General features: G+C 34.7%; 1 long non-coding RNA gene across 1 annotated transcript; it reads left to right on the top strand.

Annotated features, from left to right (window-relative positions):
- Window positions 1–61,375: 61,375 nt before the first annotated feature.
- Window positions 61,376–137,625, top strand: LOC107311942 (uncharacterized). The gene is made up of 5 exons (XR_001554315.3): window positions 61,376–61,561; window positions 110,932–111,147; window positions 113,331–113,381; window positions 132,499–132,633; window positions 137,073–137,625. It is a non-coding gene; the product is annotated as an uncharacterized LOC107311942 (long non-coding RNA).
- Window positions 137,626–144,179: the final 6,554 nt, after the last annotated feature.

The raw sequence follows: 144,179 nt of genomic DNA, 5'->3' as shown, positions 1-144,179 counted from the left end.
GTTTCAGAATGTTCTTTTCCCAGTTAGATAATTTGGCCACTGTTTCTCATTCAGTACTGAGTTTATCACTTTACCTTTCTTTGGTTATCCAGTTAGAAATCCCATCTTAGTTTTAACCCAGACAAAAGAACAAAATTAAAGAAGTATCTAAGACATCACTGATGAGACAATATAGTTTCATTACAATGAACTACGTGGCAGGAGTCACTTCTGTGTTCTGTTCTTCCTCTTCACTACTGTACTGGCCTTGTCTGCATAGACCATAATCTCCTGTACTTGTTTATGCTAGAAATATTGATAGTTATCTAAATAAAAAATACTACCATGGCAACATAGCAAGACTGTTGTCACTATAAAAATTTACAAGGCATATTTTGTTGAAGCTTTATCCCATCAGATGGAAACTGTAGATATGAAAATCAAAGGACTGAGGGAGCATTTAACTGCATTTTTATCTTCAAAGGCAAATTTGCTTGCTACTAGACAAATACATTAAACATTATAACTTCTTTTTTTTTTTTTAAGAAACATGAATATTTTAATTTGGACAAACAAATATCAATATCTGAACATTTCACAGATATTCATACATTTCTATATATTTATCTCCACTACCTAAATGCAAACCATTTATATAAAGTGCTTGATTGTTGAAAATAAAGATATTGAAGTTTCACTGAAATCTGTTGGAATCGAACAGGCACTTAAGTGCTTTACTTATTTGGAATCCAAATCCCTCAGAAGGAGGTAAGCATTTGGAGCAGGTATGAGATTAGATTAAGATACTAGACAATTAGGATTTTTCATTTATTCCTGCCTAGGCCACCCAGAGCTTGCTTCAGGCTTATTTCCAAGGAAAATCATTCATCTGAAAGATGTATTATCTATTTTCTCATTTAAAATTTTAAAATTCTCCTGACACATTTCTGGAAAGTAATGGCATTTTTAGTGACTGTTACGAGCTGTCTAAATCTCTTAAGATCTCTTTGCTACAACCTTGGCAGAAGGATTGAGTCCTGTGCTCTGTCAGTGTCATATTCTATGTAAAGTCTCCAGAAGAAATTACCTAGATGCTCAACATTTGCACTTCTACAAGCTCCAGTAGTCTGCAGGTTTCACAGAGATCTGTTTTTTGTAGATTTCTTTACAGATTCTGTGTTTGTTGTTGGCTGGTCAAACAAGTGACTAGGTTCAGAAGATGTCAAGAATTCCTTGATGATAATATTCTAAAATGACAAGTGATATTACAATAAAAATAATAAATTAGAGAAGTAAAAATAAAACAGTTGTGTTAGCAGACAATGTTTACTTGGTAAAAAACTCCATGGAGGTGTATGTTCATAGAATCACATAGAATCCTTTGAGTTGGAAAGGACCCTTAAAACTCATCTAGACCAGCTCCTGTGCAATGAACAGGGACATCCACAGCTCAATCAGGTTGCTCAGAGCCTTGTCTAGTCTGACCTTGAATGTCTGCAGGGGTGGGATGTCCACCAGCACTCTGTTAATGAAGAATAAACCAACACCTAAAGATGCTTTCTTGCCTCCTCACATCTGATCTGGAAGTGTCTGATGCCATGCCTGATTGCTGATTATCCAAAGTCTACAATCTTTATGTTTGCAAGACTTGCCAATAACATCTACAAGCACAGAAATGATCATCACACTTAGATGACTTGGGAAAAAAGTAAAATGAAATTGTAGCTTGTAAGTGCCTGATAGGAGTTTATATTTCAGATTGAAGTTTTACAGGATAGAGAGATCTGTCTTTTCTGTTGGAGTTCTGGGACCTGACAGGCTCACCTCAGATAGGGAAATCTAGGGAGGCTGCAGCTCATGGATCTTTCACTACTTTGTAATGACATTGTTGGCATAATTCATCTGAACAAGCTTTAAACCAACACTCAGAAATTCTAATTTTGGCACTTAAACAGCAAAGCTTTTCTACATATAAGCTAGAAAACAATTATCTGTCTCTTTGCTTATTTACAATATGGCAGACACATTAACTGTACAGTGCCACTTTAAATGATTCAAACTGCCCTGTTCTGCCTCCAGCATCCACTACAAATGGGTACAGAACTCATAAGTCACATGTCACATCTGGCAATCACATATAAATTTCTCAGATAGTCAGTGTTATCTTTAATGATAATGATAATCTGAATAACATCCTTAGTGGCTGATTATCTGAAAAACCACCTGGGCACAAATCTTAAATCAATTGCTCTTGCACAAACACCTTGTACCATTTGAGACACAAAGGATCAAGTAACACCAACATAGAGGTCTGTGTCTTCCTAGGGACCATAAGAAGCAGGGCTCACCCCAGAGTCTCCCAGGGCAGAGCCTAATAGCTGGAGGCTGTTCCACTGCCCCAGACAGTAATGGGCAGTGAAGGCACTGGGGCACTTCAAACCTCAACCTCCTGATGATCAGGACAGGTTGAGGCCAAGACAGTCTCCAGACCAGTGTCAGAAGAAATGCATCCATGCTTTGTCATAGGCATGGTTGAAAATCTACTGCAGCATAGCTCAGGCAGGGGCCAAATGTGGGAGCTTTGACTCAACAGTATCTCCCAAGAAGACAGACGAGGCTGGGAGGCTTGTCTAGGAACTTTTCCAGGCTTTTTATCTGAAGTGCCACAGGTTCCTGAGTAGTTCTTTCTTGTCAGAGAACTGGCTTAAAACAGAGAAAGCTAAAATGTAGGAGAAATTATATCTAGAGTCTAACACATAAAGAAAATATATCACAAAAATCAGATCCTTCTAGAGAAGAAACTAATGGTCCAAGTACAGAATCCTAGGACATCCTAGGCTTGGTACTTAGGATAGACTGAATTAAGCCCTAGATTTTCATTGTAAGATTTCAGATAGATAGAATATATTCTTCTGATTTTGTGATCTGAGAGAAATAAGCAGAGGAGTATTGGGCTTTATTTAAATAATAATAATAATAAAATTTTCTTTACATCCATTACTATCTGATTTGGCACAAGTCCTTTTCACATTCACTAAATTTTTTAGGTCAATATTTTTTTGCGTTTGTTGCATGCAAGGTCTTATGCACTTATCCATTTGTCAGAAAGAAAAAAAACCATCTGCAGTTGGGACTTTAGGAGGAGTTTACTTAGAACTTTACCCCCTTTCCCCCCCAGCAGCATTGAGTTCCCTAGTTTCAAATTCCCTGAAATCACCACGACAAGTTGCAGATAACAGTGCTTTGTGTGTGTTTCTTTCCTAAATTTTACCCCTGAGCTCTCAAGCACAAGGTTCTTGCTTGTTGCACATGATGCAGGCTGTCCAAAAAATTTTGTGTCACCTGGACTGAAACAGTGGCACATAATGGATCTTCCAAATAATAACAAGACATGAGACAGAATCACTGATTAGGATGGTGAATCAAATATTACTATTCTGTTTGTAGACTTAATTAATCAGGAAAACATTGCTTTGGTACTGTACAGAGGGGTTCTTGAAAAGAACTGGCCTCAGAAATATAGAATCCTGGAAAGAAGTGATTATTGTGGCTAAAGGAAAGATTCCTCAAGTGGAAGAAGATCCTGGAGATAAAAAAGTATGCATGGAAATGAATAGCAGAGCAGTGGCACTGGCCAGGAACCTTGACCAGTGACACCTGAGAATGGTAATTGTGCTGTGGCATGGCAGCAAACAACATAACCTTCTTCCAAACTTCCCTACCTGGTTAGTGTTCACAACATAAGTTATTTTTGTGGATGAATGTTTTTACCACCTACTTTATGAAGAGTTACTTTGTCTCTCCCTGCTGAGAAAGCCTTCCTTACACTATTCTGCAATATGACCGTAAGTAATGATCACCATAAGGAAGGATATCTTTTCAAAACAGCCACAAAGGCCCTGGTACATTGAGATATTCTTGCAGGCTCTTTGATTCTTTGCAGGAATCTTTGATTCCTGAGAAGTAAGAACCAGAATCACAGTTCACTGTAGTAGAAAGTTTGCCAGTATTTACTGAGACATTCAACGTGGTCATAAGCTTGGAAAATATTCTCAAAATGGCAAAGTACCCTGAGAAACAAATCTGACCAACTTCATATATTGTGGTCAAGATCACACAAATTTTTAAAGAAATTTCTTTATTTTGTTGTGTACTAAGTCATACCTAACACTGATGTAGGGTTGTTGTTGGTTTTTTGTTTGTTTGTTTGGTTGGTTTGGTTTGGTTTGGTTCTTTGTTTCCTTTGTTTCTACTTTTGTTGTGTTGTTTTTTGCATTTATATATTTTTGTCTTGCTAGAAGGTGATCTTCCATCAATACTAAAAGAATGATCAGGAAGAGAAAAGTACAACAGTATTTCACGTTAGGCTACTCTGGGATGCCTGGTGACATTTTTACTGATAGAGTTTCTTGATGCAAAAGTACATTTCCTTGGTCAAGCCTGCCAAGTGTATACTTAGACAAAGAATATGGGGAAAAAATAAAATAAAATAAAATAAAATAAAATAAAATAAAATAAAATAAAATAAAATAAAATAAAATAAAATAAAATAAAATAAAATAAAATAAAATAAAGGAAAATGCATGCAATTCTGGTATGAATTCTAAGATAAACAGTTTCACTTGTAGATTCAGCTCAACAGAATCAATTTCTCTTGTGAAAACTAGGTGCAAATATTGGCTTTTGTGTGATGAGGGCTTATATGCTTCATTAAGATGCTGAACACTATCCCTGAGTGCCAAACACCTCCTGTGAGTGATTCTGTGTCTGCAGTCTCACAGGATTTAACAGTACTGGCTTTGCATTAACATTTGTTCCAAACCTATGGGCTTTAATCTACTGAAATTACTTTCAAAACCTCATGTTGACATGTCTAAGAAGATGGCCCAAATATAGAGAAATAGAAGAGTACAGAGGCCTAGATGGTTAATTGAATGCACTCATCTGAATTTTCAGGAAAGAGATGCTTAGATTCTTAGTCCATATTTGGAACACAGTGTCCATTCCATGTATCCTGTGAATAACAGGTAACAAAACAAAGGACACTAAGAAGTTTGAGACTTATATTTAAAAGCCGAAAGCTTCAAACTATACTTTGCTACATAAAAAAAACCCTATTTATTTTTTTATTTTCAGAGATCTCTTTTCCTTATTAATAATTTACATTTTTGAAATAACAATAACTTGCCTAGACAGTCATGGAAGTTGGAAGATTCTGTCCTGCTTTGACTGTAGAAGTTAAGGAAGAAACAAAAAAAAGTAAAACTAAGCAAAAGTGGTTTAAACGTGGGCAAAACAACCCTAGAGTCACCAAAAATATTTTTAATATTGTAGTCAAATATGTCAAGACAAAGGCTGTCACTGTTTTAAAGGCTGATTATGTAGAATTTTGATTTACAATCAGAACTTCTGTAGAGAAAGGGAAAGTCAAGCTGCATCATAGGGGGGAATAATTCTTTCTGCCAGCTGAAAAGGCAAATTTTAAGACCTAGATGAGTTTAGTATCAAAAAGTGTGTGACATGATCAGCAAGATCAACAAGCAAAGATGAAAATTTCTTTTGCTCTTCTAAAGATTAGCACAGAATAGAATATCTATGAAAAAAAAATTTGGATTATCATAAACTTTTGCTCACAGCTGGTCTACCTTTACAGAAACCAGAGAAGACACTGCTTCAAGAAGGCAAGTTGTTTTATCTCACAGATAGAATGCCAGATTGATTACATTCTTGTATTTCTTTATTTCATTATAATGAGTCTACATTAATTATCTAGAATTTAATCAACTAGCTATTTAGAGACTAATAAACAGTAGATTAGTCTTATCCTCAGGGTCTATGTTCTGTCAATGAAGAGAGGAATCTCCAGAAGCTCTTTATTCCATTATAATGTTGTCTAAGGCAGGTGAAAGGATTCCAGAATGGTTGGTTCTCTCCAGTCAGCACAGGAATCGTCAAAGTGGCCAGCTGTCATGAAGCTCTGTACAGATTTTATTCATGTTTCTTTTCAGAGTTTTTTTCCTCATCTGTAATACAGCAAGACATACAGAGAAATGATCCAGTCTGAAGAGGCTCAAACAAATTAGGATTTTTTTACATAATATTTTCTCCATATTTTTATTTACACATTAAAAAAAAAAAAAAAAATCCCTCCCAAAACAGTACAGTCAAACTGCATGCTACCTTGAAGCTGTCAAGATGAAGAAGTTTATTACTGGTATACAAAAAGGTCACTGTGACACTGCTAAGAAAGTGTGGATATAGAAATTTAAAGATGCGTTGATTAATTTCACAGAGGTAAATACCCAGTGCTGCACAACTCTCTCTGTTTAATTATCTTGTCAAAAGGTTTTGACAAAGACCTTCAGTGGGTTACTGAATAAACCTGAACTGCAGATTACCTGTACTGAATCATTTATTCTTTCAGAGCTTTCAATAGAATCGGTTTAATCAGTTCTATTTTCTTATCAATTTTCTGCTTCTCTTCAGGTCCCACTATCTTATAACAAGTTTTTCTGGCTACGTAGATATTATTGGGGTTATTTTTTCATGTTTGTTTTGTTTTGTGTGTTTGGTTTTTTAAGATTTGTTGTTGTTTTGAGTTTTTGTGTTTGCATGTGTGTAGTTTTGTGGTTTTTTATTTTCCCCTTTCCTGTTTGGTCAAAGACTGTTTTAACACACACTTTAGATGTTTCTTGATTTCTTTATCTGGTCTTCTGTACCTATCAATTAATCAGGGAGCATAATGATATTTTTCTTTTCCTTCACTGGTTTGTAAAGGTATATTTACATCAAAAGATAACAACTTCATTTTAACACTACACAAGCTGCCCTTGGATGCAAATAGGCATCTACAAAGGGATCTAAATATCATTAAATGCTTTCCTCAGTGCCTTATTAACTGTGTTTACTTTATATTGTTATTTCTCTAAGCACAATTTAATATCAAAAAAAGGACTGGTAAGAACTACATTGACGAGGTAGAAAAGTGCACCTCTATAGAATCTGACAGATTTGCGTATCAAAAATCAGTAAAATAATCACTTGAAAACTATTTAGAAAGAAAAGAAAGAAAGGAAGGAAGGAAGGAAGGAAGGAAGGAAGGAAGGAAGGAAGGAAGGAAGGAAGGAAGGAAGGAAGGAAGGAAGGAAGGAAGGAAGGAAGGAAGGAAGGAAGGAAGGAAGGAAGGAAGGAAGGAAGGAAGGAAGGAAGGAAGGAAGGAAGGAAGGAAGGAAGGAAGGAAGGAAGGAAGGAAGGAAGGAAGGAAGGAAGGAAGGAAGGAAGGAAGGAAGGAAGGAAGGAAGGAAGGAAGGAAGGAAGGAAGGAAGGAAGGAAGGAAGGAAGGAAGGAAGGAAGGAAGGAAGGAAGGAAGGAAGGAAGGAAGGAAGGAAGGAAGGAAGGAAGGAAGGAAGGAAGGAAGGAAGGAAGGAAGGAAGGAAGGAAGGAAGGAAGGAAGGAAGGAAGGAAGGAAGGAAGGAAGGAAGGAAGGAAGGAAGGAAGGAAGGAAGGAAGGAAGGAAGGAAGGAAGGAAGGAAGAGAAGAAAGAAAGAAAGAAAGAAAGAAAGAAAGAAAGAAAGAAAGAAAGAAAGAAAGAAAGAAAGAAAGAAAGAAAGAAAGAAAGAAAGAAAGAAAGAAAGAAAGAAAGAAAGAAAGAAAGAAGAAAAGGGAGAAGAAAAACTCTAGTTTTCCCTTTAAACATCTCTAAAGACACATACTACCAACTCTCTAAAATATTTCAATGGTAGTAAGGAGAAGTATCTTACCAGCATTCCAACATTTACTGATGTATGAGTAAAACAATGGAAGTGAAGGCTGTTTTTTGGATAGCTATAGGCACTCCAAGGAGCAGTCTGAATTTGGGTGCAGCAATGTTACTAACAGCATACTTCATTCTCCCTAAATAATAAGGTTAGAGGACAGAGTTGCCATTTCTACTGGTGCTGGATGATGTCCTAGGAAACACTGTCTACTGGGATGTGGCCCGGTCCACAACATAAAGGTTGGAATGGATGATTTTTAAATTTCTTTCCAAACCAAGCCATTCTATGTTTCTGTAGAGTCCAGGAGAGAGGTGATGAAGGAGTCTTATTTTAACTGCAAGACTTATTCAATGCACTGGGCAAATGTCACAAGACATAACATCATGTATATTCAGGCTGTACATCACACACTTTTGCACAACGTAAAGAGCATAGAAGAGTGCAGCAGTGTGGAGAGAAGAGAGTGTGAATGAATCAATTTGTCTTTCCTTGCTTTACACCTATGAAGGACATTCAGAACTGGTTTTCAACATAGGTGAACTGGGTTCAAATTTCATCAGAGAGAAGAAGGAATTGAATGCAGTTTCCTACAGTCTGGATAAAAGAATATAAGATATAAGATATACTGAGAGTACTAGTATTCAGTGAAATAAGGGTATTGTTTTCATCCATTTTCAGTACCTAAGTTGAGCCTTTCATTTCCTGTTTTGTTGTTGTTGTTTGTTTTTTTTAATAGACATGCCTCTTAGTAGAATACAAATAGATAAGATGTTTTGCTTGGAAGCATATTCTTTTCATATACAACTCATACTTTTAAATATGTATGAGGATGTAGTCAAAATGTTTGTGTCTATTTGTGTGTATACATAGTATTACTAGTCTGATATTAACAAAGATTTTATGCTTGTTTTACTTTTTTAGTTAGTAAACAAAGCTAATAATCACCACTTTTATGTACTCATAATGAGCACAATCATGCGAGTCTAAGTTGAATTAGACAATTTCCAGTTGTCCAAAGAGTTTTGGTTTTTTTTGATACAATTATAGATAATATAGAAAAATTATATACAATTATTAGCATGTCGAAAGTCTCCTGTAAGTCTGAGTAATTAATTGTTAATCTCAGATATTTATAATAAACAGTTGAAAGAATAAATTTCTCACATAGATTAAGGTAGATAAGGAAACCTCTGAGAAAAATAAATTGGATAAAAGTGAGTGTATTTAAGAAAATATATTTAGTGTGGTGCTGCAGTCCGAAATAGATGCTATATGCGGGACATAAACATATTAATTTGTCAGCAGTTTTTCTCTGCCAAAATACATGGCAAAGTTTTAAAAGACCTGTACTGCAGCCTGAGTGGTATGCTGGCAAGATGCCAGCATTTGTTTTACCATTTCAGTATAGTTTTATTTACTGGTTATGAACAAGATTACTTTTTCAGTTCCTGCAGTGTCCATTTCGTCCTTCTCAAAAATGTCTTTATTTTGTCTTTCAAAGATACTTTATCAGCATATAAAATAAAACAAAATGAAATAAAATAAAATAAAATAAAATAAAATAAAATAAAATAAAATAAAATAAAATAAAATAAAATAAAATAAAACAACAACAAAAAGTAATCACCCAACCCCATATTCAGAATAAAGCAATTAATTTGATGGGTTGTCAGTTAAAAAATGTAGCTTTTGACAGACATCCTATGTGATGCCAGCTAGAATGATGCGCTGTGTAACACTTTCCTTAAAAAGGAAAATAAATAAGGCATCCCAAAGGCAAGTCCTTTTTATTCATTCAAAGCAATTAGGCATTAGTGCATCTTTGTTGTGTATTCTTGACAAGTTGTAAAGAATTCTATTGAAAAAGTTCCATAAGCTTGCATGCAATTCCCAGAAAGGAAAGCCAAAGAGCCAGGCAGAGGGCGAGGGAAGCAACAATGCAGCTGTCAAGGGCAAAGTGGACAGGAAACAGGTTAGCAGAACTATATTTGGTCCATTATGTTCACCTCAAAATCTGTTATCTATTGTTGTGGTTAAAGCATCATAATTTACTACTGTTTTTCTACTTGGTACAAATTCTTGTACAAGAAGAGAAAATGAGCATGTGATGAGTAAACTTTTTTTCTTCTTTTTTTTTTTTTTTTAATTGAAGCGGAGTATTTCATTTACATGAATTAGGGGGAAAAAAGAAATCTTTAGTATTCCTATATTAAAAATATCCCATATCTGTTTCCTTGGCACCAGTTCTCAGAATATTGTGAAAGCAGCCTAAATGGCATGTCGTCTGTGAAGGATGTGTCTCCTCAAGTCACGTAAAATTTGTGATTATGTTTTTTTCAAATACAGAAAGAAACTCAATTATGCTGCCACACACAGTTTATGTGACAATATAGCTTTTGTGTTTACCTCAAAGATCTGATCTGGAGGAACAGTCCAATTCATTGCAAGGCTGTGCACTCACTTTAGTATTGTATATTAGTTGTATTATTTATATTTGTAAGGCTTTGTTTCTCCTAATTGCTGATGGTACCTTTTGAATGACCATTTGGACAACAATTTGTTTTTTGTGGCTGATTGTTTTTGTCTGAGTTTTTTAACTAAGAGATTATATATTAGTTATGAAATGCTTCTTTTATACTTTCTTCACTGGAAGCTACTTGCATGTTTTGTCTCAACATAAATGTTTCTGTGAGGTCATGGCCCTTGCAGTTCAGCTGGCTGTCAGCGTTCCAGCTGAATGGCATCTGCACTTACATCCTGTTTCAAGGGGAAATGCAAACAATCATGCTGCTTTAGGAACAAAACCTTCAATATTTATGTTAAAATCACTTTTGATTAAAAGCCAGTTGCACAGAAGATGATGCAAATTCTTCTTGCTTTTGTTTGGGCAAATCCAGAGATAAAAGTCCTGGATCTAGACCCACTTTTCTGCTCCCCATTTAACTATCTGTAGTTTTGAAATTGTATCTTTTCTATAACTCTCATCAGCCACAGCAAGATGCCAGAATATATGACCATATCAGGGAAATATGTGAAGACAGTGACTGTTAGCTGCCTCTCTACTGCCATCTTCCACAGTGACTCTCTTGGGCAGTTTTAGGGGTTTAACATCTGATATTGTGTCTGGTTTGCCAAAGCAAGACAATAAAAAATCTACAAATTATTTGATTTTGTAGGAGTATCCCCTTCCACAGTTCTTGAACTCTCTGTCACCATTCTCTGGCAAATATAGAAATAAAAGTTTCACCATCAATCTGAAGCATTGTTATCTCTCTTCATCCATATTATGAGTAGTAAAGAAGTAAATCAAAAATATAGCCTGATATATCTCCATGAGATTTGTTGATGGATCCCCTTGTATGAATAATCAGTTTCATAGGAACAGTATGGATAAGAGAGAATAAGCTGAGAGTAATACACCACCCTCAATATCTTAATTACGCAGTTTATAAAATAACACCATTGTAATGACAGAAGAAAATAACTTTCATGTCTGCAAAGCAAAACACTTTAACATGTAATTAACTTATTTGAGTGCTTAAGTCCCTTTAAGTAAATTGTTAACAGGAATAGTCTTAAGCATAGTATGAGACTAGATCTAAAGTGATGCATTCCTTAGTGTCCTGGAAATGTGTTTCACTCTTCATGAATAAACATAACACACACAGTGTGATACCACAAGAGAGACATGATATAAGAGGAAAAGTTCCTCCTGCAAAATAAATGCCATGTAATATAAAATAAACACAAGACAACAAATGGAAGAAATAAAAAATAAGCAAACTACCATGCTATTGCCTCACTGAATCAAGCAGACTGATAAGGCATTCTACTCTGTTTACAATTCCATGGAGTTATATTAATCAAGCTATTCTTACCTATCACAGTATTTCCTTGTTTCTCTTCTTTTTCCTTAAATTTCTCAAATAAGATCAGAACTGAACTGCTTTTTTTTTTTCTCTCTCTCTCTTTCTTTTTTTTTAACCCAAAATCTGATTGACATTCCCATATAGGTCAACTATTTGCCGTAACATTGTCTCAGGTTAAAGGAATAAAAGGGTGAAAGACATCTATTGTTTTATTTTTCTGTTGACTTGATTCTTATGCCTATTCCAGTAAGCCAAGCTTACATTTTTAAATAATGTATTCAACAACCGGAAAAAAAGTTCACCCAGAGCTAACAAGAGCTGAGAAGGATGAGAAAGAGCACTTTGCAAAATATCTTTTTGTAGGTACTCTATACACATACTAATTTCTATTGTACCATTCCTGATTCTCAGAGGCAGATCAAACTTGAAAGAAGACTGAATTCAGGTACTACTTTTGCTACGTGAACAAAGCACAGTGAGATGCTCTTACCATCTTCAAAGGTTGCCTCCTACTTTATGAATAATGAGTCCTTAAAGCAATGTTGTCAAAATAAACTGAACAAGCTGCATTCAATTATAATTGCTGAAAGAATGTGCCAGTAGTAAAGGGAAAGGTGTTTTTTTGTGTGTTTTCTTTCTTTTTTAATAAATTTTCAGATGTAATGGATACACCTTGGCCTCAGAAAAAATGAGAAAAAGAAATTCTAGTTCAATTTGCATGCACTTGAAAACTGAATTCAGCTATTCTAAAACATCATGCTATTCAAGGGTTATTTGAATTTCAGTTCATATTCAGATATCTCAAGACTGTCTTTCATGATATCAAAAGAATTTCAAACCCTACAGGTAAGCTTCTAGCCAATCTCTTTTTCAATTAAAAAAAAAAAAAAAAAAAAAAAAAGGAAAAAGAAAAAAAGAAAAAAAAAAGCTAAAAAAAGAAAAAAAAGCTAAAATAATTAATAATTGAAGACTTGAAATGATATCTATAAATCTGCCTCTCTTTGGAGGAGCAAAAAAGATTAGTGAGTACAGTCAAAGGTATACCTAGGAAGTTAATTTTCCGTTTCAGAGACTCCAGTAGAAGTTACATCTTAAATTCCTCCATAAATCTTGTCCAGAAATCTTATTCATATGCAAAGATCTAGAATGTAGAATCAAACATTTATTGTAAACAACTTTTCCATGTTTCTTTACTGTGTCCAGAAATGCAAATCTCCTAAAAAATATTTAAACAGCTATAAAACATTAAAGTGTTTTGTTTTAATCTTCTATGTGAAATAAGCATTTTTTAAACTCTTATTTAAATCACTAAGTATTTGCTTTCAATTAACTTGAGAACTTTTCTCTATGAAAAACAACAATTCTTGCCTTGAATATCATTTTCCCACTCTAAATTTACCCAAGATTTCAGAGGCATCAAATTTAAAACTATTAGTCCAAACTTAGGAAAAGCTGACTAATTGTTCTGTTCAAGAATTTAGAAAAAACTTTTCACAAAGAATTCAAAAGAAAAATATGGATAAACTAATGCTGTATGAAAAACTAAATAAATTGTGAAGCATTGTTCATCTTTTTAATTTGAAAGTAAGTGAACATTTACAAAATATTGTTAAGTCTGATTAAAAGTCTTTAAAATTCAGCAGAGCAAATGTCCTCATTTACAACATAAGGAGAGTAGAAGATCCTAATCTTTTTTATATTTGTTTTTGAGCAATTGATGTGTTGATCTATACCTGCAGTGACTTTCCAGACGTGGAACCTAAAACTACAGTTTGTATAGTCTATTGGGAGATCCCTTTGTCCTGCCTGCTATTGTGACATGTAAAGATGGTGTGGCCTAACTAGATCAGAGACATCCTGTAGGTATTCCACCTGTGTTAGAAAAACAAAATCAAAGTGATTACACAAACAATCAAACAAACAAACAATCAAACAAAAAGTAGTGTACAAAAAGCATTAAGTGGCACTGTTGCCTTTATTCACATAAATAGATGATCACTTCAAATAAGTGCAATAATCTGAATCAGAATATGAATAAACTTGAGTATGGAGTGAAGGATTAAACTGATAAATTTGCATGAAAAGCTTAAGAAGGAAGTCACTCAATATGCTTAATCCAGAGAGATTGAAAAAACAAATGGATTTACTCATTCCAGCTCTGTACATATTGCTGCTGCACAACAGATATTAAATAACACTCCACTCCACTTTCCTATAGTACATTAGACATATCAGAGTTGAGTCAGACTGCCCCTGGAAAGTGTTAACTGACATGAACCTGGAAGGTCATTGACAATAGCAGGTAGACTATCAATTCAGTGAAGTTAAGGTAAAATTGCTTTAAGTATTTGTGTTAGGTCCATCAGAAGACTTCTCAAAGGAGTGTAAAATCCTGAAAAAAGCATTATGAAATCATACTGTAACCTCTTTGATAGCCTCAATTTACACTTAATCCAAGGAAGAAATGTTAGCAGAAAATAAATAAATAAATAAATAAATTGATAGCTTAAATTTTGATTTTCTATTTTTAAATGAGTGTGAAAGAACAACACAATGAATTAAAGTTACATTGTGTAAAGACTTAATTCAGAACAAGAAATTATTAGTTGACCAGATGGATTAACACCAACAACTTACAGAACTCAAAGTAGTTCTATTACTTGTCTAAATATTTTACATGTAACTAGGAGGACTGGCTGACACACCAGAAGGCTGTGCTCCATTCAGTGAGACCTGGACAGGCTGGAGAACTGGGCAGGGAGAAACCTTATGAGATTCAACAGTGGCAAGTGAAGAGTCCTACACCTGAAGAGGAATAACTGCATCCATACGGGTTAGGGGATGATGTGCTGGAAAGGAGCTCTGCAGAGAATAAGCTGGGTGGACAACGGGTTGGCCATGAACTAGTTGTGTGCCCTGGTGGCCAAGAAGTCCAATGTTATCCTGTGGTGCATTAGAAGGAGTGTTGCCAGCAGGTCGATGGAGGTGATTGTCCCTCTCTACACTGCCCTGGAAGTCCTGTGCCAAGTTCTGGGCTTCTCACTTCAAAAAAGACAGAGAACTTCTAGATAAAGTCCATTGGAGGGCCAGAAAGATGAGGAGGGGCTTGGAGCATCTCCCTTATGACAGAAGGATGAGAGACCTGGCTGGGACTGTTCAGTCTGGAAAAGAGAAGACTGGGAGGGAATCACATGAATGCCTTTAAGTATGTGAAGGGCAGTTTTCAAATGGATGGAGCCAGGCTCTATTCCTCAGTGCCCAACTCATGGACAAATGGCAACAAGCAAAAAAGTGGAACACTGGAAGTTTCATCTGAACTTGAAGAAGGATTTCTTTAAGGGTAACAGAGCTCTGGAACAGAAGTTATAGAGACTTCTTCTCTGGAGATATTCAAATCCGCCCTAGATACAGTCCTGTGTAACCTATGGGAGAGAATATACTTTAGCAGGGTGGTGTTGTGGAGAGTCCTTGCAAACCTGTAAAATTCTCTGATTCTGTGGGAAAAGTAATTTTCTATAAAAATGCATATTTAAACTGTGCTGAATGGATTGATGTGGAGTAATGTGTTTCTTGTCTGTGGCAAGGCAGTAAGAACAGTAATAACAGCATTTTGAAAATGTCTAGTTGTATCCCAGAAATGCATATTAACAGAGAGGAGAGGAGAGGAGAGGAGAGGAGAGGAGAGGAGAGGAGAGGAGAGGAGAGGAGAGGAGAGGAGAGGAGAGGAGAGGAGAGGAGAGGAGAGGAGAGGAGAGGAGAGGAGAGGAGAGGAGAGGAGAGGAGAGGAGAGGAGAGGAGAGGAGAGGAGAGGAGAGGAGAGGAGAGGAGAGGAGAGGAGAGGAGAGGAGAGGAGAGGAGAGGAGAGGAGAGGAGAGGAGAGGAGAGGAGAGGAGAGGAGAGGAGAGGAGAGGGAATGCTTATGTTTAATTTAGTATCTATAAACTCACAGGTGACTTAAATAGGTAATAAATAGAAATCTAACAACAACAACAGAAAAAAAAATCGCGTACACACACAAAATGAACAACAACAACAATAAAAAAACACCATAAATCCATGAATCCACAATCATGCAATAACCTGAATGAAGAGGTCCAATATCATTTACCTTTGTCTATGCTTGTTTGGGTTTTATTTTATTTTGATTTATTTTGTGATGGAATTAAAGAAAACCAAAGCCCAAAACCAGAATTACAATAGTTTTTTAAATTCCTGTCTATACATGGCTACTGGGGACACAGTAGCTTGAGTCATGGGACGTCCCAGGATCCTAATCCATTGGTGAGTTCTCAGAGCATGCCTGAATTCTCCATCATCTCAAGGACACAGTCTGCATTTATACATAAAGTGGAGGGCAGGGAACAGCCTGAGAAATGAAGAGCTGTTTCCATGATGTGTCAGCTTATTCTTTATATAGTATAACATATGGCAGATTCTGTTTTCTTCCCCTCCCATTCTCTGTGTTGGAGTTATTTTCTACAAAATGATGAAAGGCATAAATAAAATGTTCTTGGCTGTGGGCCTTCTCTATTGAAATCAGTGTGTGAAGGAGAGGGGGCTGCAAAGGAGTGTAATGTGTGTAAAATGAAGACATTATTTTCAAATTATCTTTTCTTGTATTTAGGCTATAAAATTTGAAGATTATTCAGCATGTCATATATTGATAATTATTCTCTTTGTCTGAACTGCTGTAATACAACAACAACTGCAGTGTACCTTTTTCTTTATATAAGCCCGTACTATATGCAAAATAATAACCTTGAAATAGAATGCTGGTTCTTCATATCATGTTTACTATTGAGAGCATATTCAATATAGTATAGAAATTCTTGCCTGCTAAAATGTCTTCTATAATGGGCTGCACTGACATTGCTGTTTTTAAACTAAATATCAACCATAAGGTAAGAGTGGGAAAGAGCAGATGGAGTTCGTTTCTCAAAGTGTATTGGAATCAAAATGCATTCTTTAAAATTCATATCCAAATGTGGCTATGGGAAATTATAAATTATAACTCAACGCTGTTTTTATAGTGATGCATCTGATATAATGTTAACAGAATGATTATGTAATAACGACAATAGCGGAATAATTCCTATGTATGCTGCTCTCATTGCAACCATATAGCTGCTGTCTTAAGTAAAACAAACAACAACAACAAAAAAAATCAGTAGGACTGGATGTGAAAAAAAATGAAGCTGTGTTTACACCATTTCTAAAGATAGTAACCACAGCAGTTTCCAACAGCCAGTGAAATATTTTCTTAACTATCTGATCATTAATACTATATGCCTTTCATCTTTTCACACTGTTCCCAGTCTTGTCTTTAACTTATATTAGCTTATCTTTTGGAATAAAAATCTAACACATGTATTTATTAACATTTACAGGGTTGATGTCTATGTTAAATCAGTAAATCTGAACTTCTGTTTCTTTACTGAAAACCGTTGACAGGAAAGTGGACAACTATGTGAGCCTTTTTTTAAAAGGGCACTCTTTTTGTTAGATCAGAGAGCTTTCATTTTCAAGTGAAAGTCTTTCTTGCAGAAACATATACATATCAGAAAATGATCTGTAAAACCTGGTCATTCAGAGGCTGAAATTTATGCAAAAATGGTATTTTTTATCAAGGAAAAAGAGCAAATAGTTTCTGAGACTGAATGGAAAAAACATCTCTGTTAGTAAGTTAGAGGCAGAGATCACTTACACATTACTCCAGCCGCTGGAAGTAATCATCCGCATTTAGTATTCCATCAGTAGATTGCTTCTGACAAGTTATACATTCAAGAGATTAATTCATCAGTTTCCAGCAATCACTTTCAGTAATGTTTAGCATGAAAAAATACTAGGTGCTGAAATAAGAAAATCTGTGGTCAACTATCAAAATAACAGACTATTTAGTCTCCTTCTCATGACATTTTACATGCACACACACTCAGTACAAAGTAGAGTGAACATAAGTGTTTTTTTTTCCAACATGGGGGAATTTTTTTTAATATATTACTTTCAAATCCTATTTATACGGAGTTGAAATCAAGGACATACAGAGGAGTGGAGCTTAGCTAATTATAAACAAAAAATTAAAAATAAATAAATAAATGAAATGATGTTCCTTCTCCTCCCATGCAATTCAGAGTAGGGCACTGTAGAGAAAATTACAAGATACTGTGAAATGGAGATACTGTATCTACACAATTCAGCCCAAATCAGATACATTGCCTTTGCTCCTGGAAGTGTGTGAGCCAGAAGGCAAGCGCTGATCTTAATAGGTTTTCTAGCTGGCACATACCACGACATTTATTCTGCTAACTACTTGGGAAATGCTGCTGGCAGTCCTTCAAGCCACCTGTGTTGTTTGCACTTTTGTCACCACTGGCACTCTCAGAGGAAGAAAATGCAGTTTTGATTCTGTACCTGGCCCTATGCAGAGCAGCTGCCTGCGCTACAAGAAATCTGTCCAGTCAGATGTTCAAGATATTTTTTATGATCAAAAAAGCAGACAAGTTCTGCCACTCATTTTTCTAAATAGAGTTTAATGTAATAGATTCATTTCCTAGAAATTTTTAATTACAGAGATCTACATTCCCAAAAATAAATAAATAAACAAATTACTTCAACAAATTCACTGGCCAAAAGGCTTTGTCTGAAATTTATACTGATAACATTGAAAATCAATTTTTCATTTTAATTTACAATATGTTTTTAGTTTATGCAGAGAACAAAAGAGGCCTGTAGTTAATTTAACACCTGTACATTCTCAGAAATTATAATGAAACACTGCATGATTCAGCTGTTATAGGATGGTGAATTCTAATCCTGTTAGGGTGGCTCTTTAATTAAAATATCTATTAACTTTTCTGCAGTTAATGTAATCACAGATTTATTACTTCTTGTCCTTCTTTGGGAAAAAAAAAAAGTTTCTGATCCAATAATATTTAATTTATAAAATCTTACCTTACAAAAAGGAATTCACAACTTAATAACATATCTGTAAAGCTATCCACTTTCAGAAATTAACTATCCATTTAAGAGTTCTAAATAAACATCATCAAACTGAAGTGCCTGCATTGCATCCTGGATTCACAATTCTCCTCAAGATGTTAAAAAATAGGTTATAATTCAATTTTCTGTCATAGTACTTCTTTTGTCACACTTTCTTTAATTCTAACATACTTCTAGTATGCTTTCCTTTACATAGTACCTTTTACTAGTTTAATCTGTGTCTGTTCATAAATAGGTATTCCTTTTAATATGATATGCAGAATACACTGACACTGCCAAACAAGTAGTAAGCTAATATGAAGGAGTATTTATTGCTTTCTTTTCTGATTTTTTTTTTTTTTAATTATACCTGATATTCTTTCTGTTTTTATAAAGCACTAGCCAAGAAAGAGACATCAGTGAAAAAGAAGTTGCTGATTGTGCTATTTACTTCCAGTACAAGGAGGCAAAAAGTAACATCGTAAGCATCAAAAAGCTGTGATCAAAGTCTAAGACTGAGCATACAGTACGACCTGGTAATCCCCTTGTGGGCCAGTGTTTACTGCTAACACTTTATACAGTATCAGCCGTGTTGAAAATTCATGTATTAAACCATTGGCTTTCGGGATTTTTATAGCTCCCTGCTTGCAGTTAATGCATTTTGTATTAGCCCTCAGTGTGAAGAAATCATAACTCTGTATACCAAGGGATAAACTCCAACTTTTAAATTACTAGAAAACAGTATCTAGAGACTTGGATATATGCACTGAGATGCCTGTTCTATTGCTTTTCCGCAGGCAAACTGAGTTGCCATCATATTTCTAGACTAGAAACACAGCATTCAGGATCTGGGACAAAAACTTGGAAAGTACAGCTCTCAAACACATGAAAGGTTTGATCCAATAGAATAGTTAAGACAGGAACCTACTTCACACGAGCTTTTGATAAAAGCTAAAAGTGAATTGTTTTGTTTTATAACTAAAACTTAGTTCTGTTACGTGCTTTAATAGAATGTAATTGCTAAGCTGTGCAAACACATATGTCCACCATGTCTATGCAGCTAGTCAGAACCATAATGCTATGCAAGTGTGTGCAACTCCTGCTCAATAATGTGAAAATGGAATTTTCAGTCCTGAATACAAGTGATGAATTAATTATAACACTGTTATTTGGATAGTTAGGGAAAACAAACTGTCATCTAAGACTTTTTAAATTGCCGTGCGTTGACTGCAGAAAGCAAATTGTTCTTCTTTCCTTTCCCTGCTTTCTTGAGAGCAGAAATAGCAAAAAATTCTGATCAGAAACAATGAAAAGCAAAGAATACAGTGTTTGTAAGCCAGAAACAATTTTCAATAATTATGTAAATTGATAACATTGTGGTTTTACTCTCTAGAAGAGAAATAAAGGCTGCATCAGAGAATGACTTGAAATTCCTAGGGCATTTTCTAGCACATGAATGAAAGCAAAATATGCCCAGAGTTCCTGAATAGAAATGTCTGACTTTGCAGTCAGGGTAAAATGGTTAGTCCTTGACAATGGACGGGTGAGCACAGTCCTAATTCACATCTTATTGGTAGTTTTGAAAAACAGGATCAAGCTAGAATGGATTGGGGAACATACATCTTTTTCCTGGTGCAGGCATACTACAGATATGGGAGTAAGTACAATAATCTTAAGACAATATGTTTGTTAATATTTGTTTGATGATACATTGTGTTTTACAACTTCTCAAGGTCTTGTGGTGTATATTAGAGCTTTTTACAGAAGAGTAACATCAGCAAAAAAATGTTAAATGAAATGCAATAGTCTCACACTCAGAGTAAGATGGAGGAGAATATATCCCATGAAGAAGTTTTTAACCTTTTTAACCTTTTAACCTTTTTAACCTACTCTATGATAGTACAGGATATTAATGTAGAATGCAATCCAAAACAAGCAAATTGAAACGTTATTAAACAGGGTAGAAAATATGGTTGAATTTGTTGCAACATGTAACTACAGTGATCCAAATCCCATTTATCTTTGTTTCAATTTGTCAGTAAAAACAGATTTTTAACTTTTTTATTATTTTCAATAAAAGTCTTTTAATCATCTTCATAGCATTAGATGAGCATTGGCTCCTTCTTTGCCTTGTAGGCTAGCAGGACAGTCGAAATAACAAACTTTTTGTTTCAAATCTGTAACATGACTGACCCTAGGTACTCACTCCTGTGCAAGTCAATTACTGTATGAAACACAAGAGCATTAGGAAGAAAGATAAAATAGTTACATATGTGGTGGTGTTTTTTATTCCTTGTTGTGCACAATTTTTCCAATATTATATGGAAAATGACAGTACTTTACTTAAAGTGGCAAAAGTTCATTTGTTCATTCTTCTAAGTTCTCAGACTGCTCTTACTGGTTTGTTGTATTATCAGATAGACAGTCTAGTAAACATTTCTATCCAAATTTGTTTCTTAAATTCTTAAATTCTTCAACAGAAATTTGCCAGAATTTGACCTGTCTCAATACATCAGGGACTACCAAAGTTGTACCATAGAATTTAGTCTCCTAAAGGTAACTAATACTGAAAATTTGAAACTAGTGCCACTATTAATTGTATGTGATTATATGATCATAGTACAGATTATTTTGCTTATGAACGTAAATAGAAAAAAATGTTAATTACTCTGCAGTTTCTTTGTTTGTTCATATTAAAAAAAAAACTTGCCAGCTGCTAATTCCTGAAATAACCTTTGTTTCTTTTCTGACTTACAGAAAAACAGTCTCATTGATATCATTGTGAGGACATTTCTCTATAGAAAGAAGAAAATACAGAATCCATTGGACCCAAATTTTATTCTGTTTTGTTATGTTTTTGGTTTTTTTTTTAATAAAAACTGTTGTTTTCACATTTTTGTTTTTAATCTCCCTCTAATTTCTTCTCCATGGAAAAAAAAAAAAGAAAAAAAAAAGAGAGCTTAGAAGATTTATCTTAGAAGCTAAATAATCTGTTAGGTTTTATTCTCCTGAGTGCTTTTCTTTTTTCTTTTCTGAAAATGCTTCAAGATTTTTAGTTGCATCAGCCCGGATGTTAATGAGTGGAGAGATCCATGTTCTTTTGATGATTTCAGACACACATCTGGCTAGTGATTGTGAAGATGTTCTTTCACCATAGCCCATGAGAGTTATTTCCAGCATTTATGTAGAACATTTAGTTCTCAGGCTAGAATAGTAAAACTTACTAAATTACCATTTACCAGCTTTTTTCCTGTTTCACTGTAATTTCACATTTTTGTCCTGTAGACTATAGAGTCTGTAAAGACCAAATTCTTCTAGAACTGCTGCTCTGCATAATTCCACAATATCATACTTTAATAATTTCTCTTGTACTTTACAATGTGCCTCATCTATTCTTATGAGAGTTTTATTTATGTTTGAGTTACTCACAAAAAAATCCTGTGAATTTGCTCTTACCTTCTTTATTACTGAGAAAAGAGGGAAGGGAACTGAAATCGTGTTCACTTTCTTTTTTCTTGTTGATACTCTTACTTAGTGAGGGAATTACCTAGATATTTATGGCTAAATATTAGTATTTTAGTTATTTAGGCTCATTTTATAGTCAGTTGAAAGAAGCTGATATTGTTAGAGTAGAATTCATCTAATCTCTACCAGACAACTCATTTGTCTGAATTATTTTGGGGATGTATTTGTTTTCCTCCATTAAATATAAAAGAAACATTTTCATTAGCTTAGACTGAGTTGTTTAGAAGTTTGATTAGAGGAGATTAAGATAGTTCAGACTACTACAATTTAAATGCTCATTTACTTTTTTGAAACATACTTTGGTGTAATCTTATTCAGATATGTAAATATTTAATAGAAGTTTAATAGGAATAATGAGACACAGGAAAAAAGACTAAGGCAGATAAAGTAATTATGTAGAATACAATTGCTCTGAGCATTTCAGTCGTGGCACCCACCACTGCAAAATTAAAATCTTCAGTAACAGTGGAAAAAAACATAGATCAGATTGCCATACAATGCTCAGTGAGAAAAAAAGAAAAGTGCGTCTTTGTCAAAATAATAAAAGTTTGAAGCTGAACTGATCAAATACAGAAAGATTTTTGCTAAGTGCTGAAACAGTTGGAAAAGTATATTTCCTCCCAAGTCCTACTTTTAACTTCCTTTGATACAAGGTGGCACAAAGTCAAGAGAGAGCTTGAAACAAGCTTCACATTAATATTTGAAAAAGGGCACCCAATGTGTTTGATGTGGCGCCCTTCATGCAAATCATGTAGTTGGAGAGAAATCTCAATAGGAAATACGATTCTTTCTTCTTAGCATTCATTTTTTTTTCCTGGTTGATAATAATGAACTTTTCACACTCCCCTTGCAACCCCCCTGAGCTATGCAGAAATGAAGTTATTACTCACTAGGTGATCCCCATTTGGTTAGGATTTTTGTTTCTTTTTTATTCTGTTGTTGTTGTTTTGAAAGTACAATCTCTATTTAATATGTATTTTGTACTTATTTTTCCAAGACATCTGAATGACAGAACTCAGACATTTTATCAAAACAATAAAATAGCCTCTCTCTCCTAGGATTTTTTAGTGTGGGAAGGTGTATACATCATCAAAAATGTCATAATATGTAAGTACTGATTATAGGCAGTGGAGAAAGCAGGATCTAGGTATAGCTAAGCAACAAAATGAAGTGTAAAATTCTTCCACTAATATTGTAATTACACTAATAACCACAAGCTCTATCTTACAGAGTTCTCCAGACATTACCATTTAAAGTATAGAGGACAAGCTAGCTACAATCCATTCAAAATCCAGTGAGGATAGCAGCACTGATTGCACACTCTCCTTTTATTCTTGCTGCGCATACTTAATTCCTATGTATAGCAACTAATATTTCTCCCACATTATGCCTCCCACATGCTTACTAACACTTTCTGAATGCACAGGAACCTTTTTCTACAACTAATTTCCAGATTACATTTGAAAAAATGTCACAGATTGATAGTGGAATTCTTGAAAGTAGACTGAAAAAAGAAAGGGTCTTCTCCTCCAATAAATCCTAAAGGAAAAGAAGCCCTCAGGATTAGTCCCAGTGCAAGCTTCAAATTGAAAAATAAATCTGAGCAGGAAAGAAACAGATATTCAATTAAGATAATATTGTATTACAAGTATAATTATGTATGATGAAGTGTTATTTAGAAGAAACTATTAAGAAAGATTAAGAGGAGATATGTATATTCTGAATAAGTAGGATTATTTATTATTATTTTTGCTTGCTTGTTTCAAATTCTGACAGAAGAATTTTCCTATGGATTTGCAGCTGTGTCTGCATGCTTGCAGGCCTTTGTCCTCATGAGGAGCTTCAACCACCCTGGTATCTGCTGGAGAACAAACAAGGAGCTCCTGACTAAATTCAAGCATATAGTGTAGTGTATGAGAACTGGAGGGAGGGATAAGTGGCCCAGAAGGAATAAAGATATGTTGTTCAGCCATGCAGGAATATCATTAGGAAAGCCAAATCCAACCCAGAGATTAATTTGACAAAGGATGTGAAAGGAAGAAAGATGGTCTGCTACAACTGCACTACATGATTGGACTGGACTACCTGATCTCTAGAAGTCCCTTCCAGCCCCTGGAGTTCTGTGATTCTGTATCTCCATGTCACGGGTTACCTAGATTTACCTATGCCTGTGACAGGGGGGAGCCACCCCATAGGGCCCCCCCCGGCCCGGAAAGGAAGGGAAAAGGGGAATGGGGAAAAAAAAACAGTGGCAGCAATCTAAGGAGGAAAACCTATTTTACTAAATATGATATCGGAATACAAGATAATAAAATATAATACAATATGATTGAGGCTAATAAATTGAACAAAGCAGAGAGAGAGAGAGTCCCCGAAAACCGAGAAGCCTACTGTGAACTCTAGGTGACACGGCTGGGATGCTTCCCACTCTCCGAGAAGTCCGAGAGAGAGAGAACTCCAGCCTGGGAGTGAGATTATATAGTGTCCTGGTCCCATGACTTATCCCTAACCGTGAGGTTCTCTGGGATATGTAGTCTTCTTCTGTGAACTGCACATTCAGTAAAATTATCCATGCTTTACATGATGTTATGATGTGAAATACTGATAGCAAAATTACAAAATTACAAAACCATGACACTCCAGCTGCTTAGATGAGGAAAAATTTTAACAACTAAGAAGATTTAAACTTTACGTAAGAGTTTGACATATTTACATACATAAAGCTCATTAGGATGAACCCACAGCTGCTGAGGTGGTTAGTCTGAAGACGCTGTCAATTATCCTTATTAGGTCATGGTGATCAGGGAAGATTCCTTTCCCTGGAAGAAAGCAAATGCCATTCCAATCTTCAAGAAGGGTGAAAAGGAAACTTCAGAAATCTTCAGACCAATTAGCTTCACCTTGATTCCTAGGAAGGTGATAGAGCAAATAATAGTCCTGAAAATAATTTCCAAACATTTAAATAGTAGGAAGGTCTTTGAGAGTAGTCCCTGGGGACTTATGAAGGTGAAATCACACTAAACTAACCTGGCAGCCTCCGAGAATGAAATGTCAACCTTTGTAAATGAGGGGAAAGCAGTGAATATGGCTGATCTTGTCTTTTGACAAAGGCTTTGGATGCTTTCTCCCATAACAGCTTCGTAAGATGTATACTGATAAAGTACAGGACAAATAAAAGGACAGTGAGGCAAACTGAAAAATCTTTACTACTGGGGCTGGAGTTGTTAGATCAGTAGCACAAAGTCCTGTCAGGGAACAGTTGCTAGTAGTATGCTCCAGGGTTCTATACTGAGGCCAGTGCTTTTTAACATGATCATGGACTACACCTTGGAGGAACAACCAGAAGCACCCATACATGCTGGAGGCCAGCTATCAGCAAATCACCTTGGCCAAGAATGTCCTGAGGCTCTGGTACAAGTTGACCATGATACCATTATAGTGAGAAAAGTCTTATGTCATCCTGGGCTGCGCTAAAATAAACAGTATTTAGGGTGATGATTTTTCCTCTCTGCTCAGTGAAAAAATATCTGAAAAAAAATCTGTTGGGTTGGGTGTGGTTCTGAATTAGAAAACCATGCATAAACATGCAGCAAGTCCAGGGAAGATACATGAAGATGAAAAAAAGGAACTACTGCATGAAAAACATATTTCTTTTTGAGGATGATCTGATGCTGGAAGATCTTTCCAAAAGAAGTTTGGGAGTCTGCTGCAGATACTCAGAATCTTGGAGAGCTCCCACTGCTATAAACAGGTGTGTGTGTGGGGGGGTGATTCTGTAAAATATACATGGAATTCTTAGTATGAAATCTGCCTTAGATTTTATCATTCATTTGATCCTTCTCTTGCTTTAAAGAGCTTTTTTTTTTTTCTCTAATAAATAAAAGCAACTAAAATCTCTTCATAAAGCATTTCCTAGTAATTCTTTGTTTTGCATCTACTACGAACATTTTTTCTCACTCAACCCCCTTTCTCTAATCTCATCATTTTCAAGGATGTTCAAATTACGAAAATTAAAATAAATAAATAAATAAAATTAAAAAAGCTTTTATACTTATCTCGATAGGTAATATTTACCTATTTTAAAAAACAAAAAAGTAAAGGAAAAATGAAAATGTTCATATAGAAATTCATCTGGGTTCATATGTTCAAAAATTATTTTTATTTTTATTTTTTATTAAGTGAAGACAAACTGTGAAACTGTGCCCGGAAAGGAAAGAGAAATTATACAACATATATATGCGCCTTCACATATATATTCATATATATTCTTATATATATATAATATATATATATTATATATATATATATATATATATATATATATATATATATAATATAATATATAATATATAATATATGATATATGATATATAATATATAATATATAAAATATAATATATGATATATAATATATAATATATAATATATAATATATAATATATAATATATATAAGCAGATTGAAAAATGTTCTTTAAATTTCATTGCTTTCATTGCTTTCTTTTTCTTTTGTTGATTTTATTTTCTTCACTTTTTCTTCACCAGGAGAAACAGAAAAACACCATTGGTAAAAGAAAACTGAAAAAGAAGGGAGAGATGAAATATAAGTAAATACATGAAGAGCTCAACATTCTTAACTCCTTAAATTATTTACTGGGATCACAGCTAATTTAGGAAATATAAAAATATGGAACCCTAGAACTGTGTTGAAGTAGAGTGAAGTGAGTAAAAAACTAAATATAAGTTCAGTTATGTCATTGGTGTTGTTAATTAATCTTAATGACATAATGCACTAATATATTAGTTATACATTACTGTGAACTGAGAATTCAAACTATCATCTATTCTTTATGAGGTTGTCCTCGATGGTTCTGCTATGAATTTGTTTCTTATACAGTGATAACCAAAGCTCTGCCTTGTTCCTAAAGAATCAAAGCAATTGTCACCTAAAATGATAACCTCAAGTACATTCTATGAACCAATGTACTGTTTATTCTTTGATGCAAGTACTATCATCTTTCTAGCAAAATATGATGGGTTGCTCCAAAAGTAATGCCTCCCATTTTATGTTGTCCCACACTATTAGAGAAGACTGTTTTTGGTGTGGCAGTAGAGGCTGAACTTTCTCACCAGTATTCCATTACATTCTGTTTCCATGCGTCACATGACAGCAGAGGGGTAGAATGACAAAACAATGTCTCTCACAAAAATGCATGTGAAGCAAAGTTAGACAACTGAATTCCTCCATGGGGAAAATATAGCACCTACTAACATTCAGTGATGCTTGCCAAACCTTAATGGAGACTGAACAGTGGCTGTGAGCAGAGTGCGGCTGTGGGTGGTGCCTTTCAGCAGTGACAACAGTTACAGTGACAGTCACCTCCACTATTGCAGAATCATGCAGGCTCTTGTTCATTGTCGGTGAAAATATATAGTTAATGGTGGGGATGATGCTGAAAGGTAATTTTTGTAGATAAGAATTTGTTCTATCAAATAGCATTATTGTGATCTTTGTATCTGTTGTAGTTTCCATGGAAATAAATAGGAGACATTACTTTTGGAGGGACCTATGTATCATGCTAATTGATTTTTTTTTTTTACTTTAGAATTTCTGTAAAACTGCATGAAAGAATTAATAATAATAAAATATTAATTGCAAAACATAAAAGTTTCATGTATATTACATTTTTAGTTCATTGAATCACATTTTCACTACTTCATAAACTTTGAACTTCACGTTAATTTTGTACTTGCAGATATGTAGATTCTATTTCATTGTCTTTTGCTCTCTAAGATTAATATTGATTTATCAAATCAATAAAGAAGTAATAAATGAAAAGTTAGTATAGATATTACTACACAAATACAACCGCTCTTTGTCCTTGTATCTGCTAGAAGTATTTAATTTATATTGTATTACAATAAAGTCAAAGAACCACTAATACATTAAGGCAGACTATTCTGCACACTGCTTCAACACTAGTAAGAAATCCAGACAGACATTCAGTTTTCTATTAAAGGAAATTTTCTCACTGAGGAAGCATTAAAAATGTTATTAAAAATAAGAGTAACATCAGTCCCACTGAGATCAATAACTTTAATTTTGTCTCGAGAAGGGGAGCTACCTTTAAGTTGCTGACATGCTTCAGGTAAGAAGTCTTTTCAAAGACCCAGTTAAGTGACTTCTGTCTTCTGTGACTGAAGCACAGATGTAAAACGCACCAATTAACTAGAAGACACTTGGATACTGGGAACTGCATTTCTTTGAAGGAGTAATAAGGGCTGGCTGAAGAGTAATTCTGCAGAGGAGGGAACCCTATGGAGTTTCTTTTTGTTAAGAAATGTTAGTTCCTTCCCTCCCCAGCCACCTCCTCCCCTCTACTTTTTTTGCTTGTATGTGTGTATGTGAGTATCTGTCTGTCTGTTCAGCTTTTTCAATGCAGCTTCAGTGAAACATCATTAGGATAAAGAAAAATAAACATTACAGTTCAGAATCTCCCTGATTTTAGCATTCAGTACATACATAACGAAAGACTGAAAAAATAGAAAGTTCACACCTGAAGATCTCATAATTCACATTAAAACTTCCCTTTTGAGGACAATTCCACTCATGTGATGCTTCTTTATATAGAAACTACGTGTTTCAACATCAAGGAAGTGGCATAAAAGTTTTTAATAAATCATATAGATGTGTAAAAAATTTTCTCAGTGACTGCTCATAGTCCTCAGTATGTGCACAGTAACACTCATACAGTACTGTTCATCTGCTATATATATATATATATATTATTTTTTTTTGCCTGTGTTGACACAACTAATTAACCAAAGCAGTGTGCACTGAGTATTAAAATTAAATAGACAATTTTAAAATTGCTTCTGACAACCTGGAGATTAACATGTCCTTTTCCTGATCACTTGTACTAATAAAAATTGAGTACCTGAGTGTTCAACACATAGTGAAAACAAACAAGGCACACAGAAATCAGAGAGATGAGTGAACAAAGTATTTTTATAAAATCTCAGATTGCAGAGGAGATGGGGAGAGAAAGTAAAAAGATAATTCTATAATTTCCTCAGCTGCAGGAGGAATATAACTATAATACAGCTGCCAAAAACATGTTAAAAGATGTGCAGAAAACTTTAGCTTCAATCTGGGCTGGTCTCTGTAGGCGACTCTTTGGTTGAGTTTATTGTTGAAAGTCAAGTATAAGAATGTGAATCCTCCTTGCTGTACATGATTTGAACAAGTAATAAAAGCAAACGTAGCAGGGAGATTTGCTAATGAAATGAAAGGAACAGTAGTAGAAATCGCACTTTGAGCAATGTTTGCAAACAGTTTGTTTTTAAAACGAATTTAGTGGAGCATTCCCAGATACCTGGATTATTTAAAATGTTATGGTTTTGGACATATTCTTGTCAAAAAAATGTGCATGCTCCCCTTCCTATTTATTTCTCCTTTTTGTCTGTTCTTATTCCTGTGAGGAGGGTATGGAAGCAATTGTCTCCATGGGGTCTGGAATGGAGCATGTGTTTTCAAAGAAAGACGAATTAGATCACCAGGAGATTTCTCAGGAGTAGAATTCTTTTGGCCAAAAGTTCATATTTATTTATTTTAAAAATAAATGTTCAGTATTTAGAATGTTCAGACCGAATAAATAAACAATGCCTGTGCTTTGGGAAGCCACTATGGATCAACTGAATAATTTTTAAACTACCGGAAAAATGGAAAGGGATCCTTCCTCAAGCAGTAAAGCATGCTCACATTTTTGTCAGCTCAAGTCAGATACTTTCATTTTAGCAGGAAAATTCAGAAAAAGTTATTTACAGCACTTATGTAGTAAGTGTCAGACAGGAGTAAGTAGGGAAGATATGCCTGTATGGAGAACATTTTGGACTTGGGATCAAACATTAATATTCCACTTTGATTTCTTGCTGGAACACTGTATAGTATTTGTGTGAGCTCTGTTTTACTTTGGGGGTTTGGGTTTTTTTTTTGTTTTGTTTTCCTGTTTTTTTCCCCTGAGCCTCTTAATGTCATTATAACTAAGGGGAAAAAAGAAAAAGACAAAAAAAGACATAAGGCAATTTCCCTGTTTGTCTGTCTGTCAGTAAAGGCCCGGAGTAGGAAGAAAAAAAAAAAAAAAGAAAAAAAAAAAAGGTGATAGCTACATATTTCTGTAATGGTGGCTTATCTACTCTCCCTATCACTTCTTTTCCACTGGCATAAAACCAGAGAACCATTTAGATTCCCATCTCCTAAAGAGCACCCTGAAAATACAGTATAAAGTACATTACCTGTATCTCTGTTCTTCAGCGGTTGGGCAATAGCAAAAGAAGAATGCAGTATTTATGCTTCAGAAGGAAAGAAAATAGACATTTGATGTGTACTGATGAGCCTACTTAGAAATAAAGTGAGGATGTCTTGGCTTTCATCATGTCTAATACACCTTGAATAGTCATTATTGAATAAATAGAAGGAATAAGCTTGAACAAAGAGAAGAATAAAACTTGCAAAGAGTATGGCAGTGTTCCACAGAGCCATAATAAAAGTATATTTTATAGAGTAGCCATTGCCTGAATGAATCTCACATCTACCAATCATTTTTCCATCTCAGTTCTGAGGATTAATTAATTCTTTCAGCGTGTATATATGAATGTGTGTGTCTGACTGAAATTTATGGATAAAAGAGAAGCATTTTTCAAAAGATTCACCCTTCTTTCCCAGGCTGAGCTGTGTATTTTGTTTTTTCCCTAACACTTTACACCTCCTCCATATTTTGCAGTTCTCTCTGGCCGAGAACATCTAAATCATATGGTATGTCAGGGAGTTCTGCCAACCTTGGCAGAAGGAGTCACATAGCTCCAGCTGGTTGCAATGGCTTCCCTTGTCCAAGAGATATTTACCAGATAAAAAAGAAAAGGTCTGATTGCAAACTCCAAATAAACTTAAATAACAGTAACAAAAATGTGTGATCGTGAAACAAGGTTTTTCTGTTCCTTACTTACAAATTAAAAAATAATGATATAAATTTAGCAGATGACTAATTTGAAGTTTTTGCATGAGGCATTTTATAATAAATATTTTAGAACCTGCCATTTCGTCATCCTAGATGATGCTCTGAGCACTTTGGAAGGAAATATGTCTTTCATTTTTAAACCTGATTAAGTGGGAAATTTGAGTGTGTGCTATTTGTGGAAATGTCTGTAACGACTTGTAAATTAACAAGTTTCTCTTTTTATTCCATTTTAAAGTACATTTCAAGAGAATATCTCAAACCTGGCTTGAAGCCAAGGAACATATAGACTAGTATTTTCTTATAAAATGTGTTTTATAATAAAGATACATAAAATGAGAATAATGCTTTCTCTGAGTAAAACTGTAAAAATGATACTTTCAATTTCACTGACAGATGCACTGATCAGATTTTAGATCCTTCTTCTCTCTTCACTGATGTTGACTGAGATAATCACCCAAAGCTTTCTTTTGCACTTGTAGACTTTTCACCAGAACTGGTGAAAAATTTCACACAATTGATTTTAACTTGTGGCCTTTTAAAATATTGCTATTCTTCAAAAGATATTTTTTTAATTAAGAACATAAAAAAAATTAAAAAAAAAAAAGTGACTTGACTTAATTCCTTTCTCTCAGTGCCCACTCTAAACCAGTAAATACATAAACATAGAAAACAAAAACATAGAAAAACCCCACTCTCATCTGTTGTGTATTGGCAAAATGTAGCTAAGCACCAGCCAAGGAGTTTCTACGGAGCTTTTTTCCATCCCTGATCCCTGGAAGGTGCTTGATGTCTGAGGCTGGGTGTGTCCTGGAGCCCCTAGCTGTCATGTTTGAGGCAGTGAGATGCACACCTGGTTGGTGACTATGCTCTGGGTGATGCTACAGTGAACCTCCAGACCTCCTGCATCTTGACAGTAACCAGATAAACAGGAATGTTGTGCAACTTTAAATATGCTATAGAGTACTTCATACTAACATTTAAAAAACATTATTTTACACATATCAGATGAAAAGGCAATTGAAATGCGAGTACCTGAGGCCTGACTTTGTACTAGAGCCTTCTGTGTCTAGGAATAACAAGCTCGGGTTTTTTTTTGAAGAATATTTATGAATGTAATATTTCATAGTATCAGAATCTCAAATGGTGCATCTTATTTAGCATACCCCGGTACAGAAAGAATTAGTTCTTGTGTAGTCTAAAGCTAGTCTCTGAATTGAAAGGCTGCTTTATTTTCTTTTGTGTTTCTTTGCACCCAACCTCTACTATCTACCATCATTGTTAGCAACTTTCCTCCTCTAAGAAAGATGGCAAAGGGTCACTAATAGTGAAATAATGTACTCTGAGAAGGAAAAGCCACCATAGTGCTAAAGTATCTAAAATATCCATATGACAGAGGTCTTCAGCTGGAAAATAGGACATAATGGCTGCTACTGAAGAGTGTCATTAAGGTATAATAAAGTACCCTGACTATATGATGATCCACAGTGAACTTTGATCTATCCTGTTCTCACCAGACTAACTAAAAAGTTTATGATAGACATTCTTAGGGGCTTGTTAGGTTCAAAATCTTCCATATCAAGTTTAAAAAACAAAACAAATCTTCAAATTTCACATAGGTATTGCTTTTGAAAAATGCATTTTTAAAGATGTCTAGCACCAAACTACACAGTGCTGAGCTTAGCGCAGTAAATAGAATCTCCCCAAAAAACAGAAATCAGAATGCATTCATAACCTTTAGACTTACATAAATAATATCATGGATAATTCCAGCAAAAATAGGATTTAGGATTTGAGTACTACTGTGTGTATCAAAATGCATATGATTTTTCATGCTGGTATGGTAAGAGATCAAATCAAATCCTTGAAGGTGTAAGGAAAGAAATGAAGGGAAGTAGTGTTGGTACAGATAATTAACAGGTGAAGCTAGTAATTGGACTCCACACCCAGATCTGCTGTTTACAGGTTACATTATGTAAATATTTTGAAAAGCATTCTAATCTGCATAAAATTATTCTGAAGCTTGAGTCTATTTCTTTTTCAAAAGAGGAGATGAATTTATCACTGTCCATAAGTATCTCTAGAAGGCACAGAAATTAAATGAGTGCTATATAACTTATAGCAAGGACATAATAAACTCTAATAATTGGAAGACAATACCCTCTCCATTCATACCTTAAACTCTGAGAGCAACTAGGAATAGGCACAGTTTCTTAAGTTTGTGGCTGCCCAATGCACTAATGAGATAGTGTGTCTTTCTGACAGCATCTTTCTGAGTAATGCCCTAAACCAGCAAGAAGTAAGGAACTTGTTCTGGGAGCCATTTGGTAAAATTATGTATATTGTGGTTGTATGGATCATGACAGTCACTATTTGGCCTTAGAAATCTATCAGGAAATCCCTTAGCAACACTGAAGATGAAGACCTGCTTGGTGAATATTGATGTAAATGTCACTAGCAATTAGTAACAGTCAGAAACAATTAGTAACAGTCAGAAATGCAGAGTGGGGGCTATTCAAATAATGGTATTGGCTTACCACAGATAAAGTCCTAAGAATCTAGTTTACTATGAAACTTCAGTCTCCTGAATTGAACACATACCACATAATAAAAGTATCTTAAAATAGTTTTGTTGCATCTGGAAAGATTTCTTTAGTACTAGTGTACTATGTTCATGGGCAGTTGAACGTTGCTGAGGATATTATTGATGATACCTGAAGAATATTAACACTAGTTATTTCTTTTTATTTTATTTAACTTTCTATTTTTAATTTTGATTATACCAGCACGGATAATTTTTAGAAAATACATCCAGAGACAAAAAAAGAAAATTTGAAATTCATACTATCACAAACCTAAATCTTTTTTCACCAATCTCAAAAATAGAATGTGCATTCAGGCTGATGCTTTTGTTATCCACAATAATTTGATCAATCCTAGTTATACCAGTATTAGCAGCTTATTATGCTTTAATATCAGGTTGACAAGTCCTAGATTATTTCATTAAGATAAGTCGTTTAAAAAAAATAATCTCAGAATTCGGTCAAAAAAACAACACATCATAGCATAGTGAGCATTCCAGTAAGCATTGTGCCAAATCCGTCATGGTGCAGAGTGTGCTTTAAGCAGGCTGGGTCAGAATTCATTGAAGGAAGAGGTGCACAGCATCTCACAGTAATGAGTGAGCTCTTTGCAGGACTGTGCTGCTGCTCTCATACTTTCTGGACTGAAACCTGTTATTTGCTTGGCACAGGTCTTTCATTGCATAGCACTGAGAACACTTACAGTAAACTGTGTGGTAAATCAATAATAAGGCAATCATGTTATTTAGAGGGCAATTTTTATGTTTAAAGATTTCCTAAGCAAATGGCAATAAGCATGGTAGTGTGAAAGATCACAGAAATAGTAATGTCAGTCAGAGGAAAACAAGATGTAAATAATACTGTACCAGAGCAGTGAAGGCTAAGATCACCCAATTTATTGTATAATCTGCAGACGAGAAGAAAATATTATAATATATTCCACATGACACCTTTTGACTCAATAGATTATTTTAAATCCACCACTTCGCCTTTTCTTTGGCAGAGCCCTTTTTTCTTGGTATTTTCAGGTCAAAAGATGTTTATTTAAAAATAGGGACAAAGGACTACATCTGTGGCTGCATCAGCAAATCAGGACTTCATGCAGGGCCACGAGCTTTGTTCATTCATTGTTGTGCAAATGATTTCTCTATTTACCCATCGTATTTTTCCTGTTCATGAACAATATTCTTAAAATGCTAACAGTACATAAACCCCAAATTTCATTTATTTTAGAGACACATGCAAAGTTAATAAATCAACTGTATGATGTAATTTCCAAGAAAATAGCCTTAGTAATCAGCAGCAAGGTGAATGGTTAATAAATTTGCATACATACACAACCATCAGGAGTCAGGAAGGGACTTTGTGTTTCTGCAGCCTTTCATTTGAGGAGGAACAAGGTGGGGGGAGCTGAGGAAGGAAGGTCTTTCAGGGGAAACCTAATAGTTAAAATACCAACAGGCTTCCAAATTCTTTCAGGTACCAGCAGCAAATGATGTATTGATTTTGTTGTTAAACTGCACAGCTGTAACCAACACATTAGACATGGAAGATAAAAGCAATGACTAAAAGCACCTTATTTCATCTGTCACACCTGAGGCTCTCCCTTCTTCAGACCTTTAGTGTATTAGCACAGAAAATCAATTAGGTAAAGAGCTAAACAAATGAAGGGAAAATAAAAAGGGCCTCATTCACAAAGAGCCAGGACTGTCAGCAAGCCCTGGAGATTTCAGCAAAGTGTGAGATATTTTCAAACAAACCACAGAAACTAAACTTCTCTGAACTTTTAAAAAGGTGATTAAGTACTGCTTGGATACACCAGTAAGTATCTGTTATTGGTCCAGAAATGACAGGTATTCACAAACATAAGACTTCTTTTCAATAAAAAGAAAATTTGAAAACGTTCTTCCTGCACTTTGTTACTTTAAATATCTAGTTATGGTACTCATGATCCTTTTCAGTGCTAGGATGGATCTGGTAAACTGAGTATTTTTCTAAGCTTGATATGCTATTGCATACCACAGACTATTGACACCAAATACTTCATTAGGATCATAGCATTACTGAAGATAATATGCAGCAGCTTGTACAGTACTTTTGTGAGACAACATAAACCATCTCTAAGCCAGTAGTAGTAAGCTTTTCAGTTGTCACCATGCATTCTTTACCACAGGGTAGAGTGTAGCACAAATGTTTCATTGTTTTGTTCACAGTGAGCGATAGTCCGCAGTGATACACTGAAGAGGAGGAGTAAGATTTATCAACAAAGAGGATCTCAAAACACTGAGATTAACTTGAGGAAACACAAGCAAATACACAACTTTGCTTCCATCTGTAACATGAGAAATTTCCTACCTTACATTTGCCCTCCACTGTCCTTTGAGGTTGTGACTCACTGAAGCTGATGTTTAAGTACAGGATTTGTACAGTACAAGTGATGGTAAGACTGATTTTCTATTTCAAGTGAAGGAGAATAAGTTCTAAATAAATGTATTTTTTAATATTTAAGTAAACAAAGAATCAAAGTAAGCAACCCCCAACACTACAGGGGTCTCGTTATTCTGATTGACTCCAAGAATATTTTCCCTCTACATAGCTGCACATCTCAAGGTAACCTCTCCATAGATGTGCATATCTTTTCATCTGTGACAGCTGAAACAAGCATAACTTCGTGTGAGGGGGCGTGGGGCGGGAGGGAAAAGAAGGGAGGGGGGCTGGGGGAAATGTTCTTTTTGCGGAGATTCCTTAAGAAAATCTGAACACCGGAACCCGAACCTTCACGCACTTCATCAGTGCCACCTAGCGGAAAGCATCCCCTGCACCCACCCCCGCCGCCAGAACTCCCTTTAACCCTGTTGATGTTGGGAAGGATTCAGCTTCTGCCCTGGATAGCAAGCTCGTCAGGCGTCTTTGACCACAGACTGTTGTTAGATTTCTCCAGACAGCTACCAACTACTCTAGAGCAAAAACCTGCCAGCTTGGGCTGTTCAACCTGGAACCTGAAGAATACTCTGACTTGAAAAAGAATAAATTAATTTCCATGCTTCTTTAATAATTTCAAAGGAACAAGAGAGATTTTTCACATTTCACAAGCCTGAAAAGTATAAACTCCAGATGAACTGACAAGCACTACAATCACAAAACTGCAGAAAGATGTGGATTTATTGCCAGGAAATTAATACTATTATTCTTCATACTTTTTTTTTTTTTTTAAACTTTTATTATTATTATTATTATTTTCTTCTTTCTTTTTCCTTTCCTTTTCTCCTTTCCTTTCTTTCCCTTTTATTTCCTTTTCCTTTCTTTTCCTTTTTTTCATAAATTGCACATCTGGTCAATAATAGAGTTTTCATCTCCAAAGGTCTGATTCAGTACAGAATTGCAACAGCGGGACTTAATAATAAACATCTTCATAGGTTTCAGCTTTTACCCACCAGCAAAAAAAGATCTCTAACTTTAATTGAATTGTAGGACACACAGACACTGTAACCATTTAGATATAGCTATATGATATAGCTATAAACACATTCTCTGGAAATAGACTGAAAGTTATACCATGCCCTTCTGGACAGTCAGCTTAGGAACTAAAAAAAACTGAAAAGATATTTGAAAAACACTATGATGTGCCTTAAGAGATAGCATATAGCACTAAGAAACAGAGGTTATATGCTACAGTGTGCATTGTAAAAAACAAATAATTAATTCTTAACTTGGGTGTTTTATCATCATCTGGTAGCAAATTCCTGTCATTTAAGCACTTAAGACTCTGATCATCGCACTGCTCAGTCTGCATTCCCAATTCAGTATAGATAAGATCCCACCCCAGGAGCTCCTGAAAGGACTTGATGTTCCAGGGTTAACTGTGTTGCTAGCTATATTTCCTCACCAGGGACTGCAGACAAGCACAATTCTACAATAGAGGATGGAGAGCTCAAGGTAAGCAGACAAAAAAAAAAATAAAAAATGATGACTAGAAATAGGAAGGACGTCTCCTGCACTGTTGAGTTGGCCAGTAGTGTCAGAGTGGGTTTGAGACTAATTCTTCCTGTCTTTGCACCACTTGAGGTGTTCATCAATCATTTACCTATATGATTAAAGGGTTGAATTCTGTCAAAGGGCAAAAGGAAATTACCTGCAGGGAGCTATGGTCAGATGAGATGTACCTTCACTGCGCTGTTTCTTTAGCACACAGTGGTAAAGGACTACAAGGCTTCCTTTATGTAGATGTCACATCATTCAGAGACTTGGAACACCCAGCTGTGATAATAGGGGGTGGGCAACCATTACTAATTCCTCCCTTATCCAACCTTGCTATTTGCCATTAACTAAATTGCTATCTTGACATCCTATTTTTTTCCGATCTGTGGGTTCAAGAAGTTTATTTTACACTTTATTGTTTAATTGTATAGGTAATTACCTACTGTTATCAATGAGTGCCCAATTTGTCTCAGAAAAACTTTTTTTACTACATTTCTTTAAGTATAAGCATTTTACAGTCACTGTAAGATATCCACAGTGTAAGCAACAATGAAAACATATTTACAAATCTCTTCTCTTACAAAACAAAAAAGAAAATTCACATTTTTTCTCCAAAGTTAATGAGAGAAAGTTCAAAACTTGACACCTAATTAATGACTACAGCTGGAGGGGAGGGTGGGGTTGGAGAGGGGTGTCGGGCTGGAGGGAAATATACTCAAGAGCATGTAAGGAAATGACTGACATGTATGTGTGTATTCAAATCATTTTGTTAATTTCTCGCAATTATTTTTATTGCAAAAATATTAAATGAAAAATTTTAGTATTTTTACATAAGTCATTTTTATAATAAACAAGAATATTTAAAAAGTAATATGTTTTAAACTCTTTTATCTTGCTTTATTTAAAATGTCACCCCAAGAACCTAGAATTCTGTTTTCAAACCCGTATCGTAAGCAAAAGACTAAAAAGTTCCATTGCTTCAGGCATGGAGTTACTTTGTGCTAGAGGAATGGAGAGGTGGGCTGTGATTCTCCATAGGCACTGCTTGTACATCTCAGAATGTCTAATCTGCACACAGAGTTCACTCAGATTAGAGCTGCATTGCCTCTGACAATGCACATGTGGCATACAATCATGGATCAATTTCAGTTGGTTTCAACTGAATTTTAATGTTTGTAATTTATGTGTCAAATGTTAAAAATGAAGTACTCTTTGAAAACATAAATGAAATGATAGAACCACATCTATATTAATGAAGGAGATTTTTTAAAATTATTTATTTATTTTATTTTAGCCAGTGAATTTACTTTCCATTTTTATTTGTAACTTCTGACATTGATGTTATTCCCAAGTGTAGTTCGTGGCTATTCACTTGCAATGATTTAAGAGCTACAAGATGACAGTTTCCACTCTCAGTGACAGTGGTGCTGTCTGACATAATTTCCATGGAATATGATTTATTTATTTGTGTATTTTTCAACTGGATGATCAGCACTTGAAAGGTATAAATAATGCCTTATCTTCACCCCAGCCTGGAACACCATAGTGTTCACAAGTAAGAAGAGAACTTCTGCCCTAGCCAGTTGGTGGTATATTCAGATTACATGTGAGCGATGCAGGCAGCATGCCATTAAGGCTGTTAGCAGAGTCATCCTGGGCAGGGAACAAACTCCCTTTTGGATTCAGGAACAGTGAATTCTTGGTGGGTTTTGCAAAGAACTGTGTTTATTCCAGATCTGTTCTATGCCACTAATGTAAAACTGCTGGACACTGGCACCAGCAAAATTTACTAGAGCTTCATTCTTTTCAGCTATGCCCCCTTTTTCATGCACCTTTGTGAAAGAAAATGATGAATCTTGGGACATCTTCAATTTATTCCAGAGCTGAAATGCTCCAAAATGGAAAAACATTTCAATCTGAGTTCTCATTGTTACTCCAGGGAAATCTGTAAAATTATTTGAGTTTAATCTGAGGATCAGGTGTAAGGATGTAATTTTACTTTCACTATGGTGAACATAGTGTTCTGTCTGATCGTGTTAATCATTATGAAAGATCATTCTGAAATGAGAAAATTGTGGACTGAAAGCTATATATTTCACTGCTTTGAAAGTGGACTCCCATTCCTGTCCTAGTTAAATGTGAAATAGAGCTGTATCTCTTATCCAATATTTATTTTTACATCAATCTTATGTATAAATGAAAAAAAAGAGAGAGAGAAAAAAAAAAAGATAATTTTAAATTTGCTGTCCATCTCCCAGTTTCCTAGGTTCAAGCTGTGCTCAGGTTTACAATACAGAGGTGTTTCAGTAGTCCTAAGCTAACTTTAAAAGTAGAGAGTATGATAATTAAAACAGTACTGAATAGCTCTTACAGAAAAAATGGAGACATAAGAGACTAATATCTCTAAAAATGTCAGTCAGATATTTTATACTACCTATCAGACCAAGTCCTTAGTAGAGGTCATGTTTCATATCAGATCTGATGTTTCATTATAGTTGATTTCAGAAGTGTTTTTCATTTTTGTCATATAAAGTTAAATTGCTTTACTTAAAAAAAGATATCCAGTGATGGGGTTTAGAAATACAAGAATAACTGCGCTGAAGTATAACAAAGGGAATAGTTCAAGCATATATATAACACAAAACCAAATCTTATAAGAAGATCTTTAAAATAAGTAGAAAATATTTGATCAAATGTTTGAAAATGGAAGCTCCTATTACAGTATGATTGAATCTTAAATTATTATAACTTATTTCTTTCAACATGGATCCATCTCAAATGCAAGAATAAAAAGTGCACTTAATTAAATTACATCAGTAATACCTCAGATAGAAAGTCTGAGAAATCAGCACAATTGTTAGTATAAAAATAGTTCTGTAGACTCACCTGAAGTGGTGATGAACGCAAAACTTAATAAAATAATCTTTCACTATTATCCTTAGCTGGTCCAGCAACCAACTATGACACCACAAAGGCCATTTTAACCACTTATATGACAAATGTGACACTCCAGTTTTTTTCTGCTCATATATTATCTCATCTCACATTAATTTTCATTTTATAAATGTTGTTAAAACCTTAAATTTTAAATTTTCTGAAGAAATGGTTGTCTTTATATACAGTATCCATAATAGAGCAAAAAACATTTTTCATCTCTGTTAGGAGTTCACAGGTTAATAATGCTGTTTATGGAGATCATTTCATATACCAGTCAGTTTAAATCTACTTCACTTCTGCAGATATTTAATCTGCTGTAACAGTAGTGTGATCTCCTCACCTTTTAGAGCATATATTTTCGTGTGTTTTGTTTTGTTGTTGTTTTTTTTTTTTTTCTTTTCCTGACCTAACACTGGCTACAGTTCTAAAGTTTTCTCATAAAACAACCTGATAATATTGAATTTTTGACTGCTCAGAATTTTCTTCTCATCTGCCATGACTAAAGTGTTCCTGATGTTTTAAAATATACACTGGTAAATATGTATGTGTTTGTGTGTGAGTCTGCAAAAACAATTTCTATTTTGAACTTTGTGGACTTTGCAGTATTGCTCAGTAAAAACATTACTTATGAAAACCATCTGAGCAATGCTGACTTCTAAAGAAAGAAACAGCACAGAAGAACTCTCATTTCCCCTGCTTATTTATATTTTCAACATAAACTGATAGTCAGAGACCAGATATAGAGATGACTGAATACAGACATACATGCATCTCACCCCCTTCACAAGTGCCATGGAAGACCTACAAACTCTGTGCTTCAAATAATTAAGAAAAGTTGTAGCCTTCTGCTACATTTTGGGAGAAGAGTAAGAGGGCGAAGAAGGAAGATGGATCATCCACTGATCACCAAGCTTGGTGGCTTTTCTAAATATCCCTGCAAATTAATATTAACAGTACTTGCTACTCTGTAAATCACAAGGTGGGAACTATTCATTGAGCTTAATTGATTCTACTGAGGGATTCCCAAGAACTCCGACCTCCTTCTCCCAACACACTATCACAGTTTCTTTTTGTAGTGACCAGGGATCCTCTGGGCACTGTGCAATAACAAAGCAAAGATTATATGAATTTATACCAGAATTTTATGACATTTTTATCTCATAGAAACTAGGATTGACTTCCATATATTGCCAGCCAATCTGTTTGTGAGTTTGCCTTAATGCAACAATTAGTTTAACACTAAAACTGGATGTTCTTTAAGGCAAAACAAACAACAACATCAAAAACATCACAGTAATGACTAGGATTCTTAGGATCCATTCAAACAGTAATAGTAAAAAATCACTTCAAAATGAAGAAAACAAACAACAACAAAATCCATTTCTACTATTTCCCTTTTTTGGAATCTTCCTAGTAATTAGTTCCTATTATACATTTCTGCATTAATTGAAAGAGTCTTCATCCAGTCTCCACCTTCACCATCAGGAGTACTTCCACACTGATTCAACTCTCTTTGGAAAAGCAGAACATCTTGAGTTTCAGTATAAAGGGTTGTTTTTTTACTAGCACTTGAACTATTTTTTTCTTTCCTTGTTCTGTTTTTCACCTTTAAACAACAGAGCTGCATTTAACACTTCAGTATCAGTCTCATCAGTGCTACATAGAAATGAACTTGCCTTCTTACTGTCTATGATTTACTCCTCTAAAGATTACACAAATCTCTTGTTACTGCATTTGAACATCAGCTCACATCGATTTGGCTGGCTTGGTTGGTTAGTTGGTTGGTTGTCTTTTGTAGTGTTTCTTATAAGAATTGTTGATGTGATCTAACATTTAGCTATATAAAAGTATTTTTAATGCAGGTCTGTCTAGTAAAGAAAACATATTTTTATCTGTCTAGATTTCATTGTTTTCCTCATTGAAGATTTTTTAAACTGCACTGTTTCTAGGTGGTCATACCAGTGTATCAGTATAGCACTGATTTATTATGATTTCCCATCATCAATACTTTTCACAACAAATCTTAGTAGTCCTAACATAGTCAATATTTTTTTTTTCTTTTTTATGTTGTCTGGCATCTTTTTGAAATCTGACTTGAACTTTAGTAGCTGACATGCTTCACAGCAGTCTGAAGATTTTACATGATCGCTTGATTACATCAGTAATACTTTTCATTCCAATGAAGACAGCAATTGCAGCCATTTTTTAATTTTTTTATTTTTTTTTTTTTTTTAAGGAAGGAACCTTGATGCTTCAGTATGAGTATGGCAGCAGAAACAACACTATCTAGTCTTTAAGTCTGGAATTTTTACAAGTAAATTGTTTTGGGATATAGATTACAAAAACTGCTAAAAGGAGAATTCTGGAAGAGTCATTACAGTCCTAATAGCTTTGTGCTCTGAGATATCAAAGGCCTAGACAAAGTAGACTGGATAAATTCAGTCTTAACTGTGATATGAGGGAAACTTTTATTCTTCAGTGTTAAGTCAGTTTCTGTTCTCAGCCTGCTTTGTAGTTCTAAGCTGATAATGCAAGTCTTGGAAAATAATTTGTAAAGCTAAGAATCCAATTCCAGAATTGAAGTAGGAACTCTTCAAATCTGGTTTCTTATTTCATTCTTAATGTAAGAAGATAAAAAATGTGAAAACAGTTTTTTGTTTGTTTTTTGTTGTGGTTGTTGTTGTTTTTTGTATGTGCTAAAATATTAAGCTAACAGATGAGTCATAAAAAAAACCTATTTTGAAATGAATTAAAAGACCTATAAAAATAATGATTTACATAAAGGAGTAGAAAAATAGAAGGCATTTTCTTTGGCTGCAAAAAGTACACAATCAAAAAGCATGTGTTTTTCCTGGTAGGGATACAAAATGTAATTTGTTCTTACCTTAATATACAGACTGAGTTAAAAGTGCTCTCCATTGCTGGTGAAGTCAGTCATTTAAACCAGTGTGTGGCCACTGAAATCAGAGCAATGCTCCCAAGAAGAGTTGAAAAAAGAAAAAGAATTTTTACTGCTGCTCTGTTAGCTAGAAGTCTATTTTTAGGTGAAAGTGACATATTCAAAGTCACTGCATATAAATGCAAACAATCACTTCATTTTCATCTTTTAGTTACACAGTTCATGAGTGAAAAATTATTTCTTTAGCAAAGGAAGTCTGGCTGGTATTATGTTCTTTCAAATACAAACCTCACGTTTCTTGCTGAGAAGTCTACCTATTTTCTTTTTTGAGTGCACTGTCCTGTACTCACTCATGGTTTCATATTAAAATACGCTTATAAAGAAGAAGGAAGTATACCTTGATATTAAGTTACCAAACAGTTCACACATACAAAGTTAATTCAGCATTAAATAATACTAATGAAGATTAACGAATAGTTAATCTTCTAAAAGTTCCCTTTTCATGTGTACAAAACATTCTTTGGTGACATTTCTATAATCATATTTATTTTGCATTTTTTTGAATTTTTATTAAATGTATGCGTGAGAATAAGATCACTCTGCACAGCCTTTTAGAGGATTTGAGTGCTACGGGAATAAATACAGTTTCATTTGTTCAGGAAAAAACATGACTATATTTCATTGGTTTAAAAAAGAATTATATGAAATATGATTATTTTAAGGAAGGGAGCGCAGAACACATTTGGAAGAGAAAAGTTAGAGACAGATATTTAAATGGAGAAATACGGTTCATATGCAACAGTTGTTTTTCATCAGAAATACTGGGAAAAATATGATAGATCCAGTTTCACTGCTTTATCTACTATCGCCTTTTGTTTAGATAGTGAAAAGTTGTACTGTATTGTACACACTAAGTAGACATTTTTGAGGATAAATCTATTTGCTGACTATCTCTCGATATAAGAGTATGTTCACCTACGTAATAATTTAAAAAAATAAAAAAATAAAAGAGAGACATAGTTTGGTAGGAAAAGATCACAACAGACATTCTGTGAATTATTTGATCCCAAACCATGTCTATAGACTTATTATGCATATGCATATTATCTACAATTTTATCAACAGGAATTGCAGTAGAATTAATTGTGAGGGTCTAATACAAGATAACAGGAGAGGAATGTGGAAGCATTCAAGAAATAGAAGTCTGGGATTCCTCAGGGAAGGCAAGGGTTAGAGAACATAAAATAAACTGAGATCTGAAGAGCAAGTTGCAATACACAATGGAGCACAGATATTTAGAAAAAGAAAATGCTAACAGTATATGATGTTCAACAATAGTACAGAAAAGAAGGAAGATAAGCAAGCAGCTCACAGGAAGCCAAGTGAGGAGGCAACCTGTCTGCTAGGGGCTGAGGTTTTGATGCAACAGAAAAAGAAACGATGATTAAGACATGATAGGAAGAAATTTTTAAAAATATATTATAGGAGGAGTAAAGTTGGAATGAGCATGGGTGTATGCAGTGCAAGTTTTCTGAACAAGATCTTTGTAGTCAATCTTCCTGACTAAAGCACTATTTTACTGAACTCAGAACTTACCTATAAATGAGTGTTAATTGATTCTCACCGTATTCATGGGATGTTCTTTAAAGAAGTCAAGATTAATGAAAATCAGGGATAAAAACTGAGTTTCCGTACTTCATATTCCAGTTGGCTTTGTACTGTGTATCTTCAAATACTTCTAATCTACAGCTATAGTAATAAACAAGTAAAGAAATTCTTTACATCTTATTATTCTCATATTGTAGGAAAAAAATATAATCTCCAGTCCTGCCAGCTGAATTGATAGAATGTCATATAAAGCATTTCTGAGAATCAAAATGACTGAGGTTATCTGATGGGTTAAAAATGTCTGCTATGTGGTCAACACATTCCTCTATCCCTCTCAAGTAGAATACATAAAAATGAGAAACAAAACCACATCCTACACCAAGATATATATATTTTTTCTTTTCATGCTAACTTTGCCTGTGATACTGTCCTGTTGAAAAAGTGCTTTTACCCTAAACTAAAACAATTGCTTCAGGCTGTTTTTGTGTTTGTTTGTTGTTTTTTTAATATTACTAGTTTTCCAGAGCACTGTAAATTTCTATACTCAATTAAATGCACATGTGTGAATAAAAGAATATGTGTGTACTTGCTGTGACCTTTAGTATCTGTGTTTTCATTCTGTTGTAGACAATCTGAAAACACAGTTCAGGAGGAAAAAGAAATCTCAGGTCTCAGTTGTAGTACTAATGGTCAATGATACTTTCAACAAAAATCAAGGAAAGCTCCCATTAAATAGATAGTACATTAAAGAGGTAAGGTTATTGATAACTAGCTTCTTTGTTTTGTTCTGACATTAGTATCTAGAAAGAGTCCTTACTGAATAAGGCAGGGGAAGAATATTGTAAAACTTTGAAACTTGGGCTGGAAATCAATGAAAAAGAAATAGATCATTTTTAAGAGAACAAATACAAAAATAACCCCAACTGGAGCCAAAGAGAGAGGAGGAGGAAGTGCCCACAATGGAAATCGATCACAGAGTTCCTGTTAAACAGGTGAGGATGCTGACATGCCCTTTAGCTTACTATCCTCGCCGCACACATCATTATTCTGCTTTAAGAAATCCTGCACCATTGACTGGGGACACTGAAGAGTGAGTACAACACACATCTAGATAGAAACTGCAGTGGAGAGAAAGAAACAGTAGGTAATTGATAGTATATAACAATTTATCTTCCATCATTAACTTTTTTAATTAATGTCTTAATTTGGACTGTAAGTATTAATATTGTAATTGGAGTAATAGTAATTTTATTCCTTTTTGTTTAGATTGCTAAAATGTGAACTAGACAAACAGTACAATTTCAGTTTTGTAACAATGGGTGCTCCATTGCTGTAGATAATTTGACAACAAATGTATGACTAAGTAAACTGCCATTCTGCTTCTCTGTGAAGGTGAACTAGTGGCAAAGGACATAGGAGAGGCTGTGATAACCAGTGCTTTCCTTCTAGTAGTTTTTATTAGTAAGGTCTGTTTTCAGGCAACACATTTCTAAACCCAGGATCACAGTCTAGGGAAACAAAACATTATTTTAGAAGAGTAGGTTCAAAAATCAGAGAGTATTTTAGAAAACTGCTTATTCACAAGTCCAAGAAAACAGATGGAATACATCTAAGACTGCACAGAGGACTGGCAGATATCAGTGTGGGGCTACCATTTATCATATTCAAAAGGTCAATAATTTGTGTAAGTTTCTGATGACTGGAAAAGGGCAGTTGTCACACATAGCTTCAAGAAGGGCAAGAAAGAAAGGCCTGGGGAAGGAATTACGGACCAATAGTGATTTTAAAAATAAAGGTAGAATATATTTAGGTCTAGGTCTAGCTTCAAATTTCAGCTATTAAGAAACTAGAAATCTTATTTATAGTTATCTACTGCAACAATTTCAGTTGACTATAAAATAGTTCAGATGATTAATCTGGGCAAGATCCCTAATTTAGAGAATTGAACAGATGAACCTCACTTTCTCTACCAACATTCATGTCACAGCCCCTCACTAACTTGGATTTCTTACAAAACTTTTAATAGTGTCTTAATTCTACTACTATTCTAGATTGGGTCAGCACAAAATACACTCTGTTTTCAACTGATTCATGTTTATACCATTTTTTAAATTAAAAATCTATCTTTTTTCTACATCTCAAATTCAAAAATGTCATTACTACTTCTGCTATCATCTGATCCTCTTATTTATGCTGAGGTATATTTGACCTTCTCTTCCAGCCAGAGGGTTGATTATATCACTGACAGGCAAAAAAAGCAACCACAAACAAATAATCAATTCTCAGGTGTTCAGCCTATCCTGATGATATTTCAGCTTATGCTATGATTGAACAGTAATCAAAGGAACAGGTTCAAAGTTTATCCTCCTCTCATCTAACTTTTTTTTGTAAACAGAAATTTGGCAAATGTCAGGTTTTTTACACAGCTTAAATGTATTCTTGAAAGTCTTTATAATTATTTGGTTTTAACAGTAAAGATCTAAATTCTTATTTAACAGAGTTTTATTAAAAATACTTAAAAGATTCATGCACAGCTTCATGAAGGAATTATAAACCTTGATACATTCCAACAAGACTGAAGACTGGAAATAAAATTGCTAAGGAAATTTCTGGACTGTGATCATCTTCAATTTTTTTCTTTTTTTTTTTTTTCTTTTCTTTCTTTCTTTCTTTTTCTTTCTTTTTTTTTTTTTTTTTTTTTTTTTTTCTTTAATGTATGTGTAGGAATATAAAATTGACTGAGATCACGTCATACTATTACAGTACTATCCGTTCAGGAGCACACTGTGCATTATCTTTGAAATTTAATTATTCCCGATTGCTTTGTCCCATTAGTAGTTCATTCATCTGACCACCGTGATGGGCTTTCTGCATTCTTGTTGATAAGCATGAAGTGATTCCTGGAATAAATCTAAGGATTTTTTGGCTAGTACTACTTAACACTCTGCAGGAAGGATACCGACATTCACTGTGTTTTTCTGCTTTTCCTGGTATTCAGGCATTTCAGTATATGCCTTGTTGGATGTGGATACCATGACTGTGATGCAATTATTCAGAAGGATTATTTGACATCTGCAAAATATGTCTTGTTCCCTCTATACATGGTGGAATTGGTTCAATAAGAGATGATACTCATTTCATGGTTTCTAGATGAATGAGTTTTCCACTGTTAGTAGTACTCACGCACTTATGATTTCATTCGAGAAATCCAAATCTTTTTTCAAAGCATTTATCTGTTTGGCCCTTTGTTCATGGCAGGTGCTTCTGGCAGAAGTGAACCAGGAATTAATTTTCAGGGTGTCTTTTGTCTCATTCCAAAGGAAAAATGAGCATTTGCCAGACTTCATACTTGTCTCTCTGACCTGCAAATCTGTTGGAAATATAAAACCACATAATAAGGTAGTAGGATTTAATTTCTTCGATTTTCCTCCCAATTTCTGCAGAAATAATAACTGAGCTTTACATGCTCTTCAAAACTTTGACTGTATAAAACACTACAGATAGGTGACCAAACGCTGACTTGGGATATGAGTTTAAATTGAATATAATTTCTTGATTTAAATCTGCATTTTTATAAACTGATATATAAGATAGATCTATTTTTACATTAAAATTTTTCCCGTGTATGATAAGTATTCTTTCATAACGTGAGAGCCTCACAATATATATTTATGGTGTGCTTATATACACAAGTATGTGCATTTATGTATATAAACATATATATACTGATACCTTCTGATCTAAATATGTATATGTAGCTAAAAGTGTATGTATTTCTGGCCTTCTAGTCAAATGTGAATGTTTTTGCAGAGTCCCAAAACAGAAACTATAAAACTGCTAGTGTGTTTTGACTTTTTGGTGCATTTTAACAGTCCCTAATTCTCAGTTCTGAAGTGCTAACACTGAAGTTCAGTTTTTAAACAAATCTTATTTAACAAATCTGGATGCTATTCAGAGGAACCTGGACAGGTTTAAGAGGTGAAGAAGATGCCTCAAGAAGTTCAGCAAGGCCAAGTACAAGGTCCTGCACCTGGGTCAGGGCAATCTCAAGCACAGATACAGGTAGGGCAGAGAATGGTTTGAGAGCAGCCATGAGGAGAAGGATTTGGGAGTGTCAGCTGATGAAAGATTCAGCATGTGCCAGCAATGTGTGCTTGCAGCTCAGAAGGCCAGTCATATCCTGGGTTACATCAAGAGGAGCATGACCAGCAGGTCAAGTTGCCCAGAGAGGATGTGGATGCTCTCTCCCTGAAAGTATTTAATGCCAGGTTGGATGGGACTCTAAGCAACCTAATCTAGAGCAGGGTGTCCCTGCTTATTGCGTGGGGGTTGGAACTAGATTGCCATTGTATGATTCTATTATATTTTTGTATCTCTGATTTAGGATGCTGCTTAAAAGTTTACAAACAAACAAACAAACCCCTGTAAGCCATTTTTACTTTTTAGGTGGATATTTCAGGTTTGAGGTAAATGTTTTCATTTAAAATATTCAGCACAGAAATTTCCAACAATTCACAGCCTACGAAATATATAATTCATTATCACAGACATTTAAAGGTGAGCTCTAAGAAGGAAGGGGACAGACTTTTTAGCAAGGTCTGCTGTCATAGAACAAGGAAAAATGGTGTCAAACCAAAAGTTGGTTTCCATTATAAGGGATGTGTACTACTGGAGGAATTAGCCCAGAGAGATGGTAGAAGCCCCATCCCTGGAGACATTCCAGGTCAGGCTGAATAGGGCTCCGAGAAACCTGATCTAACTGTAGATGTCCCTGTTCATCACAGGGGAGTTAGACTAGATGACCTTTAAGAGTCCCTTTCAACTCAAACAATTTTATGATTCTATGATTATTGTGGCAATTTTCTTGAAAAATAAATACAATTCTGAGAAGACAGTACCTGAAGAGTTCAGACAATTGAGCCCATCACATCAGCCAGTGACCAAGCATTTAATATGCCAATATTCTAAGCAAGCAAGTTAAGATAACAGATGATTTTTAGCATAACACTTGCTATGACAGAATTATTTCAAGATTCTTCCTAGCAGGTCATTAAGGACGTTATGAGAAACTCTGATTACAAAGTCAGTCAGAATAGCCAGAGAGGTTATAAACACTCGTACTTTTTCAGAGTGGAAGGGACCTGGAAAGAGAAAGATTGAGACAAAAGTACAGATATAGACAGGAGTTACGACAATTATAAGCATTGTAAATTGTACTCTTAGAAGGGCCACTGAGCAGAACAGCTGGCAATCAGAATGTTGGAGTAGTAGAAGATAAAGGAAAGGGGGAAAAAAAAAAAGAGGTGTGTGGCTGTAAACTGCTTATGAAAATTTTCCTCACACTTTACTGTCTTGGCAGAAATGTCAGAGCTGCCTAATGGCAACTCTTTTCACATTTCAACAGGCACTGGGTTTCCCACTACCTGCAAGTTTTTCTAGTCTTTGATATGGTGTTTAGAAGTGACAAGAAGAGAAATATGCTGGTTTTGACATACCTGCTCTTATGAAATTCAATGAACATTTGTTGGGTCATTTACTTATAGTCAGGAGCTATGGAAAAACAAATTTCTTCTTTATTTGTCACTGATAATGCATGGATACAGAAGTAAACTGCATATGAGAAGAAAACTGTGAATAACTCTTTTTCCTATAAATCAGCAGAAGTCTTAGTATTTCTGACATAAAATACATCTATTGCACTATTTTTAAATTATAATAATGTATTAGCTTTAAAAAAGAAGAAACATGATAAATCTTGCAGAGTGATTCATTGGTTTCTTTCCATAGAGCTTCAGAGAAGGAAGGACAAAATTTAAATATCTTCTGATTCATTAGATCTACATTAATGAAGACCCTTAATGATGAGTTCTTTAGCTGCACCCACAAACAGCTGACTGACAAAATTTATTTGGCACAAAATGGTCAAAAATGCAATCCTGATATTGGATTTCTTGACTATGTCAAGAAAGGTATAATAGTTTGCTTTAATATCACCCTTGTCTTTGGTGAAATAAACACTGAAAACTGAATGCAAAAAGTATTACATAAGATCTTAAGTAAAAGAGTTGTTTTAACTATATGTCTGGAATCAAGTTTTGTGTTTCATTAGAATGAATTGCTTCATAATCTTCCCCAAAGTGAGCATCTTTTATTAGTAGTTAGTTATCACTTTCTCTTTTTGTCTTCTCTGTAGTTGTTTAAAGCACAGCTAAAACACCAGCTGTGTTTTATAGACCATCTTATACTGAAGTAATAAAATGAAGAGATACATCGTTAATATCATTTAATAATTTCTTATGGTATTAATAAAAATGTGATTTGTAAAACAGTAATGTTTGAAGAGAGGCAAGAAATAGGAATGATAATGAAAATGAAGACTTGAACTCACTTATTTGTTCTCACAGCTGCTGAAAATAAATTAATTAAAACAAAAAAAAAAAAAAATGCAAAAGGTTTTTCAGAACTGCCTAAATAGAAAATATGTTGATTCAAATTTTATCACTGATTAAATGAAAATATGCAAACTAATAACCAATTGTCTACTTTCTGTCAAAGTTTATATATGTCGAAAGACCAAACAGCAAATATAGCAATGTACAAACAGTAAAAAGAAACAAACAAACAAGCAAAATATTACCAAGGCAAAAAACCTATGATGATTCTGAAAGAATTATGCACAGGAAAACATGGGACATCTGGTGTTCAGGTAGTATAAATCCTGTTACCATTAATGGAGCATGCAAATCGGCAGCTGCTGAGGATCTGACCCCACTTTTGTTTCATGATATTTTTGTTTCTTTTTCCTGTCACTACACTCATGTCTGTATTTTCAAATGAAAATAGCAGATATTTCTTCCATTAAAGACTGCGGTTTGGCTGACTTCTATGACAGTGATATATTATGGCCATTAATCTAGGATTTTTTTTTCACTCTAGAAGTCTCTGAGATAAAAACAAAAACAGTTTGTTTTTTTTTTTTGTTTTTTTTTTTTTGTTAAATGTCCTAATGGTAAGCAACACAAGTCCACTTACAAAGGATCAAAACAAATAAATCAGTTACCATTCAATACTGTAAGGAAATATAGTAATGTCCTAGAAGTGGCATAGCTGACATACCTCTGTTCTTCGTAATAAATTACTGAAACTATACAAAAATAACTGAATTAACTTCAGAAAAACATCAAAGTATCCAAAGCACAGACAAAGTACATAATGTACCGGCACACAGATCATTCAAAGTGAAGAGCAATTCAGAAATTAAAAACCTAACCTAAGAGTATGCATATCTTTTCAATTTTAAAACATAGTGTGAAACCTCTATCTCACTAATCTACATCTATTGACATCAACAGTGTCAGTATTTCACACAATACATTTATAAAATATAGATTAGATCTATTCCCTCTGAGTAATATGGAAAAAACTGAAATAAGTTGGTAACTTAAAAGCAAATTTCCATTTTTTAAAAAATTTTTTATTTATTTTTTTTTTTTAATATAATTTAAATACTGCACCTGAAAATGTAATCATCAGTCTCCCTTTGCTTCTGTTAAGGACTAGAATTGTTGGGTTAATACAAAAGCTCATTAAAAGCAACAGTAACCCATCTTCTCTTAGTCTGAAAGCTGTAATAACAAGAGTAGAAAGAAAAAAGAATAAAAGGAATGAAGAGAGAGCAGAAGAGGTGGAGAGGAAGAAAGAGAGTAGAGCAGAAAACTATATTTTCAATAGCCTTTGAGTGAGAGTATGTCTGTTTAGAGTCTCCACATCTTTATCAATGGTGGTCTAAATGACTTGCAGAATCAAACTCCATAACCACAAATAGTTATAAAGCAGGTATGTTTAATGAGTGATGCACACATACCCTGGTGCAAGAGAGATAGATCCACATTTCTCTCCCTTGTTGTGGGGCCCTTCTCTCGCCCTTCATAAATGTTGATGGAAAATAATCTGCAGCTGGCCTATTTTTCCAGCTTTAAAACTGATGAGGACTGTGCACTATAATCTATTAAAATGGCAAGAATTAATTATGCTTCTTCACAAAATTTTTGAACTTATTATAAACTGATCATGCCAAGTAGTCCATGGTATAAAAATATTGATCAAATTAAATTATTTAGCCTGATATTCTGAATAAATGATCTTTGTGTTTTATATTTTTACCTTCAATATAGGTTTATTTACATAGGCTTGTTGGAGAGGGCCAGTTGAGAGACTTCTTTATACATATAATTTTACTACAGATATTTCTGTACACATGAGAAGTGACTCAGAAGTGGCATAGATTGCCCAGAGACATTGTGGAGTGTCCTCCTTTGAGATCTTCAAAAGATAGCTGGACGTGGTCCTGTTCATCCTGCCCTGGGAGTCCCTACTCGAGCAGATATTGGACTGTGTATGCCCTGAGTTCCCTTCTAACCTCATCCATTCTGGGAAAATGCAATGGCAAGTAGAATAACTATTTCAAAAGGGTACTGCAAGTTTCCTAAGAATGTTATTGCTAGAGTGGTGTGCACCTGGTAATTCAGACCGATGAAGAGTTCAATATGCCCTTGTCCCAGCTGATATTTATCTATCATGCAGTGTTGACCATATCCCATTGTAGCATATATAATAATTAAACCTATCACAAAATGCATTTTCCTAACTGTCTGCTCTTTATTCACTTGTAGGTTAAAAGCCAAAATCTGAAACTCTGTTCAGTTAAAAACATATTAAATATGATATTAGTGGTCTAAAGCTATATACTTCCCTGGAGACCCCCACTTTTAATAACCTCCAGGATAATAGATAAAACAGAGGGCAGTAATCATTACTGAAATGGATTTTCTGGCAGAATTAGACATCACCTCCAGGAATCAATAATCATTTTAAGCTAACGGGGTGATTAAATGACCTTCTTTTTATTTTCCTTCATGTTGAGTTGCTTTTTATCTTGATTTAGAGCCACACAGCCAGAACAAAGATAAACAGGGGACTGGCAACATTACAGAAGCAGAGTGATGTCTAACCCTCATATAAGTAAAAGCACTCCACCTTATAATAAATGCATTTGCTGCCCAGTCAGTGACTTCTGAAGAACTAAACTAAAAATCCTAGATGCAGAATATATTAGTGGATAATACCCAAGGCTAGTTCTTGTTTTCAAAAGATATGCATCATTAGCATTGCTACAGCAGGTGCTATACTTTTATATTTAATAATTTATTACTTTGGAGTTTCCTTGAGGATATCTGTGTTGAATGACAACACCTTCATTAATCCTTTCAGACCATATGGTCTTCTCCCACATCTTTCTTCTGCGTAGAAAGAAGTATTATATGACTACATTTCTCTTTTTTTCCCTCCAAAAGGAGATTGAAAAGCACCTAATGTCAGTGTGCTTGAGTGTCAATGAATATCAACTAACCAGATAATACTTTCAAAATGTTTTCTTTAAATTCTTGTGAGATTTAGTTTCAGTTGTGAAATTCAAAGCTTTGAGGTTTTTTCCTATCTTCTGAAAAGTTTGTTAATTTTATTTCTAATATTATTGTCGCTTTCAGATGAAGAATGTAGAGGGGAATTCAGTCTAACCAAAAGATTAGAAGGATGCCTGATCAATATTTTCAAAAGAGCTAACAACAGAAATGTCTAGAAGTACTGTGTTGTCACTATCAGTTTGAAAACATGAAGTACCCTTTAGTTAATTATCATATAATATTGAACACAATCTATAGGCTAGTGATGCTTGTAGAGTATGCAGTACCCTCCATCCTAAGAGTTGTTTGGGGTTAATTTGTGAGCAGTTGTAAAATCTTTTAAATCTTCTGCTTGTTTGTTTACAAGTGCTTATGCACAGAGCTAACAAAAAAATAAAATTATCCATTCTTGTTCCATGAATCTGAAGCCAGGTTTCACTAAAAGAGGAATTTTAACCTTTTAAAATATGATTTTCATCTCTAACTTTTCCAAAAAGATAGAGTGTATGTGTATGCGTATGTGTATGTGATGGATGTCTCACCCCTAGAGACTTTCAACACCAGACTGGATCAAGCAGCCTGACTTGTCTGTACGTGTCCCAGTTCATTGCCAGGAGGGGGGTGGGTGGGGATTCGGGGGGTTGGAGTAGATGACATTTAAAAGTATCTTCCACCTCTAACGATTCTATGATTCCATGATTATCTGTGAAGATTCATGAAGCAGAAATCCTAGAATTGGTTGCAAACAATTTCATATCCATTCCCTTCTGTGCATACTTTCAAATATTCTTTTAAATTTTGTCCATACCTGTACTGTATTCTGATGAAATCCCAATGAAATTAATTAATGCATTACAACGGATTAATAATAATTATACAGTTCAATATTGCCTCGTTTTGGCCATCAAAGAAGCTCTTCTAATAATCAATGAAGAAAAATACAGCCATCTCATTAGAATAGGAAGAATTCACCCAATGACCATGGAGACAGTCCAGATGCAAATCACAGAATCACAGAATCACAGAATTGTAGGGGTTGGAAGGGACCTCTAGAGATGCCAGATGACTAAGTTTTAGGCAGTCAGAGGAGAAGAATCCTATCAAGTCCACTCAAGAGCATCTGTTTGCATGAATCTGAAATATTCATTTTAAATAATGTTCAACATTCTTGTATAAAAGATTTCATCAAATAGGGATTCCTGTGGTTCCAAATGAAAAAAATAAAAATAAATCCAAATAAGCTCAACAGATCACTAACCTGTATGCTAAATACCATATATCTGCTAAGTAAGGTAAACAAAAATATTAGATTTTTACGATATATTAGACTGAGGAAATTAGCTTGATTTAACAATATCCACTATTTTACCAGGTCACAGCTTCCTCAATTTGAGAGAGACAAAACAATTCTCCTGACTATGAACCAAGACTATCAATCCATTACCAGAAAATGCCTTGAAGATCTTCCTACAGAAAACAAATTATAGTAAATGTCCAATAAAGTTGTTTTCTTCAATCGTGGATTAGCACAATAGGAAAATAAGACCCATTTAATTAAAAAAGTATATATAGCATGCTATGGTTTCTGCCAGTACACCAATGCTGGAAATTGGCAGGCCAACTAGTTGCAATTTAGGCTTCTCTAAAATCACGTACTTTCAGAAACATTAAGTGTTAATGATTCATCTCACAGTTTATGTATTGTAGATTTTACTACTTTTATGCATATGTATTTATGTGCTTATATATGAGAAATACTCTGAAAGTAATGCCTCCTATTTTATTATGATGGCCCATGAAATCAGAGGCAGATGATGGTGAACCTTCCCACCATTATTATATTATGTTGCCATGTGACAGATGGCTGCCAAGAGGCAGTCTGACAAAATGGTGTCTGACATGGAAGCAAAGGCGTGGAATTGAATTTCCCCATGCAGAAGAAAATGGCAATTGTTGTCAGTTGTGGAGGCCAAACAGTGGATACGAGCCCAGCAAGGTGGTACAATTCAGCGGTTGCAACAGCAACATGAAAGATGAGCCCTGTTCCAGACAGCCATGTACAGATGTTGCCCTAAAAGTGAAGTGCATCTTGGTGATCTCATCCATGCAAATCAGCTGATTGCAACCAGGAAACTGTTTAAAGAACTCAAAATAATTTAAAATGTGTTGAAAACAATGAGAACAATGTTGAGATATCACCAACTTATGCAAAATGGGTCCCACAAAAGCTTGCACAGGAACAGAAAGAACACTATCACACAAGTTTCTCTGGGTCTGTTGAACCAATATGAGGCTGAAGGAGAAAATTTCCTGGATCACATAATTACAACTTGCAAGAGATGATGTCACCACTATGAGACAGAGTTAAAATGACAGCTCGTGGAGTGGTGACGTGTGAATTCCTCATCAAAAACAAAGTTCAAGACATAGCCTTCAGTGGGTAAAGTGATGTACATTGTATTTGGGTAGGAAGGGGTTCTTCTGGTAGGAAATGATTTATCTGAATTTCCTAGTACTCAGACAAACCTTCCATTCTCACTGCTAGATCCAACACTGAATAAATAAGCTGAAGTTTAAAAATTTCTGAGTCAGGTCAGAAAAGAAGACAGCCTTTTTTTTTGCAGCACAGTAGCACCAGACCCCATACCAGTTTAAAGACCATGGAGCACATGGCCTATTTTGGCTGGATTGTCCTACCATTCCAACTGTATAGTCTGGATTTGGTACTTTCTGACTTCCTTTTGTTCAGACCAACAAAAGGAAGACTGTGTGGGCAATGATTTCTTAGCAACAACAGTGTCTTAGTAGCTGTGAAACAGTGATGCTAGTGCACATTTTTACAAATGTGGCATGCAGGCTTTTGTTCATTGCTGGCAAAAATGCATAGCTAATGGTGGTGACTGTTGAAAACCAGTCTTCTGTAGCTGAGAATTTCTTCTATTGATGAATGTTATAAATAAGAGGCATTGCTTTGTAGCAACCTGCAAATATTATCAGAAATAGATCAGAAATAGAAAGAATGAATTCTGGTTTTATCCAGTGATAGCTCAAATTTTCATAACAATGTCTTGCAATTTATTAGAAGGAGAAAACCTTACACCAGGGAAAATTAAACTGATATTTCCAGTACCAGCTGTTTCTTGTAACATATAAGTAAGCACATTATCTTCAGTAATTTTGTTTGCATTTGGTGAGCTTTTAGAGTACTTGCTTTATTATAAGAGACTGGTCTCCGATTAATAGCCAAAATCTTCAGGAGAGAATGAAGTAAATAATAAATCATGTTAATATTGCAAGCATTTTAAGGTAAGAAAGATAAGCAAGCTAGTAAACATAGAAATCACACAACTGAAGCATTATAACCCATCATAGTAAAGTACACCACCCTGTAATTAACTCTGAAGAGAGTTCTGTATTCCAAGCTTGAAACAGGCTAACTGATAGTCATTAAGGTCCATTTTTCACAGTTAGAAAATGCAAAGCCTGGCTCCTCAACCAGTCAGCTCCACTAACCTCAGCTGAGAGAAATGCTCTCAGCTCATGCAGCTTTACTGCACTGCCCAGCATAAGTACAGTTAGTCTAGCTGATGTGCACTACCTGAAAGTGAATTCCCTTTTGAAAGAAAGGGAGTAAGTTTGGAAAGCAAATATTTTGACTGACATGTTGCATGAGAGCATGCCCAATGGAAACAGAAACTGAATAATAAATATAAATATTTCTCTGCAAATAAATCACAAATTACAGAAGTTATTCTTGAGTTTTAACTCTTCTCCTGAATATATTCATTTTTAAGAGTTCCACACAGTAGCATTATAGAATAGATGCTGGATTAAAATAATAGGAAATGTGTAAATTATAATGTATATTTGGCTTATGCCTGGTAACATCACAAGACTGGAATTTGGATTATTTCAACAAATAGATTTATACATCTTCAGAATCTCAGGAACCTATTTATAGAGATGAGGACTGATTTCTAGTATTTTTTTCTCAGAAAAAAGAATTGGCATTGTTAGTAACAAAATTAAGAAGCCTTAGGACATTAAAAATTTAGATACCTCAATGACATAAAAGCAAACAAACAAACAACGCACAAAGCAGCCAGACATAAGACTTATTTTGATTTCATTGATGTTCATAGCAAACATATCAAATTTCCAAGCAGTTGTCTTCAAAGTATTTTGTTCCAGATTATAAGAATTGACATTGAAGTAATCAAAATAGATATTTAAAATTACATTAGAGTCCTTTTTTAAATTGAAATGATTAATTCAATTAATAGATCTGCATCACTTATTAATAATAAGAGTAAAAGAATTTCCTTTGATTGGAGGAAACTCAAGAATCTTGTCTCAGAGTGAATAGTATTATAACTGCAATTTAATTTCAACGTGTTATGGTTTTCCAATGCATTCATTTTTTAAATTTTTTTATGAAATTGACTTAAGCTTAACTACAATGGAGATCTTATCTGTAAGTAGGTGGCAAAAACTCTGCTCCAATAGGCAGGAAGAAATGTGCATGGCAACTCAGTAACTTTCCATTTATTCTATCTGGCAATTATCCAGAGGTTCTCGGCCTTCAAGAAATGGTGAGAGACTTTCAGAGCTGAAACATATTTCGTGCTGTTCTAGATTTCTGTGCTTAAGGAAGGACCTGGGGATTTAAATTCAGAGAAGTACAATTCAGTATGACCTGAAATGCTTAGCATCTTTTTGCTTTGATACCTGATTGTTCCAACAAGAAATGTACTGGATGCAAAAGGCTAACTAAACCAGAGTTCGAAGTTAGCATCTAGAAAAACAAAGTTTTGTTGGAATATGCACATAGTATCTATTACCTTGTAAAATGGACTGAAACACAGAGGGTTAAGCTTCAATGGAGACCCACTGTAAGCTTTGTGATTTTTTTTTCTTATGACAGGTAGACATAAAATCAATTTTCTAGAGATTTTCTAAAAGAAGAAAGAAAAGATTTTTCAGCTTGCTGTATTTAAAACCATGTATAATTAAATGTATTTAAATGTGTTATCCAACAAGAAACTGTTGACATTTTAGTCACAAGAAAATTTTAATTAACCGAAAGTCATAAGGTGCATTAAGCATTTATATCAGAATTATCAATTTGTTCCAGATTTGTTTGCAATTTGTGCTCCAACAGTATTTTCCCTTCCTGACTCTAATAGAAATCAATTAAACATATACTAGAATACAATAACATTATTATGACAATTGCACCGGAACACGAATACAGAAATAAAGTAGGGAAAATTCTGGTACTGTAGCAAAACCTATACTTGCTACTCTGATCATCCACTCTGTTTTATCAGCACCATACTTTGGAGACTCTCCTAATCTCCTCTTTGCAGTTAGTAGCTCCATCTCTGTCAGGCTTGTATCCAAAATCTGACAAAGATTAATTTCTAACAACCAAATACATAATAGCAGTACTGGCAAACAGATTGGCAGCTCTATAACTTCAACTGTTCTACTTTCTTTCCAGAACACTTTAGACTCTTCTTCACTGCATACTTCTATACCACCTAGTGTAAAAGCATCAATAACCTCCTCATAGCCAGAAAGAAAAGCAAATCTCCCTGACTTTCTTTCATCTCATTTACATGACACTGTCCTAGTACCAATCTGCTCTTATACGCTGCTTGCACCAGTATGTTAGATAGGAATGTGAAGCAGAAGGTGGGCAGGGAAAACAGTTGCAGGAAAATGATCCCTTCATTTGCCTCTTCAAGATCCAAGAGAGCTTTATTTTTTATGAGAGCGGGAGATGCTTGAAAATGCATTCTGTTCTCTGCTGTCAGCTGGACATGGTGCTGTCAAAGCTTTAGTTATGGTGGCGAAATTTTCAGAACTGTCTGTGTTGACACAGCCCTCATGTTGTCCTTGGCTAGGTGAGTCTGGCTCTCATCTCTGATGAAAGGAAATGAAGTTCCAAATCATTTATTTCACATTCAGTGAATGACAGAAAGCTGCAGTCTGCTTAAAGCTACTGACAGGCTTGGTAAGAAATTATTTTAGTATTTAAATGAGTAAGATATAGAATGCTATATGTGTACTTAATACCTAAGGAAATAAGATAGGGTTATGGTAATGTTATATAACGTAGTCTAAGTGGGGTATCTTTCTCCAAATTACTGTGTTTGTTTTTTTTTTTTCTCCTTTATTGATGCATGTTCATTTTAACTTTTTTTTTTTTTTTTTTAACAGAAGCCCACCAGTTCTGCTAAAATTTTTGTGGAGATTGATTTTTCCTAAGCCAGCTGGTTAGTGGGTGTGAGTCATGGACAGCAAGCAAAGACAAATGATAGAGCGTGATGATGATAATCTGTTGAAGTGTAAGTGAAAGAAGTTCAAATTTCTTCTCTCAGTTGCAGGTGACTTTAAGCCCCATGGCACTGTCATGTGAGTATCTGTCATGTTGGATGTATACCTTTTGTGTAAATAAACATTCACTAGCACAGATACATGGAAAAATATCATATGTGATTCAGATGAATGTTTTTGCTTTCAGATTTGCAAGCTCTTCTCACTGGTCCCTTTTAAGAACAACATGCCTTTTTGTAAAACACCAATGCTCAAAGCCTCAAATAACTGATATTCTAGTAAGAATATTGCAATATTCTAGTATAAATACTGCATATTCTTTGTAGCAGTTGCTTGATAAAGAGTATGAAGAAATGTAAAATATTACTGCAGGGAAAAAAAGAGAGAAAGAGAGAGAGGGAGAGAGAGGGGGAAAAAAAAAAAAAAAAAAAAGGAGTGAAAATAAGTCAGAAGCCTTAATTAACACTTACTGCACAAGATCTGCCAACCTGCTGTGCATAGGCAGTAAATAAAAAAAAAAAGAACTAAAGGAATAGTCCATGTTCATTTATCCGTTTAAGCTGAGCCAAACGAAGAGTTGCCGGTGCAGAGACTTAACAGAATAGCATCTTAATTGCTTATCAGGATGACAAAGGTGAGTGGCTAACTACTGCCAGTGAGAATTCAGTCTGTTCCCATAGGAATTGGACTGTTTTTCTTGGCTATACATTTTGTTTTTAACATCATTTATATATTTTTATAAGGTTATCAGGTTTCAGTTAGTAAACTGTTGAATTCAATTTATTTTTGTTTTCATGATAAAACTTTATCCTTTGAGAATTCTTTTCACAAGATTCTTCCTCTTATTTTTTTTTTTTATGATGAATGGCAGCAGGGACACTTTGTTGAATAACCTTTTCTGTTTAACAGGAATGAGGGTATACTCAGATGCTAGAGAGAGAGTTTGTTTCATTTTTCCTGCTGTAGTTCTACTGAGAAGTTAAAATTCACTAGCTGGATTATTCTCTGTTTTGATATTTTAATTATGTTTGCTGTAGCAATCTTGGCTTCTTACTCAGCCATAATGCTTTTTGAAACCAATCATTTTGGCTTGAATGACTAAAACTAAGAAAAGAGGTTTAAGATTTAATGTAGTCAGCACATTTTAAAAACTGGAATTATTATCCTTCATTAAAATCTGTTGTATTTCCTATGCTTTGAGAGAGGTGTTTCAAGTGTAATCAGAGAAGTTTCCTTACACTGCAATCTCAATTATTTCAAATCACAACTTCATGGACTGGCAAGCTGGGAACCTTTCATCTAGGATAACATGACATGGCTGGATCTTTAGAAGGTCTTCTTTCAGTATGGAATATTTTCCAGAATAACATACATCATTTTACATGCTCTGAATTCTATTGGAAGGAAATACATGAGATGTGAATATTCTGGAGCACAATCACTAAGATAACTTCATCAGCTGCTTCTTATCTTTTTGTTGTTGATTTGTGGGGATGTTTTTTCTCCTTGGTTGTTCTCATTTTAAAGGATCCATCTTTTCCTCTTCCCTAAGAGTCAACATTTGGAAGATACATCTTTTTAAATTTTTGTTATATTTCTTATCTGACAAGTGCTGATTCCAAGTGAATGAGCTGGGGTGTGGGGGATGTTACACAAGCATCTAGTGCAGTTTGGGCATTTCTGCTATCAGCCAGCTAAAATACCTTAGACTGTCATAAAATCATGCAGGACAGGTACATTAGGGAGGAAAATCTCTCACGCAGTGTCTTGAGAAACCAGAAGAGTCCATGTTTAAGTGCATAGTACAGTAATGCAGTTTGTCACAAGATGAACAGTTATAGTAATATTTACCATTTTCATGAATGTGCTACCATCATATGGTGCTAGTGAGTTAGTTAAATCTACACAGATCCCAGTGAAGGCATCTATTTACTCGCCCAATATTTTATACTGAATTTTCAGTACCAGCCAGATGCATAATCTTGCTATGCTTACTGAATCTTCTGTATTTGTATTTTGTTTCAAAACATGGTGTGTAAGTGAATTTGTGTGAAGAGCCTGAATTTGCAAATCTATAATAAATCAACAATTTCAAATAGCCTGTTCTGGATCATTTAGCAGAATTTTCATCAGCTTTCTAACATTTCTGTGCATCTAAGAGGGTTTTTGCCCATCATCTCTAAATCTGATTCTCAGTGGATACACTTCATAAAGTAAAACTTCATACATGCTTGCCATCATCTTTATTGCTGTCAGTTTTTTTCCCAAGCTGAGTTTTAGAAGACAACTGGAAAAGCAAAATTCTGCCAGATAAGGTAATATCCATTTGTATATCATGAGATGGGTGATGCAGCCTCTTTTTGATTTCTGATACCGTTTTCATCCTACTGCTACTGTTAGAACAGTATGTTAACACTTTGAGACTTTGGACTCAACATTTTGAAGAAAGCATATAAATATAAATCACACATTTGTTCAATTAATACTACGTTGTAACTCTGTAAGAAGTTATTAACAAACCAGCCTCTAAAGGCTTTGCATTTTATGAAATATATGGTCAGGAATTACTTTTTATGATATATGACTTACTGTATCATGAAAATGTTGCTGGTAAGCACTTAAGCAGGAAGGTCTTTGTAAAATGAGGCATAGCAATGTCCATGATAATTAGAAAACATAATAAACTGCAGTTCAGTGCATCTACATTTTGATCTATGATAAAAAAAGAAAAAAAGAATTGCAGAGGAAAACATTCCAAACACAGACATAAGATGCTGTTCAGAGAAACTGCATTGATGGTGGGGAGAGAGGACATAGCTACAGGGCTCACTGAAGCAATTTTAGGTCTTATTCCAAATACTCGCATCCAAAGGAGAGTAGAATGCTCAGCTGAATTGTTCCATTGTTTTTGAGGCCCCCACATATCAAGGAACTTAGACAGCTCTGGTTTTGATGCCAGCAAGGTAATAAGGAACACATTTTCCTGTTTTAATTTCCTGATTTAGTAACATTATTTCCAGCTTTGTAATCAAGGATGTCAAATTTTATATCTCTAGATTAAACTTGCATGCTTTTAACTCTAATGTTTGTTTTGTTTAAGAGTAAAGTCATGGAGACTGAGAAATTTGAGACATAAAGTAGTAGTTTGAGACAAGTGAAGGATGCACATGCAACAAGGCGTGCTGACAAACTCCCAGAAAGCTTAGATGAATGTAGGAATATCAAGATTTTTAAGTGTGTTTCCTGTTTTGCTGTGGGGGTCAACTTAAGGACAGAGTAACAGTTTACAAGGTAACACTTCCCCAGAAAGATATTGCTTAATCTGAGCAAAAAGGCACTTTGCAGCTCTTGCTGTGCCCAGATAAATTATACGCAGCCAGGTGCAGGCTGGTGCAATTGCAGTGGTCCTGGTAACTGCTGAATTGAATCTACGAAAAAAGTTATCCTAGCTTGAATTTCTTAGTGTTTGAAACCAGTAGTCAGCCAGAAATAGAGCTTTGGTGTATTTTATTTTTCATTTGCTTACATTTTGATTCTATGTTAATCCTACATCAATCAGAGTTCCAGATTTGACATTGTAAAATCCACCTTAGCAGTTTCTGAGGAAGGGAAGGTGATACATATGGATGACTTGTTGTTAGAAAACTCTTGACAATACAGGCTTTTGGTTTTCTTTTTATTGTTCTCTTCTTCTGCTGCCTCTCATCTTTTTAGTGATTTTTCTTCTTATGAAATGCACAGAAACAGTAGCCGTATTAGAGCAAAGCAGTTAATCCAAAGCCATGGATGACATCTGGTCCTGATTCTATCCAGTTCTTTGTTTTTAAAGGTTGTCTTAGTCATTTTTGTTATTTCTGTTTACATCTTCCTGTTATTGAATCTCCAATTGCATTCATTTGAAGTCATGCAATTCAGCTGAGTTCTCCCACATGTTTCTCAAGATCCTGATAATGTATTTACGGTCTGTGAGCTGGGGTTTTCCATGACAGATATTCAAGAGATCTATTGAAGTAATCTTTTTTGGCTAACCCTGCAAAGTGTTATTTTAATTCTTTAGCCTTTTTATTTTCTTTTCTTCTTTTTTTTTTTTTCCTGAGACAGTGATACAGTGTTTTAGTTCTGTATGAATGTTTTGTCCTCTGATCCCCATATTCATTTTGAGCATTTCCTCCTTTTTCTGATGTTATCACCTTTGCAAATAGTTTGAGGTTGATTTAAGATCCTCCCCACCTTTTTTAATATTTTTTTTTCCACTCAAAGCATGTTACTTTACAATTTTTTCTTTCTATGGAGAGGATGCGGTCCTGAGTGAAGCTGATGAATTTACCATAAATTGACAAACTTCTCAAGCAATTTCAGCAATGCCACAGAATCCCCCTGTCAGACGTTCACCTTAAATGAATGTTGGGATTTCTGAGCTTTGCCATTTATGCCATTCTTCTTTCTGGCTTCTCAGTCAATGGTCTTTCCTGCAGTTAGCCATACCATCAATTGGTTTGATCTTATCAGGGGACTGTACCCACTTTCTCATCCCAGTATGTCTGACCCATCTGTAAAAGAGAATGCTATTTCCTGTATGGGTTAGACAAAACTAAGGCAGGGTACAGTCATCTGTCAGTATCTTACTTCTGATTATCTTCTTTATGGCTTCAATAAGCCAGCATATCCCCCCTCCACAGCAAGCAGCAGAACCAGAGCTGAGCAGGCAGAAGCTCACTGATGAACCCTGGTACAGGAGACAAGGAGCTCAGAGAACCAAGAAGTGCTCAGGAAAAACGTTGTCTGGAGGAACAGCTCTGCCCCCTGTGTTCCTGAAGCAGCTCACTTACTGTCTCAAAGCCACAACTTTGGTGATCCAGTCTTCCTGCTGTCTCTGGCAGCAGCACATCAGCCTGTGCTACAGCTGTCCCTGCTTATTAGTATTTCTTATTTATTTATTGTAGCATGTTAACAACCAGGAGCGCAGTGAGGATCAAGGAACTGTGATGTAAAAACTATAATTAAGCAGGAAAAATACAACAGAGAAACAGGAAGTTAGTGACAGGTAGATGTAGACATACAGCAGAGCCTTATAGAGAGACAGCAGTTAGCTTCATTGGCAGGTCTCTGTCTGCCAGCAAGACGATTGTTTGTTATTTGAATTCCTGTTTTTTTCCCTGCTGGTCATATGGCAAGCGTGTTGGGCTTCCTATCAGAAATCCATCTGAAATGGGCCTGCTGCCCTGCAGTAACATGGCATTACATAGTGCTCTACAGCAGCAATGAGTTGCATTTCTCTCTGACATTTTGGGAGTTACTGTTTTCTTGACAAAAAAAATTATTCTCATTGTAATTCTCCATATTAGACAGAAACATTTACATATGCATCTCTGTTGTATATGAGCAGCTTTATATCAACAGAAAATGAACTAGAACTTCTTTATTCACAAGAAAAAAATCTCATCTATCCAGTTTACATACAATGCTTTATTATTATTATTATTATTATTATTATTATTATTATTGTTATTGTTATTATTATTATTATTATTTAAGGTAAGGTTCTTTCTTAACCAGTCCTGTGTCTGGTGAAAAGCAGAGACAAACACAATGCTGTTAGTGTTCATAGTGTTGTAAGAAGTAAGGTACTTTCACTATTACACTGGAATAATTAAAGTTACTGTCTTTCAGGGAAAAAATAATAAAAAGATTTTGTTGTTGTTGTTGTTATTTGGTTTTGGTTTTTAGAAAGATCAAAGGTAAAATAACATTAAAAAGCACTGTGTCTTATTTCAGTTCTACCATAGTCTTTTATAACCAAGTTAAGTGAAAAAAAAAGGGGGATGGGGGGGTGGAGGGGTAGGAATTAAATACAGAATTAAGTACTCAGGTACAATTTATGTGTCATTAACCTCAGATTAAATTCTATTAACAAGAAAATAAAGCTTACAGGGGACTCAGTACATTTTTAAAGGGGAAATGGAGGGCAAATAATATTTCCATAATTAAAGTATTAAATCAAGTTTGAGAGAATGATCCAAATAAAATTACCTGCACATTGCAATATGAATCAGAAGTTGTAGAAAACACCATTCAATTTAGTTACTAATTGTAAGCAATTATTACTTGAGTGATGGTGTTAAATTATGAAGTCAGATTAGAAGTAGAATATTTTAGGCACAATGTTATGGCTGGCTGACAATTTGTCCCTTACTACATGTGACAGCGCCACTGCTATACTTAGTGCAAGGCTTTGAACTTCTGTCTGCTAACTTTAAAAGGAGTTTTTAATTTTAAAACGAGTTGGTCTCAAGGCATTTTCTAAGAGTGATCCCTCACACAGAAAGTCATTTGCTACTCCTTCCCATGATTCACCGAAGGCAGACTTGTTAACCTTTCTTAGAGTTTATTAAGAGCTGCTCCTATTTCTCTGGCATATGATGAAAGGGTTAGAAAGGAATGTCTGTCAGCTGCATGTAAGGCATTCTTATTTATCAGCACTAATATTGCATTTATCCAGATTGAATGGATTTTATTCTTCATTTTTGTATCTTTCAGTGGAGTGGGGAAGCAACTGGAAAAGCAGTCAAAAAAAAAATTGGACGGAATTAAAGCAAAACAAAGAAAAAACAACAAATACATCTATATATATTTGTTTTAGCTAGAAACGTAAAATTCTTATTGCAGCTATTCAATTTACAAATTAACAAATAATTATAATATTTACTTACAAAATATTTAAAAAATAGCAAATAAAACTACATTTGCAAACAGAAACCTAATGTCTCCTCAGCAGGAGGAATACATGAGTTGATAAATATTTTCATTATTTTAAAAGATTTGTTATGTTGAAAAACAAACAAATAAAAAAAACAAGTGCATACACGTGCATATGAATGAATACGCACACAGACACGGTCTCAAAGGTACAAATAACTACAGAAGAACCATATATTTATTTTTAACTCCTGAAAATGTATCCTAAGAATTTTATGATATTGGCCCACAACATTTTAGTCCTTCCTTAAGGTAATACTCAAGAATTCTTTTTACTCAATTAAAAATGCAAAGTAGTTACCTTTCGTGATTCTAGCACTATTAAAAATAATTAAAAGAATATTAAACTGATGCAAAAGGAATTAAAGGATATCCTGGTTTCTGACGGAATTTCTTGAACTGTAATACTGTCTTGTAACAAAAAAGACAGCAAACAATTCTCTTTTACCATATATGAAAAGTGTTGAGCAATATTCAGTTTTTACTGTATCACGTATCTGCACATATTGTAACATACTGAAAATAGGATACTCACAAGAAATCTTCCATTTCTCTAATAGATATTTTTCCACCTTTAACTAATTAAAAGGGGTAAAAGTCTTAAATATTAAAGTTGAGAAGAATTTTTGATAGATAGGAAAATTGAAATAAAATCTTTTGTGGGGTGGGGGAAAAACATGTTCATACACTTCAGTCAAAATGAGATTTAATTTAACATTAAAGAAATGAAAATATTAGTACTAGGACACCCTAGATGTACTTATTAAGCAAAATATTTTTCTTTTTCTTTTGGAAAAGTCATTTTTATTAGTAAATTAATTAATTCTATCAATTTTGATTTTTTTCCAAATATTTTTTTCAATATTTTTTCCAATAATCCATTATTAGTCCCTGAGCAAAAGAGAGTAGAAATATGCAATCTTTGCAATGCTGGATATTTCTTTTCCCAAAAGAAAAAAAAAAAAAAAAAAAAAAAGCCATCTGACAGATTCAAGGGAAAAATGTTATATCAGAGAAGTTTGATATCTGTACTTTATTCATAAATTTGAATTTACTTATTTCACAGAATAGCTGCTAGGTAGCTGGCTTTGTTCCAATGCTTGGAAAACCAAGCATTATGGGTGAATGCACGTTGATAGACCTCTTCAAATTTTATAATGATGAAGGCACAAAAAGGAGAAATTTTAGACTTAATCTCCATTAAAAATTTGCTTTTTAATCAGTCATATTACTACGCTGTTTTCCATACTCAAAGTTGTACAAGGATTAGGATTTCCCTCTCAGTTTCTTATGTATGTGAATTTTTGACATTTTTTTCTATATCCATCTTCGGAAGAAAAGGGTTAACTATTGCAAAAGAGTAGAATTCTAAGTGGGAATCTTTGGCATTATCCTTGAAATTGTGGATTAAAAATTAAATAATAATTTGGTTCCAGCATTAAGCATTCAAATTATTATATTGATTGACTCAACCAAATTATCTAATTAGAATTTATATCCAACCAGATAGCAATCTTCTTAAAAATTATAAAGATGGATTATTTTTATAATTAATGTGATGTTTTAATTTTAATTCTATATTGAGTCCACCTTGATTAATTTAATTCTGATATGATTTTGTTCTGACAGTCCTAGTGAAGCTTAGATTTGAGGAGGAATTTTTGCAAGACAGAAAAGAAAAATAAAACTGAAAGGAGGAAAAAGGAAAAAAGGAACTATTTCTTAGAATGATCAGTATAGGTCCATAACTGTGCAGAAAGTGGGAAGATACCAGGTGAATGAATTAAAAAGCTAATCAATTTCTCCAAATTAGTTTTGGTCTCACACACCCAACTCCTGCAGTGCAACAGGGTGATGTGAAATCAGCACAAAAATGTTGGAGTAGAATTAGGTTTTGTTCACTTAGACATGTTAACAATTTACAACTTGTTTACTGATTTGTGTTAGTCTACTGTGGCATCCTAATGCCAGCTGCTGATCCTCTTTAATCTATAATTTAAATCATTCTTATTCTTCGGTTCTGCATCACAAAGTCTCTGTCCCACTCTGCTGTTTCTGGGTTTTTTGTTACTTTGTTTTGTTTGTCTGTGTGCATATGTTTGTTTGTTTGTTTGTTTTCTACCTGACTTGAAGAGTTTGATGAGAGAAAGCTAATGAAAATGCCCACTAACAAGCATGATGGATGTCCTCAACACTTTTACAGGATTGTCATTACTTCATATTGATAATATATATCCAAACAGATCCAAGAACTTTTCTCTAATTCAAGCAGGTTTATATTTTTAGTATACTACTGTTCAAACCAGACTTTGGCTCTAGATTTCCCTTATAAAATGTTGCTCTTAAATCTTGAAGGCATCTATCCTGTTTTGAACTTGAGGTGTTTTAAGGCTTTTGATTTAATACAGGTTACAAACCACCTTAGGAAGTCTGCAGGAAACTAAATCATCCCCTTGATAGTCTTGCAACAGGAACAAATTCTTGAGCCCCTCTCTGTCATTTCCCCTAATCCCTTAGACTTTTCATGATTTCTTGATCCATCTTTAACTCCTTGAGTATTGAACTATGAAGTTTTTATAAGGGGTATTGATTTAACCTTTTGGCAGTCCACTCTTTAACCTCATGTGGAGGATTTCACTAACTCCAAGGTTTCATTTGAATTGACATCTTCCTTGACATCTGACATGACTGCCAGGACTTTGTACATTTAATTGCTCAAACGCTCAACAGAGAAGAACAGAAATGACCCCTCAGACTTCAGTGGAACAATAATAATTTAAATCATCTTGCAAACCTGGAGTTATGTAGGTATTTTGAGACATTTCACTTTATCTGCTTCATATGTTAGATTTCGGACAAGCTCAATTTACATGCATTCTTACCAAGCTCATACATAATTTTTTAGTTCAGTACTATCCTAATAAATAATAAAATGGAAACATTTTCTCCCTCAGTCAGCACCAACCTTTACAGTTTTGGATGACCTCAAAAACTAATTCTGTCCTTTGCTTTATACATACCACATTCACACCCCCATGGCCTCCTCATTTGATGTAAGGCAGCCAACAGATCTCAGGTGAGACGATACTCTGGGATGTTCTCCAATTTTGACTCACTCTCAGTGGAATTTTTTCAAGGGCATTCTTACGTCCTCAGATCCCAAAGGAAATAAAAGACTGCTATATAACTTCCCTTTGAGCCTTTGAAACTCCACTTTTAAAATAATGTTCCAGAAAAGAAGAAATTAATATTTCTAAGCTTTCACCTCAACCAATGAGATCTGCCTAGTCTTCAGGTGAAAGTTTCACAAAGAAAAGCACCGTGCACTTCTTCTGACTTTATCCATTAGAGAATATGAGAAAATTTTGGATGCGAAATCAAGAAACTTCTATCTGATGATTTTCAAAACTTTAGTGTCATCAGATGAGATTTGAACAAGGCTTTAATCGTTATAATATCACAAACATTGCCTAATATGTCACGTTATATTTTCCTATCATATCTTGTTTGATATACTCAACAATTTCAAATGCTCCATTGAATTTCACGTATTCAGCTCAGCAATCTTTGTTAATATTATTATATAGATTTTCTTAAGGCTTCCAAATACTTCATTTGCTTAGCTTTCTTTTTTCTTCTTTTCCCTTCACTGTACTGGTAATTAGTATTTCTTAGGAAAGAGTAATGTGGTTATTTAGATGGTGTTTTGGAATCTGGGATAATAAAGTTCTACCAGTAATTTGGGATTTGTGGTAAATTAACAAGAATGATGTTGAAAATTAATTGTGGTAATTCCAAAGACTGAAAAATATAATTAGAATTTACCAGTTATCATCTCATATCACTCATTAGGATTGACAAAGGATTTTAAATAATGTTCTTACTGTAAGTTGAAAAAGTTAGCATGTTTATCATGAAAACCTTTCATTTCAATTCAGATATATTGGTCTATATCAAACCTAGAAGGATCAGCCAAAATGACCAAAGGAAACTGTGAGAGGAGTCATCTGACAAACTTTAAAAGTTCGAGTGATAACTCTCACTTAAGAAATCTAAACGTAGCAATAACTTGGACTCCTATGGTTTGAAAAACCCTGAATTAAATCTGAGTTAGTCTTCCACAGACATCCTATGACAGTGAGATTAAATAAGGTCCAGGGATTTCTATGTCATGAAATACTTAGCCTATTCCAACATAAACTTTTGTTTCCCTTACATACTACAGAACATATGCCCGTTGGGTGTGCAATATCTGCTCATGTAGTATACATCCAGAGATGTGAATCTCCATTTAATTTTGCCAGTACACTAATGAGAGAAGGTCTCTTTAAAGGACTGGTGTGAAAAATACTTGCAAGAGACCAAAAGTTTCCTTCTTTTCTCCTTTACTCACATGTAATTTTCTCTGTTTAGTTTCATGGTTTTTTTTGTTTGTTTGTTTTTTGTTTGTTTGTTTATCTTCCCAGTATCCCTTCTTGAATGTCGGTATCCTGTTTTGATTTTTTTCTTTTTCCTTTCCTGGATTTCTAATTTGTTGTGAGGTATTCATGACAATGCTGACCGGGAAAGGCTTGGTCTAGTAGCCTACTGTTACAAAACAAGTCTCTTAAATCTCTACAGGTATAGTGAAATATCCTCAAGACCATTAGATTTGCTTCTTCAGTGTCCTCATGCCCTGTTCTTGTTCAGTTCTTGGACTCTATGAGAAAAACTATGGTGACTCTGAGGAGATCTGTACCAAGAACATTAAGACTGATATGAAGTATGAATGGAAATGTGCATGTGTAAACACCAGAAGAAACAGTACAATGAGGGTTAAGAGAGCTGCATGTATGACTAACAAAAAACACCTTTCACAGCAATAAAATTGAAAAGTGTATTTTTTTACTAAGGCTAGAAAGCCTGCACTCTGTAAGACCACAGCACAGACAACTTGTTGGCAGAAGGCACTGCCCTGTGACAACAGAGGTATGAAAACAAAGTTACAATACATCAAACACACTGTATTTCTCCATGTCATTATTTCTCCTGTTTGCCCAAATGGAAGGCAGGCTGTAACTGTAAAGATATGTGTATTCCAAACAAGTAAAAACAGACAGTGTGGTAACCTTGCCTAATATTTATGGAGGCTTAGATAAGTAAAATTCTGATGTCAAAGAATCACATAAGTTATTGTAGGTATCTAAAGGGTAATAAAAAGACCAAATTAGTTTGTCATCACTAATGAAAACTGCTAAAAGAACTGCGGTTAAGCCTCGGTAGCTGCCATATAAGTGGCCCTGGCCAGATTTCCTGAACACCCAGCTTTGTGTTTTTGAAGGCTGGAGTGTGAGCACTAGTGAATGAAATCTCCTTGAAATGCTGTGAAACAAACATCACATCCTCCTCTCTTCAACTTTCATAATGAGGTTTGTAACATTCATTTCCCATGCAACAGGCTCCCAGGAAGGGAAAGGGAGAATGTGTACATCAGCCAGACAGATGAATAAGTAAAAATCATAATTTAAAAATACTATGTGGATAGAGCATACGCAGCTCTTTCCAAGACTCCTCCCTAAATCTTCTATGATTTAGCATCAAAAACTGGTTAGTGTTTCCTTAGTTTCAGACCAGGACTTCTTACATGAATAATAAACACAAAGCATTGCAATCATTTTTATCTATGCTCTTTGGGTTAGTTATATCTGAGTGAATTTTTCTCAAGGTCAACTCTAGTAAAAATTATGGAGAAAGATCTACCAGGGCAGACTTTTTCTTTAAAAACAGTCAAACATTCTTCAATTGTATTACAAACACCTGTTTTAAAAATCAGATTCTATTATGAGGACTAGAAAAATGTGCACATACTACTAAATGAAAGTGCCTAAGAATTTTAGGTATCTGAAAAGTTAGACAGAAAATAAGTGACATTTCTGAAGATCTCAATTGATGCATAAATTTCCATCCACTACATTCTCTATTTCCCATAACATCTGAATTTCTCGTTAAGCTTTTTTTTTTTTTTTTTTTAAGATAAATTCCTTACTTCAGATATTTTGTTTATTTGTTTCAGTGACACACCTTTCTCTTTTGCACTATTAATGTGTCTTGATATCATGGACTTCTACTATTCTGATTTAAATCATAAAAATCAGAACTCAAATCAAATCCGTGGTCTCAACAATGACATTTGAAAAGTGTGCTTTAAGCAAGATTCATTTCTACACAGAATTAATTCCTGGTAATTTCTCTAAGTTTTTACATTTGTTTTTTAGATTCATGTGTGTTTAATTGCTAAAAGTGTTTCAGGGACTTTCATTTGTTTTATTCCTTTTTACTTTCCTCAAAGATTGTATGTATAATATAGAAATAAAATCTTAACAGGAAATTGGGTGCCCTATAGATTCTACTTTTTAAAAAACAAATTGGCAAAAAAACAGTGTGCAATTTCAGGTAATTACTTGTAATCCTTAGTAATCCTCCACAGACAGCATGAACTGGCAGTCATTAGTATGCTTTGAGCCTTTTATTTTGCATACACACCAGGATATGTAGAATATCAGTGTCCTTTCTGACTTTCCCACTAAAATATGGTAAATAAGATAAAATCAAAGCAAAGAACTATTCAACTTCAAAACTAGGAGAGAAAATGAACATGAAGCAATATTTTTTTTCTTCTCAAATACTTACACAGAAAGAAAATACATTAATCACTTTGGAGAGATTTTCTTTCCTATTTGAAACTCTATCAATAATTGGGTGTTCTGTGTTCTTACATTTCTGAGAGAAACAAATTCAGGCCAATATAACTGATTCAGTTTGAGATTTAGTTTTTTGCTTTTCTTGAAAATAATAATAATAATAAAAAGACAATCAAGAGAAAACTATCTGTGGAACTGACTTTTCCACTATTTTAATGTAGGTAACGCACACACACACACACGCAAAAAGAATTAGTACAAATTTCAGCATTCATTTCTTTATGCCACCTATCACAAAACTTGTCGATCAGGCATTCTACTGGAAAAGGGAATAGAGAGTAGGTGGTTGCTAGGTTCTGAATTTATAAGCATTCAGTTTTTGCAGATTAGAACATCTTCACATTTTGGTCTGATTGATAACTTGCAGACATTTTGCTGAGACGGGAAAGTATTCTGGTGAGAATTCTGTTCTTAGTCAGAGAGCTTGACTGTAGCTTGTCCCTTTCATTAAATTTCCTGAAGTTTGGTTTGAAATTGAATTAAAATCTGGTTTGAATTTTTTGAATTATACCTGGATCCAAATACACCTCCTGGCAGATGAGAATCAGAGCACATTTTGGGAACTGCTGGAATACTTTCTGATATTTCTGAATACTTCATTTATTTCAGCTGAAAGTATTTGCTACATTTAATTTGAATTTGTGAGTAGTTTCAGCTACCAGGAAAAAGAGAACAAAATCTTCCCCAAGAACAAAATTAACGATATGAAATTGAATCTTGACTCAATAATAATGTGCTGTGTAGTCAAGGAAACCAAAATTTACTAACAAGAAATGAAAACCTTTTTCAAAGGCTTACTCTGTCTATGGCAGCAGGGTTGGACTGGATGATCTTTAAGGTCCCTTCCAAGCTAAGTCATTCTATGACCCATTCTATAACTCCATAAAAGCTTGAGCTGCAGAGACCTGCCAAATTTTTACACCATTAAGTAGTCAGATTAGTCCTCATCATAATTTTGGCTTGAGCAAATCAATAGTCTCCCAGGCACTTTCTAAGCAGGGCAGGAAGTCAGTATGGAGGCTGAGCAACCCTTTACAGAAAGGGTAGTTAAACACTGGAATAGGCTCCCCAGGGAGGTGGTTGAGTCACCATCCCTGGATGTGTTTAAAGATCATTTGGATGCGGTGCTCAGGGACATAATTTAGCAGAGGGATTTTAGAATTAGGGTAATATGGCTGGGTTGTAGTTGGCCTCAAATGTATGATTCTATGACTCTATGATTCTATGACTCTATGATTCTATGATTCTATGATTCTATGATTCTATTATTCTATTATTCTATTATTCTATTATTCTATTATTCTATTATTCTATTATTCTATTATTTTATTTTTCTATTATTCTATATTTCCAGTTATTACTTTGAATTCAGATGCTATATGATGAAGTATATGAAAATTTATTATTTATTATATATATGAAAAAAAAATTATAACTCTGTGCACACAGATGTCAAGAATGTGCCAGATTGATTTCAGAGTGTAAGTGAAGAATTTACTGGATATACCTAAAGAAATTGCTTCAGTTTAAAACATCTGCACGTGTTCAGTGCCCACATAGTGTTTTCAGAATATGATTCAGCTGTTCAAGCACTAGACAGTTTCCGGCATGTTCATTCATATTTCTGCTTAAGACTTTGGAGAGAGCAGAAAAACAAGAGGATTTACGTTTACTTACTTGAAACTTCAAGTTACTATCTAGAAACATGATAATGAAATCTGGTGCATTGTGCATAACTGTCATTGACTTTAGTAGGATCAAGATTTCTCTCTTTCAAGTACTGCAATTGTTACTGCACAATTATGCTGAACTGCATGTAGCTCCAACATCATCAGGTTTTAGATTATGTTGGCATAAACAAATGGTGATTAGAGTAGAGGAATTATATAGAAAGGATGTTTTGAGAATGCTACTGGACAAGCAGAGAACATAGGTGTAGAGCAAAAAATATATATGCAGATAGAGATGAGATGACTAATCACTTTGAGCCACTTCAGAGTAACTTATTTTAGCCCAAAGAAGAGGAGAAACAGTTATGGTGTGCCACCTCTTTACTTACAGTTTTTGAACGGATTGTATAAAGCATAGTGGGAAACAGAATGTTATTTTAAGAAATGCATATGAACCAATTAATAAGAAACTATAAAATATGAAAACTAAACTGATACTCAAAGGGGTAGTAATACAATATGACCACGCATAACTGTGTCACATGGTATTACCTCAGTATATCAAAGAGTTTCTTATGATGTATCAAGAAAAAAAAATTCTTAAAAATGGAGGATATTCAGGGTCATTTGATAGCAGTGAAGTTATATATAGAGCTGTATATTTTCTATATGTATTTACAATTTTGGCTAATTCTCAGTTTTTTTGACATGAACATTTAACAAGACCTTTGAGCGTGTTAAAGCAATTTGAATATGAGGTATGATTTAATAAGATGTAGTTATTAGAGTAAAATATTCCAGTACACTTTTATATATCATTTGCATTTCAGAAAATATCTAATTAAAGCATGTTCAAAGATTATAATACTAATTTCAATACTTGCAATGTATTGTAGTTCAATATTATTATACAGAACATTCCATAAATCCAACTTGTATTTATTTCTTATTTCAGATTTTCTTTCTTATTTCAAAGTATACATGCTGCCTTTAGCAACTTTTTAGATCTACTGAAAATATATATATATTTTTTTATCAACAGCTGTAGTCAAGTTCCAAACTGAAGTGAGTCAGTTCTTTTCACAGACATGTAATAAACAACAGCAACAGAACTGCTTTTGTAATGTTTGATCACGGCAATAGACTAAAAAGCAAAAGTTTACCTAATTTTCATACAAAGATTATTTTTCCCCTTGGACATTTATTCTATTTTCAACGAAATTATGCAATAGGAATGTGGTAGCAAAATGTATATCACAGTATCACAGTCTTGTGCGGGTTGGAAGGGCCCTTAGAGATCATCGAGTCCAACCCCCGGGATTTGAGCCCCTGTGTAACAGAGCGGCACTTCTACCACTTGCGCCACAGGGGGGATTCGAACCTGGGCCTACGGTGTTGCAACATGGCATTCCTACCACTGGGCCACCGGGGCACCAGGGCATTTAGATCAAATAAAATAAAAACCTCCAGAACTAGACAGTGACAGATTAAGCAAGGGAAACATGACTGAGACCAAAACAAAAGATGGAATACACTTATACTTCACGAAAGGAAAATAACAAATTTCACTAGAGAAAAGTGTATATATTAAAAATGTAACAGAGATTACAGCACATAAAATTAAAGGAGTTCTTAGAATTTTATATCATGCTTTCATTTTCACTTTCATTTTCTTCATGATAAATTGAAAGTGCTGGAAATTGAACTTAAATTGTATGTATTCTCATATAATGTCAGTTTGTATAATTACGCAAAATTGAATGTGCTCAAACAACTATGAGTTTCTTGTCTCAAATCACTGAATAACATAACAAGAAGAAAAAAATGAAGCAGTAAAGATGCTATTTAAAAAGAAGAAAACAGTAGACTAATTTACTAACCTTTCATCCGAGGTAGTACTTTTTTAAGCTGCTAGGTAATGTAAAAAATAAATAAATAAACATTGTTCTAAAGTATTCCTCTATTCCGTCTTATCTTGCAATATTAAAAATCTCCAAGATTCACAACATGGCTGTCATTTACTGCCATCTAGGCTTTTATAATATTTTAATATCATTATTTTAATATATTTTTATTGAAAAACCTTCAGAAAATGATCATTCACTACAATATATGTATCCAGTCTTCTATGTGTGATTCAGCTGTGTTGCAACTTAGAAATTAAAGTCATTCTGACTTTCCTTAATGTTTTCTCTTGCATGTAGAGGTTTGAATGGAATGTATCAGATGTACACACAATATTGGTGAGACTGCTAATTAAATCATATGTATGTTGACTTCTGATGCCTCAGTGTCTTCAAGCAAGCTCTTTTTTTTTGCCCGTGTTTCTATGTCTAATGTTAATATTTCAGAAATCACTGCATCCACATACTGTAGACTACCTATTATAATCACCTGAATCTAGTATTCAATAAGATATTGAAAATAATTGATCCACATGTATTATATTCAACTGTAATATTTTATAAACCCATTTAATGATTTGTTGCCAAGGGATGAAAGCTCTGTCTCCATTCTTTGTTTTCCAGTAAAATAGCCATGTTGTAGTGGTACAAGAATGTCCTGTAATACTGAAAGTTTGGTGCTGTATTTCCCCATCTACATAAATAAAACATAATTGCCAGCAACCTCCATTCATTATCACTTTTAAAGTTTAATAGTTAACAAACAGTAATTAGACTATTTTTATGACAGTAAAGTAGAGAGGAAAAAATAAGAAAGGGGAAAAAAAAAAAAAAAAAAAGCCCTTAAATTTAAATGCGGTTTTTATTCCAGCTTTGACTGGATTTTCTTCTCAGAATATCTTTTTTTTTTTTTTTTTTTTTTTTTTTTTAATAAGGTTGGCTACCCCCACCTAGTGGGCAATATATTTAATGAAGCAGTAAAAGAGAGCAGCCCACACTTTGCAAGACTGTGTGACAGTAATTGTTCCTATTATAATTAAATAATGAATGAGATTTACAACATCTGTGTAGATTAAATAATTCAAAATTAATCGTTATGTTGATTTTAGGCAAAGTTTAAATGGTTCCAGTCTGCTTTATTGCACACTGTGCATGTGTTATGTCTTTGTGGTACTCGTTTAAAAAAAAAACTTGCTTGTTTATCTCAAAGAGTTGTCACATCTCTAGAATTAGCAAATACCTATAGAGGTTTTTAAAAGTTATTTCATTATAGAAGGATAGGAAGAAATTATTATAATGTCCTTCACAAATTCTTTGCTTCTTATTATCATTGAAATTATAACTGGAATATCAGAAAGTACCTTATCTCAGTGATTACTTCTCATCAGTTCTGGCAAATGCAGTACAAACTCTGCAGTGCAAATGATTAGGAAGAGCCTATTAAAATGTATGTAACCTGGACTGTAGAGCTATAATAAGCCTGTAAATGTTTGGGCTTCTTCAAAATCAAGCTGGAGGTGACTGTTTCCACTTTGAATCCACAGAGTAAAACATACTTTCAAAGAAATAAGCAGTTCCTACTCTCTTTGAAATAATGAGAAGAAAGGAAATGGAAATTATGTATTCTTGTTCTGCGTTATATATAAAAGAGCACTTGCCCAGCAAATGAGAATCTCACGTTTGATTTTCTTTTGGTTTGTGGAATGGTTTATACTGCTGAGGAAGTCACTTACCTTTCACTTGCACTGTGTCTGAGCTTCAGAATCAATTATTCCTATCTGCAAACATGGCTCAGCTACAAATGGAGCAATGTGGAAGACATGGAATATCCTCTAATCCTGTTATCAAGGTATTTATTGGTTACATCTATTCTAATAAATTCAGGAGGACCAAGGCATATGGTATGATACTGGCTTTTTTTCATCTATTTTGTTCAATCATCAGCATGCTTTCAGCACTGATTTGGCCCATACCAACTAATACTTCAAAATGATTCAAGAAATAGCTAGGCCAGGATTTGTTTCAGTTAAACTAAATGAATGAAACCAAATTGAGGCTTCCATCACAAGGCTGTGAAGTATATCACACCACTTACCTTTGCATTCCTGCTGCATACTATTCAAAATGCAAAATTCACGTAAAATAGCCACTGATGAAAGTTCAGACATTTCCTGGTTGATGAGGCCTGAACCATGTTCTACGCTGCTCAGAGTCTGTTTCTGCCACTAAAGTATTTTCCACACAGATAGATTTTAACTGCTTGTATTCTAAGTGAAAAGAGTGACCTGTGCATATGAACCAAAAAGGAAACTGAAAAACAAAATCTCAGTTGCACAGAAGTGGTTGAGCAAGACCCTGAAGGAAGACTTACCTCAGTCTTTGAAGCTTTATATTCTTTCCTCTGAGAAAGCATCAAAAAACTCAGTGTTCTATGTATCAGCCTTGGTCTGATTGCATCTTATCCTAGAGGGGTAGATACAGGGTTACTTGTAACATCTTAATGGAAGAACTGATTTTCAGTCCTGAAATTCAGCGTTTAATTTACTGCATTTATAATTCAAAATGTAGACCTAAGTCTGGTTATTCTGTTTATTTTAGATAGTGTAAAAATAATGCTGGGATATGAATTTGAAGATAAAATGGTGAGAGTTTGAAGGTCTTAGAAGTCATAATTTTGCATATTTAGGTATTTAGTATCTGCTTGTAATATTAACAAAGTGTAAAGCAGATTCCCACAGCCAGTCTGAATTTCTAATGAATAAAATATACTTTAAAGAACAATAAAGTGTTCATTTTTATTTCCCAACTTTATTTATCGTTTTCAGTTGTATATTTCTTTAAAACATTACAAAATGGAATAAACACAGTTAGCCTATTAGGGATAATATTCTACCATATTTGCTTCTCAGTATGATGCACAATACTATTGGAATTAAAAAGAGTTATTTAAGTGGAGAACAAACATTATACTTGTAGTTAATATCAACCGTATTTCACCTATTTTTCAAGATGCCTTTATGTGTAGCAGACGATAGAGGAAAATACACATAATTTGCTTTTGTGACAGAATCTCATGGTAGTCACATGACAAGATACTTTTGTCTAAATTTTTCTTGGTTTTATTTACATACTCACTACTTGAAGAAGGTCCTCCTAGCCAAGTATACCAGTATTTTGCTCTGGAACTTTGCCCATTCATTATGATAGATAAATAAAGATTGGGTATTGATTTGTACCGGAAGTGTACTTTGATTTTAATGGGACTAGGTTTTGTAATATTTTGACACTATACAATAAAAACTGTAGAACTAGTATTATTTCTAAGTATTTCTGAGCTATTAAAATGCTGTATTATTCCCCCTGTTTTCCCAGCCCATCTGACAAAGAGTGTATTCTCAGGAAATAACAGAAAATGATTGTCAGTGAAAGGAAAACATAACATATCCATGTAAAAAAATCATTAAATATCTTTTCTAAAATATTCCTTTTTTAAAGCATTCCCAAATGCCTAATTATATTCTAAATACAATCTATGACCTTTTATAACTGTATATCATTTGACACTTAAGTTTTAACCAATTAGTAGATGTCATGCATAATTCTAACACATACAGTGTGTGTTTTGTGCAGTTTTTCAAGATTTTGGGTGTAAACTAAGTATAAAAAAACTGAGTTAAAAAACTCCTTAAAAATCATATTAGAATCAAATTGTTACTTTAAAATAAAATGTCTACACAATCTGTCAAAATAATCTGAGAGAGTGAAGAAGCAACAAGAGTACTTTTGTCTGTAATCATTAAATGCCAAATTAAAATATATTGAGGGCTTTTCAAGTTACCTGCCTTGTCAAATTGCAGACCATTGTTCAGACTCCTAAAATGATTTTGTCCAGAAATGCTGAGTCTCCCTTCTTATCAAAACAAAAGGGGTCTTTGCCAAGCAAAAGAAATCTATTCATAAAGGATATCTTCCCGTCTAGATTCGTTTAATGAAGATCCTGCAAAACCTAATGAATTAGAAGGTTTTTTGTCAGACAACAGTGTATATTTCAAGAATTATTTTTTTCAGTGTAGTTTTTAAGGAAATTAAGGTTTTTTTCCTTTTTAAGGTAATGAAGATTTTTTTTCCAAAAGGACTTGGATTTGATGCATGGACTTATATTTTAGACATTATGTAATTTTGCTTGCTGAATGTTCCATCTTATTATAGGTTTTCTAATTGCTACACTGAAGAACAGAAAAAGCATAATTCTTAAAATGAGCTATGACCATTCTGCATTGAAACTGCCTTAACTGTCATAAGAAACAAGAGAAAGCACATCCACTTTACAAATGAATAATGTGGAGAATAAAAAACTGGTTATCCTCCATCAGTGATGCAGGAGTTTCATGTGCAGTGATGTCACAACAATAAGCAACAGGTTTTCAGGGGTAGGAGAAAAGAGGGGGAAAATTGTTTTGATTCCTTACCGATCCTGAAAATCTTATAATAAAATGCTTTCAAAAAAAGTCAAGTACATTACCACAGCTAATTAGGAAGGATTACTTTTTTCTCTATCACTACATTAACTTTCACTTATGACTATTTTGCAGAAGTAAACAGTAAATTGAGGCAAAAGCACATTCAGTAAATTATAAAAAGGCATAGTGCCAAGTTATGCACACAAACATAGATCTGTATATACATAATAACATAAGTAACATATTTTATAAATACTACCCAGGAGTTTTCCTCTGCTGCATTTACTTGCTAGCAGAGCCACAGCAGCCAGAGAAAAAGGTAGTGTACTGTTCCATGTACCTTAACCATGGCTGTATGGCTGCTGCCAGTGGAAAATGAAGCCAACAATCGTATGGCAACAAATATCCAGCAAGAATCTGCAGTGACACAAAGGACATTAAAAGCAGAGGAGTACAGGGAGTAAAACAGAATAAATATGAATAAATATGTTACCACAGTTCTGATGATCAGGAGCTTCCTAGCTGTTAACTACATAACAAATAAATTTGAGCATAATTGAATTAAGATGTATGTGAATCATCCTGTATACAAAAAGCACACTTCTACATTTTCAACTTTTTTTCTTGTGAGTACTTACTGGTTGTCTCTGCCATAGATCTGAAACTTCTGTAAGTGTACACACAAATAAAATGTGCCGCAGCAGTGGTGCTAGCGATATTAGCTGGGGAGGATGAAAATGAAGGACAGTTATATTTACAAAATAATATTTTTTATATAGACAGCAATGTAGCATCAGATTTTTTTGTTTGAATAGATATGAGGCCGCTTCAAAATACAATAATTATTTATTGGTATTCTGACACATGTGAATGAGTAAACAGCAAAACATAAATGGGAGTATTTTACTGACTGTTATGTGACTGGAGCAGATGCTCCTGAGCTGGCAGTGACACTACAACTGTCCATGAGTGTCTTGCCCTGAATGTGTCAGGTACCCTTGCACTTCCCTTCCCCCTGTCATCCCTGTCCTACATTTTCTTGAGGATCTTCATGTATCTTAGTACTTTTTAGTTCTTGACAATAGCCACCCATGACAAATTCACTAATATTTTATTTGTGTTATTCACATATGTGATAAAGAAATGCAAATTTCTAGGTCTTTCTAAATTTTCATCTCACTGAAATGAACTCTGTTTCTGATACTATTCAGAAGGTTTCATAGTCACATTAGAACATTTTGTTTCTGCATAGCATTTTTCGACGTATGTATATTGTTGTGAATGGAATACAGGTGAAGAGAATGTATGAATTTTGAACTGCAGTAAGGCTAAGACAGATTCACAAGGGTAACTGCAACTTTCTACCATGTGGGTCCTTGGAAGCTGAAACCTAAATCTCTGTGTAGCAGGAAACAGAACCTCAAGTATATCTTTAAAAAGAATTAAAAAAAAAAAACAATCTGAAGTTACTGTACAAATATTTCCTTATACTCCTGCACATTGAGAAGGGTGAGTACTGTGGGCTCTATAATTTAGAGGTAGAGCAATAGCAGCCTGGAACGTATTTCTGTTGTTTTTTAATAAGCATGATAAATCCGCTTACTCATGCACTCTTTCTACTCAGCTGACTTTCATGTGGCATTTATATCTATATATGTGATTTTTATCTGTTTATACCCACTTACCATGATGCAATATATCCCCTTAAGTCACCTGTGATCTTCTTATGAAAGTTTTTAGTCACAGAATCACGATTAGTTTATATTAGTAGAATCACACATAAATCTGGAGTTTCTTAGAATTCTCAAGCAGATTAAGTCATTTTAAAACCACACATAAATCTGGAGTTTCTTAGAATTCCTCAAGCAGATTAAGTCATTTTAAAACCATTCTGCTGCTGCTAAAGATAGACCACACAGCTCCTACAGTTTCCTTCAGCCATATCTTACTTCCAGTCCTTGAATTCTGGCTGTTGAAAATTAAAAACAAAATAAAAGTTGTCAGAATAAGGAAAGCAACAAAAAAGTGCAGACAGTGTATAAGATGCAGACAGGAGGACAACTGAGTGGAAACTTCCAGTTGCTGTCTAGAACAGTTTTATTTTTAAGTCACATGTTTTCAAGTAGATAGTTCAAAGAGACTATTGTCTCTCTTCACACAAAACTATATGAAATTCAATATAAGAAAGACACTTTTGAGAGAAATGGATCACAGTTTGAAAATGTCTAATTTTGTCTGTTGAAAAAAGGGCCAATAATTTCCTCCTAACTGTTTTCTTCAGTTTTGTGCCCTCCATCAGGGCACAGTGGGGTCAGTCACTCAGCACAGGGTCTGTCAGGGCAAGACCCATGGCTGAATAGGACAGGGTTATTGGCAGCTGTGAACCAACCTGTTGCAACCTCACTAGGGTATGAGTTGAAAGCAATGCAGGTGACATGGGGTTCTGGGCCACGGGAAGGGGGACTGAAGTCTGTGGAAGCCTGGACAGGAACAGCCTGAACTGTGGTTACCCTCAGGGGCCCTCACAACTTGCAGTTTTGTCTGCAATAATTATTTGGTGTGGGAAATTGCCAGCTGTCCGTTTCAAAAAAGAGAGAAGCTGAGGAGCACTAGAAGTTGTGACTTGAATGATGCTGTGGGTATCTTTGTATATGAACTGAATTCCAATATTAACTGGTTTGGTTTAAATAAGGAAATGTATTCTTACAGTCTTGCTGTAAATCATGTAAATCATGTTAAAGAATTTAACATTTTCCTTTGTTTGTTTGTTTGTTTAACCTTTGACATGAGTTATTAAGACCATCTCTGTGGTTGAGACCATAAGCCTCTAACACTGGGAACCTTTGGGCAGAGACTGCCAAAGAGTGGTAAGTAAGCTGGTGTAGGACAACTGACAGAACTGCCCTTCCAGAGTGACCTTGCACCTGGTTTTCCAGCCCACACTCAGTAGCTCTTTCATCTTCACATCTCTTTTCTAGGTCTTCCACAGTAGACATAGATTTTTCTTTCCTGGTAGTGTGATGCTGCTGTGCTTGGACACTTTGCGTGGTTAGGACTGCATTGGTGTCATTAGCTACACAGTGTTTACTGAGTACATTTATTTTAAAATAAATGTATGTATTTATTTGTTTGGAGAGGATACTACATTGTTTTATCACAAATGTTGAAAGAAGAAAAAGGAATGCAGAAGCAGATTTATGCTGTTATTAGGCAGGTTTTATTTTTTTTCTTCCTATCACTTATTGGAAAGTAATGGAAAAGGAAAAATGAGAGAAAAGATGAAGACTTATTATGTGCCCACCTAGAAGGAAGACAGAGAAGAGAAAGCAATGAGCAAGTAAGGTGTTAGACTGTGAGTCTCTTCTCTGCTTTTTCTCACAGTTAAATGAGGTAATGCAAAAAGCAGCACCACACACTAACCATAAAAGAAAAAGGCCTGCCTGTAGTTTGACCTGAAAATCATGACAGGTGATGCAGACAGAGTTCAAGGCACAGAAACAGCAAGATCCTGGAGGTCTAGTGTGAATTACCACCATGAAGGGAATGACATAGGAGAACACATACAAATAAAAAGATTCTGTGGCCATGACAATTTTCTTGGAGTATGTCCAAAAGCCTCCTTGGGGCTCAATAAGTTCAAATAGTAAACCTTGCAGTGCCTGGACAGGCCAAACAGACTCCCAGGGGTTCCTTCAATGTATGAGACAGAGGAAAAACAGAAGCAATGGACAGCTCTCATAAAATCACAGTCACTGTCAAAACAAAATATCAGTGAATTTTCTCTAGATACATGGCACTTCAGAGATAGCAGAGGGCCTTTATCCCAGTGCAGCTGACATACTCAGAAGCAGGGTGGAAAACTGAAGTTTATATGCCTGTTAAGAATCAGTCAAAGATTGATGTAGTGTCAGAGTTGGTTTCAATGTCAGCATGAAGGCTAAGCATCTCCTTATTGATCACTGCAATGCCTATCCTTCCTATAATAGTACCTTCACTCTGTATAGACTTTTCAAATATTTTGTGGCTCATTCATGCACTGTACCTGACACATTAACTACAAAGGGTAGTAGTGAGTCCTTTTTTTAGTTTTTTGTTTTGTTTTGTTTTGTTTACAATAACTCTACAGTTATTTATATCACATGAGCCAGTTTCTTTCTTTCACCTCACTGTTCTTAAGCCTTATCACAGAGTTAAATGTAGTATAGTTAATAAATAAAGCTGGAAACTGAATCCATATCTCACAGTCTTGAAGAATGCTGCAATTCACAAAATGCTGGATAAAAGGAATATTCAATACATACTTCTGGATATCCCTACATTTTTTAGAACGGCCTGATACCAAACATTTTACTTTCAGCTCATATGGAACAATGCACATAATTCCAAGTGAAATAAAATTGTTCATCTCTCTGGGTGATAAACAGCACTTTTTGCAGTGTTAAGACAAAAAAAAAAAAAAAAAAAAAAAAAAAAAAGGCAGAAACTGAGCTTTAAATAACAAATCGTGGGCGTTTAAAAATAGCACGCTGAATATGAACAGTATGTTTGTTTTTTTTCCAGCATCTAAAAGATACAGCAGGGTGTGTTGTTTTAAATTTGTGCAGGTGTGAATAATTTTAAAAAATCACATTTATATGTCTTTGATTACATGATCATTCTCATAGCTGCAAGTGATTTTAATCAGCAATGCTGAGAGGTGGTGGAGCCTTTATAAATAGTATACACTGAATTTGCATAAACTGTATATACTCTGGACCTTTATTAATGTGCTAAACAATAATAAATCTATAATTGACTTCATACATTTTCAAAACCTCCTTTTCCTCTTCTTGTAGTATAGCTTTCAAAATAACTAGTCATCCAATGTTAAATAATTGTGTAGTAGCAATTTCCTTCCTTCAAATGGATCCAAAATGTACACTGACATTCTAAATGTCAGTAGATGTCTATTATTTAGATAAGGGAAAAAACAAAAACAAACAAAATAAAAATCCATAAATCTGTGACATAATTTTGTATTTATTTACCTTATTCAGTTCAAAGAATTACTATTTATTAAAAAGCCTCCTAATGAACAATGGTTACTGAATTCTTGTACAATCAACTTTCAGGTAGCACTTGAGCATTTGTTGTTGCCTCTCATGGTCCAGCTTTCCTTGGCTCTCTTGCTGTTTCTTTACTGAAGTAGTTACATGCTAAAACATATTAATCTGCCAAGTAGATCTATGCTTGTGTAGGTGATCTTTCTATCCACTTGCCATTCAGCTGTTTTTTTTAATGCATCAGTGCCTGAAAGGTCTTGAGGAAATAAGGGTTCCAGGGTCCCAGACACTTTAGAAGTTGCCCATACTTTCATGAATCAAACTGTTTCAACGCATACAATAAACATAGAAGGTGGAAATCTACAGAAGATAGAAAGCATAAGGAGAAATGACAAACATGACCAGAATAGAATTTGGATATCAGGGTACCTGTGTAGTGTTTGGTCCCATCAGTACACCGCTGCAGTACAATTTGCCTACACTCAAATCATGTCTTAAGGGACAAAAAGGAATTCAGATGTAAAACACTTTTCAAGTGAGATTTAATAAAAACGGAGGTGATCAACAGGATGCATAACCTTTACTCTTCACGAAATCTGGATTTACTCTGGTTCTTTACTGTCTATTAATACTTTCAGACACAACTGTGATAACAGTGGGCCAAAAAAAACAGGATTTCCGTGGGAAAAATCAGGCAACCATAAGACTTGTTGCCACTTGTTCAAACCACTTTGATAAAGGCAGGTCAAATTGTCTAAAGCAGTGAGGTTAAGCATAAAGGTTTTCATTAATTCCCATGAAATCTAGAGGATGCGATGACTGCTACTCAAGCTTTGTACTCACAAAGTAAGTTTCACTCAAGGGCACTGAAAAACAAACACAATCTAAGTGTGAATATTGATTTTAGTCAAGTACACACTAGAAATGGACATATAAAAAAGACAAAAAGCTGAAGTCTTTCAAGATGGGATAATATCAAGTATTATTGAATCTGGCAGCGGATTAATTTAACTTGTTACCAAAACTATTTAAAATTGAATTATCATATTACTCATCTGATAACATATTGGCAATCTGTGCTATATTGCTGCAACTGCAAGGCAGCTGCTTTCCTCATTTCTCTATGCCATATAACTGTTATAAATAATAAAACAATCTGACTGTTCATCTGTGATTTTTCCCAATTGCCTTAGCTCAGATTCCACAAGAGTCCAGTGGACAAATTATGAAGCAGTGCAATAGGACTTCATTAAGAGACTCATATGTCCAAAGTGTTCTTTTATATATATGAACAAAACTGTTCTTGAATGTTCATTTAATGGAAAATGTTCAACCCAAACGGTTTTGCAGTGCCAGGATGAAGAGAAAAATAAAACAAAAATTAGCAAAACTCATCAGATTGTGTGAATACTCACAAAGTGATGTAAAAACACAGTATCTGTCAAAATAGTATATATTTTTATCACTTTTAGTAGCAGGACTCCAGACAGAACATGGATGTTTATTTCAATCAGTACCATAAAATTCTAATTTCACCCTGTTCCTTTTTCTCTGAAAATAATCAAGTTGAACTTCTACAAATAGCTCCACAATATAATGGCAAAAACTTAAGTCTTCTGTTTTACAGGAGAACTAAATTTTTATTTCTCTTAAGAGAAGATTATTAAATAACAACAACAACGAATGTATAGATACAGCTGTAATTTCACAGAATTTCTTTCAGAAATTCCAGCATGGTTTCCTTCTCTGCATATTTGCTGAGGCTCTTACAAGTAAAGTTTTAAGAATTCACCATCAGAAAAGCGTTTTAGGGTCTGCTGTCACAAGTAACCATTATTTTATAGTGTGTAGCCATGAATTTGAAAAACATCATTAAACATGTGCCGTATTTTTTCCTCCTTTTTTGATTGTCAGTGACTTGAGTGTCTCAGCTACATATTCTCTATGTTCTCTGCAACATTAACATCCTTCAGTAAATTAAAAAAAAATCAAAAACACCCAACAGACAGGAGTCCAAGCCCATCCAAGAACTTTCTCATTGTTATATTTATCAGTTTGCTTTAAAAATAAATAAATAAATAAAAATGTTAAGTTAAAAAAGTTGAAATATTAGCTGTACCACTTTTTTTAAGCGTCACAGTACTATTAGGGAAAGATTACAAGAACTGATGATTATCCTTTTACTAATAACTTGTAAATCTTTCTGGCTGCAGTGCTGCAGTGACATGACTGCACATGTACATAAATGCACTCATCTTTGTTCTTTATTTCTGAAAAAACTTTGTTTCACTTATTATTTTGATGCAGAAAGAGATGCAACAGACAAGTTTCTGTCTACATCAGAAAAATCATTGGAACATATTAAATGCATTAACACACATGATTATACTCAGTCTTCCATTGGTAGAGAATGGGAAATCAAGGTAACAATTAAGAATGAAGGGATCCACAGAACTCGATACAAAATTCCATGTCCAGACACACAAGTGTTAACATCCATCAAACTAGATAGGAAGAAGCACTACTTTACCTGAAATTCAAGAAATCCCAGCTGACTGATGGGAACAGTTGCAGCCTGCCTCTTTAAGGAAATTATCCTCCATAAAGATCGCACTAATGTGAGATCATCAATGGATGTGTGTCTCAGCCTTCTGAATCACTAGCTAATTTCAGTAAGTTCTTAAAGACATATAAAAGTTTTTTAGTCATATACTTCTTTCGAGTTTTATGAAAGCACATCAGTATAGTTTAATAATAGTACTGTTTGTGACCTTACTCAGGGAAAGTCTATAAGCTCATCTTAATTCAAATGTAATGCAAAAAGCTAAAGGAAACAGGTTTTTGCTGCTCAGAGGATTAAGTTAACATTATGTAAAGTACAAGAAATTAATATTCTATTGAAACCTTCTTGTATAGAGAATCATTTAGCTTGAAGAAGTATTCTGGAAGTTAGGCTGATCAGATCCACAGATTCTCTGTTCAGCCCATTGGAAAGCTTAACTGTTCTATGTGGCTTTTCTCATTTTCCCAATAATTAATCAGATTTTTTCTTGTTTGCAGTTTTTTCATTCATTTTGCTGCATGTCTCCAGGAAGAGTCTGATTCCATTTTTGCTATACTAAGCCATCAGTTATTTGAAGACAGACATCAAGATATTTCATCAGAATTATAAAAGTATTCTAGAAAGTGGGAGTTGCGTGGAAAAGATGAAAATGTAATTACATTTAAAGGTGGTCATAAATCATTTTTGTTTTTCTGAGATAATGCAGTAGTTTCTTGGTCACTTCTGCAGTTTTTCCTTTTTGCTGTAGTATGACATAGTACAGGACTCCTACTTTACAGCCAGTAATGAATTTTATACACCTCTGATAATCAGTCTCATCAGCTCAAGTGTGGCCAAGTGAAGCACATAAGCTCTCATCCCACACCATGTGAAATTCAGATGGGAAAACAGAGGTGATGTCATTCTTTCCAATGCTGCTTTGAAGTTTTCCAGAAAAAGATCCTAACAAACCTTTCACACATCTCCATAGTAATAATGAAATGCATTAAAACTGATGCTCATTTCTCTTTTGTGCTTTGAAGCAACAGAGGAGCCCAACCAGATTAAGATTTATAATACATAGTGACTCCCTGAAAATGCAAAATACGTACAGCTTAACCATGCTGGATGGAACTCAACATTTATGCTCAAATAACAGCATTTCATTTTAATGTAAAAATCACAATCTTTTACATAAAAGAAGCTGTGAAACATAAGAATTGGCAAGTGTCTTAAATATATAAATATGTCATCATCTTTTAAAGTATATGAGGTCAAATATGGAGGGAAAAAATAAAACAAGTAGTCGGGGACGTGCATCAGCGAACCCATTAGTGAACCCACAAAATAAATGTATCAAGGAACTGCAATTGAACTCCCTATCTATAAATGTATGTATGATAGAATGTGCTTTGCAGTCAGTTGAAGTCAGTCATCTTATATCACGGTGAATGCAGTATCACAAGAGTAAAGCATAGTGTTTTGTTTAAGAAAATAAAATATTTTAATAGGGGAAAAAAATAAAAAGAACAAAGTAGCTAATTATTAATGTGAAAAATATTTTTCCTTCAAACCATGGATAAGAAAAAAAAAATTATCTATTTGAAAGACAAAATTTTTGAAATATTTCACACTTCTCTTCCTATCTCATAGTGTATGCTTGTGCACAGATTAACACCTTAAAATTTGTGTTTGAAAGAGATTTTGAGCCATTAATTTAGACTGATATGCTCAGAAATCTTAATGTGCACTATATGCAGAAGGTAGCATTTATATCATCCGTCAGCTAAATTTAGTCTCACTGTGGTAACCCACCTAGGGAACAGGCTGTGACTGTGATTAATTTTGCTTTTTAATTTTTAGTCTCTCCTCTGTATGATTTGCAGCATGACAGTTTGTAAGAGCCAAATGTGTCTCAGATTTGATAGGAATTTACATGAGGGGGAAGGGCGAGTTCACCTGGAAAACTGCAGACAAAAAGTGAATGGTTTTGCAGGTATATTTTCTGGCTCACTAGAAGTAATAATGAAATGAATATGACAGTAACTCCACAAACTGCTTTAACTATAAACAGTATGGAAGAGCACTCGGAGTGACAGCCTGCCTGTCTTCTCTGAACTACTTCAGAATTGGTATGTACATTTGGTAAAAAGAAGTTTTCTTCATAGGTTTCTAGAGGAAGATCACACAAGTTTAAGTATATGCAAGGTTTTCCCATAACAGGCTACAGTCAAAAAAAAAAAAAAAAAAAAAAAAGACATAAAAATATATGGATGGCTGCTTCTCTAACAAACAGCAACAAAAACAGGTCCTATGGTGTCAGAGAATCACTTTGTAGTCCAGCTTATACTTGTATAAGTAAACAGCTTTGTATTTTCTTATTGCCTAGTGGGAAAAGTCTGTCCTTTGTGTAAGCACTGATTAATAATTAATATAATTTATCACTCACATATCAGCGTATCACATATCAATGGCCTTTAATGTTTTAGGAAGGCACAACAATCAGCTAAAGAAAGTAACCTTTTCTCCTGCCATAGAAGAATCCAGAAGACAATACTTGTTTTCAGGTTGACTATGTGAATTTTACTTGCTCTTGCAGTTATTTGTTTGCTAAGACCAATTTCACCAGTGCTTTCAACTAACCTTTTCAATTCCTAATTGGAGGAACAAGCTAATAGTAATCACACTGAGGTCGTGCATCAGCAGGGAGACAATTGTCAGTGAGTTCATTCTTATTCAACTGTTACATAAATGGTTCAATTAAAAAGACTTGTTAAGAAATATTATCAGATATAACCTTTAGCTATTTCCTGAGCTTTGTTTTTTGAAACTTTCAGATGTGCCTGCCACAAGTTACACAGGGAAATAAAAATGGCAGATCAAGAATTTCCACAACCACAATCCTGCCCTAGATGAATAATGTAATGTGGATATGCCATAACTTCTGTCCAAGACTATAAATTCTATGTAATTTTTATAAGCATTTCCATCTGTAAAAAGTCTACTTATAACATGAAACCTAACCTCTTTTTCACCAGACTTTTATTATCTTAAAATAATCAGAAGATAAAATAAATGCCTAGGACAAAATCAAAGAATCATAGAATGGTTTGCATTGGAAGGGATCTTTAAGATCATGTTGTTACAAGCCCTGGCTATAGGCATGAACACCTCCCTCAAGACCAAGTTGCTCAAAGCCCCATCCACCCTGGCTATGAATGCTTCCATGGATGGGGCATTCACAACCTCACTGGGCAACCTGTTCCAGCTTCTCACCACCCTCACAATTTCTTCCTAATATCTAGCCTAAATCTACCCTCTTTCTGTTTAAAGCCATTTCCCCTCATCCTGACATCCTATCGCTACCTGCCCTTATAAAAGTTCTCTCCCCAACTTTCCCGTAGCCCCCACTACAAGGATATGAACTTTCAACCTAACCGTGGTGATATTCTATAATCTGCTGTCTGCTAAACAGATTGGTGGACCTGAAGGTTGACCTTCAAATCTTCTGAATTTGAAAATGTATTTTCAGAAGATCACTGGATTTATGGAAGAGAACCTTTTAAATGCAGTCAGTTTCTACTAGATGTTTTGACAGACATCTCTCTGTGATTTCTAAGTGTATTTGAGTTTAAAAAGGACACCTTTCTTTACAAATGGAATCCAGAAAGGCAGATCTGTTATCTTTCCTTAGTGTAGGATGATTGCAAACCCATGCATTTTTAAAATGCTTCTGTGAGTTACATGAGTCTGGTAGTCTCACACCAATAATGCACTTTTAGAGAGTTCACATAGTTTTAATTTATAATTTCTAGATAAAATAACTGAATCTTGAGGACCTACTATGCTGAGTGTCTGGGAATTGTTTTCCTGTCCAATGATGTATATGAAAAATAAATTACTTGCTTTGTACAGAAGTGGTACGTGATATCAGCTTAGAGAAAAATTGCAATGCTAGTTAAAAGTCAGCAATAAAAATGTATGCAGATAGACTTTGTTAGCAGGAAACAATGATTTCATATCGTAATGTAAGTAATATGGTGTGGGGGTAGATTTAACTGTGAGCAAGTCCAAAGAGCTTATCAGAGTCTTTGGTAGACCTAATCACTGTGAATCAATTAACTGATTAGAAGAACTGTTAGAGGAACAGGAATGTCTTGTTTGTAAGTGAATGCTATATAAGATGTATGCTGAACACAATAAATGGACTAGCCTGATGCTACAAGAAACTAAGAGAGCTCTCTAACTCGACTGAGTACCAACAATATGGTGGGCATCCAAGGCAAGAAAAGAAACAAACTCTTTTTCTTTAGTATTTGGAAAACAAATAAAAGAAAACAAAGCCCACACACAAAACAAAAGAAAGCAAAAAAAAAAAAAAAAAAAAAAAAGTTCCTCAGTATTGTTATATATCTCACTTAATATTAGATATCCTAAAACTTGCTATCTAAGCTAATTCTCCCAATTCCTTGTACAGCAATGAAAAGAGGTAGCCACATCCTCTACTGATTTATCTTTTCCTTTTAAATACCTGTTTTTGAATAGGATGAGATGGTCGCCAGAGATGCTTCTCTGCTCACCTAGTCATACTGCAGGAACAGTCCCCAGCTCAGATACATAAACTGAAGAAAAATCAAGAGCACAAACTTCTGTACCTGAGCAGAAACAAAACTCAGTGATATACCTACTTGTCACTAACAACTCCGCACACTAGATAAACTAAATACCAAACTCATTCCTCAAATTCTGTTTTCTGTTTCTTTGTTATAATTGCACCAGTCATCACAGAATAAGAAAGAAATAAACCAATGAACAAAAACCTCCTTATGTGTTTGTTCTTAGAATCTAAGAAATTGAGACCATTCGTCAAAATGAGAAAGAAAATAATGGGCTTAGTGTCAGAAGAAGTAATAAACTAAATAACTTGTGGGTGGAAACAAGATTATTAATAAGGAAATGAGTAATTAAACAAATAAAGGCCACATCCAAATATGGTTTTCTTGAGAAAAACACATGTAAAATATGGCAATATGTATTCTAGATTTTTACGTAGACAGACTGGATACTCAAAAAGTGGTAGAATATAACTTCTCTACTAGAAGGCTTAGTTCATCTACCAGATCTGTAATTCATCTGTCACAGTTGGAAAAAAATAAATAAATAAATAAATAAAATTCAAAATTTCAGCCAAAATGATTCAGACATTTCTAATAAGTGAGGTACTTTCTCTGCCTAAGATAAAAATATTCTTGCAGACTTTTCCTGACAATATTTAGCCATTATTTCAAGGTGAGAATATACCCACTGCTGACTGATTTAGGCAATCTTTGTATCAGGGATATGTCTTGAATATTTCTGAAAATCCTCCAATATGAAGCCGAAATATGGGTTTGAGAAAAATAAACAATAGTTATGGTAATTAAAAAAAAATAAAGGTGAAGAAAACTGATTTTTTTTTTTATACCTTGTAGCTTTTATTATTGTCATGTTCTCTAATATGTTGACTTTGCATCTCTGTGTGCATATATACACGTGTATGTGTGCATGCTGAATATTTGACATAGATATTTGGTTCTCTAAGAAGGTGATCAAGCCTCTCTTTTTAGTTTGTACAGAATCAGGCACTTGAGATGTTACTGATATAAAATTAAAATATGCCTAGGAGTGGTAGTATTTTCAGAAAAAAATAACTGTTAATTGTTATTGTGACTAATCCACACCATTTTCCTTATTCAGCATACTCATGAGTCAGTCTACTTAATACAGATATTTGGGGATGTCTATTTTTTGTGCACATGAGTGGGAACTGAAAGCTCCAACAATTCTCTTGGTACAGTTTTTAAATCACTGTCTTATGAGTTTAAAAATAGTGTTTGAGTAAGAGTTGCAGGAGAAAACTCAGCATATTACATACAAAATCATTTCAAATCAAGTGGCTTGTGATCGTAGAGCTGCCTGTTGCATAGTAAACAACTAAAATTTTAGATTAACTACACTTCTTGATGTGGCATCTTTATTCTTTCTTTGTTTGAAATTGTAGCAGAAGTGAAAGCCACTCCTGAACTAAATGCAGGTACAGCAAAAGTAGACAGAATAGAATAGGAGAATGATTATAATGTAGAAAGAGCCTCCAGGGATTTTCTGATATTAATTGCAGCAGAAATCAATTAATGGGGCAGTTCAAGAAAGGCTTATCTGTTTTTGATAGAAGTTGTCCCTATCATATTTTCCTTGAGCATACTGAGAAGCAGTATGAGCACATAGAGAAGAATGCATAAAGACATCTTCTCCATTTCCAGATATCTGACTGAAAATCTTTTCAAAATTGGCTAAGGAAAGGACAAGAGAAACAGTTGCGGGCAAATTCTGGCATTACATGCTTGTTTTTTGAAAAGACAAGGAGATTGGAGTCCAAAGTTCTGTTACCACATAGAAAACATTATGGATTCTGACACAGTTCAATAGCTCTGTTGTCTTTATTTGTTCCAGGATCTGAAATTCCTTTAATGTACAGTATAATCACTCTCACAAGGCCAAGCAAATTCCTTACTTAACAGCAAGACTACACCCATTTTTTTTTTTTGGACAGATGCAGGAAGGCAGATACAAATAAGAGTATGAACATGTAGTAATCTCATGTCCCACATTAATTAATTGGAGAATAAAATGGAAATTATTTATCCCTTCCAAGATTACTAAAGCACATTGTTGAGTTGCTAGTAATGATATTTCAGCCTTCACAGATGGTCAGGCTTCTCGTGTCTGCCAGGACCCTGAGCCTCTAGGTGAGGGTGTGGGGAGTGGTTTCTGTCCCACTGTCATGGTAGAACAAGTCCAAGCCTTCCTCATGAAATTAAATGTGTGTAATTCCACGGGACAGGATGATATCCATCCTAGGGTTGAGAAAGAGATGTCTGATGTGGTTGCTGAGCTGCTCTCCATCATATTTGAAAAATCCTGTATGTCTGGTGAAGACCCCAGAGATTGGATAAAGGGAACCATTACATCCATTTTTAAAAAAGGAAAGCTGGGGAACTACAGGCCAGTGAGCCTCACCTCTGTGACTGAGAAGATCGTGGAGAAGATCCTCCTAGAAGCTATGCTAAGGTGCATATGAGACAAAGAGGTGAAGCCAGCTTCACCAAGGGCAGATCTTGCCTCACCAATCTGGTGGCCTTCTATGATGGAGTGACAGCTTCAGTGGATGGGGAAAGAGTGATGGATGTCATCTACCTGGACTTCTGCAAAGCCTTTGACATGGTCCCTCGCCACATCCTTCTCTCTAAATTGGAGAGGTATGGATTTGCAGTATGGACTGTTCGATGGATTAGGAGTTGGCTGGTTGGACGCATCCATACGAGAATGGCGGATTATGGGAGTGGCTAGTGATAGAACAAGGAAATGTTTTAAACTAAGTCAGGGGAGGTTTAGGTTGGAGACTGGAGAAAGTTTTTCACGCAGAACACGTTACCCAGGGACGTCATGGATGCCCCATCCCTGGAGGCATTCAAGGCCAGGCTGGATGTGGATCTGGGCTGCCTGGTATAGTGGTTGGAAGCCCTACATATGGTGAGGGGGTTGAAACTAGATGGTCATTATGGTTCTTTTCAACCCAGGCCATTCTATGATTCTATGATTCCTCTTCAGGAAGTTGTGGGGTTTTTTGTTGTTGTTGTTGTTGTTTTCTCCTCTTACAATTATCCTAGTGTCTCTTTTGAGCATAATAAAAGCTGTTTTATTTACAGGTCTAACCGGTTTAAAACAGCACAGATTGTCCACTCTAGACAAAATATTTTCTTATTAATAGTCAGATTATATCCTGAATATGTCAGTGTTCAGATATTTTAAGTTATTTAATCTTAAGGTAAAGACAAAGGATCTCAGGACAAATGCGGACCTGCTGAATTTCTACAGTTGTAATGAATAGTTGTTTTTGCTAAAGTGTAGAATGATTGAATGAGTTGCCACATTTTCTTTTGTCTGATGGTAAAGCTGAATGATTCTGTCTTTTAAATGCAACCTCTCTAAATATGCTTGGCTACATAGCCTTTTTTTGTTTGTTTATAAATTTTACTATTGCTTTATAATGACAAAAATTATGAAACTAGGGAGCAGAGATTTCATTAAAAGATAATTACTTTATCTGTAGCTTAATCCCCTGAATATCTGGCTACAATTTCCCTTCAGGAGATAGAATACTTTGAAATGGCACTACTAATTTGAGTGGAATATCAGGACATTAATCAAACATCCATAATGCTACATGCTGGGTAGGCATGACAAGTCTTTAAGGAATTGATTTGGCAAAGTGAAATTCTAAGACATCTGGAAACGCAAATAATCCAGTGGGTAGTTGCAAGTCTACAAGAACTCAGTAGTGGGACCATCACATTTACATGCATATTTAAATACAAAGTTAAATGAGTTGTGGAGGATTTAAGCAGTTTTATTTCTAGTTACTATGCTGAAAACAATATGCTTTAAGGCTCAACTAGCTATAGTCTCTATATTTTATTTAATTCAGCTGTCAAAGCATTCAGCTTGCATAGAATAACTCACTGAAAGGTCATCTTGGGATGTATTTTCATACTGCAGGTAATCAAAACAGAATATAACACAATTTTGTTGAAAACTGTTAGCAGAGCAGATATGGAATAGGATCACTAGGATGCAGTGATGTGAACAGACCTAATGAAATGCCACTAAAGCTACAAACCATTTTGACTAGAAAATAGACTCATGTGGAATCCAATGTTTCACTCTTGGTAAAGCTTGATTTTCTGGCTCACTAGTTGCTAGCCACATGGGTGATGTACCACCTACCTAATACAGTCGCTGAAGCATATTGCTTCACTCTGTTCTTCCTCTCCATTTTTTTTTTTTTTTTTTTTTTTCTGTATTCAGGGTTATAAAGTAGGTGTTTCAAGGTGCATGATTCACACTGCTTGTTTTTCTTTAATTTCAAAATTACATTTACTGCTGAAGGTTTTGAGAGGACAATAAGATTATTTGACGTTCTCTTCCTTTGACATAATACTGTATATTCCACTTCCAATTAAATACATATTTGTGTATGTAAACAAACTGAGGGAGAATGAAAATGGTCAAGATAAAAGGCTGCCTGCCTCAAAAGACCTCATGTGGACTCAAATGATTCATTACTCACAGTATTTTTCAGGACCAGAGCCTTAATTTGGCATGGCAGAAAACAAGAATTATAAAAGATAAATATATTACAATCATTATATTCATAAAACTATGGTTGGGAGATTAGATCTGTTATTATCACAGAATGGCTAACACTGGAAGGGATTTGAGATGAAGTTCAACAAGGCCAAGTATCGGGTCATGTACTTTGGTCACAACACCCCATGCAATGCTATGAGCTTGGGACAGAGTAGCTGAAAAGCCATATGGAGGAAGACGATCTGGGGGTGTTGGCTGATGCTCAGCTTAACAAGAGCCAGAAGTGTGCCCAGGCAGTCAAGAAGGCCAACTTTATTCTGGCTTGTATCAGAAACAATGTAAACAGCAGCAGCAGGGAAGTTACCATCCCCCACTCAGCTGTGGTGAGATCTCATCCTGAGTATTGTGTTCAGAGACTATATCTCTTTGCTCTTCGCAGATCAGAGTAAGAACCTCAGTTTTCAGAAACTGAGGTTTTTTTTTCAGCTTTAGAGAACAGAAGGCTCAGATTGTCATGATCAATATATATAAAATCTGATTGGCACAGGGTAAAGATGGCAGGGCTTGGATCTTCTTACCTGTGGCCCATAACAAGAAGGCAATAAGCACAAGCTGAAACACAAGAATCTCCATTTAATCATTAAGCTTTGAATGTGTCTGAGCACTAATATGTGCTGCCCCGAGAGGCTCTGGAATCTCCCATCTTCAGGAGGATGTAAACCTCACTGGACATATTTCTGGGAACTCTTCTAGTTGACTCTGAATAGGCAGTTGGACTCCAGATCTCCAGAAGTTCCTTCCACTTCAACTGTCGTGTAATTCTATATCAAGCAAAAAACATTCAGCAAAAGTCTCCTTACAAGATAAAGCATTCTAAATCTCCCTGGAAGAACTGAGTTTGATGGAGTGTGAAAGGGAAGAGTAGTAAGGCATACTATTCCAGAAGTGAACAGTAGTAGGAAGTATATCAGGCTGATAGTTAACCGTCCATGATAACAGTAATGACTGTATACTGACTAAACATAGTGAAGATCTAATGGTCTAGACAATACAGAAATGAAAAAAGTAGTCATTGTCACATTTATACCATGACATGGGACAGGAGAACAGAAACTCTGGAGCCAAAATTAAGTGAGATTAAAGAATCCAGACTGCAATGCAGAAAGTCTTGTGCCAATCTGGACAGACTAAGCCTCTGTTCATGTATAATGGAGTTGTGTGGGGAACAGATAATTTTACTCAGTAGAAAATCTCTTTAAATTGATGAAGCATCTATTTTATGAAACTGTTGATTATTTTAAGATGAACTGCTTGAGATCAGCTGTAAGTAGAAAGACTCAACATGAGACAGCAATGTGCACTTGCAACCCAGAAGGCTAACTGTATCCTGGATTGTATCAAGAGAAGAGTTAAGAAGGGTGATTCTGCCCCTCTGCTCTGCCCTTGTGAGACCCCACCTGGAGTATTACATTCAGTTCTGGATCCTGCAATACAGGAAGGGCATGAAGTTGTTGGGTAGGGTCCAGAGGAGGGCCACGAAGTTGATCAGAGCACCTACTCTACAAAGACAGGCTGAGAGTGCTGGGGCTCTTCAGCCTGGAGAAGAGAATTCTCTGGAGGAATCACATAGCATCTTTCCAGTACCTGAAGGGATCCTGAAAGATGGGGAGGGACTGTCTACAACAGGGAAGTTGGAACTAGATGATCATAAAAGGTCCCTTCCAACACAAACCATTCTATAATTCTATGATTCTGTGATAAATGAAAATAGAACCATGATGCCAGCACAAAGATCACCACCCACTTCAAATGTTGTTGCTAGCAGATAGCATTTATTACAGAGACTTTAAAATCCTAGCATTATGAAGTGTTTTTTTTTTGTTGCTGTTGTTGTTGTTTGTTTTTTTTACTTTTGTACTTTTTAAAAAGGTTTGAATCTTTTTAAAGCAACATTTATATTCCATCTAGCTAATATTTACCAGTGTTGGTGCTGGGGATTATTCTCCAGCAACAGAAGTGTGCATGTAGGGTTTGACTGTAGGAATTAATTGATTCCACTGAGCTTTTGGCCTCCTAGAAGACCAAAAATGCAACACACATTTTCCTGAGCTTTGCTAGAACTTTAAAGCTTATGGGGAACATCTACAGTAAGTTACTATATAAAAGTTCATGTGTAATTTACAACCAACTTCTCTCTCAGAGATTTTAACACACTTGTGTTCAAATCTAAGCAGGAGTGAAACTATTACAGAGATGTTCATTTTTGCAAAGGAAAACTATGTAGACAAGAACCAGCCAAAGAATAAAGTTCTACAGATAGTAAATAGCTTCCTGCAAGACACCTTCAAGATACAGAGTAACTATAAAGCCATCTTATTACAAAATACAGCCAGAACATATAAGAACAATAGTTAAAGAGCAAAATTAAAAAGGCTTAACAAAAGTACAGTATTTACAAGACAATATAGTATTTACAGTAAAGTAATTACAATAAAAAGATAAATACTGTCTGAATAAGGCAAATGGAAAAGAGGTTCTATCAAGTAAAATATGAAACTTTAGAATGCCAAGAAAGACTTTGAAGAGAAATTTCCCAAAGCCATGATGTTCCTAATAAGATGTTTTAAAAGCTACCAGAAGAAAAAGACTTAACACCAACTCTGTATATCAACAGATATGATGATTCTATGATTCTACAATTCAGTGACCCTATGATAAGGACAATCAATGCAGGAAACAATTAAGATCATGGTAGGAAACTGTATGTTATTACTTACATCACTTTTCACAACAGTAAAGATTTCTTCACAGGATATGACTCAAAGGAATTGTCTCAAATTACAATGTCAGATGAATAAATAAATAAAACAATGAACAAATAAAGAAAATAAATATTAACTCTTGGTTAAGGCTAAACAGGATTAAAGGAATTCAGAAATTATTTAAGTAGTAACTGTGTCATACAGACTAGTATTTAAATCAGCTGAAAATCTAGAAAAGCAAAAATTATACTTTGGTAAAGTGCTTCAGGAACAGTCGAGCTGTTAAAGACTAACAGATTTTATTCAGAAATAGGCTACCTGTTAAAAATTCTAATAAAGATCAAAGTAAATATTTGGTTAAATATAGTAATACAAAGGAATAACTTTCACAGATGGCTATTCGCAAAGATATTAGTTTTCTGAATTCCTCTTCAAGACTGTAGGGCAATGATCAGTTTGATAAATGCGCTGGACTTAAAAAAAAAAAAAAGCTAAATGAGTGTCAGCAGCAGAACACTTTGCTGATTATGCATAATTATACTTTGTAAAAAAACAAAGATGATTACAGTGTTAACAGAGATCTTTCACTATAGAGAGTATCTGCAATACACTGACAAATTACTATAATGTTACAGCCCATGGATAAAGCAATATTAGCTATGGCTACATGATCATGGACTTCAAGTACATTGGCTTCAAGTATATAGGATAACAAAGATATAAGGAAATCTGGAGATCTGGCCACAATATACATGAAGAAAGTTGTCAACAACTTCTTTGCTTCAGTTTACCCCAAGAAGAGCTCTAGCCATGATATGTAACTCAGAGAATCTAAAGGCAGGGACTGAGAGGAAGCAGAACCACCACTCTAGGAGAAGATCAGGTTGGTAGATGTGGGGGTAGATTTAACTGTGAACAAGTCACCATAGAGCTTATCAGTGTCTTTGGTAGACCTTATCACTGTGAAACCCTGGAAGACCAGTGTGTGAGACAAGAGCAAGCAGTGTCTGTTTACTTCTAAGGATGGACAGGAGGTTCCACTGATATGCATTGTTAATCCTGTTATTCTTAAGAAACCTTTCATCCTTTATCACTGTTGTGTGGGAGATCAATTAACTGATTAGAGGAACTGTTTGAGGAACAGGAAAGTCTTGCTTGTAAGTGAATGGTATATAAGATGTATGTGAAACACAATAAAGACAGACTACCCTGATGCTACAAGAAACTAAGAGAGCTCTCTAACTTGACTGAGCATCGGCAGGTAGACATATAAGTAACAAAAAGGTGAACAAACTCATGGGATCTGATAAGACACATCCAATGGTATGGAGGGAACTTGCAGAAGTTTATAACCGTCTACCATATTTGAAAAGTCATAACAATCTGGTGAAGTTAAGTTCTCACCAAATGAAAAATTCATCGTTCATTTTTAAAGGGGTATAAAAAGGAAGACTTGGGAAACTAAAGGCCAGTCTGTAGCTTGCCTCTGTACATTGCAAGATCACAGAACACACAGAATCATAGAATTGTTCACATTGGAAAAGACCTTCAAGATCATCAAGTCCAACCTCAGCCTAACTATACTACCCTAACAGTAGCAACCCACTGCCAAATCATGTCCCTGAGCATCACATCCAGATGCTCATCTCAGGGATGGTGACTCAACTGCCTCCTTGGAGATCCCATTCCAGTGCTTAACACCCTTCCTGTAAAGACATTTTTCCTGATATCCAACCTAAACCTCCCCAGTAAATGATGCAAAGGTGCACAGAAAACAAAGAGCTGATTAGTGACAGCCAGTGTGGTTTCACTAAGGACATATTATGCACAACAAATTTCTACAACAATATCACATCACTGCTAGATAAGGGAAAAACAACTGATGTAATTTCCAAAGCATTTGACATTGTAGATTTAGATTAGATACTAGGAAGAATTTTTTTTTTACTATGAGGGTGATGAGGAATAGGTTGCTTAGAGAATTGTGAATGCCTCATACATAGATGTTCAAGGCCAGACTGAATGCAGCTTTAAGCAACCTGGTCTAGCTGGAGATACATCTCTCCATGGCATATGATTTAGAACTAAATGATAAGGTCCTTTCCAACATAAACCATCCTATGATTCCTATTCTCAGCTGTCATTGCCGTTAGGAAAAAAATTAGAATAGTTCCATTGAAGGCACCTACAAAGATCATCTAGTCCAACTGCATGTCCTCTTCAGTGTTAATCAAATGATTCTTAAACACTTAAAGGAATAGTACATCAATCACCTCTCTAGGAGAGCTCAGAGTCACTATAGATAACTGTAAGGAAGTGTTAGCTCACTGCTTAATAACTAATTACATTAAGTACATAACACAATGTGCACACAGTGGATGACTTTAATAACAGTGAGTACAAACTGGAACACAACTGAACATCAGGAAGTGCTCCTTTAATGTGTAGATGACAGCAGTGGAACAGGTTGCCCAGAGAGGCTGTGCAGTTTCCCCCATGGAGATCTTCAAAAGCCATCTGGACATGATTCTATATAATCTGATCTGGGTTTCCCTGCTTGTGCAGGGGTCAGACACATGGCCTCCAGAGGTCCCTTCCCTCCTCAGCCATTCCATGACTCTGCGAAGACATACTGCATTTTGGAATTTATATGAAAGGTTTAAGGGAACAAAATAAAAAACATTATTGTTCATCTGTGTAAACCCCTATGGAAGTTTGAAGGCTGTATGGAAATCTTGAAAGTGGTAGCCCTTGAAAGGGATCCCCAGTTGAATTAAAAAAAAAAAAAAAAAAAAAAAAGAAAAGGTAGAAAAGATCATTAACAGTAGGGTAGGTTTTATGTTTTATGTCCAAAGAACACTGCATATAAAAGTAAATGTAGCTTTCTTTTGAAAAAACTATAAAGGACTGAAAGTTACCTTTTGAGGCTTCTGATCTCAGACTTTTCTACAAAGAAAGAAACAAAACCAGGCAATCAAACAGAACTTTTTCTCACGGACCACAGCTGGCATTTGCCTAAAGCTAAGATTAAAATATTTCTAACACATCTAGGTAGGAAATATATGATTTGCCCTTAGTAAAAATGTAGTTTTTCTGTCACTAGAATTTGTGCAATCCAGATCTTAAGCTATTGTTAACATGGAAAGAAAAGAAATTTAGGAAGACAGTGACTCAAAACAAAATTTGAAATTAAAGATTTTGGAGAAGACAAGAACATTTAATCTGATGTACAGAAACAGTCAGGAGGCGATTCTTATTCTAAAGAGATAGCAATTAAAAGAATAAACAATTACAATAGTAATTCATACCTTTTTTTTTTTTTTTTTTTTTTTTTTTTTTTTGGTATTTTGATTCAGTTGATGGAGAAGCATAGACACACTGACTGCTCAAAGTTCACTTAATACTCTGTTGTCTGGAATTTTCTACAGCCTGGATCTTTCTATGTATCTATTATCAAATGTTAAAAGTATCTAGCAAGTCCTATTAAATTATCATTACATGGTTTTAGTAGAAGGGCAGAAACTGAATGATTGACATTCTTCTATAAGTAAAGCATTTCTACGAAGATCTATAGTGTGCACAGCCAATGTCTGTCATCTATTGTTTCAGAGAGCCCATCCATTAACAAGCAGTTTCTAAACCACTGGAAAACAAATGTACGGAGCAGAAAAGCCTTGTTTGGAATTAGGCATATCCAAAAGGGGAAGTTTTTATGATCAACTGCATTTGAGTTAACTTTGCAAAGATCAGAATTCATCTACTCCAGTTTAGCCAATTAAAAGTTAGTTATTGGAATTTTAAGTAATTTCACAAAGTTCCCTTTCTAATTAAAGTACAGAAACAGATGTATCTGGAGGATAATTCATCTTCCCACTATTCCTCATTTTAAAACTCTATCTTGGAAGGAAATGAATAGTCCTCTGGAGGTGTCTGTGTCTGAGAGGGACACTTAAGTTATTATACATATGTGGATAATTTTTAGATGCCTAAATTAGAAGAGATTAATCCAATCTTTTCTAAACTTTTCCCTTTGGAAATAATTTTATCATCACCATATGTTGTTCAAAATAGTCAAATTATTATTATTATTATTCAATAGCATATTGAATGTTATTAATATGAATATTGTTATTATTGAATTATTATTATTGAATAATATTGAATTATTGAATATATTATTATTGAATAAGATGAAGTGCATTTCTCATAAAATTCAGCCAGGAAACATTTAGTTTAAAGTCAGACTTTCTCCAGAAAGTTCTGTCCAAGCGAATATATGAGTGCATTACTAAAATAATTTTTGTAACACTAACATACAGAATTTGAATATAAATGCTCATGTAACAGCAAAGTATGTTTTTTTGCAAGCTAATGAAAAGGAAAAGCACAAAAACTAATGTAAACAATTTATGGATGGGACAGAAAGAATTACAATAATGCACTGTCTTTCTAAAAAAGAGAAAAACATAATGAAAGTTCTAACTTTATCGCTGGAAAAGAAGCAGCACATGATAATAAGACAAATCATATTTCCAATAACTCAAAAATAGGTTTATTTAATCACCCATCAGGTGAATATGAGGAAGCACGTTTATTTCAATCAAAGAAATTTGATCTCGCTCATTTCTGCCTATTCCATCTCATACAAGGAAGGACAAAATTATTTTATTTTGTTGTAATTATTTTTGTTATTGCAGTGGAATCTGTGTTCCTTTATTCTTCCTTCTTCCAAGCAGTTTGAAAGAATTCATGTCTCTGAGAAAAAATAAAACACTGTTCTTAAAAACTTATGGTCAAATTATGGCCTTTGATTTTGTAACAAATTTGCTATTGAATCTATAATGAAAGAACTATGGTATCAGTTGTAGAGTCTATCTTTCAATACATTTTGTAATACCAAAATTGATTTTTTTTCCTCGAAATTTTTCTAAAAAATGCTGCTGCGTCATCTAAAACTCAGCCTTGAATAAAGCACTACCCAAATTCAATGCAGTAAACTTTATCATTGAAAATTATGCTTTATCTGCCATTAGTTTCCTAATCATAATAAACCAGAAAAAAAGTATATATATAGAGAGAGCCCTGAGACCACATTTTTCTTTAAGCTGAACATGTTTGCTTTATCATGTAAAAGTGAAGTACATGATAAAAGCAAATTTCAGGATACTGGATTACTGTAATGGCACCAATCTGGGACTCAGATATTTGGATTTTCTGTGCTGCTGCTATGATTTTTTTTCACATGTGGTCACGGAGTTATTTACGTTGATCTATGTCTTCTCCGTTGTTTCATAGTTTCATAGTTTCATGCGGGTTGGAAGGGACCTTAGAGATCATCGAGTCCAACCCCCCGGATATGAGCCTCTGTGTAGCAGAGCGGCACTTCTACCACTTGCACCACAGGGGATTCGAACCCAGGGCCTCTTGTGTTGCAAAGTGGCGTCTTTAACCACTGCGCCACCGGAGGCACACTTCTCATACCTTTGAAAAGTTGCTGCTAGTGTAATGGCATACCTTTCCGGTGCTGTTTTGGTGAGTTTCTGCCATATATCAGGCATCATCCTCACTCTCTTAGGATCATGGTCTTGTCGTGGATCATTGGGATCAAAATTAAGGTTATACAACATTTCCACCACAGCTATTTCCCTCAAATACTGGATATCTTTTTCAATTGTATTCCAGTTCTCATCATAGGCTTCATACTGTCCTTGAAGGGAAGATTTTCCTTCACGGCTACTAACATTTGCTCCCAGAGGATGGCAGCCCCATCTAAACATCTATTAATCCCTCTGTCAGTAGTTGGGTCTCTGGCTTAAAGAAATCCTCTTATTTTCTTCCCTACTAACTAACTTTTAACTAATATTAAAAGCTTTAGAATCGAAATGCCCACATCCTCCACCAAAAAAATGGTAATGGAGATATCTAGATCGATCTATGTCTGTGAGGGGGGGGGTGGGAGGCAGTAGTCCCACGGGCCCCCTGACCCCAGAAATGGGAAGGAAAAGGGGGAAGGGGGTAGGGAGATGGGAACTGGGCTCAAGGAAACAAACAGAGCAGTGGCAGCAATCTAAGGAGGAAAACTTATTTTACTAACTACAATATTGGAATCCAAGATAACACAATATAACACAATCTAATTAAAAAATTGAGGCTAATGAATCAAGTAAAATAAGAAAGAGACATTTCCAAAGACACAAAAGCCTACTTTGAAATTGAAGGTGCCACAGCTTGGAAGCACACCCATACCTTCTGCCAGGCAGTGAGAGAGAGAGAGAGCACCACTTCCTCTGCGTATTTCCTTCTCTGACAGTGAGGTCCTTTGGGATGTGTAGTTCTTCTCTGTGCTCCACATGATGTCATGATGTGGAATTCCAATAGCAAAAATTACAAAACCATGACACATGTCCAGTGGCTTAAGGCGTCACTGTCATTTTTGTGACTGAAAATTAGCTTATAACTAAGAACATGTGAAGGTGATGTCTACATCATTTTGAAATTTGTTCACTTATACAAACTCTGAACATTAGGTCACCTGAACTAAATCTGCTTAAACCACAGAAGTATTAAGATAGGAAAGATGAGATTGCAGAAAACTCAAATGCTGTTTCCATCCCATGGAGTTCAGAATTACATTGCATACAGAATATAATTAACTCTACTGTGTTCTATTCTAAACAGCAGGTTAAGAGAGTAGAATTCATCTATTAGCATAAACAGAATTAGAGCAATGACATGTACTCTGTTAACTAAAATATCAGCAGAAAATGAATTACAACGGAAAATGAGAATATAGACAAAATGTCTTATATCCAGAGAGTGATTTGAACTATAATTAAAATCACACACTATAAATTAATACAGGATTCCGGAAGATGATGGAGATTTTCAAATAATAGATTAACATATGAAGCAGCAGGAAAATCAGAGAGTGAAAAACTCTCTCCTATAAATAATTATGTCACTGAAGCTATGCAATTCCCAAACCTTTAAAAGACAGAGTGAGAATGTGACATCCTAATGGTAGGATTCATCTCAGTTACCTTGTAGTCATCTAAAACCTACACTTTTCAACTAGGCTGTTTATCTGGGCTGCTGCTACTCTTCACTGGGAAGACAGGCAACTCAGAAGGCAGATCACCCTTTATTTATTTGAATGGGCTGAATTACCCAGATTAGTCAATTTTTCTTTCCATCTGTTAATTGAGGTAGCTTGGATAGCCCTGTGAAATTACACTTCTGTTTTTTAAATAGATAATTTTAATTTCAATTAATCCCCAAGTCAAAACATTTAGGTGCAAGGAATATATTTTTTCAAATACATGGTTTTAATCAATGCAGAAAAAAAGCATTCTGCAGATGGAGTATCTGAGACACTTCTAGTAAAACAAATGCTGTGAATCCATACAAAATCTGTAAATGATCTCCACAATGAAACTGAAAGGATATTTGCCAAAAACATCTAAAAATACTTCCCCTCTGAAAAATGTGAAGGTATTTTTAATTAAAATGGACACTATAATAAAGAAGCTAGTAAGTAAATAACATATCAAAGGCTTGTTATTGAAACTTCATATCCTATTAATGTTGAGCAATAGAGATTGATAAAAAGACTATATTTACATGATCTAATATAATCATGTTACTGAGAGGAAAGTGCAAATGTTTCCAGGAAACATTCTGACTCATTTATACAAATTCAGAATCCCACATTTGTACTTGTTGTTCAAGCTCTGTAAAATCCATAGAAGGAAAAAACATTCTGGCTAAATATGTTTGTTGAATGAATTACAAAAGGTCCTTGGACACAGGTTGTTCTGGCAGTAAATGATAATATTATGTAATTATATAATAATTATATTATTTCCATGGAAACTACAGCAGATACAAAGAGCAAAATAACACCATTTGATAGAGCAAATTTTCAGCTACAGAACTGTCAGTGGTTTATGGGCTGGTTACGCTTGATTCCATGACTAGCAGGGCAGAGGCACCTGCGGATCTGCACCCCAGAAAGGGATAGAGGAGGAGGATAGAAAGATGGGCCCAAAACAAAACAGTGGCAACAATCTGAGGAGAAACAAACTAATTTACTAAACTAGATAGTAGAATGCAAGATAGTACAGTATAATACAATATAATTAGAACTGAAGGTAATAAATCAAATCAAATGAGAGGGAGTGTCCAAAAACTGAAGGCCTAATTCTAATGCTCAGGCGAGACATAAGGTTGGGATGAGCAGAATGGAAGAGAATGAGGTCCATGACTTTGACAGGGATTTTATTTCTTCTCTGAAAGCAAAGTCATCTGGGGTATGTAGTTCTTCTTCATTTCTGGGACAGGTACCCAGAACTGGAATATTAACTTTTTAACTCCCAGTGTACTACACGATGCTATTGTGTGGAATACCAATAGCTAAAAATCATAAAACCATGACAATAAAACCATTTGTCAACACAGTCACCACCATTAGACAATTCACCTAGATGAGCTGATAGAGATGCTCTTCATTTTGTACTGTGCATGGCTCTTCGGAATATGGTTTGTCTTTCATGTTGCTGTCACTACTGTTGACTTACACCACCCATCCCCTCACTGTGCTCACAGCCACTGTGTGGGCTCCATAAAAATTCAGCAAGCACTGATGAATGTTGACGGGTGCCATTTTTCAGGTGTGGAGGAGTTCAGTGACGCACCTTTGCTATGCCAGATGCCATTTAGTCAGACTGTCCCTCTTCTGCCGTCTGGTGCATAGCAACAAAATGTAACAGAAAGTTGGCAGGAAAGGTCAACTTCTACTGCCATACAACCAGCACCTGCCTCTGTTGTTGTGGGCTAATAAAATAAAATAGAAGTCATTACTTTTAGTGTGTTTGTTTGTTTGTTTGGTGGTATTTGAAAATGACTTATTTTTTCTTTTTCTTTTATTTTTTTTTTTAACTCAGGCACTTTCTGCAATGTGGATTAAATTCCAGTCCAGTCTGTCCACATTATCAGTAATGAAATGTGGGATTTGACACCTTGAGATGTAAGCCTGCTGTTTCATTCTCAACACTGTATGACTACCCTATTTTCAGTTGAAAAGTTTCACAGAAATATATGAAGAATTAAGAATCTATCGTTTGGCCTCAGCAAGCCATGAATCAGTTTTGTACAAGCAAGTAAGTAGCTTTTTGATGCTTCTTGCTTTTATAGTAGCCAAGTGGAGCTCACTCATCTTTATCATTCTGTGAAATCTAATCATGCAGTATTTACTCAAAATCTCACTGAAAATAGTACAGATATTTTTCTGCATCTCAAAAGTATGATTACAGGTCAAAAGACAAGCCAAGAAAATTCAGCAGGCCTCTAGTAAGCCTATTAAAAACTAGAATGTCCTAAACAAGGATGGAATAGGCCCCAGTGTGAAATCTACTGCCAGCAGTGAAAAGGACAATAATACAATACTGCTTTTTTCACAGTTGGGCTCAATTTGTGGCATATAGTAAATGAATAATGATCTAGATTCTTTTAAAGGTATCAAACAGATATTCAGATAGGCAGAATGATATACATCCTTTCCTCAAAAAAAACTAAATCTACTTACATAAAATGGAATTTGACCCACTTTTTTAGGGATATCTCTATTGCTCACGTTCCTAATATGTCTGATAAGTTACAAGACTTTTCCCAGTCCCACTATATATATATGAAGTCCCACCTCTGTTTTGCCATTTCTTCTCTAAACAATGACAGTGTCAGCAAGGAAAAGTGTGCTGAGGCTGGTTTTTGTTTGTTTGTATTTGTCTTTTTAATGAATGAGCAGTAAAAGAAATAATAGATACAGAAGAAACATTTGCACCTCATCAAAGTATTAGAAATAATATTAAATTCTGACTACAGAGAATTTTGAAGCTATTAGCTTCAGTAGAGATGAGGTTTTTATGTTTTATTTTTTGGTGTTTTCATCCCTCTGATTTATTTTCTTTGGTTTACTTTAATAGAAATGTAGAACAGAAAATGCATAAAAGAAGATGAATCTAAGCAGAGCAAGGCAATACACATGAGCACTGAACAGCTCACTAAGTACATCCATATGAACGAATAACTTTGAAACTCTTCATTCCCTAAACACGTTCATTAAATTCACTTAGACCATGTAATTGTATGGCAAATTGAATCACACTAGTAAGCTGAAGGCAATTTAGGAAAGATCATTATTGTTTATTATTCTCATTACAGAATTTAACTTAATTTGAAATCTGAATTATTACCTTGACAATGAAAAGCACTGGAATCTTATTCTGGGTAAACTACATATATTTTGACAAACATATCTAAGTGTGTGTCTTTATATGTCATATATTCCATAACAATCACTTTATTTATACAACTAAATGCATTTCAACAATGGTCAGATGTTCACACTATCTCACTATCATTGAAATGATTATACTGTGTAATTTAGAACTTCTTTCTTAAAAAAAAAAAAGAAAAAAAGATTGTTATCTGATCTCCCTACATGCACTATGGAATACAACCAATCATTATGATATTGAATTTGATTTAAACATATACATCAGTATACCTAATAAAATGTTCAACTCTGCCTTGTTTAAAATCTATGTTCAAATAAAGCATATAGTGTTTTTATATCACATGAAATTATGCACAAAATCTAGCATCCAGTCTGTGGAACTGCCAAACATTTAGTCCAACAGAGAAAGGCAAATCTGCTCTGGTATCTAAATGTAAAATCCAAAAGACAGGCTAAACACTCTGACTCCCGTTTCTTATGTTATTAAGGAGGATGAAAAAGAGAAAAATAGCTGTCCTGCAACAGAACTACACCTTTAACAGCTTGATAGTCCTCTGCCATTATTATCCCCCTATTCTGGCCTCTAAAACTTCCAGCTACGAAACAGAAAGTTGAGAAAAGATTTTATAATGAGAAAATACCACAACACACATTCAGTGTTTATTGCTGCTTTGCATACAGCAAAATGTACAAAAGAGATATTCAGTTCTCTACTCTCAGACACTTGGTTGAAGATGGGAATTTGCTGGCAAAATTTAATTAATTTTTGTCACCGTATGAAAAAGGAAAGGACAGTAATTACAGGTTTAGGGATATCTGTGCAATATCCTTCTTGTTTTTTACCAGTCAACTCTGCTATGGATGTTCTGAATGCTAGTGCCTTGTGAAGGACAGTATCTTTGTATTTTCATTGAGAGAATTATTTATTTTCTTTGATAGAAGAGGATGTAAAAGCTAAAATTTTCACACACTGATTAAAAGCTGTTGTTTAAGAAACAGTAATGGAATTCTTTCCTTTCATGGTGGTTAAATGGTGCTGTTTTCCAGAAGTGAAGATGGATACCCTCTGGTGTGGCAGACTTGTTATGAGAAGAGTAGGTAAGCATTAAAAAAGGCATTAGGGGAAAAAAAACAACAACAAAAAAAAAAAAAACAAAAAAAAAAAAAAAAAAAACAAAAAAAAAAACCAACAGGTTTTAAATGAAGATGTGCCTTAAAGGATTAGAAAGTCTGAGAATAAGGGGTTTTTCTTTTTCTTTTCTTTTCTTTTCTTTTCTTTTCTTTTCTTTTCTTTTCTTTTCTTTTCTTTTCTTTTCTTTTCTTTTCTTTTCTTTTCTTTTCTTTTCTTTTCTTTTCTTTTCTTTTCTTTTCTTTTCTTTTCCTTTCTTTCCTTTTCTCTTCTTTTCTTTTCTTTTCTTTTCTTTTCTTTTCTTTTCTTTTCTTTTCTTTTCTTTTCTTTTCTTTTCTTTTCTTTTCTTTTCTTTTCTTTTCTTTTCTTTTCTTTTCTTTTCTTTTCTTTTCTTTTCTTTTCTTTTCTTTTCTTTTCTTTTCTTTTCTTTTCTTTTCTTTTCTTTTCTTCTCTTTTCTTTTCTTTTCTTCTCTTTTCTTTTCTTCTCTTTTCTTTTCTTTTCTTTTCTTTTCTTCTCTTTTCTTTTCTTTTCTTTTCTTCTCTTTTCTTTCCTTTTCTCTTCTTTTCTTTTCTTTCTTTTTTTTTATAATTAAAAAAAAATCTTATCAGTTTCCTGTGATAATTTACTGAAACAGAATGAATATATGGCAGAGCATCTGTCCCTGTTCTTTAATATCAGCAGAAAGATGCAGTTAGTCACTTTTTACTAAGCTGCTTTTAACTTCAATAATGTCCATACTGTTTCACAAATGTGTTTGTTTGTTTGTGTTTTGCTGCAAAAATATTGTAAGTTATTTTCTAAATTAAACTTTTCCAACCTTGATAATTCTGTGATTCTGTGATATTTAATTGTTAGATTATGGATACCTCCCAGATGGTGAATAAAGTAGGATTTACCCCATTTCCTGTCAGTCAAAATAGTCTAAGCAAGTTAGAGAGGCTTCCTCTCTCTTTGGTCAAAGGAGAACAACTACCTTCAGAAAATGGGTCGGGAACCTACATTGAATATTTATTGTAATAGAGAACTTGCAGAGGTATATTAGATAGCACACCTGGACAAGATGGTTATTTATACAGTCTGGAAGTTTCATTCCACCAAGAGAAGTCAAGTGAAAGTATGGATTTATCTTTAACTATTTATTGCAATTCTCTGCAAGTTCAGTATAAGGCCATCTCACACTGGGAACATCTTCCCAAGTCAGTTTATCAAGGTAGTTCTACAGCCATGCAAGATTTCACTACAGAAAAGCAGTAGAAGGATGAGGACAAATGACATTTGTTAGATCAGGGATTACTAATTTACAGTTGGCTGATAAGGCATTATGTTCAAAAATATGCATTATATTGCAAAGCACTGTTCAAATCCAGATTTCTTTTAAGCAAAATAAGCAATGATGTCTGCAGAACTGGAAAGCATTTAGCCAGAGCAGCCATCTGAGTTTGTTAACTTTGTTAAGTAGGAAAAATGTGAAAAACTATGTAGATTAGTTTCTACATTGGACAACTCAGGAATTCAAATGACATTATAATACTGACAATTAATCTTTGCAATTCTTTTGCACATACTTAATGCAGTTACAAATTTGTACTATTCGGTAAACTTACTCTCTAAAATCTGACAGGCACAGATAAATGAACAGAGTTTTAATGTGTTGGCCACTATGAAGTCATTCATTTTCATTTTAAATCTCACGATACTTATTACATTTAGCAGGTAACAAGCAAGGTGACAGCAAAATCTGATGTTTACAAAATTATCTCAGTTAATCCAAACCAGATGGTTTAAGTAAAATGTTAGAGAGAATGAAAAGTAAAGTGAAAAGGGAAATAACAGACAGAATAAGTAAGACCAAAGCAATCTATATACAAAGAAAAAATTCCGTTGCTTGCTTACACCTGTCTCAAGAAAGGAACCATTAGTTACTGTATTAATTGAGAGGTATTTGCTTAATCTCCAACTGCATAAATAGTAAAATGATAAATAGCACAGTTTTGAAGTTTTTTTGTGCAAATCAATATTTTGGCATCATCTGGAACACTGTAAGCACTACTGCATAGCACTGGGTATGAGATTATGCACAAAATCCAAACCTTTATTTGAACCAGGCTTTGCAAGATCAAGAGTCTGTGCAGAGCTAAAGAGAATGAGTTGCTAATGTCAAATAAAGTAATTGAGAATGAAGGCAAAGGCTGTCTGAATCTCCTGTTTCCCTTAATTTTATTGGTTACTTACTCCAGAAATACTACATGGAAAAGAGAGAGAGAAAGAATTACCGAAGTCATAGAACACACTAACTTTCACTAAGAATCACTAAGACTGATTGAAAAGACTGGGAATATTTTTACAAAGAACATAGAGAAAGGTATGATGAATGAGTAACAAATAAGAAACGGTCACAGAAAAGAAATAAATACCTGTTCTTTTAGTCTTATACCAGAATTGGAAAGGCAGCATAATGACAATAAAAAATCAAGGATTAAAACAGTAGGAGTAAAGATTTCTTTACATGATATGTAATTAGACCTTGGGACTCATTTCCAACAGCTAGAGAATGCTAACAGGAAAAATGGGAAAGCCTGCTAAACTTTACAGCTCAAGACAGAAACTGAAAACTTAAGGAGATCACTTTAGTGGACTGGTATCTGACTTTTTAGGGTATTTGTTTAATGTCTATTTAACATAAAAGTCGACAAAGGTGAAAGAACGAATTTAACAGCCACACACATAACCTCTAAAGAGATAGAAGAGACAACACCAGAGATCAGGAACCCAAGATCCCTGATTGATGGACTACTGAAGGAATCACCCAAGGCTTTGAAGAAGTTCAGTATGTCAAATTTATGAGATAGAGTTTACAACAGGATGTTTAATATAAGAACTGAATTCCTAAAAAGTTGAGAAATCTAGGTGACTTGGAAAAGAACTAGCACATGAAAATGGAGTGTGGGGAAAAGAGCTCCTACATAAGCAAACTGTCAATATGCTTCTGAAACAGCCCATTTACATTTACATTTACTCTCAGTAGTTTTCTTCTGATTGTTTTCTGTGTGTGTTCTCCAGTGTTTATGTTTGCACGTGTATTGTACATGCATGCAGTCTACCCTTTTTCTATAGTAGAACTTCAAGCCAGACCATAAGGTAAATAGCATGAGAGCCTTAGTGCCACCAACTGGAGGAGAGGCTACTGACAAGAGGGTCCTGCCAGCTGGCGACCTTGCATGAACCATCTGATCAGATTCAGATGTTAGCAAATCTCTGTGTGATGTTAGTAAATTCTCATCCTGATCTTCATATCTGGGTCTACATTGCATTTTACAGCTGTGAGATCTTGTTGTGTTCTTGTGGCTGCCAATCAAGGCACTGCTTATGTGGCTGTGTTGATCTGTGTGGCAGCTGTATTAATGTTGTTCGTGCATCTGCATGTTTAGAGATGCTTACTACAGGATAGGTCTGCAAGTGGGAACAACAACACCCACATCAATAGCACTAGGAGATGAGGAACACAAAAGATGAGAAGCCCACGAAGTCTGGAAACCTTTAAAGATCCTTCAAAGACAATTTAGGCCAACTGCATCTGGTCCATTTTTGTCTAGACCAAATTTTCTCCTTATGATGACAAACTTGCACTTCTTTTGGATGGTACTGGTAACTGCAAAAAAGTTACATGACCACATGGCCATTGGTATGATAATATATATTCATTTATTTCTGAAAACTTCCTGGATAAAAACTCACTTCTTAACTGCTGAATGTTATATAAACAAAGTGTATCAAAACATCCCCAAGAAAATGCATTGACTCAATTCTGTTTTTTGTTGTAAATAGAAGAATTGTTTGTGCTTAATATTTCAACCATCCTTACCTGTAAACTTTCCAGTTCCAATTCATTGTGACAAGCAGCCTATAACAAAAAGATTAATATTTACTGTAGTAAGTAGTATGCATATATATCATATTTTATGCAAGATATTTTTCAGACTTAGTATTATGTAGGTAGCAATTTTCCCGGTTGTAAAATTTAGTTAACTTAAGAGAGACCTATAAAAATTAGGCTGCATATATCAAATACACTGGTAAAATGTCACAATGAAATCCATAATAATAGACATTATAACTGTGCATATGCAGAACATTGTTTCAATTTGTTTTGGAATAAATCCTGCACTGCATAAAGAACCACAGTTCTTATTGAATTTAGTGGTGATTTGACCTGAATTTAAAAAAAGAAAACAAAACAAAAAAAACAAACATGGTTTAAGATTTGATTTTTTAGCAGTGAATTATGCAGCACCACAATATTATGTTTCACATCAGCCAAGTGCTTCTGGAAATTGCCATTTATTTCTGAGGTTTTTAAGGACATTCTTAAATGATGTGCTGATGAACCCACAAAGAGCAGAGCATTGCCAGGACTACATAAGCATTTTTTTCCAACAAGCAAAAGTAGGTTTTCAAAGAAAAGCTTCCATCTGCATATATTAACAGGTGCAAAATTCTCCCTATTCTAGCAGTAGCAGACAAGTCCAGAAGTGGCATCCAGAAGTCTACATTTGCACCATTATTTACCAGATCTCGAGTACCTTCCATGAAAATATGAATGCTCCAAATATGTTTTAATTGTCAGAGCTACCTATTAGCGAAGAAAAAAATATTTCTATAATTTATGAACAGCTATTGGAGCTATTGTGAGGGAAGGGAAGGGAAGGGAAGGGAAGGGAAGGGAAGGGAAGGGAAGGGAAGGGAAGGGAAGGGAAGGGAAGGGAAGGGAAGGGAAGGGAAGGGAAGGGAAGGGAAGGGAAGGGAAGGGAAGGGAAGGGAAGGGAAGGGAAGGGAAGGGAAGGGAAGGGAAGGGAAGGGAAGGGAAGGGAAGGGAAGGGAAGGGAAGGGAAGGGAAGGGAAGGGAAAAAATCCATATGACAATGATGAAGAAAGCATTCTCAAAATAATAGTTTTCTTTTTTTCTATTTCTCAAAAATATTTTAGAACGTATTAAAAGTAAATATTTACCATGCAATATATTGGAAGGTACAATTGCATGTAATACTGAATGGCCCCTTTAGGCTTTAGTTCAGCCATCCAGTGACCACAGACAGAAATATAGAATTTATTTTCTCAAAGAAATCTTTTGTTTCTTTGTTACAATTTCTGAAATGATAATATTTGTGATGATGTAAAATTATTTTTTTTTTTCCTTTTTGTTAACATGGAACAAAGTTTATATGTGTAATATTTTTAGGTCACTCTGAAAGTAATTCCTCCTATTTATGTCCATGGCAACTACAAAGGAAGTAGAAAACTACTAACAGATACAAAGGTTTACACTGTATCTGGAACAAGGCAGCCCCAGCCTCTCCACACAGAGGCTGCCCCAGCTCTTCCCATTGCCTATACCTGGACATGGACAAGCAGTTCATTCTGTCTTGAGGAACGGGCTGTAGTCTGGTCACAGAACTGAAAGAATATCACTAAAACTCCTGATGAGAAACCGAAAAATGTGCTGTACACTGTGGCTGACTGCTAGTCTTGGATTCATACCCAAGAAACTCAGTGACCTTTTTCTACCATCTGATCCTTCTGCTGCCTGAGTCGCCTCCTGAAAACCAGTCTTCTACAAGCTGTCTATCTACGCTCTCATTTCAGCTATAGGAGGTATTAAAAAAACCATTACTACATGGTGCTTTTCTTCAATATCTTCAAGGTATTTTCATGTTATATAATATACAGACATAGCACTTTCATCCATAAAGGATATTTATAATCATTATTTTTTCTAGAAATAATATAGTTACTCTATATCAGAGTGACTAGAGAAACAACACTGTGAAGTTGTATATGTTCAATAAAGGAATTAACAAGATGAAAAATATTCTGAACTGGGGAGATACGTTAGCAGGATCGGTAATAATTATGCATGGTTTGATTGCAGTTCCTTGTATATGTTTAACAATTTTTTTTTCTGTGTGCATTTCAAATGAAATGGATACTCTTGGGCACCAAATAAGATAATAAATGTAAGTTAGGAATAAAAGAAGAGTTTTGCAAAGAATGTGAAAATATGCATTTTTGTCTCTTGGACTGCACTTAAAGATTTTCAATTAGTAATCACTTTAAATCTGGGTGCTTAGGACTCTCTGAATAATTTTGTTTAGGACTGTTGTGTTTCTCATTTTCTACCCCACTGTCCCAAAACACAGATATCTCATTTGCATTACTTTTAGCATACTTAGCTGTTTATCTTTTAAATGGCCAAAGAAGTATTTTTAGCACTTAAATACATGGTAAGAAATGCAGCTATATTTCTAAAATCATCAGGAAACAAAGTCATGAGATGTGTAAATTATATTGAATTATATTGAATTTTCCATGTGGTAAAAATAGACTTAAAATGCAGCAAGCACATGAAATTGTAAATGTTAATATTCAAAAAATAAGCTATTACAATTAGTCATCATTTATGACTTTTTGCATTTAAAAATGGAAACAGACGTTCTTTAGCATTAAATATACAATTACGACAATCATTGTTCTGACAGTAAAAAAAAGGATATATGCAAATTATCCCACCAAAACCAAACACATAAAACAGAAATAGCCTGATTAAAAAAGCCTGAAGATTCCCTCATCTTTTTTTTTCCCTTCATTCTTTTCCTTTGTATCTTCACAACCTTTGGAATATATCCAAAAGACTACTTTATTCACTCACACTTCAAAATGAGTAGAACTTTTATAAACCTAAACTAAAACCTTATTTCAGGGCACAATATAGTCTCTATAAGCTCCTGATTGCATTAAGCCAAAAGCTGGGATACTCGTCAAAACCAGTAATAAAAATATTTGTGTAATAATGAAAACTACTGGTCTAATAAAGTAAAACAAATGCTTTCTTTTCTTTTTTGGGGGCAGATCAGAATTCTTCATACTCAAAACATTTCAAATTAAAGCACAAGACAAGAAGAAAAAATGTCTCTACTATGTTTTCATCTATATTCCTTCTGATCCACTTCCTTTTCTGCCATCTTGCAACTGTCTTCCAAACATTACTAATACTGTTTCTCACTTTCAAATTTTCAGCTAATTAACTAATTACAACTCTGAAGTAACCTAAGTCCTCAAATGTTTCAGAATGCATATACCCTGGTTTGATATGGAAACTTCTAGTTTACACTGACAGCATGTAAAAGACGGAAACTATTTACAAAAGACAGAATATTGAGGGTTATCATCAATGAGAACACATTAAAGACATGGAGGCCATCAATTTCGTACAGCATAATAATCTTCTCAGCCTAAACAAATAGGGAATTCAATTTAAACATGGCAGATACAATGTCACTCAATCAAATGATGGATATCTACTAAACTGAAGTTTGCATCATACTGCAGATAAGAGATGTCTTATGAATAATCAGAATTTTTTTTTTTTTTTTTTTTTTTTTTTTTTAATTCCTCTGTTATTTTCATCCTTTCTGCTCAAGTTACAACAGGTTTTCAAATTCCTGAGGAAGTGACCTTGAACTAGAAACCTCTGTTTCTTAATGCTTGGAATTAGTCCACTCTTTCTATACAATATGATTTCTTGCATTGAAATGTCTTCATATCAGCAACTTCTTCTGCCAATATCAGCTAGTAACATTTCTCAAAGGTTAAAACTCATATATTCAAGAAATTTTATAAATGCTTGTTGCTGAGTAGCTCTAAGACCTCAAAACTCCCTAAATTGTATCAGAGTTAAAATGTTTTAAAGATTCAACATGTTTTGTTTTTATTAAGAAACATAATTTCTTCAGAATAAGAAGTCCATAACATTTTCTAAAGACATGAAACTTTCACATTTGAAATCCAACCATACTATTCAGCGTGACTTTACTGTATAACTTGTATGATATGTAGCTGAAACATTACCATTAGTCTGTGCTCTCAATCACATTTGACTAATACACAGCGTGAGAGGAACACAGCTATTGATAACTCTAATTTCTAACAGTTTGGTCTCCTTTTCACTAAGGTGTTTAAAAATATGTTACGTGTAAGTATGAGCATAATTATCAAGAGCTTCCCTAGGAATGGTACATTAGTAGAAAGACTCTGAGTTCTCATTATTTTTCCAAAGACTTGAGTTTGAGTTTCCCTCTGGAATAATGCTGACAGCTGCCCCCAGCTAACACAACTGTAAATGCATTTCAGCCATTTTGTCTAGAGAGTCAAAGCTACTGGACATATTATCAATTATCTTGGTTCATTGAGCACATAGAGCAAAGAACATGGATTCTTTAATCATGATTCCTAGCCCCAGATGCTATTTTTGACCTACATACACTGTTGAATTAGAAATGTTGGCTCGGCATATCTGTTAGGATGTCTTTCATTCTGGTGCTCTACACAAAATAAATAAATAAATAAATCAGTACTGAAATTCCCCAGTCAGCATGAGTGGTTTGAACAAGTACCAAAACATGTTTAATATTGTGGAAACATATTATACAGTATGCATTACAGACTGACTCCAAACCTTTTCTTTTTCTCTCAGCAAATAGAGTCTATAAAGAAAGCTGCAGGGCCCTGAGGCAAATCAATTTTTATAGCCATAAAATTGTTTTGGTACTTTATTTTCTTAGTAGAAGTAAGGAAGAATTTCTGATTGATGTTGTTTTCTGATGTCCAATTAATTATAAACAAAGATAAAGAGACAAGGTTGTTATCAAAACAGTAATGTCAAAAATTAGCAACAAATAAATACAAGCGACAGAAAACCTGAAATACACAGTTTACTGTGAGCTTTTTCACCATATTGTGTACATAGAAGAGAGCAAAATTTGATCAGCAAATAGTCAGCTCATCTAGTGTAGCAAGAATGAATCTCAGTAAGTTTCTGAGCAAATTCTTCATTACTGTAGAACTAAATTATGGGGTGAAATTTGTTTTGACGTACTGTGCATTTTGATTATTTCCTGGACACAGAGGATGGACCTATAGATAAGAAAAAGCAAAAATACAGTTTCCAGCTACAGAATGCAAAAGGAGAGTTCTTTAAAAATTATAATCCCTACCTCCAGAAAGACCCAAAAATATATAATCAAATAACCGATTTATAGAGAAGTAGAAAATACAAGAAGCTAGAGTAGATTTGTCAGAACAAATCACGAGCACACTTCTTCCTACAAATGACCAAAAGATTTCTTGGGTTGTGTTATAGATCCTGAATTAAGGAGGGCTTTTGACACCAGTTAACATGAATTGCAAGCAAATTAAAGGAAAAAGATTGTTACAAATGAGATCTCCCATAGGCAGGTTGCAGTAATGTCAGAGAAAGGAAAACATTCTCTTTAATTTACATAGAATATGTAGTGTTGTTTAGCCTAAGAAAAAGGAAGATGGATAATATTAATCAAGCACAAAATAAGCTGTTACAGAGAGATTTTCTTCTTCATATTTATTTATGGTGGACATAAGAGGTTGTAAACCGCAATAGGAAAAAATCAGGGAAGCCTTAGGAAAAATCTTGAGTGCTTTGGACTAGGGATTCAGAATTTTGGGCAGCAGGAGAGAAAAACAGAGGGGGCAGGGCATTTACTCTCACTGGAGGGATTTAGAAATGGAGATGAAGGTCTGCCTGGAATGGAATAGGTGCCGTTGATACTGCCTTGACTGAAGAGACAAGATTAAATTTAGCTCAATACAATTCAATTTTTCAATGATAACTCCCTTGCCACTGCCTGCTGAGATCTCTGCTGTTCACTCAGTACCAGCTTTCAAGTTCATTGGTGGCTGTCTAGTTTCAGTTTTGAATACCTCTTATCTTTTGAATAAGAAAAAGACAGATATAACATCCTCAAGATATGATAAATTGATTTGGAAACTCTTACGAATGTGCTGCCTCACTTATGCTTAACTTATGCTGTCTGAGATGAAGTAGCAAAAGCTGAGATGTGTATGTTTTTGCGGGGAGGTTACAATACTCCACTGCAGAGGATATAAGTCATAACAAATCAGAAATTCTTTGTGAAGCAGGAAGCCTTATTTTAGGTTATGGAATACCTTGCATCTCGCTCTAGTTTATAGGAGGGAGAGGAGGTCCTTTTAATGTATGTATACCTGATGGTGAGATTAAGACACAATGGGTAAAATGTTAGTCCGACCAGTTTATTACAAATCCTAGTCATTTAAGGAGATGGAGAAGGGAAGACGGGCCATATAAAAGATAGGAAATAAAAGCAAGGGGTATATGTAGGAAGCAAGAAGAAGATAGTCACCGTCATGGGTCCAGCATGGTTTGTAGTTCAGTAGCTGATCTTCAGTAGCGGTGGATTGCCAGGCATTGTTGTTCAGTTGGCTATGACAACTGTGACTAACTTTCCAGTGGCAGTACAAACTTATAAATAAGTCCAAAGTGGTCAAGTCAGATCTCTTTGGAGTGACAGCTTCTAGCTTTGGGATCTGAGAAGAAACTCCTTTGTTTCTACCTTCCAGGTGTTGCCAGTGGATAAGAGGGAACAGGGAGGTGCCCACCTGCATTCTGTTTTTCACAGGACACAATGGTATTCCCCAGTTTTCCCATACCAAGCTGAAGTTATTTGGTCACAGGTCAGATCTTCCACCAGTAAACACTCCTGAACACTCTCTTCCAGAGGCAAACAGCTCCATAGAAAAATGCTTTCAAATGTAAAACTGTCCACACAGAGATGTCAGACTGCCACATGGTAACACTCACCTCTCATGTCCTAGAAAAGTCAGTCTTATTACAAGAAATGCCCCAGAAAGGAAGCTTTGAGCCAAAAACAAGGAAGGGTTAAGACACCATGTTTACTTTACTTTGTTTGCTAAATGAAGGTGACTTTATTTTTTTATTATTTTTTGGGGGGGGCGAGGGGATGACAACGACATTTTTCTTGGGCATAATGTCTTTATTTTGGCAAAACTAAAAATAATAATAATAATTTAAAAAAAGATCTGAAAACAATAATTTTAACAAAAACCCCAAATTAGAAAGTTTACCATAAACAATACATACACAATGGGTCCATCCAACAGATGGGCTCAGGCTCTACTTTTACGCAGTAGCTGTCCCTTCAACTGTCATACCATCAACATCAACCTCTGAAATTGTGGATGAATATAATAAAACAGCCCCTCTCTGGATAGAGTTGCTAACCAATAAATTTGGCCCTAGATCAGGTTGCCCAGGATCCCATCCAACCTGGCTTTGAACAACTTCAGGGACGGGCCATCTAGAACCTCTCTGGGCAGACTGTGCCAGAACCTCACCACCATTTCTGAGAGAAAAAAAATTCCCTTAAGCTTCTTATCACATAAAAAGTACTACTGAGCTGAGTTATTCAGTGATTTGATATTATGTAGGGATTGGAATAAAATTTCTAGAGGAGAATATGTTATGATGTCATGGTTTTGTGGTGTGATATGTTTTAGTTCAATTCTCTCTTCTTCTCTGAAATATATGAAACTGTTCCTAAACTACTTTGGTAGATTTTAATCTAACAGAATGTCTTGTCCCATAAAAACAGAAGTATGTATAGTTGTAACAAATTCTGTTTCTGAACCGTAAAACAGATATTTTGCTTTAGAGATAAGATTTAGGGAAAACATGATAGAATTAAATAGATATTTTAAAACTATTTTAACTTTCATAATTTCCATTTCACTTTAAGAGTTCTCAGAAGTTTCAGAAATAATCTAAAGATCATTGAAACATAGATCAGTTTTCTTTCCTGTATTCTATCAGCAGCATTCCCAAGCAAATATGATGCCCTGCTCCTACTGGCAATATTGCTAATTCTCCCAAGAGTTCCTAGAGTTCAAAACATGAGTTAATGTTAATCGAATATCTTTTATTTATCATAGCAGAAAATTCTCTGTGGTTCATCCGAAGAAAGCACACCTTGTTGAGCATCTGTTCCTTATCATCTACACTTCTAAATCAAAATTTTCCCTGTGATATCCAAGAGAATCACATATGTATTAAACTAGCAGAGGGAGATCTCTTTATCTTGCCTTCCTTTCCTTCTGCATCTCTCTTGTAAAGGTTATTTAAAAGAAAAAAAGAAATATTCTGCTTTGACTTATTACTTGGTATATGGTGCTGTTGTTGCTGGGAAACACTAGGAATGAAGGGGGAATTTCACATTGTCTGAGCAGTTTTAGGTATGTTATCTCTCATTCTGCATACTTTTCCTTGTCACCTGCTCCAAATGCAAAGCCAAAATCCTCAGGCGAACAAGAAGCATGTCCCATTTACTTTGTTTCTTTTTCCATGCAATAAGGTATACCTACTGTTTTGTTGTAGTTGTTTTGCCTTCCACTAAAGAGAAAGGAGACATCATTACCAAATTCACTGTGAAATAAACTACTTGAAATTGTTTCCATTACAGTAATCATAGGCCAGGTCAATTATGTATGGACAGACTGAAATGTCTGCAGATATTCATCTACAAAATAAATGTTTTGTACAATAACACTAAATACAGAAGGTGTTATTCATAATTCCAATGTTATGTTTTCTTCAATACCCATAATTGATGTTTTCTTCAAGGTTTAGTCACTATTCAATTATTTATCTCTTCCATATGTGTGAAAATATGTAACAAAATGAATATACAGAGTAATGTGTAAAATTTATTGCATGAAGAAATTTCTTGGAATACATGTAAGTGCCTCTCTTCTGTGCTTCCTGGAAAAAGAAATTACATGGTTTTAGTAAAGGTGGTTTTGATATCAACATAAAAATAATTTCAGCTGATCCTTTCACTTAATTGGATTTGATATGCATTGCAAACTAAGAAGTACCCTTAAATCAGCCGCAAAAATAAGCCAAGCTTTAAAAATCATGCAGCTGCAGACACTTACAACATACATTCAGAGTCACTAGCAGGTCTATGCATCATTTTTCTTCCTTACAAAAAGGCTAAACAAACCATTCATACTTGTAGAGCCTCAGGGTTGGATGTTGCAGGGTATGAAATGTCCAGAGATGTACTTAAACAAAAGTATGGTTCTAGATATAATCTTATTCCCAGATAGATTTCAATTATGTATTTAAACTGAGGTACAGAATTTAGAACTTTGATGAATTAATATGAAGGTTTTTACTCTTTCTGAGATTATGTCATAGGAAAGAAGAAGTAACTTTTGATAGCTTTTTCAAGCAAAAAACAAAGTATATGAAACAGACTGAAACATCATATAAAATTTAATTACATGCTTATGATATATGTCTTATTCAAAGAACTCTGCAAAAACATTTTTATATATCTATTGTTTTAAAAGTACCTTCTTAAGTGGCAATTCTGGCACATTATAGTAGCTAGCCTGTGAAAGCCCCAGTGAACCATAAAAAAAAAAAACAGCAAAATACAATTGTATGGATTGCATGGATACATCTGTCATCACTGTGAGCAAAATGTTTACTTTAGCAAACAGTATTCTATTAAATTTCAAAGCAAATTATTTGAATTTAATTTGTAGAGCAGACCTCCCCCACTTTTTTGTAAGCCTTGTTCATTTAGACATTAAAAGCTAATGATGGCTTTGAACTCTAGAAGTAGATGCATGAACTTTTGCACTTTTCCTAGATTTAGGCAACACAGAGGAGATATTTACCACTTATTCGTTGTTGAACTGAGAGTCAGATTCTTTTCACCTTAGACTGATAGTGTTTAAGCTGATCATGTTTTAGCTAGACTAAAAGTCATTCTTTTCCCTGTATGAAGACCATAGTCCTCCATATGTAAACACCGAGAGTTTTACTTTTGTTTACATTTGCATCCAAGTATTCTCAACTTCATATTATAACAAAAATTTTTATTTTCGAATTACGCTTAGGGTACAAGATGGCTCTTGTTTTTTCTCAAGATTTTTCATTGTTATACTTCTTGTAATAGCAAGAATAAGGTAAATTCCTATTTGTGGCATAGATATTTCTTTTAATGAGTATTTACTAGGGTAAATAGCATAACTGAGCAAAACACAGGAAGAGTTGATTAAGCATACCAATTACTTATGTCAAGTGTTTACAGAGGGGAATCATTAGTTCAGTATCTGGATTCTTGAAGCAAGTTCTCCATGCCTAATGCTTATATCATTGTTTTCAACATATGAGTATCTCAAGGATCAGTTAATTTATCTCTACTACCTAGAACATTATTTTATTATAGTCACTTTTATAATGAGAACAAAGTTATTCTTTTCAATAAAGAAGGGAAATAGTTCATTTGGTAAAGAAATTTCAGACTGGTTTCTGCATTAGGCTATAGGTTATCTCCTGCTAATTTCACCATATTTAAAAGCTAATGGATATGACTTCAGTGTGCAAGGTACTGCCCATAAGGATTCGCACAAACTTATGAAGGATGCCAGAAAGACTGTGGTATTAGCTGAAGAATCCATTTGTTAAATTCCTGGCTTTATCAGAGATATTGTTATATTTATTATATTACATTACTTTTATTTATTTATTTTTAATTAAAGCAAAAATAAAAGATTCTATATGACATCTAGATAAGCATTTTCTTCAACCTAAAATGAAGCACATTTCTTTGTCTTTATTATGAAATATTTTACCTTATTCTATAAATAAAACAACTAATTTTTATAGAAAATAAGAGTGAAAAGAATAAATGGTTTTGAAATGTTTGGAACTGTTTTGTAAAACACTCCTTTTAGTCCATCTTAATGCTCAAACTAAGAATTATAGTTAATAGGATTTGAAGAGAAGTCAAATTGCCTGTGAAACTCAAAATGAAATTTCTATTTAGAAGTAGTCCTACTTCCCATAAAACTCTATCTTTTACCATAACAAAATATATATATATAAATGAATGAATGAGTAAATGGATCAATGACAATCCACTGAAAGAAGAAAAGCAGGCTGAGTTTATAGGTAGGTGGAGTTAGTGCATACAGGGTTCAGTACTTCTTTATGATTATTACACAAGATTCAGCAAAGAACTTGCACGCACAATAACAATACTTCTTGTTTCAGAAAGGCAGTAAAATGAATATATGTCAGCCAAAGTATCTTATATTTGGACTGTAGCTATGTTATTGTGAGAAGGGAGGGGGTGGAAGCCTAACATCATATTCTACATGGATAATACAACACTTATAAACAGCCATTGCCACTTCCATAATTCTGGTGACTTTCATCAGAAAACAACTAACAATTGTCTTAGCAATATTTATGAACTGACACTTGGGAACTAAGAAGAAATTTCTGAATAATTATTACTTTCATGTGGTCACTTATGTCAGTACTGAATATCTGTACAAAATTCTTAAAGATAGCTTCATACACACTTCCATATTTTTCTTGCTGGCTATGTATGTACTTAGCAGGTATGACCACTGCATGTACGATACTTCTCATCAGCAGCAGTTCCTGAATTTCACATCCAGAGTGGAATGCATATCCATGAACATGGTCTTAAATCTTTGAGAAATGGCTTAATTTCATTAAGATGACACAATTTTATTGGCATTATGCAATTTTCTCCTGGGATACTGGCATAACTTACAATGGCTTCAAGTTAATTATTGATACTTGAAGAGATTTTAAAATTAATTTATTAAGGAAATTTCCAAAAGTAAAAATATGTTTAACCTTCCCTAATTGTCAGCAAAAAAGAAACAGCATAAGTATACCTAGCTTCACTCTCACATTTGAATGAATTTTCCATCAAACATTTAAGATGTTCTGTATTTGTTGTAAAATTACACAAGGCTCACAACAGGTCTAATTTAAAGCTCAATGAAATCCTTGAATGAGTTTCATTGTCTTCGTTGGATCAGACTTCCTGATATGAGGAATAATGGCAGATAATCAGTAAGAGAGTAAAAATAAACCTGGTCTCTCATGAACACAAGGTGAAAGCTACCATGTATAATGTAAAAATGCATGTGGGGAAAGTGACAAACAGACAAATGAAAAACACAAATGGGAAATCCTGAGCAGCATTCTCAAACAGATCATCTCAATGATATGCTTGCTGATGACTTTCCACTAGGTGATAAGCATAACAGGAAATTGTAATGCATTACAAATTCCGGTGAATTGCTCAAAATCTCAAATTCTCTTTTGTCTACCAGTGATTAATTCATGCAGGGAAAGGAATGTTTCGCAATTAGTGTGCTAGTATGTAATTCAACATGTGGTAAAAATCCATAATTGCTATCTTAAAATATATACCCATGCTCCAAATAATGACTTCTGGAATTTGCAAAACTATATGTTCTGATCTTCACTTTGAATGTGTACAATACCCAGTGGAAATTTATGTTGTGCTTGTGTCCTGATAATGGCAAAACTTTTTCTATTACCTCATACTCTTTCCTCAAGACTCAGAAGCTGTCATCTTCTTTTTATTTATTTATTTATTTTGTTTAGGCTTTGTATTGGCATCTAAAGATGACTTTATCCCTGCTGGTATGACATTTTTTTTCAGTAATGTGTGTTATATTTACTGCTACATTTTTGTGTAAGGTACAATAATATCACACTATTTCTCAATTGTTCATTGTTTCTTTTTTCCTTTAGATTTCTAAACATTTCATTGAGTAGACATTTATTACTGCCTGTTCAGTGCAACTGTAGTTATCCAGTTAGTCATATAATTTTAAGACAAGTTCACTGACATTTATCTTGTAGAGAATTACACCTTTCATCAAAATATAGTAAAAATAATGTGGGCCATTCTGTACCACTTTTTAAATAGATATTTCCATTTAGATAAGCCGCATAAAAAGGAATGAAAAGACAGTCTAAAGTGAAGACTGGAAAATAGATGTGAATCACAAAAGGCAAATTCTGTTATGTTTGTATTACTTTTGATGAATTAAGTACTTGGTTATATAAAGTCCCACTGTTTGCTAATCTGTAGCTGAACTGAGGTGTTAGTATACATAAAGCCCTATTAAAACCCAGAAGGAGCTATTCCTGTCTTTGAGGTTGCCTCTTTATAGTTTCTGATGTATTCTGGGTCTATGTACCAACAGTCCTTACAGAGAACTACCTAAGTATTCTTATTTTTCTAAATCACATTAGTTTCCAAAATTGTTCAGTGAAGTTTATGATTAAATTATAAACTTTAAATAAGGAAAAATATCTGTTATATTTTCACAAGGAGAAAGTAGAAACGCTGCAAGTTTTTAATAGAACGTATTCTGAGAATCTTAAATATATTTTTCCCTCACAGTTGTTTGGTATTCATGACAATTATTGGCCTTGTATGCAGATTTATGTATATTTAAAACAAAGTTATTTATGAGGATTCATGATTAAAATTATTATCCATTCCACAGCTTGGACCACAGTCCTTGAGTTCTTCGAAGATTTGACCTTTCAGAAGGTGCAAGGGCATTCCATGTACCTCGTGTAGACAGCTACTGACCTTGCAATGTGTATTATTTCCTTGTGTTTACTCATAACTGAAATTTATTTAGTTACCTACTTAGATTATGCAACAATGCATTACATAGGTATATATGTAAAGTAGGTGCAGAAGGTAAGTGCAAAGAATCAAATTAAACAAAGTAGATACATATATCCTTGACTATAGTCAACATACTAGCAAATTTATTATTAGGTAATATATCCACTATAAGGTTCATTTCTCACCCACTTTTAGTTGTGTGTATGCCTAAGTTGTGACTAAATTAGGAAATTTCCATTTAAGTTATAACTAGAGTATTTTTCATTTACCGGTACGGAGAGATGTTGTTGTATGTTGCTTTCAGTATGACTAATTTTGTGGCTTTCATTCAGAGGTCCCTATCTCTCCTTATTTACTATAAACACAGCTGATTAACATCCTCTTGGATCTTTCCAGCACATAGAGAAGTGATTGCGCAATTGAGCCCCAGAAACTACCACATTTTGTTTTTTGAAACTTTAACAACAATGCACAGAAACATGTAGGACTTTCACTTAGTTTTTCTATAGAGGCATAAAAATGAAGTTCAACAAAATTCAAATGTACACTTAAAATTTACTAAAAGATAGAGGAGGTTTTATTTTTCAAATTTAGAGAATTGTGCTCATGCACAGAGGCAGCCAAAAGTATAGTAAACTAGTGCTACTGTTAAGATCTATGGATCTTATTGTATTTCTTATAATATTTTAACAGTTTGCTCAACACAAAGTATTTTGGTCTAAGAAGAGACCATCCAGGATTCCAAGGTTGTAATAACTTGGGCATGTTGTGAAGGGAATGGCAGGGTTTGGTTTTTTTCTTCATGATTATGTAAGAAAAATTGGTTGGTAAGATGAGAAATCTATGAAGACTGTTCATAAGTAATACCTCCTATATTATTTTGTTGATCCATGACATCAGAGGTGAATACTGGCGATATGGCAGTAGAGGTTAAACCTTTGTGCCAATATTTCATTACATTTTGATGCTGTTTGACAGATGGTGGGAGAGGTGCAGTTTGACAAAATGGCATCTGATGTGAAAATGCAGATGAAGAAAATTAATTCCTCCAAGAGGAAAAAAAAAAAATGGCATGAACTAACATTCATCAGTGCCCGCTGAAAGCTTATGGAGACCAAACAGGTTGTGTGTTTCAGCAGTGACAACAGCAGCAGTAGGTGTCCTCTACTGGTTCAGATTTTCCAGAGCATGGCATGAAGGCTCTTGTTCATTGCTGGTAAAAATGCATATGTAATGGTGGTGACTGTGTTGAAAAGCAGTGTTTTATAGCTGAGAATTTGTTCCATCAGATTTTGTTATTGTGCTCTTTGTATTTGTTGTCATTTTCATGGATAAACACAGGAAGCATTACTTTTGGAGTGATCTACCTATTTTGGCATTATTTATAGAAATTAAGATCTCCAGTTAAGAAAAACTTAGCTATGCATGTATATTATTTTAATCTCATCAATTTTATTGTAACTGCATAGTTTGGCTAAAGTTTAAGAACTTCTCAGTATTATGAAACTTAACAGTTGACTGGTATTTTGAAAAATCTATGCTAATGGTAGCAGCACTGTGGTACTAATATATTTTAATAGATTATTCTTATTCTTTTCCCTGATATTTAATTAATCACAGTCTAACGTTCCTTGAATTCTTTCACAGAATGTGAGCTTTCAAAAAGGCCATGATTACTTCACAGAATCACTGAATTGTAGGGGTTGGAATGGACCTCTGAAGATCATCCAAACCCCTGATAAAGCAGTTTCCCTTCATGAAGTTACACAGGAAAGCTTCCAGGTGGGTTTTGAGTGTCTCCGGAAAAGGATACTCTACAACCTCTTTGGGCAGCCTGTTCCAGTGCTCTGTCACTCATTTCATGTAACTCATGCAAGGGCCTGGCCCTGCAAGTAGTCAGATTTCTTCTACCCAGAAAGAGCATCAGCACTTGGTTGCATGGTGAACATTGAAAAAAGAATAATCTGAAAAAATACAGTGACAAACAGCACAGGGCTAAGAAAATGGTATAAACATTATACCAATTCATGGTATAATGTTTAGACTGCTAACCGGAAGTGATGAGCAGAAGGAAAGAGTCTGGGAAGAATATAGTTCAGCAAGGGTACAAATCAGTTATTATAGTATTTGCAGTTTGTTTGCTTTTTGATTTGTCATATTTCTCATTTTAAATTAATTTAAAAAATAAAATTAAAATGTAAGCTGTTGAAGACTAATGTAAAGAGCAAAAGCATTAACAGCCAGATCACAAAAGGTTGGTATGTTTTAAAATACAGGATTTTCAATTGCTCCAATAATTCTTGGACAGCCCCCAGGAAAGAATCATTCTTCAAGAAGCTGCTAATTTACAATAAAATGCTGGTTAATTCATTTATTATCTTAATGTAAAAGATTAACCCTGCTTGCAAATACTAGAATGGACCATTTTATATAAGGCTAACATCTGTTATTGTTTTAATAGTGTATATTGGGATTTTTATATTTATGTCAACAGACAATCATCCACATATACATCCATATATGTATCTGTATGTCTGTATTTATGCCTTATCTACAAATCAATTACATAGAATTGGAGATAGAGAGCTCAGTTTCGTAGCACAACACTCTACGAGATAGTGTCCCTATGGCTGTATTCTGCAGGATCGCATCAACATGTTATTTTCAGTTCTAAAAAGAAACAGCACCACCTTGTATTCTGAAATAAAGCTACAGCTATTTCATATCTTAGTGGCTATACAATATGTACACATGCACAGAAACACTTATTCACCAAAAAAAGTTAGAAATGTCAAAATAAAACACTAAACCTAGAAACCTCAGTTCAGGACATATATTTTTAGAAGAATATCATTACAGGGAGCTGGATGAGTATTTGAAAAAAAAGTTTCTTTTTGTTACAGAAAACCCCTGAGTTTTGTTCTGGTTTTGAAAAAGATTAGGCTCAATTTGCATTATCCACAGGATCATACTACTTGTTTTCTGATCTAAACAATGATAGATGTTGGTGAAAATGCTTTAGAAACAAAGTTCCAAAAAGGTCTGTATAAATTATTCATCAACAGACTCATTAGCTGATACTTGCTCTGCTGCACTTTAAATGTTTGTCATTGAAAGCAGAGATAATGCAATATGATGTAGGTAACTAGCCATCCTCCACTGAGAAGAAAAGTGAATTTTTATGCAAAGCACAGCTGAAAAATATTATTTGTCCAAATTATATACTGAAAAATTATGAATACATTAAATGTAAATTATTATCTATAAGTAAATCATTCTTAATAGAAACAAATGATATTTGTAATGAAAACACTTTGTAACCAACCTTTAACTGCTTATAGAGTCAAAAACATTTCTTCTCTTGTGAGTGCATCATGTTTGCTAAGACAAAAATGGCTGGAAAACTGCCCTTCAATCAGATACTTTTTTTTAACTATTTCATTAATCTACCAAACTAAAAGATCCCTTCCAGAAGTGGAATTCATTAAAACTGCAGTCAAGTACTGTGTCATGTCTCATTTTGTTTCCTCTCCACTGCTTACAGCACCCTACAGACGGCAGGAGACAAATGTTCTTTCACTACCAATTTTGATTTTTCTATTCCTAAATACTGATTTCTCCCATGTCACTCATCTTCTAAGCTCTAAGGGCAACAGTCAACACCCAGTAAACCTGACTGAATTACAGTCTAATCCTTATGTGACACCAAAATGTGATCACTGCTAATTCTCAGGAAAGAATGCAGATTTGACCTCAACTGCTGCTGAGAATTTTTAAATCTCAGTACATGCACAAAAGAAGCAGTTAAACTTATGCCTAAAAATGGTTTTGGACAAACTTTTAGATAAAGGATTTTCTGAAATTTCATGGGATCCTTTAGAATATGTGTGTCTGAACTTTAAGGAAGGACAGAGCAGCTGGAGTCATGATATCAGCACAGCTGCAAGTACTGGCTTCTTTTTCATAACCAGCAATCAGGATTAGTAGAGTATGAATATTGCTGAGTTAGGCACCTTTAGAATTCACTAGCAAAAAAGTATTTTGATTTTCTAGTTTGCAGAAAATAAAAGAAAACCGATGTGGCATGTATACAGTCAATTCAATGGCACACAGAAGACTCCTGGAGAACTTGGCATCATCCGCGGGTCAATCAATTCTAAGAGATTAGTGAGGAAGGAGAAGACAATATGAAAAGAAAGACTGAAACAAAGGAGACTAAACAGAAAGTGGTAACTGCAGAAGAAAAGAAGGTATACAGAATTGGCATTTTTATTAAAAACCACAAGAATTACAACATTATCTGAACAAGAGAATGACTGAAGATCTTCAAACATTCATTTAATTTACAGCTACATAGGCTCTTCCTGCCTAATGCTTTCTATATCTTTCACTAGCAACTTTCTTTTGATATATTCCAAGTCATTTTATCATTTTGGAACAGATTTTTAAAAACTTGAAAAGATTTTAAGAAAATTTAAGCTGGCTTAATGGCAACTGTTGCCCAACTGTGAAAGTGCTTGAACTTGTTCATTCATGAGATCTCTCATGTAGAACCACCATTTATGAGCTTCTCTGCTTTTTGCAATTGAAAATGAATTCCAAAAAGAACTTTCTTCAGTCCCCATAGAATCCATAGCTGCTGTTGGAGCAATTCTAAAATTCACAGGAGGAGAGAAACATTCACAAAATATAGTAACAATGACTAAAAAAAAAAAAAACATGAACAAAAAACGCCATATTCCTTTTGCTCTCCCTTTGTGTTCGCAAAAGCTAGGTAACTAATAAATTCATCTAAGAGAAAAGAGTGATGCTCATAATGATGACATGATTCTGTGTGATCCAGGACTTTTCACATAGTCGACAATATAGATGATGATCAGTGTTTAAGAGAGTTAATGGTCTGATGGAAGATTTATGTCTTAAAAAAAAAAACAAAAAAACCAAAAAAAAAAACAAAAAAAAAACTAAAAAAAAAAACTTGGGGTTTTCAATAAGGCAGAAATTTGTTGTCATGTATGGAAATTTGGATTTCCTATCATGCTTTTTATAATTTTTTGTCTACATCTTTTCTTTGACATCATGGTAAAAACAATGTTGTTCTGTTTCTTGAAATCCCCCACCTGTGGGACAAAACTATACATATATACATATATCCACAGGAGCAGCTAATAAAAATAGTAAAGAGTATTTGATTGTTACATAGCAATTTCATAAAGAAATGAAAAAAAAATGCTGGTGGATGTGGACAACCGCATTTTGATTTAAATGTATTTTGCTACTTCTACAACTCCCATGAAGCCACAGAAGGAGCGGCTGATCTCCAAGCTTTTTTGAAGAGCTCTTCCTGCCTCTTTCAGTTAAAAACTAATAGTTACAGTGGGTATACTAAAGCCTTTTCCTGTACATTTTTATAGAATTCTTAATAATGACTTACTCATGTATGCAAAGCGTATGTACACATAGGGATGTTTACATCATCTTTAGTATGTAGCAATTTCTAGAACATTCCACAATATAATAGGGGTGTTTTGTTTTGTTTTGTTTTTTCATCAACAGACACAGTCTTTTTAAATATATAGATATATTGTAATTTCTGCATTTAGCATTTATGATAGCCTTATTAAATTATTCATAAATATTACTCTTTACTAATTATCTTCATTAACTCACCACAAATAACTTTGGACTAGTAAACCACTACATTAAAATAAATGTAGTCATTCTGTTTCTAGAATGTAGAAATGTAATGGAAAGATCCATTTATCCATAGTCTATTTTATTTTCACAGAATTCATCTATAAGAATAAATCAATTACATCCTGTATATGGAAAATTAAGTAAGAATGTTCTAAGGCTGAATCAATGATGCTACATTATATTATATCACTGGAATGCTAAAGCATTCCTACATGGAAAATAGTTTCAAGTCAATTTGCATTTGCACTAATTATTAGTCCATAGACTAAGTTTGCTGTGAGTCTATGAAATGTTCTCTAGAACCAGAAAAGTACACTGATGTTAGTATTTTCAAGTACAGAGTATGCTGTAATTTATGTACTTAGAGCATCACAGATGAGAGGGGTTTTCTTGGTGGAATATTCTGCCTCTTCTACTGAAGCTGAGAGCATGAGTCTTCAATTAGAGGATGGGAAATAAAAGATGCTAGCACCAGTTCTTTTCCTGATTATACTAAATAAGTGAAAGGAGGAATGTTTTTTCAGGTGTCCACTGTGATGCAAGAGAGCTACTGACTAGGATATACATGTGCCTGGTGAAAGTAGTGGTCCAAGAGAGTTACATGCAAGGAAACATTTTGCATTCCTTCCTAATACATCCTCCTTAGCCAACAGAACTTGGTTTCACAGCTGTCAGTGTATGCGGCTTCAGTTCCCTCTCTGTCATCCATTCTGACATGAGCACTTGCCAAAAGTGATAAGCTGCTTTTCTGCATTCTTTCTTTACAGTACCATAAGCAAAAACTAAAAGTAAGAGAGGAAGAATTACCAGAAATTGATGCAACTCTTGTCCTTGGTAGAGATATTTCTTTCCCATTTCTTATGAAGTCAAAAAATTATTAGTGTGATTACTGTATGAAATCCAATCACAGTGTGTGAGAAGAAAAGTAATACAAATTTGAAATTGGAACAAGCAGCTTAACAGCTTTCAAAGGTGTTCTGTGTGCTCTCGGTATTTCCTTCTCATCAGGCTCTGGCAAGAAGCCCAAGGCCTGAATGGTTTTGTACATTTTACTTATTAAAATTCTCTGGAAACAGATTAACTTCCTTTGTGAGTTATTTGTTATTGTTTCACCTGCCATGGAGAGAAATAGCAAGTACTCTGATGAATATAATGAAGGTGGCCTACTTTCAGTGTAATGAAACCATAAATGCCTTTAGTTCGACTTTTGGAATACTACTGTACATGGCATGTTTTCCAGTTCCTGCAGGGGGAAAAGAAAGAAAGAAGGGAAGGAGAGAGGGAAGGAGGGAAGGAGAGAGGGAAGGAGGGAAGGAGAGAGGGAAGGAAAGAGGGAGGGAGGGAGGGAGGGAGGGAGGGAGGGAGGGAGGGAGGGAGGGAGGGAGGGAGGAAAGGAAGGAAGGAAGGAAGGAAGGAAGGAAGGAAGGAAGGAAGGAAGGAAGGAAGGAAGGAAGGAAGGAAGGAAGGAAGGAAGGAAGGAAGGAAGGAAGGAAGGAAGGAAGGAAGGAAGGAAGGAAGGAAGGAAGGAAGGAAGGAAGGAAGGAAGGAAGGAAGGAAGGAAGGAAGGAAGGAAGGAAGGAAGGAAGGAAGGAAGGAAGGAAGGAAGGAAGGAAGGAAGGAAGGAAGGAAGGAAGGAAGGAAGGAAGGAAGGAAGGAAGGAAGGAAGGAAGGAAGGAAGGAAGGAAGGAAGGAAGGAAGGAAGGAAGGAAGGAAGGAAGGAAGGAAGGAAGGAAGGAAGGAAGGAAGGAAGGAAGGAAGGAAGGAAGGAAGGAAGGAAGGAAGGAAGGAAGGAAAAGTTTAAGCTTTAAATGAACATGAAGATTATATATACGTGGTTCTTCTTAATAACTGAAAAGTTTTCTATACATTTCACTTTTTAGCTTTATTCCTTAATGATACAGGCTTCCTTTCATAGACATGCCCCTTGGTTCTCTGATCTTATTCATGTGAGGTAGATGAGGATAAGTTACAAAGAGTGCCTGTATGTTGATCAAAATCTTCACTCACCACAGTGTACCATCCAGACCACAGCCATCATTCAGAGATTACCCATACATCTTTATGGTACAAATTGGAAATGATGCAATTAAAACTTCTGCACTGGGAGTTATTCCAAGAACTGAGTCACTGTTAGCATTTTTTCCCTGGAGCAGATCTACTATAACCAAAGTGAATATGGAATGTAACCCTTAAGTTAAGGTTGCAGTAAGTGATGAAGATGTAACTCAAAAACAACAAATTAGAGACTCACGTCAAAGTTTCAGATAACTATTTAATAAGACATGTTGTGCTTGATTCTCATAGTTGCAGATTAATAGCTTTGTCATTTAATATACAGCAGCTAGCATGCTATTTCTTTCAGGTATATCATTTAGTCTTTCTTTACCATCTTTGTCTCTCTGTTCCTGAATCTTGAATGTCAGTATTATCTAAATATTTGACATTGTGTCCTTTTTTAAAAATTTATTGGATCAGTGTTGTTTGTTCATTTATTTTTCCCCATGGTGTTAACATTCTTTAAAACTATAGTACGTCACTTGAGGCTGCCTTATGTGTGCAGTTTATTCAGCTCCTTCTTTTCTTCACAGAAATCGATCCTATCTCCCTTGCAGTCATTTTAGTATTTCTCCCTCAGCACTACATATCTAAAAAAAACCTCTCAGAGTTGTTCGTATATTTCAGGTGTTGAGATGCCTGGAATTGAGCATAGAATTCCTGACACAATCTCATAAAAGCTGTGCAGAGATTAACACTTTATTTCTGCATGACTTCACACTTCAGTACAAGCAGACAAAAAAAAAAATCCCATTTGCCTCTCTCCCTAGAGAAACACTGAATGACTTCATCTACAATTTAATGTCCATAACTATCCCAATGTCTCTCTTGCTAACCCTAAACAATTTCAAGCTCATTTCAAGTTTACACTATGTATAGAATGCTTTGAATCAGATTCATTATTTTCCAACGTGCCAATGGACCTTAAGGTTTGTTAACAAACTGAAAAGGAGGGCCCACATAAAGATAATGAAGTTTAACAAAGCTGAGTACGGGATGTTGCTCTTGGGTACAGGCAACTCCAGATATATGTACAGACTGGGACAAGAACTTGAGAAGAACTGATGGGTGAAAAACTAAATGAGCCAGCAGCATGCCCTTGTAGGTCAGAAAGCCAACAGTATCCCAGGCTGCATCAACAGAGGAGTGGCCAGCCAGGAGAGGGACATGATTGTCACCCTTTACCCTGCCCTTGTGAGGACCCTTGGAGTACAGTGTTCATATCTGGGCCCCCAAAACAGGAAAGATGTGGAGCTTTTGGAGGATGTTCAGAGAAGGGCCACAAGGATGATCAGAGAACTGGAAAACCTCTCCTACAAAGACATGCTGAGGGACCTTGGCTTGTTCAGTCTGGAGAAGAAGAGGCACCAGGGAGACCTCATTGTGGCCTTGCACTATTTAAAAGGAGATGATAAAGAGAGGTGAAATCAATTTTTACAATGGTAGTGATAGGTCATGGAGTAGTATTTGGTACTTTAGTATTAAACTAAAGGAGGGGAGATTTAGATTAGATGTTGGGGCAGGTACAGGAACAGGCTGCCCAGAGAGGTTGCAGATGCCCTGTCACTGGAGAGCATAGAATAGAAGCAGGAAGAGGAATAACAAGGACAAGAGAAAAATAAAAGAAATTTTTAAAAAGATAATGAAATTGAGCGCTTGTAAAAGTCTGAGTTGACAGGATATGGACCAGTCTGTTAATTGGTAAGGGAAGGAGATAGACACGTGTGCCTTTTTTTTTTTTTTTTTCAGAGAAGTAAATGGAAGTCTTTGTTTGTAAATGTGTTACAGAAAGCAGGAAGCAGCAAAAAAACCAGGTTGCATTCTTAAATAAAACAGCCATAAGCAAGTACTTGCTATAATAAATAGAATAATGCGTTTTTCCTGTTACTCTTCATCACAGTTGATAGTTTTTACCCTAAGATTTGCAAGTCTTTTTAGTTTACACATAAAAATAGGCACCTAATTAAATTTCATCTATTTATTCCCTTTTAAACATAATGGTTTACAAGTACCTTGCCCATACCATTCCTATTAGTATGCCTATGTGCATATTTGTATTCCTTACAAATAAGACAAATGCATCTCTTGGGGGTGTTCTCAAGAAAACTAATGCAAAAACTACATACAAAAGTATATTGCAACATCTTCCTTGCAGGATAGTCCACTCTCCACAAGCACTTGCAATAGTTCTTTCCTTTATCTTTCTTTCCCTAGTCCTTCATTTATCTTTGCTCTGCTTACTACACTTTATGCAAGTAAAGTTCTTTTTCACAGAATCACAGAATTGCATGGGTTGGACAGGACCCCAAGAGATAATCAAGTCCAACCCACATGTTTGTATGGAACTTCCTGTTTTAGGCCATGTCCTATCTCTACACAACACTGAGAAGAGCCTGGCCTAACCCATTTCCATTTCACCTCCCTTTAGGTATTTATAAACATTATCAGATGCCCTTTCAATCTTCTTTTCCTCAGGCTGAACAGACCAAGGTTACTCATTCTTTCCTCGTATGGGAGATGCTCCAGGCCCTTTATCATCTTTTTGGCCCAGATCCCTGTCTTGTTGAACTATGGAGCCTGGAACTGTACACAGTATTTTAGATGAGGCAAAGCAGAAATGGAGGATCACTTCCCTGACCTGCTGGCCATGCTTGTTTTAATGCACCCCTGGATACCTTTGGTCTTTTTGGCTACAAGGGCACAACACCCTTGCACCCTTCTCTCTTTGACAGCTCATTGATCTGTTGTATAGACAGGCTAAAATAAGATTAACAGATGTTACAGACTTAAAAGGTATTTTTCATGACTGGTTTATCTTTCCACCTCCTCAGAGGTAGGTATTTCTTGAATAGATCATATCTGAACGTGAAGATAGTGAGAACAGTATCATCTAGCACATTTATGTGAGAGTGTATATGCAGACTCAGAATGTAGAAGATTAAATGCATTTCAAAAGGAATTTGACTATTTAGCCTGAATTGCTATTACTACTGATCCTAGATCTGCAAACAGTATTTTGAACTGTCTGATAACAAAGGTATTTGTACCATGTCCAGATTTAGATTATTCTAACTGTTTGAAAGAGAATTGTGCTTCAAATAAACTCTGCTTTCTTCCTTCTGACTTTTTATGGAGCAGAGATCATCCATGACTTTAATTATTACCCATATTTGATCCATCCTATCGCTAACACAATGCATAATGAAAGAATTTGTGTATACAGTAGGAAAACACCGTATCTGAAGATATGCAATAAAGGAGTATCAAATTGAAGCAAAGATTCTAAGAAATAATTATAATAATGATACCGATCAATTAATTTCTCACTGACACCTGCTAGAACTAAAAATCACTGCTGCTATTTCATGTTATACTATAAGGTTTATTCACTTACTCCATGTCTTTTAGAACTGAGCTCATATCATCAAACCACATCTTTCTGGAAGAGTAAAAAACTCTGTCCAAGAACTTTTAATACATGCCATAATGTTGCAGACTGTGTATGTAGCTCTCAACATTATAGAATTAATAACATTATTAATATTATTTATATTCACTATAATAGCAAGTGTACATCAATATAATGGTGCATAAGTATCCATTGCTTTCTTTATCTTAAGCATTAAGAATGTTGTTTACCATTCCTCATTTTCACACACACTTCTGTAAAACAAACAAAAACAAACAAACAAAAACAACAACAATAATGTATGAAAAAAGACATATTGAAACACATACATGTCTTTTCACAGTACAGCAGGGAAAGGGAAGGTCACTGAACGATGTAATTGATGGCAGCAGCAAAATGTTTCCTATTCTGCAACACTGCTAGACTATGCTGATCACAAATGACAAATCAGATCAAAGTATAGAAATGCAAGGTAACACCCTCCATTGTTCACATTGATTGCATCAGAGGAAATAGAATGTAAATTAGGAAAGGTCTGATGAATGGTTAGGCAGCCAAAAGAAGTAAAATAAAGTGTTGAGTTTCTCCCTCCTAGCAAAAGCATACACTGCATTACCCAGCTAATCAAAATGCACAGTGCATATTTCAGCAGATTGAAATCAATTGTAACATGAGATAGCCTTTTATTTTATTCATCTTGACTCTACTGAATGATAGCTTTACCTTCTGCTGTTCAGCAACTTTCAGAATAATGCACAACTCAGTGGACTTACTTAATGCTTGTGTGTTGAATCTTTATTTAATGCATTTACCAGAGACTGGTGGTGCAGAAGGCTGCAGCCTAATATGCTTTCTTGAAGAATATGTGGGTCACAGCATCAACAGAGGAAACCACAATTTCTATGCATGATATAAAGTTTGTACATTGATGGACTCACTTTCTTTAACTTTAGAGTGGAGAACAATGGCTATAACATTTTAAAATTGCTGCCGGCCAATTAGTAGAGCACCATTGATCACAGGTTTACAGACCAACAGGCTTCCCACATTGTAAAGACAAGAATAAATTCTATAAAATTTATAGCCAAATTACTGTCAGCTGAGGTGCACAGTGAAACGTGGTCAATTAAAGTGATCACTGTAAATCACGGTTACAGCTTGCTGTGTAAATAGCAGTTTATAACAAAGATAAATAACAACAAAGTGGCTCAGTTTAGCAGTGAGACAAACTGTTGTTGATGTTCACATACTGAAGTGTGGAAATGAAAACAAGGCAAGTATACAGCAGGGAGAAAAAGTGTTTAACCACCAAGACAATGCGTTAAGTGGCATTTTAACAAACAACAAAAAGGTAAAAAACAGCAGGTTGACAGAACATAACCAACTTATCAAACTGAGTTACAGAGAAACAGAAATCAAAAGATGTAGAAGAACTCATGTACTGAGATATGCATCTAAAAAAGTTTGTAAGCAAATATCTATCCTCAGTCTCTTGAGTCATACTTCTGGATCTCATACCTTAAATTTAACCTTTCTTGGACAAAATTTTCTGACCATATAAGTTAAGCAAATGTTGATTTTTCTCTTTCACTAGGGGAAATATAACCGTGTATTTTTACAGAAAGAAAAGTTAATCTGAGTTTGACAAAAATGACAAACATTAAAAACTTCAATGGTGAGAAGTTTATGAACATTCTCAGTGTTACTCATCTGCAAGCTTGTTTATTCATTTTACCTAAATGCAGTAGTATTTGTAACACTGGTGTAGGGAGTAGAGAAGTATCAAAAGCACAGCTAGTAACATTTCCTAAGAACTGAGGAAAAGAGGACTAGAAAATTCATAGTTGAATGCAGACATCAAGCCCTGCTATCAAAGATAGCATGTTTTATAATATTTTCCATGAATGTGTCGAGTTTCGGTTTAAAATTGCTATATTGTTTCACCCTACTGTTCTCAACTGGTGGATAGAGCCAAAATCTGAATGTTAAATTGGTAGGCAACATTACTCTAAATTTCAGCCTGAATTTATTCATAGCTAGTTTACACTAATCTCTTCTTGTGCCAAAATGATTCTCTTGTTTAAATAGCTTTTTGCTTTTTGGGGGTATTTGTAAACAAATTCACGTCTCCTCTTAGCTTTCCTTTGCTTGGTTAATCAAGCTAAGC

The sequence above is a fragment of the Coturnix japonica genome, chromosome 3 (genome assembly GCF_054131305.1).
Source record: "Coturnix japonica strain WE chromosome 3, WE-NBRP24, whole genome shotgun sequence".
In the NCBI taxonomy this organism is placed as follows: Eukaryota; Metazoa; Chordata; class Aves; order Galliformes; family Phasianidae; genus Coturnix; species Coturnix japonica.
The sequence above is the reverse complement of the archived record's forward strand: the minus strand, read 5'-3'. Positions and strand labels throughout refer to the sequence as shown.